The 144,179-nt window shown below is 40.4% G+C and overlaps 4 protein-coding genes and 1 pseudogene across 13 annotated transcripts; 2 read left to right on the forward strand and 3 right to left on the reverse strand.

Moving 5' to 3' along the window:
* Positions 1-2,206: 2,206 nt before the first annotated feature.
* Positions 2,207-31,778, forward strand: CENPU (centromere protein U). Its single transcript, XM_029226484.1, has 13 exons — positions 2,207-2,238; positions 5,052-5,100; positions 6,905-7,022; positions 11,353-11,458; positions 15,457-15,517; positions 15,967-16,200; positions 19,691-19,757; positions 20,906-21,014; positions 23,317-23,395; positions 23,621-23,668; positions 24,746-24,807; positions 26,873-27,029; positions 31,397-31,778. The coding sequence occupies exons 1-13, from the start codon at positions 2,207-2,209 to the stop codon at positions 31,508-31,510; spliced, it is 1,236 nt and encodes a 411-aa protein (XP_029082317.1). The 3' UTR covers positions 31,511-31,778.
* Positions 31,779-31,977: 199 nt separating this feature from the next.
* On the reverse strand, positions 31,978-71,943 carry PRIMPOL (primase and DNA directed polymerase). 7 transcript variants are annotated; one of them, XM_029226480.1, is made up of 15 exons: positions 71,631-71,943; positions 70,615-70,671; positions 66,111-66,346; positions 64,103-64,200; positions 63,085-63,214; positions 57,089-57,236; positions 52,525-52,812; positions 44,122-44,284; positions 42,257-42,342; positions 40,809-40,883; positions 40,183-40,269; positions 40,001-40,109; positions 35,049-35,131; positions 34,923-34,969; positions 32,110-32,372 (listed from the first exon to the last, which is right to left on the reverse strand). In XM_029226480.1, the coding sequence occupies exons 3-15, from the start codon at positions 66,288-66,290 to the stop codon at positions 32,127-32,129; spliced, it is 1,740 nt and encodes a 579-aa protein (XP_029082313.1). In that variant the 5' UTR covers positions 66,291-66,346; positions 70,615-70,671; positions 71,631-71,943; the 3' UTR covers positions 32,110-32,126. The 7 variants fall into 7 exon arrangements, with proteins under 7 accessions (XP_029082311.1, XP_029082313.1, XP_029082316.1 ...); XM_029226483.1 differs by lacking the exon at positions 70,615-70,671; XM_029226481.1 differs by lacking the exon at positions 70,615-70,671 and having other exon boundaries at positions 66,111-66,349.
* LOC114897697 (basic proline-rich protein-like) lies at positions 71,356-73,696 on the reverse strand. The gene is made up of 2 exons (XM_029226718.1): positions 73,654-73,696; positions 71,356-72,899 (listed from the first exon to the last, which is right to left on the reverse strand). The coding sequence occupies exons 1-2, from the start codon at positions 73,694-73,696 to the stop codon at positions 71,356-71,358; spliced, it is 1,587 nt and encodes a 528-aa protein (XP_029082551.1).
* On the forward strand, positions 72,150-96,649 carry CASP3 (caspase 3). 4 transcript variants are annotated; one of them, XM_029226490.1, is made up of 7 exons: positions 72,150-72,253; positions 87,316-87,383; positions 89,148-89,272; positions 92,708-92,836; positions 93,226-93,401; positions 93,736-93,856; positions 95,529-96,649. In XM_029226490.1, exons 2-7 carry the CDS (start codon positions 87,331-87,333, stop codon positions 95,750-95,752), a joined length of 828 nt encoding a protein of 275 aa, XP_029082323.1. In that variant the 5' UTR covers positions 72,150-72,253; positions 87,316-87,330; the 3' UTR covers positions 95,753-96,649. The 4 variants fall into 4 exon arrangements, with proteins under 4 accessions (XP_029082323.1, XP_029082324.1, XP_029082322.1 ...); XM_029226491.1 differs by having other exon boundaries at positions 72,220-72,253; positions 89,152-89,272; XM_029226489.1 differs by lacking the exon at positions 72,150-72,253 and having other exon boundaries at positions 87,269-87,383.
* A 38,290-nt stretch (positions 96,650-134,939) lies between these two features.
* LOC114897698 lies at positions 134,940-137,199 on the reverse strand (annotated as a pseudogene).
* Positions 137,200-144,179: the final 6,980 nt, after the last annotated feature.

Below are 144,179 nucleotides of genomic sequence, written 5' to 3' on the forward strand. Positions count from 1 at the left end.
TTCAAGGACACGAGCTCATAAATTCCTTTATCATTTAAACCTACTTGGGCTGAGATTTTACTTCCATCCAGGGTGCTGAACCTCTTCTTGTCTTAACAGAAAGACAAGAAGTACAAGCACAAAAGGTTTGACTGTAACCCCTTTCCTGGGAAATGGAGCTATATTTCCACACTCTTACCGGTGACAACTTTCAGTGATTCCAGGAACCCTATTTCTATGCATCAGAGGGGAACTACCTTCAAATCCTCACAGGTGATTTACTCTTCTGTGGCAATTGCCCAAATGATTCCTGGATGGGGTGAACAGGTATTTCACTGAAGAGGAATCAGGAAGGACCTATAAACAAGGAAGAGATGATCAACTTAAGGGAAATGCAAATCAAAAACACAATAGGATACCATTTCAACTTGCTAGTCAGGGAAAAATATTTAAGTCTTGAAAATTCTAAGTATTGACAAGTATGTGGAGCCAATAGGGCTTTTATACACTGCTGATGGGGCTGTAAATTGTACAGTCTGTAAAACGGTGCGTAGAACTTGGCATTCTCATATAAAGCTGAAAATGTCTTTATCCCATGAGGCAGGAACAGTACTACTGAGTCTATCCTTGTCTCTTAGATATGTGCCCTGCAAGACACTTACAGGAATGTTTAGCATGGCATTGCTGGTAACAAACAGCAAAATGACTGAAAACAACTGATGTTTCCATACACGGGAGAATGGATTAATAAAATGTGGTATATTTACTTAATGCCTTCCAAAGACAGTGAAAATGAATAAATGACAGCTACATGCATCAATGTGGATAAAACCTAAAAATCATGAGGAAGAAACAGCACTTCCAAAATACATACCAAATATCATTTATATAAAGTTTGAAAACATACAATAAGGCTTCCCTGGTGGCGCAGTGGTTGAGAGTCCGCCTGCCGATGCAGGGGACACGGGTTCGTGCCCCGGTGCGGGAAGATCCCACATGCCGCGGGGCAGCTGGGCCTGTGAGCCATGGCCGCTGAGCCTGCGCATCCGGAGCCTGTGCTCTGCCACGGGAGAGGCCACAACAGTGAGAGGCCCATATACCGCAAAAAAACAAAACAAAACATACAATAATTAATACATCATTTAGGGATATATCAAGGTAGAAAAACATGGGAATGAGAAACACAAAATCAGAAGAGTGGTTATCCGTGGAAGGAATGACCGTTATTACTTTCCTAACCCAGTGGTGAGCACATAGGTGCTCCTTTTTATCTTTACGTTATATATGTTATATTCTTTAGTACGCATGAAATATAATAATTTTTATTGTGGTAACTGTACGTGACATAAAGTTCAGCATTTTAACCATTTTTAACTGTACAACTTAGTGTAGTTACTTATGTAATTCACACTGCTTTGCAACCATCCACCATTAACCACCTAGAACTTTTTCATCATCCCAAACTGTGCTTTTGGCTGTCACATCCAAGAAATCATTGCCAAGTCCAATGTCGTGAAGCTTTTGCCCTATGTTTTCTTCTAAGAGTTTTAGCTCTTACAATTAGGTCTTTGATCCATTTTAAGTTCATTTTTATTTATGGTGTGATAAAGGTCCAACATCTTTCTTTTGCAGGATAGTACATTTTTAAACACAAAGCAAAGAATCAGAGAATATTAAAAGGGGCCCTCCCCATTTACGAATGAAGAAACTGGGGTAGAAATAATAAGCCAAGCTCACACCACTGCTTCAGGGCAGCAGCAGGGTAAAAGTCAAAGCCTATTTCCAATGCATTACACTAGACAACTGCGCAGGCTCCTAAGCACCCAGCGCGCCCCGCCCTGGGTTTGGATCCGCCCCTCGCGGGAGAGCGCCCTCCGACTTTCCGGCACTCGCTCCTCCCCTTCCTCGCCCCCTGGGGCGTTCTGGCGGCTCAGGAGCGCGGAAAACGTGCGCGGCGGACGTGGGGTGAGGGAAAACCCGGGAAACCTTTGGCGTCTCGTGGACCCGTCAGGAACTGCTTGTAAGGCGTAAACTCCAGCTCCGCTTTCGCGCTGTGCCAGGCCGAGTTTTCTCTCGCGCTCTAGGACGGGGAGGAGCCCTGGCCCTATAGGAAGCAAGCTCGGGAGGGGGCGTGCCCGCGTGCTCTGCCCGGATTGGCCGCTGGAAGCAGCGCGGGGTTTGGCGGGAACTTCGGGAGCTGCGCTGGCGCAGTGAACGGTAGGCTGAGATGGCCCCGCCGCGGCAAGTGCGGCGCTCGGGGTAAGTCCTGTGGCGTCTCGGGGCGCCGGGCTGGGGGTTAGGCCTCTCGGAGCTGTTTGTGTGCCACTGTGCAACTTGTCCTAGTGACTAACCTCTCAGGGCCTTGGTTTCCCCGTCGGTAAAATGGGAATAATAATATTCCCACCTTGGAAGGCTTACGGTGAGGTTTAAAGGAGTCAGTTTAAAACCGTGGCCGGCGGGGAGGAGAGAACGTTGGCTAGTGTCAGCATTACTTTGTGTGGGTGAGTGTAGCCTAAAGTAGACTCCAAATATCTTGAAACTAACAAATAATGAGTGTCTACTACTTGCCAGACATTACGTTCTAGTGACGGTTACACTCTGGCTGGTAGTCAGTATTCTTATTTTCAAGACCCTGCTTGTTTTTGTAACACAAACCACAGACTGTAAAGCTGAACTAAATCTCCCGCCGCGGGGGCCCCAGCTGCCGCTTGTTTTTCTTAAAGAGGGCGTCCAGCCGGGATGAGTCAAGCATTTTTTTTTTTTTAATCAAAAAGGGCTTGCATTTTAAAATAGGTTACAAAACTGCTCTCTAAAATGTTATTCTTCATGGATTCATGGGCACGTGTCTCGCTGGCGGCGTCTGGAGTGCATCCAAGGCCCTGTGTTGTCCTGGTTGGAGGGGCCTCGGCGTGCTTCGCACTCCGGCTGGTACTCAAGGCCTTAGGAGTTCCACCTGGGCCGTGGGAAGGCGGTCTGGAGAAGGTGCATTTGTAGATGCGGGTGAGGGTGTAGGCAGCCAAACAGCGTAGGGGCCAGGCTGGAGCAGGACGAAGCAGGGCAGTTAAGTAAACGAGATTAGGCTCCCGTGGCCAGTGGGGAGGAGGGTTGGGAAAGAGTAAGGGGCCTGAAACTCAGACAAGAGTGAAACTTTATCTGATAGGCCAGTGGGGTTTTTTCTCTTTCTCTCTCCCTCCCTCCCTCCTCCCCCCACACACGTATACACGTACATATTAACATTTTTGCCTTTGAGACTCCTGAAATCTGTTTATACCTCCCCCTAAAACGCACTAATGCGCATACACCAAAATATTTTACATATGTTATCACCGAGGTTTCCATCTTTTGGGAGCCTCATCTTGCTCCTAGCCTAAGGTGAGGAGGGAGCTTGACTTTTTTGAGCACAGACAAGGCAAGAAAGGGTGGAAAGAGTGGGTTAAGAAGTTGTATGATCTGATTTCTCGTCCTGTCACTTGGCTGTGTGACCACTGATGTCACTTAACTTTTCTGAACCCCAGAATCGTAAAGGCCGTAAAACTACTATCTGCTCTACCTTCTTTTTTGGGTCTGAGAGTCAAATAGAGCCGTGGTTTTCAAATGTGGTTCCACCGGGAACTTGTTGGACATGCAGACTCCCAGTGGCCACCCCAGGTTTCCTGAATCAGCAGCTCTGGAGTTGGGGCCAAGCAGTCTTGTTTTTACCAGCCCTCCAGGTGATTCTATACCTGAGGATAGAGAACCACTGCTCTAACAGTTTTCCAACTTTTTTTTTTTTTTTACTGTAATTCACAGTAATGATGTTTTACATCACAATGGGTACACAGACGTGCATGTACGCACACACATAATAAAACCGAAGGTTTAAGAAATCTTATGTTTTATATTATCTTGTATTTATTTTTTTTAAATGCTGGGGGAAAACCTTAAAGGACATGATGGGGCAGTTGATGAAACTTGAATATGGACTGTAGATTAGATAATGATGTCAGTGTTAAATTTCCTGATTCGGAAGTTGTACTGTGACTACACAAGGTAACACCCTCTTAGGAAAGACACACTGCAGTGTCCCCAGTTTACCATACACAGACACACAGGAAGCAGGTGAGACAAAATGTAAACAGTTGGTGAAGCAGGTAAAGGGTATACAGAAGTTTCTTAGAGTATTCTCAGTTTTTCTCTAAGTTTGGAATTATATCAAATAAATACTTGTTCCACAAAGAAATACTCGTTCAGACACTAAACGGACTTTGCTCTCCGCTAACGGGTGTCTGTCTGCAGGGCACTTTTGAAAGTCAGGGCCTGTGCGTGGTGGTGTAGGGCATCCCCCCAGCCCTGGCACCATGCCTGGACCACAGAGGATACTCAAAGCATAGTTCCTGGTGGGATTATTTCCTGCCTTTCATATTTCCACTTTTTCTTCTGGTCACTATTGTCATATCTTGTTTACTTTAAGATCCGTTGAAGGTACGCAACTTTATCCTTTTATCCTAATGCCCACTGGAGGGAGCCTGAAGGGCGGAAAGAGGGCAGCTCTGGGTTTGAACTGATGCAGATGCTAACGCAGGCTTCCCTCCTTCCTGGCGGCGTGTGGCTTTGGGCAAATACACATCTGGAACGTGGGATTCACTTCTACCTTGAGGACTGTTTCAGAGCTAAATGAGAAAATGTGTGTAAGAGAGCCAGGCACGGATGGAACGGGGGTCCAGTGCCTGAGAAAGAGAGAGAGCTCTCTTGCTCGTTGCTGCAGAACACCAGCCATTGCTGTTGACTGCGACTTGAGGGACAAGGATGACGACAGCGTTAGTTTTCTGTGTCCCTGAGGGCAGAGCTATGCTATTTATACGTAGGTGTTATGAGTTGCCCTATAAAAAATTTAACTCAGTGTGTGAGATATGGGTTCTACTTTCTAAAAGGATTTTGCCATTACCTGAATTTCACCATGAGCACATTGTTAGTGCAGCTAACAAGGAATGTAATTTGGAAAGAAAATGCTTGGATGAGGTGTAATTCTGGTGTTTCCCCAAGTTATTTTTAAGTATTTCCTAACTCTTGTGTGTGCTTTTGCTGTTTCCTAGTACGAGATATTCAAAGAACACTGTAAGAAGAACACATTCCACGAAAGATGTAAGTTATCTTTTTTATATTTTAATATAATTTTTCTCGTAATTGACAATACAAAATAACGTTTTATAGGAGACTCAGAGTTTCGTAGACTTGGTAAGCTCAGTGTTTTCTTGTGAAAAAGCATATTCCTTTTCCTCCTACTCTTTCCAGTATAATGGAGAAAATGGCCATTGCTAACGTTTTGAATCTTTTTCTGGGCCTAGGCTGGTTTCATTTTCATTTGGATAATGGACATCTTTGAACAATTGTACAATGTTCTGTGTTTTGCTTTTGTCACTTGTAGCCATTTCTCCATGTTGTTACAGTTTTCCACAGTTTGATTTCATAATATTCCATTTAGTTTCACATTCGCATGGTATTTTTACTTCAGGGTGGAGTCTTAGAGTAAATGTCTGTGGAAGGCAGGTGCATTTGTTTAACCCTCTGGCTAGCTCACTTCAGAGTATTTTCCAGCGGCTTGTCCAACTGGCCTTGGAAATTCACATGAATGACCTCTGATAGTGCCTGCTTGGGGGTGCCCGGGCGTCGGGAGCTCTCCCTGCTCTGTGCCCTTCCCCTGGTTTTCTCTTTTGCACGGTCTCTCCCCTCTGCTCCCCTAACTCCCTCCCCGTTTGGAGGGGCCCCTTTTCCTCTCTGGAAGGGTTTCTTCAGCTTTCCGGTCCTCTTCCCTCCTCGGGAAGGCAGCTGCCTTACACGGGCCCATCTGCTTGGGGAGGATGGAGGGTGTCAGCTCCTCTTTGGCCTTCGTTCTACCCACACACACTCCGTGAAACATTTTTCCCTGAGGGTCTGTGAATGGTAGTGTCTGTTTTATTCCATCTCCTGTATATCTTCCAGGATTTCTGTGAGTGTCTGTTTTGTCTCTCAGTTTTATTCCATCTCCTGCATATCTTCCAGGATTTCTCATATTTCCCTGTCTGTTAATCGCAGCCCTCCACATTTTCCAGAGCTACTGTGGATGTTTCTCCATTTTCTGTATGTTGTCTTTCATTGGGATTTGAGGGGCAGTCTTTCTGGGGCTTATTAGTATATTGCCCTGTAAGCCCTCGTCTCTCTCCTGCAATCAGGAGTTTTTAACCTCTGTGTTTAGGAACTTTCATGGGCATGTGTCTGGGGCGAGGCCCACACGGGCTCAGGAGTTGGCAGGCTGTGGCCTGTGGGCCGGATCTAGCCTGCCTGCTGGTTTTGTAAAGCCCAGCGAGCTAAGGGTGGTTTTTATATTTTTAAATGACTGAAGCAAAGTCAAGAGTGTCTCATGCCATGTGAAAATATGAAAGTCAAATTTCAGTATCCACACACAAAGCTGGATTGCAGCCCAGCCGTGCTGCTTCTTTCTGCGTTGCCACTGTCTGCTTTCACAGTGCGACGGCTGCGCTGTGTAGTGGCACCAGTCCCCACGGCCCGCAAAGTCTAATATACAGGTGACCCTTGAACTGGGAGGGTCCACTTCTACCCGGATTATTTTCAGTAGTAGGTGCTATACTATCTGCAGTTGAAACGGCAGGTGTAGAACCCGGATCGGGAGGGCCGACTGCAGTCACACGGGGGTTTTCGGCTGCGCGGAGGGTGGGCGCCGCTGCGCCCTGCGTTGTTCAGTGGTCAGCTGTGCTTACCCCCGGTCCTTCATAGAAAAGCTTCCCAACCCCTGCCTCAGATGATCAGAAGAGCCTCTGCCCCGCAAGAGCGTAAAGGCTCACTTCTTAGGCAGCGGTGATAGCGGGAGGATCCTTGCCACGTAAATCAGCTTTGTAATGTTCATTTTGGGCGGGCCAGTTCAATGACTTTGAACTTTATTCACTTTTAGGAAGCTGGCCAAAAGCACAAGCCTACCGATGTATTTGATTTTCCTGATAATTCTGGGATCTCAAGCATCGGCAGGCTGGGAGAAAATGAGAAAGATGAAGAACCCTATGAAACCTTTGGTTAGTATTTTAAATCTTTATCCTAAAATCTTTAAAGTGGTTCAAGCAACAGCGTTTAGGCTAGTTACTAATAAAAATATACAAATCCCTTCAAATACAAAAGCGAGGTTGTCTGCACATGAATACAATGTTCTGGGGAGTATTTGGTAATTTGAATTAATTTTTCTCACTTCTAGGTACGTTGGAACTAAGAACTCTGTTAAGTGTTGTCAAAGTGGAGCTCTCCTAGTAGCATTTGTCAACAAGCCAGCCACATTAGGACACCTGTTGTAGACCTTTATAACAAGAGGAATATAAAATATATTTCTCACTTCATACCTCCAACAGTCATTCGGTAAGGGGCTTTAATTTAGGAAGGAGCAGAGGGATAATTTTTCTTTTTCTTAAACACACTGAGGCAGAGGATGCTTCAGGAGAGCTTCACCTGTGTTCCTTGGAGTGTTAGGAAGACAGGACTGGTACCTGCTGACCAGGGGTGTGTGAGTTGTCCAGACGGGACAGCTTATGTCAGTGTGTCACTGGCCACTCTAGAGGCCAGAAATGATACAGAATGTGCCATGTGCGCCCACATCTAGAACAGCAGTAATCAGACATTTTTTGCCAGAATAAGTTTTAAGGGAATTTTCAAAACGTACAACTTGTCACGTATTTTTAATTTGGCATCTAATATTTCTAGTCTACTTTTTGTTAATAAAAGAAAATATTGTACATTTTGTAGGGTGAAAAGTAATCATTACCAGAATACCCCTTTCATTATGACTTGATAAAAATGTTTTAACTACTCATCTAAAAGAAATCATAATTTAAAAAATTGAGATGTAATTCACTTGCCATAAAATTCACCCTTTTAAAGTGTACAATTCAATTCACTTTTAGTATAGTCACAAAATTGTACAACCATCACCATTTTCTATTCCAGAACGTTTTAATCACCCCAGAAAGAAACTCCATGCCCAGGAGTAATCACTCCCTATTCTTCTTCTCAGACCTTGGCAACCGTAAATCTACTTCCTGTCTGTATGGATCTGCCTATCCTGGACATTTCATTTAAATAGAATCATACACTATGTATGTGGTCATATGTGACTTGCTTCTTTCATTTAGTGTAGTATTTGCAAGGTTCATCTATGTGGTAGTATCAGTACTTCATTCCTAAAAATTTTTATAGTTCAATAATCCATTGTGTGGATAGACCTCATTTTTTTTTATCTGTTCATCAGTTGATGTACATTTGCACTGTTTTCACTTTGTGGCCATTATGAGTTATCCTGCTGTGAACATTCATGTACCAGTTTTTTGTATGGACATGTGTTTCTATTTCTCTTGAGAATGTAGTCGTCCCTCAGTATCCATGTGAGATTGGTTCCAGGACCCCCCGTGGATACCATAGTCCGAGGATGCTAAAGTTCCTTATATAAAATGGCATAGTGGGGACTTGCCTGGTGATCCAGTGGTTAAGACTCCACACTGCCGATGCAGGAGGTGCGGGTTTAATCCCTGGTCAGGGAACTAAGATCCCACATGGTGCGTGGCGTGGCCAGGAAAAAAAAACAAAAAACAAACGGAAGATGGCATAGTGTTTGCATATAACCTATGCACATCCTCCTGTTCACTATCAATCATCTCTGGGTTACTTATAATACCTAATACGATAGAAATGCTATGTAAGTAGTTGCCTGTGTGCAGCAAATTCAAGTTTTCCTTTTTGGAACTCTCTGGAATTTTTTTTCCCCAACTATTTTCAATCCCTGGTTGGTTGAATCTGTGGATGCAGAACCCATGGATATGGAGGGCCAACTGTACCCCTCAGTCATGTGATTCTGCTTCAGTGTTTTGAGGAAATGTTTACACGGCAGCTGTACCACTTTGCATTCCCACCAGCTATGTATGAGGGTTCCAGTTTCTCCACATCCTCATCAACTCTTGTTATTATCTGACTTTTTGATTCTAGCCATCCTAATGGGTATGAAATGGTATCTCATTGTGTTTGTGTGGTAAAATATACATAACAAAATTAACCATTTTAATCATTTTGGTGTCTGGTTCTGTGGCGTTAAGTGTGTACGTCGTTGTGCAGCCATCACCCCATCCGCCCTCAGGACTTTGTCCTTTCCTTCCCCTGAAGGAAACTCTCTGCCCAATAGCCGACGGCACCTCGCTCCCCTCTCCCTCTTCTAGCTTTCTGTTTCTATGAATTTGACCACTCATGTGAGAGGAATCATACAATATTTGTACTTTTGTATCCTTTTTCTCATGTAGCATTATGTCTTTAAAGTTCATCCATGTTGTAGCATGTGTCAGAAGTTCCTTTTTTTTTTTTTGCGGTACGCGGGCCTCTCAGTGCTGTGGCCTCTCCCGTTGCGGAGCACAGGCTCTGGATGCGCAGGCTCAGCGGCCATGGCTCACGGGCCCAGCCGCTCCGCGGCATGTGGGGTTTTCCCAGACCGGGGCACGAACCTGTGTGCCCTGCATCGGCAGGCGGACTCTCAACCACTGCGCCACCAGGGAAGCCCTCTCTGTTTTTTTCAATAATACCTATTCACATGGATGTGCGGTAGTATCTCAATGTGGTCTTGAGTTGGATTCCCCTAATGACTAATGTTGAGCATCTTTTCAGTGCGCTTATTGGCCATTTGTATGCAGGCACACCTTGGGAGATACTGCGGGTTCGGTTCCAGACCACTGCAATAAAGCAAATATTGCAATAAAGTGAGTCACGAATTCTTTGGTTTCCAGTGTGTATAAAAGTTATGTTTACACTACACGGTAATCTGTTAAGTGTGCAATAGCATTATGTGTAAAAAAACAATACACATTCCTTAATTAAAAAGTACTTTATTGCTAATCATCTGAATGCAGGGTTGCCACAAGCCTTCAATTTGTAAAAAACACAGTGTCTGCAGAGCGCAATAAAGCAAAGTGCAATAAAACGAGGTACGCCTGTATCTTCTTCGGAGAAGTGTCTGTTCACATCCTTTACTTGGGTTGAAATCAGGTTATTTATCTTTTTATTGTTGAGTAGTAAGAGTACAGCTTGTGTGACTGGTTACATATGGAGATTAAAAATTGGTCTGGTTTTCTTTTTTTCCCTTGTTATTCCCAGTAGTAAAGTAAATAAAGCCCTTTGCCTAGTTGAGGCCAATACAAAGTATATTACTAACTTTAAAATTGTGCAGTTGCTATGTTCATTATATAAGCAGCTGAAACGTTTAAATCTGAGAACGTTTAAATGTGTGCAGCACGCTAAAGCCGGAGCGTGAAGAGATGGGTGCTTGGCCGTTACCAGGCGCCCCTGCAGCCATTCACTCCACACTGGTGGCCTCCTCCTTCCCCCACCACAAGCCCAGGCCAGGGTGCCGAGGCCTCTCCTGTGACCCCCCCCTCTTCCTCAGCAGGTAGGAGCATCCTCCCACCAAGGCCATGTGGTCTCCTCTCCTTTATCTCCGTTTCTCCATTATCTTCATTATCTCATTATCTCCTTTATCTTCATTCCAGTTAACTTTTTTTTTTTTTTAGTTTTGGCTGCGTTGGGTCTTCGTTGCTGCACAGACTTTGTCTAGTTGGGGCTACTCTTTGTTGCGGTGCGCGGGCTTCTCACTGCGGTGGCTTCTCGTTGCGGAGCACGGGCTCTAGGTGTGCGGGCTTCAGTAGTTGTGGCTCGCGGGCTCTAGAGTGCAGGCTCAGTGGTTGTGGCACACGGGCTTAGTTGCTCCACGGCATGTGGGATCTTCCAGGACCAGGGCTCGAACCCGTGTCCCCTGCATCAGCAGGCGGATTCTTAACCACTGTGCCACCAGGCAAGTCCCCATTCCAGTTAACTTCTTACGCTTAGCTCAAGGCTCTAGAGTAAAGGAGAGAGGAGGGGAAGTGCGGAAGGACTGGGGTCCCTCCCCAAAGGGCTAGTCGTCCACAGATGTCGAGTGCCCACCCTGTGCCAGGCACTCGGTGGGGTAATGGAGTTGCAGGAGTGGGGCAAGCACTCCAGACCTGAGTTTATTGTTCATGCTGTGTCTCCCAGGTAGATGTGTGATGCTCCATCAGGTGAGGAAAGAATGTCAGACTTCCTGTTTATCTTTTAGCTCATTTAAAAGTTTCCATATAATATATAAGGACAGTAAGGTTATAGCTTAACTGTCCATGTATTTATTGGTGAAGTGGTTTACATTTTTTCTTGTTGAGGTGTGAGATCATAAGTAGCATATGTAATTGGTTTTGATTTTGTTAGCCATTTAAACACAGGTTGCTTTATACTCCAGTGTAAAGGAACAAACTTGAATACTGCTCAGACAGCCAGACTTCTGAATGCCCTTTTTAAAAACATCTTTTGTAGACCCTCCCTTACACAGCACTGCTATATATGCTGATGAGGAAGAATTCTCCAGGCACTGCGGGCCATCTCTCCCCTCAACTCCTCAAGGAAAAGCAGCAGAAAGAAGGTATGGGTGGATCTCAAGCAACTGTTTACTCATGGTTAATGGGATTTCCGAGACGTTCTTTAAGATAGAAGCTTATAAAACCAAAACTGTTTAAAGATCTTTTGAGCCAACGTATGTTTTCCCTCAAGAAGACTGGGACATGAAAAGGCAGTTTTTCAGTAATTGACATTACTTACAATAACTGTAACTGACACCTGCTTATCCTAGAAAACATACCAGTGAAGGTGGTTTAGCTTTGAGGTAGAACAAAGAAGGAGGGGAAAGGTTTCAGGAGCATAGAATTTTAGATGATTTTGAGAGGTCCCTTTAATTTACAAATATGCTTAATTGTCACAAAAGATATGTTTTCTAGTTCAGGGTGGGAATAGGGAAGAGAAGCTGATAATCCCAAAGGACACGCAGTCTGTTGTAAATTTCAGCTGCGTGGTCCCTAAGCTGCGTTGATTTGAGTTTTCAGATTTATGTGGAGGCCTGAGTCAGGAAAATGTGTAAAAATGACACCACAGAGGCAACTCGAGAGCACATACAATGAAGAAGTCTTCAGTAGCTGCAGTACTAACTAAAAATTATTAGCTAGACAAATCCTTGACTTAAGGACCTCTGTTAGGTAGTAGGTCAGTTCTAGTTACTATATTTTGAAAGTAACAAAACTGTATTTTTAAAACAAATATCCCACTTGGGCAGAAATCTAGATGAGGACATCTTTCTGAGGTTCTCTGCACGGGGGAAACCTTATGGTACTTGGTTATTTGGGAGACTCCAGTTTTTCTATGAGCTGTTATTGGAAATTGGTAACAAAAGCCAAATATTTGGAAAACCGCACAGTTCATTTTAAATGGTGGTGAATGTAATTTTTCAAGAAGAATTTTTGAATAGGTGACACATTCACATGGTTTAAAAATATTAAAAGGTTAATAATAGCCTTTACGTCCTCTCCACCGTCACCCAGCTCCTGCATCCACTTCTTCCTTCTCCCCCACTATTAATTTCTTATATGTCTTTTCACAGTTTCTTTGTGCACATCAAAGTAAGAATACAGAGTTTTAACCTTTTTCGAAAAGGCAAGATACCTTGCTACCTGGCTTTTTCCGCTCTCTGTATCTTGGAGATCTTTCCGTATCAGTGCATATGGAGCTTCCTCATTCTTCTGCTCACAGTCGCAGGTTTTCCACAGTTTGGATCTTGCATAGTTTGTTTCCCCAGTCCTGGATCGACAGGCAGTTGGGTTGTTTCCAGTCTTCTGCTGTCACCAGCAGTGCTGTAGTCAGTAACCTGGCACATATGCCGTTTCACACACGTGCCTGTATTTTTCACATATGTGCCTATATTTCTGTGGGATGTGTTCATAAGGGAAATCCTCAGTCAAATGAAATATGTTAGCAGTTTTCATAGTTACTGCCACGTTCCCACCAGCGTGGTATCAGACTTGGAGTTTTGCCAGTGTGATATGCTGTCTCAGTCTAGTTCTAGTTTGTGTTTTTCTCATGACTGAGTTAAATAGCATCTCTTACATGTTTCACAGGTCCTTGAATTTCTGCACGCTCTTTTTATCCTTTTTCCATTTTCCTAGTGTTGGTCATTTTCTTCTTGACTTCTGTGACTTCATCTGAACATGGGTGAAATTAATCCTATTTGTCATGGACAACTCCTGGCTTTCTGTCGTGTAAGTGGATTGAGATTGTGCCATTGAGTAGGATAGGGCTACCTAGGAGATTGAGTACTCCTGTCATCGTGAGGTGGTCATGAACTTGGTGTGGAGATGTTAGAGAGACTGCTGTGTACTTGGGTCTGGTGTTCCCAGGAGGGGCTGAGCTGGAGTTCAGACTGAAGTGGTTTGGTACAGGAGGTGTAGGCACGGGTGAGCGCTCCCAGGGAGAGACGGTGGGCCGAGAGGAGGCAGGGACCTGGGACCACTCTGCAAGAAAGCCTGGCATCTGTCCAGGTGGAGAAGGAGCTTGCAAAGCAGAGAGAGGACCAGTGGCCAGAGGGGGAAGGAGGAAGCCAGGAGAGGGTTTGTGCTCGGGAGAGGCGGGGCGGGTGGTGAGTAAGTGTGTGTCCTCAGGAGGACCAAACGCCAGTCGGGGAAAGGCTGAACACATGGGTCGGTTTAACAGTGTGGATGTCCTTGGTAATCTTGGTTTTGGTGGTGTGATACGTCCAGACAAAAAAACTTTATTTGGGTAGGTTAGACTGGGCTTATACATGGATACAGAAGGAAGTCCGGGCAGAAGGGATACACGGGGAGGGGCGCGGGTGGGGAGAGAGGGAGCGCACGTCAGCGTTCCCCAGGACTCACGCGGCATCAGCAGCCAGGCCCCCGGGCCTGTCCAGGGCCGTCGGGTTCTTTGTTCCCAGATCTCCTCTCCTCTTTCTGTGTCCGCGAGTCTGCTCTCACCCTCTCCTCTCCACCCTCCCCCGTATTCCTCTCGTGGCTTTAACGACCCATAAGCCGCTAACCCCAGGTCTCCCTCTTGCCCAGCCTCTCCCGAGGCCCCAGCTGTCCTGCACCTTGGCCACGTTTCCCTAGATGCCTATAGGCACCTCAGGCTCAACAAAGCCGAAACCAAGCTCCATTGTTCCTCCCTCGTCTGGTGTCAACAAGCTCCTTTGGTGTTCTCTAGCTTGATGGTCCTGCTGTCACCCAGTCACCCCACAAAGCTGTCTGGGAACCGTTCCCGGTACCTTCTGTTCTCTGACCGGCCTCCTTTGTTCTGGCCTGTGACTCCCTGAGAATCTGCTTTTCTTCTCTCCGTACACCCTCCGCCTCCCTGTGGCCACGGCTCAGGTACCTGCTGCTGGTCCCTTCGTCTGTGCGACCACCACCACCACCACCCGCCCCCGCTTCCAGTGCGTGTGTCTAGCATGGAGGCCTTAGCTCCCTCACCCCCAACCTGTAGGCATGGTATGGGGGCCCCCTGTGTCTGTCTGGCTCCTCGGGTAAGTAGACCCTGAGGCAGAGTGAGAATTGAAGAGATTTATTAGCAACATCAGGGAAAGTTACAGGTGGAAGAATCCGGATTGAGCAGAGATGGCCCCAGACTGCAGCGCAGCTCTCACAGCTCTGGCCGACCCCAGGTGGTGGGCAGCTCTGAAGGGAAGGCCGGGCAGCAGTGGCCGCCACGCGAGGGTTGCCCTGGCGCGGCAGCCGAGCACAGGCAAGTCTGAGCAGGACGCCTCTGGCCACCTCAGAGCCTCCCCGGCCCTGGCCTTGGGCTTCTTCCATAGTGTTAGCTTCTCTTTAGCAAGACACTCGCTCTGTAGTCTGCTTCCTGTACGTCGAACGGGCCAGGCTGTTTTACACCCCTGTGCTTTTATGTTTACTTTTCCTTCTTCCTTAAATCCCCTTCCCTTTGTTTCTTGGCCTGGAAAAGTGTTCTCAAAAGTCATCTCCAGTCTCATAACCGTGATGTGTTTCCTGATTCCCCAGCCATTTCTCCACATCTCCTCTGCACTCACTGTCTTTGGCCTTCCTACTGGTCAGTGAACCCATTAAAGGAAGGCTTCTCATTTTTCAAGTAATTTTATTCCTTGTACTTGCATTTTGAGGTTGGTGTTAAATAAATGTTTGTTGAATTGAATGAAAAAAATGAACTCTCACCAGAAGTTTAGGGTTATTTTTTCCTTTTCAAAGGATGAAAGAAGGTATTCCCTTTTCTATCCCCTGAGCACGGGCCTAGTGTCTGTGGATTAGTACAGATGATGGCCTGTACACCTGGGAGTGGTGACGGGGAGAAAAGAGCGGTTCTCAGACAGGACCATGAGGTACTGCAGTTACGGGACACTTACTTGCCTGCCAGCACTAAACTGATGTGGCCTGGGTGTGGGAAGGTGTGGGAGATGACCAGTAAATCTGGGAAGGTGGCAGGCCCACCCGTGACAGGTGGGAAATCTCCTTATAAATTGAGCTTGTTTTTGTGTTGGAGGAGCAGCTTTTAGAAGACATATGTCAATAAAAATGAAATGTGTGCAAGATATTGATGGTTTGTTCTTTGGTACAGTTCGGACACTTCTGACGTTGAAGCAAGTGAAAATGAGTCTGTAAAAATTAGTGCAAAAAAGGTATGTAGGCGTGTTCTCCTATCTTAAATTGTAAGATATTTCATATCCAGTTAAGTTGGATGCAAATAGAGAAAATGTTCTGTAGCAACATTTTTCATAAAGAGTATATAATGTTTTAGAAGATTTTTTAATAAAAATGAAATATTTTTATATCTGAAGTGTTTTTCATTACAGAGATCTCAAATCTCTGTGTACCTTGTCAGTTTTCATAGTGTTCGTGTAATGTGTTTAGATGGTGGTTTACAAAGGCAGAGTGATTTGTTGGGAGCGTCTGCTTGGAGCCCTTTAGTCAAGGTTTCTTGTCCTATCTGCTCATCGTGTTGCCATCTTCCTGTTGCGTTCAGTCTTGAAGTTTAGAGATAAGAAATGTGGACTTTATGGTTATCTAATACAATAGGAATGATAAGCATCTGTACTTTCAAAACAGTAATGCTGTTTTCTTGACATAGCCAAGAAGAAAACTCAAGCCCATTAGTGATGAATCTGAAAGCACTGAAGAAAGTGATGTAAGAAGAAGAGTTAAACCAGCAGAGAACTTAAGTACACAACGTGAAGCTGTTTCAGCTACAGCATCTTCAGAACCTTCAGAGAAACCAGCTGAATCGGTCACGCTTAAAAAGGTGGGACCCCTTGGTGCCAAGCCCTCTGTTGAAAAAGAGACCCTGGAAACAGAAAGTCAACTGGTAGGAGAGTGTCTGCTATCCCCTTGGAAAGAAAAAAAGTTGATAGAAAATGTCTAGGAGGAAAACAAAGCATTTTCTCTTTTTCCTTCTTCTTTTAAAAGATAAGTTTTACACTTTTATTATAAAAATAAGTTTATTTTAGAAAATTTGGAAGGTATGGACAGGCAGATAAAATCACCTATAATTCCATCACCCAAAAATAAAATAACCACCACATTTTTTGGTCTATACTCTTCAATTCTTTATTGAGCTTTTCTCACCCTAAGTGGAACCATATCCTTGTCATTAAGTATTCTACATACCATTTTAATAAATGCATGACATTTCATTCATGAACGTGCCATAGTTTAATCTCTTACTAATGAGCAATTGTAATTTTTAAAATGTAAGTGCTTTGATGATTTTCTTTTCTGGCTAAATCTTCGTGCACATCCTTGATCATTTCCTTAGAAGAAATTGCTATGATAAGATTTCTGGGTCATATGTATTCTACTTTAAGATTCTTTTTTTTAAATTTTTATTTATTTATTTACTGGCTGCATTGGGTCTTCGTTGCTGCGCGCGGGCTTTCTCCAGTTGTGGTGAGCGGGGGCTACTCTTCATTGCAGTACTCGGGCTTCTCACTGTGGTGGCCTCTCCCGTTGCAGAGCACAGGCTCCAGGCACGCGGGCCTCAATAGTTATGGAGCGCAGGCACAGCAGTTGTGGCTCGTGGGCTCCAGAGCGCAGGCCCAGCAGTCGTGGTGCACGGGCTCAGCTGCTCCGCGGCACGTGGGACCCTCCCAGACCAGGGCTCGAATCTGTGTCCCCTGCGCTGGCAGGCGGACCCTCAACCGCTGCGCCACCAGGGAAGCCCCTATTTTAAGATTCTTGACATATCAATATATAATATCTTTTAATCAAGCTTTTAATATGTCATAATATGCCGGCACCTTCATTTTGGCCCATTGAAATGGATTTCAGGCTTCTGAACTCCAGAACTGTGGGAGAAGAAATTTCTGTTGTTTTAAGCCACGAAGCTGTGGTCGTTTACTATAGCAGCCACAGGAAATAAAACATCACCCAGTGACTTTCCCTTTTCAGTAGCATGCTTTTGGGTTCTAGAATTTCCAGAATTTCCTTTTTTTTTTTCCCATAGTTTCTACTTCTTGGCTGAGATTCCCTATCTGCATAATCATTAAGACCATCGTTTCCTCCTTTGGACATATTTATAACAGCTGCTTTAAGGTCTTTGTTTTCTAAGTCAGGTAGAGTCAGTCCTCTGTATCTGCAGGTTCCACATCCATAGATTCAACCAACCGCTGATTGGAAATATTTGACAAAAAACTCCATAAGGTTCCAGAAAAGCAAAAGTTGCATTTGCCAGGCACCAGCAACTCTTTTCATAGTATTTCCATCATATTAGGTATTATAAGTAATCTAGAGATGATGTAAAGTTTATAGGAGGATGTATATAAGTTACATGCAAATACTACACCATTTTAGAAAAGGGACTTTGAACATCAGCGGATCCCCATGGGGGATCCGGGAACCATCTTCCTTGGATATTGAGGGATGACTGTATCTGGGCTGTCTCAGGGTCAGCTTCTTTTGAGTACTTTTCCTGTCTTGACTATAGGTTACATCTTTTGTGTAACATTTTTAATCTGACACTTTTTGTGTATTGCACATTGTTCGTAGGTTGTTGAGGTCTTGAGTTGTGTCTTCTTCTGAATGCTGACTTTCATTCTAATAGGTATCTTAATTATTGGCTGATCATCTTGAACTGCTGTAGTGTGGTTTATCCTTCATTAGGGCCAATCTGTGGAAAGCCTAAGGTGTCTTCCAAGCCTCTCTAACTCAGTGGGACTCAACCCCTGTAATAGTTCTCAGTAGCTGCATAACAAAATACCACACATTTTGTGACTTCAAACAACATAGATTTATACCTCACAGTTTCTACAGGTCAGAAGTCCAGGCTCACCTTAGCTGGATTCCCTGCTCGGGGTCTCAGAGGCTGGAGTCAAGGTGCCAGCCAGGACTGAAATCTCATGAGGCCCAGGGTCCCCATCTAAGATCATGCAAGCTATTGGTAGAATTCTGATCCTTGTCGTTGTAGGCCTGAGGTTCTTGTTTTCTCTCTGGTTAAAGCAGGGTCACTCTCTGCCCTTAGGTCCTGGTCACGTGGCCCTCTCACAACATGGCAGCTGACATCTTCAGAGCTAGCCAGAGAATCTTTCCAGTCTGCTGCAGTGGCCTTTTATGAAACGGAACCTAATCGAGGGAGTGACCATCCCATCATATTCACAGGAGCCACCCACACTCAAGGGGAGGGACTTGTCCAAGTCACCGAGGATCTTGCTTACCACACCTCCCGTCTGTCTCCCTGGTGAACCTGGCCAGAGACTGGTTTTAGGCTTTGTTAGGGTGAGTCTAGGGTAGGCCTTACTCTAGAGCAGTGCTTCTCAACCCTCTTCCATTGTTGTCCTCCCTAAGAAGCCTTTTTAGACATTTTTCCTAACCATCCCCCGCAGTTAAATTTTAATATCATAAATATACTGTGTATCTGTGTATATACTAGGTACTTCGGAGGGTCACAAACCATTGTACTATCTGAGAGTTTCTGGCATGCCCCCTTGGGAACAGTTTCACCGTTTGATATTGCATGATCTAGGGTACCGTTCTTACCTCTAAGTTGTGGTCTCTCCCCACACTCAGCTGGATAGACAGCTGTTAACTTGTTGTTAACTAGTTGTTAATGAGGTCTCTGCATTTTCTCCACCTGATCTCCCCCAGAATTTCTTGTCTGTTACTACCTGTTATGTTCTTAATCCCATGATAGCCACGTCCCAGTATACTCTCTGTAGCCTCACGCGCATGTGGAGTAGGCGGTCAGGGGCTGTCGGGGACCCGCACCCAGACCTGTGCCCTTCTCCCTGAGCAGCTTACTGCAGGTCTCTGCCTCCCGCGGACAAGGGTTACCACTCTGTGCTGGGACTGGGCCTGCTGTGCTGCTGTCTCAGCTGTCCCCAGGCGTGCGGGAAGGCCGGCAGCCAGAGTCCACCTTCTGAGTCTCTCTCAGGCTTGTTTTGCCTGAGAGAGGCATTGTTGTCCAATGCCTGAATGAAGGCGCCACCCCTCTCCCCACTTTATGGCTGTTTATGGCAAGAGGGCTAGTTCAGAAGCTGTTACTTCCTCTTAGCTTGGAGTAGAAATTGAGCTGATTCCACACATTATTATCTTAAATAATAAAAGTTCAGTTTCCTCCAAGTCACCCACTGTTACAAGCCAACTGAAAGTTTTAATTACTTTTTATCTTGCGGTGGTTTAATTTTTTTCAGCATTTCCTTATATTAATTTAGATAATTTATATAATTAACTATTAACTTAGAACAAAATGAGAATTGTAGCTAAAATATTGACAATGTCTGATAATACTGTCTTAATTCTGGTTTTAAGAGAAACTCCTCTTAAATAAAAATCTTTGCTGTGGTTTTTTTTGTTTTTTTAAGAAAACTCAGAAAAAGAAGATGTTTCGTGGCAAAAGGAAGAAACCAAGAAGTGAAGCCACAGACTTGGGTATACAATAGTGTTTTATATGTAGTCAATCATTCAGGAATTTTTTAAAAATATATTTCTTAATTTGATAAAGTAAATTTAAGTATATAAAATTGTTATTTTAAAAAGTTAAAAATATGTGACTTTGGAATAATTGATTTTCCCAACATCATGAAAATTTTCAACATACAACAAAGGACAAAGAATTTTACAATATATATTCATAAACCCACTACCTAGATTTTACTGTCAAAATTTATTATACTTGCTTTAGCACCTATTCATTAATCTATTTTAATTTTTCATAGCATAGTGTATACTCTTTTCATACAACATAGTATGTACTCTTTTATAGAAGGCTTCTTTCACTCAGCATAACTTTGAGATTCATCCATGTTATTTTACATCATTTTTTATTGACAGTTTATTGAAAAATGGGAGGAAAATAAAGCATTTTCTCTCTTCACTTCTTTTAAAAGATAAGTTTTATATTTTTCTTATTATAAAAATGCTTGTTTTAGAAAATTTCAAAGGTAGGGAAAGGAAGATAAAATCGCCTACAATTCCATCACCACAAAATAACTACCATGTGTTTTGGTCTTTACTCTTCAATTCTTTTACTGAGCTTTTCTCACACTAAGTGGGCTCAAGTCCTTGTCATTAAATATTCTACAATACCATTTTAATGAATGTATAATATTTTGTTCACAAATGTACCATAGTTTAGTTAATCTCTTATTATATTCCTACAGCTATCTGAATCAATACAGTCAGTAACCTTTATGTGTCCTAGAAGTGGCCTATCGGGTAGATTAAAACTATGAAAATACAGTTAACAAAGATCTCAATCACCAGTAGTGTTAGATAAGAGCAGATTGTTAAGTAAAGACGCAGCAAGGTAATTAAAAGGCAGCAGTGCTTTAGGCTGCTTCAGCAGAAATGGAAGAACCAAGCAGACGGCAGTTAGAGGGTGAGGTACAGACAGGGGTTTGTGAGACTGACCGGGAGAGGAAGAAGTGAGCATGTCTCCTCCCATGTGCTTCTTCAAAAGTTCTTGCTATTTTTAGCAATTTGGTGGAACTACTTTCGTTGTAGGCTTTTAGAACCCTGGACCTAGAGCTAAACTGTTGATAATTAGTATATTAACTTGACTTATCCTAATGTTGTAGATACTTCCGACTGTGTACCTATTTGGTGTTTAAAAGAAAAGAAAACCAGTGACATCATGGAGTTAGATGTCGTTTTGTCTGCATTTGAGAACATCCTCCTAGAGTATAAGTAAGTCTTTTGATATTGTGATATATGTACCTAATAAATTTCCCTGGAAATAGCACTTCTACTCACTCCACAGCTTCTGGTATGTAGAATTTTCATTATCACTGTTTTGCATATTTTTAAACTTCCATTACGATTTTTTTCTTTAAGCCTGTGAGTTATTAAGTAGTACGTTTTTGTATGTCCAAATATGTGACTTTTTAATTTATATTTTTGTATTAACCTTCCATCTTAAATAGTTACAGTCAAATTTCATGGACTGGTGATACCTATTTTTGAAATATTGAGGCTTCCTTTATGGCCTGGCACATAATCTGTGGGAAAGCTCTAATTAGTGGTTCTATGTAGAATCTCTAATTATTGTATCTATGTAGAATCAGTATTACTCAGTTTTTCCTGGTACTTCTATCAATTTATGCTATTTATATAGAGAGATTATTTTATTAAGACATCATGTTTAAAATTGCTCTTTCATTATTTTTGGCTGTATTGGGTCTTTGTTGCTGTGTGTGGGCTTCCTCTGGTTGCAGCGAGCGGGGGCTACTCTTCGTTGCGGTGCGTGGGCCTCTAGGCACGCAGGCTTCAGTAGTTGTGGCACATGGGCTCAGTAGTTGTGGCTCGTGGGCTATAGAGCGCAGGCTCAGTAGTTGTGGTGCACAGGCTTAGTTGCTCCTTGGCATGTGGGATCTTCCTGGACCAGGGCTCAAACCCATGTCCCCTGCATTGGCAGGCGGATTCTTAACCACTGTGCCACCAGGGAAGCCCTAAAATTGCTCTTTTAGGTTGAACATTTTATCCTTATGTAGTGACCCCTTCCATTCCTAAAAATGCTTTTTGTCTTAAAATCTATTTTATCTGATACTAATATGTCACTAGATTTCTTTTGCTAATATTTGCCAGATTTTATATTCTTTTAACATTTATTCCAACCTTTGTCTCACCTTAAACTTTATTATTTCTTATAAAATCTTTTTTAAATCCAAAGTGTCCATCTTTGAATTCCACCTGTTGACTTAAGTCCATTTACATTTATTTTAATTATCCATATATTTAGAAGAATGTACTGATCCACTGTTTTTACTTAAAAAAAATGTTTTTTACTTTTTGATGTTTTTAAATCCTGTATAACTTTTTAAAAAAAAAAAATAGAATTTACAACTCCCCACCAATAAGGTTAGAATTTTGGCAAGCTCTCATGTCTTAGTCTTCTCACCCTTACCCCACCCCAAAACCCATCATGTTTATAATACTTAGAGACTTTAATTCTGGGAGAAGGGCTATCACAGTTGATGTGAAATGGCTTCTCTTACCTGTTTCAACGTGGGTTCTTGACTTTGAACTTGCCAGGGTACTGCAACTTCTCAACTGGTTTCTGGAGTTCTCATAAAGGCTTTTCGGGCTGTAGGTTTGGTTTCCCTGTGGGGTCTCCTATTCCACCGTCTTCTGATATCACTAGAAATACTCCATTTTTTTTTATGAAAACTTCTTCAAAAATCTGTATTCAGATGTGTAGGCCTTCTCTAATGTTATGCTTAGCTTCTGAAGAATTAGGCCATGGGTTTAGTCCCCTTATGCTGGGTGACTTTTCCTCATGGATTTGCCCCAAGAAAAAAATAACTATAAGATAAACTGTCACACAAGAGATTTATTTTCGGTTAAAAGCACAGTTCATAGTGGCGCACTGTGCCGAGGCAGAGTAGGGCTGGCTGCCGCCCTGGCAGTGTGTGCACTGCTCCTGCACAGTCACTGTGGGTCTGTGTCCAGCCAGAGTGAGCCAGACGGGAGACTGGGCTCTTTTGTCCCTGATGACAGGGACCTGAGCCAGTTTTGGGTCAGCTTTATAGTTTTTGCAGAACTGAATGGCTGGCTTCTGGCTACTTACTCATTGGTTAGTCCAGATGTGTTATACAATTATTTCTCCAGTTATAGCAGGGAGGGAGGAAGGAAGGGGCTAAAGTCTGCTGGTCACTGGATCAGGCAGCAGAAAAAGACAGGGATTGGCTGTAAACATTGCTTTCTACATGGCTTAGTGTCACCTGCGGATGTAGCCAGTGTCAGGGAGTGCTGACTACATACATGAGGGTTTGGGGGAAATATTTCCTGTTCTTTTTCTTTTGTTTGTTGAGATGTTTCCAGTATTTTTTTAAATCTGAGAAAGGGCTGCAAGCTGACCATGCCATCTTAGATATTCAAAAGGGCACATACCAAACTGTGTGTGTGTCTATGGGTGTGCTAAACAAATGCAACACACCTTTCAAAATCCTTTATGTAATACCTAAGTTTAACTTTCTTTATTCTGCTATAGACAAAAAACAGACTCTAGAATTTGTAAGGAAGCCATCAACAAATTTCATTCTAATTTGAAAGAAGAACTCATCAAAATGGTAAGTTCACTGACATAAATTTGTTGGTCTAGATATTTTTTACTAATACTGAGCAGCATACTGTTATCTTAGAAAAGCTCGCATTTGCTGGCAATGTGGTAAAGAACTCATTAGAACTATACGCATTTCACACGCTGTTCTTAAACTAGATGTGGCTATACTGTAAACTGATAAACAGTTAACTGTGGAAAATGCAGGCGAATATTTATTTTTTGTTTTGTGTAGCTTAAAGAAGTCCAGATGTTGAAAACTCTGAAAAGGAAGAACACTAAGGTAACTCACTCATGTGATTAGAAACCCAGTCCTGTAGAACGTGCACATATGTAGAGTTAAGTAAAGACCTGACTCTGGGTTTTACGACCTTGAGAGTTTGTATAAGATCTTTTATCTTTTTAGTCAGGCTTTTCTTTGGTTGATCTGGTGATTGATCAGATGAGTATCCTGCAAGCTGAGGAACTGGGGATCCTCATTAGCCTAAAAATGGCTCTCAAGCCCAAAATGGCCACTTAAGTGTACATAATGTATATTTATCACTGTTGTGTATGTCAAAAACCTTTTAGACTAAAGAACTGTCTTATGTCTCAGGTAAAAGGGCGGCCTGGGAAGAATCCTGGGTTAAGGGTCAGGAGACCTCCTTTCTTGTCCTGGTTCTGCCCCTTCAATGCACTGTGTGCCACTAGGTTTGCAAGGAAACACGAGGCCCTCCTTGCCCATCTGTTTGTAGTTGGACCACTTGACATCCGATGTTCTAGCTCCAAACTTGCATGAACCTACGTGTAGAAGCACAGCTCCCCCTCTACACTTATAACAGAAATGGATTTGAAATGTATACATTTTCCTTCTGGTGATTATAAGCCTTTGTTGTTTTTCAGTTTTAGTCTCCTGTTGGTCAATTCTGCATTTCTTATAAGCAAGCAGGAGTAGTCTGAATGTCCAGCAGTGGAATATGAGGTAGTCACTAAAAGTGATAGTTGAGATAATACAGCGTATTATATTGAAATGTCCTTTTTAAAATACAAACTGTGTCATGACACTCCCCTGCTTCAATATTTTTCTAGTGTCCTAGATAAAATGGAGACTCCTTCCTTTATAGCTCACAGGGTGGTAAAGATCTGACCCCAGTTCCTCTTTAAAGTTGTCCTCAAGTGGATACCCCTGTTCTTTCCCTTCATAGCATGTATCACAAGTTGTAATTACATCCTGTTTGTATGTAATATCTAGCTTCCCTATTAGACCAAAGTTCCATGATGGTAAGAATGGGGTTTGTCTTGTTTCCCACTATATTTCCAATACAGTGTATAAGGCAGTGCTCAATATTTACAAAATTAATTTAACTGTTGTGTTACTTAGATGATCTCAGATATCGAAAAGAAAAGGCAACGTTTGATTGAAGTCCAGGATGAACTGCTTCGGTAAGATAATATCAAAATCCTCTTTGAGAACCTACAAGAAGGATTTAATCACGATATGCCATGCGAGGCTTTGTTGTAAAACTTGCTGCTGTGCTGCGTTTAAACCCCAGGCTTCTCTGAGCTTGGAAGCTCAGTGAAGGCAGGCTTTGCTGCCAAGTGGAGAAGCTGTGAGCGGAGGGGAATTCAGCAGTGGCCCGTCCCCCCATGAGAGCTCTCAGTTCTGGCCCGAGAGGCAGCCGAATTAGAGAGTTAGTGCATGCACGGACTCTATCTAGAACCAGACTGCCTGGCTTTGAATCTAGGCTCTGCCACTTACTGGCTGTGCAACCTTGGGCAGGTTACTTAACCTCTCAATGCCTCAGTTCCCTCATTTGTAGATAAGCACAATGATAACTATACCTCACAGGGTGTTGTGAGGTTTAAATGAATAAATATACAGAAAGTGCCTCACGGAGACTGGGATACAGTAAGTTTTGTATTAAGTGTTAACAGTTTTTGTCAATCTTGTTGAAAGGTATAGCTTGGCATGGCACTCATGTGAGTCTATTCCCAAGTGATGGGCCAGGACAGTTTCCACCAGGTCTGTCTCCATGGTCTGGTTAGGAAGACTGGAGCACAATCCATCAGCTGGTCAACCAACTAGTATTTTTTGGTGGTCTTCCATACAGACAGGGCTGCTGTGTGAGCTGGAGGGTTGGTAGTAAAGCAGTAGAAGAATAAGCATATCAGATATGCTCTCTGCTCTTAAGGAGTTTAAAATAGCTTGAAAAAGTGGTCTTATCAGAAAAGACAACCTATAATTAAGTAATAAGTTTTAAAGATGAGATGGCCACAGAAGTTTAGAAGTGGGAAAAATTGGTTGTCTAGGCCTTTGGTTTCCAAATCTAGTGTATGGACAGGTGCTGCTGGCCCATGCTAAAGCTTTCATTGGCCCAGGCCAAAATAAGAAAGATAATGAGAGGAAGCTTTTTAAGGTGTTAGCTGTGTGTGTTGGGCACTGTCCTTTAAATGCTTTACATACTAACTCATCGCTGTAACCCTGTGAGGTAGGTTATTTGGCCATATAAGACAACTACAGAAGACTCATCTGTCTTTGAGATCTACTGTTCCTTTTCTAGATAGAATTTTAAAAGTTGAGAAGTATAGTATTTTGAAAAGGTGCAGAAAGAGAAAAATGTATGTCATTATTGTAACTTTACATGTGAAAGACCTAAGGCACAAGGCAGTAACTGACCCTCAGCCACCCGCCTAGGAAGTGAGGGAGCCACGGTCTGGTGTCTGCCAACTGGCTCCAAATCGAGCACTCCTGCCCACGACCCAGATGGCACAGTGAGTTTTCCAGAATGCAGCACTTGTTCAGTGTACGGAACTGTTATGAGGACTTTTCTTTTGTAAAATGATATCAGAGCATATTTTTTTTTATATCTTCATTTGTGAGAATAAAAGATGGTAGCCTCTCCCCATCCTTTTATAAATATCCAAGTTATACCTTATATAAAATCCAAGTTATACCTTTTTATTTTATAGGTTAAGAAACGAATAATCTACTGAGAGAGAGAAAGCAGGTTGCCCAAGGTCACACATTTCATCCAGGCACTGAGAGAGTTTTTCCACTGGTTTTATTAGACCTTGGAAATGGACAAAATTTCAGCAAGAGGAAGGGGCAGAGGGAAGGCTTTTTGTCCATACTTTTACTGTTAAACTGCAATGCCTGTCTACTTCCGCCTGGGGCGCTAAAATCTTTACCCAAGTATATGTTTTAATTCAGTAGTTCCCAAGACTTTAAAAATGACTCGATGAATTTTAGGACATAACAGGCATACTCGTCTGTGGGCTTCAATGCTGAGCACTCGTTGTGCATCATGTCTCAGAGTCTTTGTGTGTTGAGTCCAGAGTTATTCACGTTTGTAATTTCAGAGCCAAAGATACCTTGGACCACCTAGGCCACCTTCCCTGCTTAAAAAGCTTCACTCAGCACCCTGACATACTCCATCTCATCTACCTTATTAGGCTGTTGTTACACTTTATGTCATTTATTTTCGGGAAAAATTTTTTTTTGTTTTAGGTTAGAACCAGAGCTGAAACAACTACAAATAAAGTATGATGAACTTAAGGAGAGAAAAGCTTCCCTTAGGAATGCAGCGTATTTCTTGTCTAATTTAAAACAGCTTCATCAAGATTATTCAGATATTCAAGAGGAAGAACCAAATGTAAAGGAAACGGTAACTTCAGTTTTCACTTTTCACTATGCTTCAGAAGATACAGGGCATTTGCATGCTATAGTACAAGAGCTATGGAGAGGCAGCGTTGGTGTTGGTGTCTACCCAAAAAGCATCACTATAAATTGGTGAAAATTTGTTATCACCACTTCTTTAGCTAATTAATTAAGGCCAGAGGAGTAAAGAAAAATCCAGAAACATTGATTTTACTAAGATGTTATACTTAAGCTTCAGAGAACTGAATTTCTTTAAGTGTATCCTCTGTGTACAAATCTCAAGTGAACAGCTATGCTTTATTACTGTAATTGTCGTCAACGTAAGACCACTCATACATGTTATAAAGACCAACCTCTTGTTCTTTGTTCACCCCATACTTTAGTAGCTTTTGTATCTGAAAAACTAGGCATTATCCCATTATAAATGGTAGGTGTAATTTTACAAGTTGAGAAATATTAAAAAGGCATGTAGTAGGGAAAATGTAAATTTTTTTTATTGAAGTATAGTTGATTTACAATGATTCAGGTGTACAGCAAAGTGATTCAGTTATATACATATATGTATATAAGAATCTTTTTCATATTCTTTTCTATTATGTTATTACAAAATATTGAATATAGTTCCCTGTGCTATATAGTAGGTCCTTGTTGTTTATTTTATATATAGTAGTATATATATGTTAATCCCAAACTCCTAATTTATCCCTTCCCACTGCATCTTTCCTCTTTCGTAACCGTAAGTTTGTTTTTGAAGTCTGTGAGTCTGTTTTGTTAATAAGTTCATTTGTATAACTTTTCTAGATTCCACATGTGTTATATTTATATGACATTTGTCTTTCTCTGTCTGACTTCACTTAGTATGATAATCTCTGGGTCCATCCACGTTGCTGCAAATGGCATTATTTCATTCTTTTTTATGGCTGAGTAATATTCCTTTGTATATATACCACATCTTTATCCATTCCTCTGTGGATGGACACTTAGGTTGCTTCCATGTCTTGGCTACTGTAAACAGTGCTGCAGTGAACACTGGGGTATCTTTTCAAATTATGGTGTTTTTTAAAAATTAATTTTTGGCTGCACTGGGTCTTCACTGCTGCACGCGGGCTTTCTCTAGTTGCGGTGGGCGGGTTTCTCATTGCTGTGGCTTCTCTTGTTGCGGAGCACGGGCTCTAGGCGTGCGGGCTTCAGTAGTTGTGGCTCATGGGCTGTAGAGCGCAGGCTCAGTAGTTGTGGCGCACGGGCTTAGTTGCTCTGCAGCATGTGGGATCCCAGGGCTTGAACCTGTATCCCCTGCATTGGCAGGCGATTCTTAACCACTGTGCCACCAGGGAAGCCCTATGGTTTTCTTCAGATACATGCCCAGGAGTGAAATTGCTGGATAACTTGGTAGTTCTATTTTTAGTTTTTGAAGGAACCTCCGTACTGTTCTCCATAGTGGCTGTACCAATTTACATTCCCACCAACCATGTAGGAAGGTTCCCTTTTGTCCACACTCTCTCCAGCATTTGTTGTTTGTAGACTATTTGATGATGCATTCTGACTGGTGTGAGGGGACACCTCATTGTAGTTTTAATTTGCATTTCTATAATTAGCAATGTTGAGTATCTTTGCATGTACTTTTTGACCATATCTGTATGTCTTCTTTGGAGAAATGTCTATTTAGATCTTCTGCCCATTTTTTGATTGGGTTGTTTTTTTGATATTGAGCTGCATGAGCTGTTTGTATATTTTGGAAATTAATACCTTGTTGGTTGCTTTGTTTGCAAATATTTTCTCCCATTCTGTGGGCTGTCTTTTCGTTTTGTTCATGATTTCCTTTGTTGTGCAAAATGTTTTCAGTTTAATTACATCCCATTTATTTTTTAAATTTTCATTACTCTAGGAGGTGGATTCAAAAAGATGTCACTGCAATTTATGTCAGAGTGTTCTGCCTACGTTTTCCTCTATAAATACTACACTAATAAAGAGTTTTATAGTATCCGGTATAGAACCGGGTATATCTTTCCATCTGTGTCCTCTTCAGTTTCTTTTATCAGTGTCTTAGTTTTCAGAGTACAGGTCTTTTGTCTCCTTAGGTAAGTTTATTCCTAGGTATTTTATTCTTCTTGATGTGATGATAAATGGGATTTTTTCCTTAATTTCTCTTTATATTTCATAGTGTATAGAAATGCAACAGATTTCTGTATATTAATTTTGTATCCTACAACTTTACCAAATTCATTGATGAGCTCTAGTAGTTTCCTGGTAGCATCTTTAGGATTTTCTATGTATAGTATGTCATTTGCAAACAGTGACAGTTTTACTTCTGTTCCAGTTTGGATTCCTTTTCTTTTTTCTTCTCTGATTGCTGTAACTAGGACTTCTGAACAGAAGTGGCAAGAGTGGGCATCCTTGTCTTGTTCTTGATCTTAGAGGGAATGCTTTCAGCTTTTCACCATTGAGTATGGCGTTAGATTTGGGTTTGTCATATATGGCCTCTTATGTTGAGGCAAGTTCCCTCTGTCCACTTTCTGGAGAGTTTTTATCATAAATAGATGTTGAATTTTATCAAAAGCTCTTTTGCATCTACTGAGATGATATTATTTTTATTCTTAAGTTTGTTAGTGAGGTATATCACATTAATTTGTAGATACTGAAAAATCCTTATATCCCTGAAATGAGCCCCACTTGATCATGGTGTGTGATTCTTTGAATAATGTATTGTTGGATTTGGTTTGCTAGATTTTATTGAGGATTTTTGCGTCTGTGTTCATCAGTGATACTGGCGTGTACTTTTTTGAGATATCTTTGGTTTTGTTATCAGGGTGATGGTGGCCTCACAGAATGAGTTCGGAAGTATTCCTTCCTCTGCAGATAGTTTCAGAAGGATAGGTATTAACTCATCTCTAAATGTTTGGTAAAATTCACCTGTGAAGCCATCTGGTCCTGGACTTTGGTTGTTGGGGGTAAATTTAAATTACTGATTCAATTTCGGTAACTAGTAATTGGTCTGTTCGTATTTCCTGTTTCTTGCTTGGTTCAGTTTAAGTAAACTTTGTAGTTGGTTCTGATTTTTGCTGCAGACTTTGCTACTGTTATGATAACCAACTCAGATTAATAGAAATATTTAAATTATAGGAAAAATTTGTATATTATATAAAATTATGATATACAAATATAATGTATACATACATCTTATTTTTCACTTCCAAATTCAACTTCAGAGTTTTGATACTGATCTAAAAGTTAGGCTCAGGAGAATAAAGATTTGTTTATATTCAGGATATTAGAGATCTGGAAATAGAATGTTTTTAATTTTTTTTGACAGTACCCAACTGGTCTAAAGCTTATTTGGAGTTGGGATTTTGGTTAGTAGAAGAAATTAACAATGACATTGGTTGAATTTGAACATTATAACTTGGATGAGAACTGAGACTTAGTGTTTGGAATACATCTTACTAACATCTTGTTCTATGCAAGCCTTCAGGCGTTCTGGACTTCCATTGTAGCAGCTGTGCGTTATGCTTTCAGAGTGTAGATACTGGGGTATATGTCTTACCTCTTCTAAACTAAGAATCTAGCACCAAATGTTAGTTCTTCCCCTTGCCCACCCTCCCTGAGAGGAGGTGCCCCATGGTAGCTTGAACACATTAGGCTCTCAAATACTTGTTAAACTGAATTGCCTAGTAATATGGTAAGTGATATTCTAGAAAAAACTCCATTATTATTGGGTGGTAGTCTAGTCTGACAGCTTTTCTGCTTAATTTCACGTCCAAGAAAATCACCTTGAAAACATAAGCAACAAACTATCATAAGTATGATACAGCTGTCGGGTGATTTTAGTCACTCACCCTTAGATACAAATTGCACCGTGATATTTGGCTTTGTTAATTATTTCAAAATCATGAGTTGAGCTTTGTTTTCTATTTTACATTGGGTTTGTATTTAATTTTGTCTTTAATCATTAAGGACAGTTTGGATTGGCAACTTTTTTAAGACACTTTACTGATCTTCCCAGTAAGTAATAAAAGTAAATCTTCCATATGGTTTCCTGTGTTTAAAATAGCATGAGATCAAGCCGACCCCACAGAGCTCTAGCTGACTTGCCCAAACCAGGTCATACCCTGTGTTTTAAATAATTCAGATGCCACAGTTCTTTGAGCCAGTTTATCTCCCGGGATGATTAGCTCAAGCTTTGCAGAGCAGTTCCCTTGCAACCTTACTTATCAATTGTCCTAAGGCAATGAATTAAAACCAATTTTATCCAAAAAATGAGAGGAAAAGTGATTCAGAGAAACCTCTATTAATTTGGTCATAACATTGAGCTACGTAAAATGGATAGGGTTCTAAAAGTTTTTGATATTTGTTATTCTGAATATTTTCCCTCAACAGTATGATTCATCCAGCCTTCCAGCTCTGCTATTCAAAGCAAGACCCCTTTTGGGAGCTGAAAACCATCTGCAAAATATCAACTATCAATTAGAGAAGCTCCTTGACCAGAAATGAGACCAGTCTACTAAAGTGTGCACATATAAAGATTAGTCTCATGCTACTGCCTGTTACCTTCTGAAACTGCATTTTTCCACAAAGGAGATGGGGGAAAAAAACCCAAACTTTATTACTATTAATTTGAATTGAATATTTGTTATAGCAACATTCCCAGGTACATTTTTAAAAAGTAAATTTGTCTATTCAGGCTGGTTGTAAGGTCTTGTCACCAGAATTTAATATTACTTTGTCATTAAAATTAAATAGCTAGGTATAGTAGTTTTAGAGGCCATAGTTAATTTTTCTGGTTAATGTCAAGTAATGAGTTTCAAAATGTTTTAAAATGTTGACACCTAATCAGCCCTAGACATACAAAAGTTTTACTGTAAAAATAAACATGCAAAATTAAGCTGATATGAACAAAGACTAATAACTTTGGTTAATCAAATAAGGAGACATACTGAATTTAAGCACACTGGAGCTAATTTTCAATAAAACTGGTTTACTTCAATAAATAAGGTTTGGAAGCAAAGTAATAAAACTTAGCTGATACAACAGGCTTTATAAGTTACTAGTTTGTTATTAAATGTTTTCAAGCAGATTACAGCCTAGTTATGTAAGGGTCCGTAATTAGCTACTCTTGTAATACTTCTGTAATTAGTTCATCAGGAATTTCATCAATTCCATTATAACTGAGAAGACTGTTCTCTGCAGCTTCTGCCAGTTCAGCATCTTCTGTAGCCTCCAGAATGTAAGCATCATCAATGCCATTATCCCAGTCAGCATCAGAAAATGTACCTTTTGACGATGCACTAGATGATGGTTCATGAGGATTCTTGGTTTCATTGTCCCTTGTTTCATCTGTTGTAAACTCCTCTTCCTTTAGTTCCAAAGGGGAGGGAGAGTAGAGTAGGAAGAAAAATACTGTTTATTCAGACAGAACGTATGATTTCACCATATAGTCGATCTCTACTGAATTAAAGTATTCAGTTCAACAGATATTAAATTGAAAACACTGGATGATATTGTCTCCAATACAGTCACAATGGGGATGCGCTCACTGTTGCTGCCTTTGTGGCACACTCTTGAAACTCCAAATTTAGAAATGCCTGCAGTTCCTGTGGTACATTCTTTTCAGTGTACACAGATGGGGCTACAGCAAAGGTAAGACTGATTTTTTTAAAAAGTGGATAGTCTAGCTGAAGGCAAACTGGTTTTTAAAATGTATCTGCTATCTTAACATATTTCTCTATCTTTAAAGTATTTTAAAAATTAACATGGATTGGAAAAAGTTATGAAGAACAGTTTTGAGACAACTGTCAAAGTACGTGTGGATTTGTATATTAAATAATATTGTATCAACATGAAATTTCCTGAATTTAATCATTTCACTATAGGTATATAAGAATGTTCTTTATCTCTTAAGTATGTAGCTGGAGAATAAGAAGGATTTTGATGTCTGCAACTTATTCTGAAGAGATTTGTTATGAACTGAATGTTTATGTACCCCCATCCCCAAATTCATGAGGTTGAAATCCTAACGCTCAATGTGATGGTATTAGGAGGTGAGGTCTTTGGCAGGTAATTAGATCATGAGGGCAGAACCCTCATGAATGGGATTAGTGCCCCCTTATAAAAGACCACAGAGTGCTCTGTGATCCCTTCTACCAGGGAAGGACACAGTGAGAAGACAGCTCTCAATGACCCAGGAAGCCGACTTGAGTCTGCCAGCACCTTGATCTTGGACTGACTGAGAAATTTGTTGTTTTTAAGTCACTCAGTCTAAGGTACTCTGTTATCGCAGCCTGAAATGCCTAGACAAGATTCATCAAAAATGATGATGTGTAATGTGTACAGTAGAGGGAGTGTGGCCAAATGTTTAACAAGTCTAAAGGAAGGGCATACAGTAGGGTTCCTTGTTCTGCTGCAACATTTTTGTAGGTTGGAACTTCTTTTAAAACCAGATGAAGCAAGAAATGACAAGCAGAAATGACAAAATATTAACTGTTAAAACTAAGTGATAGGTTTCTTATTTTAAATAAAAAGATAAATTAAATCCAAGCAGTGGTAATACTGTACACCAAAAATACTTTCAACTTGGCATTTCTGAGGTATTACTGGATAAGCAGGAAAAAAAATCAGAAACCACAAACATGCATCAAAATAACACTCAAAATGAACAAGGATAAAATATTCTTCTTAGACGCACAATTTTAAAAATCTTTTTTTGGTTATCTCTTTAGTTCACCAGAGAATCTGGCTATCAGCTATTTTATATCCAGCTCCTACAGATCAAGAATGAGATTTCTACCATTTCAGCATGAATTTTTTCAGGAGACTTTTTAAAATCAAATTTAATAGGTACCAGTCAATTATCTAGACTGTAAACTCAAGCACTAATTCAGCTTGTAGCAGGTAACTTTCATTCTAACCGTAACACTATAAACAAAAAGACTGATTGATGTGGGGAAAAAAACACTAAAAAAGTCGGGGGAAAAAACACTAAAAAAGTCTAGAAAATAACATGACAAAAGAATACTTAATGAAAAGTTCTTGTAAAATATTAATAAGACCCCATATAAAAGTAGAGGGCAGTTACAGGCAGTCCATAATAGAAACACATAGTAAATCTGATGAAAGTTAAACTGCATTAATAAGTGTAAATTAAAACACCTGAAATACCACTTTATGCCTACCAGGTTGGTAAAGATCAAAAGGCAAAAACGAGCAATGTTGGCAAGTGTAGGGTAATAGGTACTCCCATAAACTGAAATCTAATTTCCTGTCGTTTTTGGAGAGCAATTGGTAATATGTATGGAAAATACCTGTGATAGTTTAAGTAGGAAAAAAAGCCTACAATATAGTACATATACTATGACTAAAAAAACATGAGGGTACACAGATAACAAATTCTGGAAGATACAGACCACAACATTTACATCAGTTATCTGCATGGTCAAATTATAAGTGACAATGCTTTTTTCCTTTTGTGCTTTATGTATTTTCTAATGTTTGTGTACAATGAATGTGAATTACTTGGGTAAATAAAAGTTTTAAAAAGAAATATTGGTTTGGCAGTCTATACCCTTTGACACAGTTCTACTTCTAGAAATTCTTCTTATAGCTTAAAGAAAGAATGTATTTTTTTATACTTTGTAAAGCAAAAAATGAGAAATTTATTAAATGTCTGAAACTGGTTAAATAGCTAGCTAGCTACATTAATGTCTTATGTAGCAGTGGGAAAAAATGAGGTTCATATTATGAGATTTGTGCTGAGATAAGACAATCACTACAACATATTCCTAAGTGAAAACAAGGTACAGAACAGGGTGTTTAAACAGTATCTGGACACACCTGGACACCATTAGCTCATTTACCATTATACCAAGAACTAGTTAGTAATGAGAAGGAAACTAAAAACTGCACTTACCTCTTTGAGAAGAAACAGGAGACGCACTTCAGCAGGTAATGGGAAACCTGAATCAGAAAAACAGTAGAACTATTATATAAATATCTAATTTTTACTTTGTGGTAAATGTAAAAATTAGTAACTCACAGTCAGATTTGAAGTTTTCTGCTTTACATATAGGATCATGACATTTTTGATACCAAACTTCATTTTTCAGGTCAACCAAAATCCTTTACATTAAAAAAAGAAGAAAAAATTATTTACTATCTAGACTTGATAGAAAACAAAATTCAGCTACATGCCATTTATAAGAGATATGCCTAAGACTTAGAGATGGAGAAAAGTTAAAAAGTAGAAGGATGAAAATAGACATTAACTTGGCAAACCATGGTTGCCAAAAGTATCACACAAAATGAACTTCAGGGCAAAAATTACATACTGACAAAAGTTCCTCTGAGGAATATACAATTCCCAACTTCTATCCACCAAATAAGAGAGTCTCGAAATATGTGAGCAAAACTGACCATTTCAAGGGTAAACAAATCTTCAACCATAAATAAAGATTTTTTAAAAACTATTCTTTTGATAATTGATACCAAACAACTCCCCAAAACTTAGGATATCAAAAATTTGAGAATTTAAAACAATTATAAAAATTGACTATGCTAGGTACAACATGAATCATCAAATTTAAAAGTATTCATTCACACAACACATTCTCTGACCACAAAGCAAATTATTTAGAAATAAGCAACAAAAAGCTACCTAAAACTCAGAAATTTAAAGTTGTTTTTTTTTTTTTTTTTGCAGTACGCGGGCCTCTCACTGTTGTGGCCTCTCTCGTTGCGGAGCACAGGCTCCGGACGCGCAGGCTCAGCGGCCATGGCTCACGGGCCTAGCCGCTCCGCAGCATGTGGGATCCTCCGGGACTGGGTCACGAACCCGTGTCCCCTGCATCGGCAGGCAGACTCTCAACCACTGCACCACCAGGGAAGCCCTAAAACATTTTTCTTAACCAAATGACTCAAGGAAAAACCATGATGGAAATTAGAATATGCTTAGAACTGAATGGAACTGAAATTACATATTAAAATATGTGAGGGGAATTCCCTGGCAGTCCAGTGGTTAGGATTCCACGCTGTCACTGCCGAGGGCCCAGGTTCAATCCCTGGTCAGGGAACTACGATCCCACAAGATGTGTGGTGGGCACCCCCCCTCAAAATTAATAAAAAATAAAATATGTGAAACAGAGCCAAAGTGATCTTTAGAAAGAAATTTAGAATCCTAAAAGCTTATTTACCAAAAAAATGGCTAAACACAACTTACAGAAGTAACAGAATAAACCTTAATAAATTAAAAGGCAGGAAGTAATAAAGAGCAAAAATTTAGAAAAATCAACAAGGACAAAATGTGAAGACTAATAAAATTCTTTCAAGATTAAACAAAAAGAGGTAAAGACATAAATGTTATTAGAAACTGAGATATAACTACAAATGCAAAATATACTAAGAATGTACTATAGTGAACTTTTTCCAGTAATGCTGAAAATTTTGGTAGAAGAGACAAAGTACTAGATAAGAATAAACCAAACCAAGCAAACTTAAAGTTACAGAAAACCCGAACAATCCTATAACCACTAAAAATTCTTTTTTTAATTTAACTAGTAAGGAAACAGAATTGTTAACAGTCTATGTGGTATTGGGACATTTACCAAAGAGAAAAATGCTGGCAACCCAGTCTAATGGCCCCATAAACATTCCAATAGACTTCCTAATAAACAGACTAATGCTACAGTTCCCAAACTACACCAAAGTGCCCCAGAGTGACGTAGGATATTTATCTTTCTAGGGAAACGGTGATACCACATCTGTCAAGCACCCCGCAAACTACTTGCTTGTAATTCATAGCTTCAATATATCACCTTTCTTCATTCCTTTCAGTGATGTCCTATCTTTGTAGAGCTGGGTTTTTTGGTGGTGGCTGTGATGAAAAGTACCATAAATGTGGAATGAGACGTGACAGTGCAGGTGGCAGTGTCCAGCCTAATTCCAAGTTTAAGAGTTTATGCAATGCTCAAAAGGACACACATCCCATTAATAATTATATTTAAGGAGGTTCAAAAGGTCCAACTTCCAGGTATAAATCAGTCAGTCATTGGGATATAATGTACACATGGTGACTATAGTTAATACTACTGTATTACATATTTGGAAATTGTTAAGAGTAAATCTTAAGTTCTCATCACAAAAAAAACAAAATTGTAACTGCATCTATCCATGGTGATGGATGTTAACTATTTAACTAGACTTATTGTGGAGATCATTTTGCAATCATGTTGTACACCTGAAGCTAATGTCAATTATACCTCAATTTAAAAAAATGAAATACAAATATTTTCTTTCAATTGATAAACATTATTTTTCAAAGAGCTACTAAATTATTAGGACAAATACTAAGTTGCTTGAAACTGATTAATAAACAAACTGTTAGGTATTTCTTTTGTCCTTGGAGCAATGTGAAAAAATTATTACAATACTAAGGGCAACATAACTGAGGAAGTCTGGGGACCAATGGCAATTTGCTAAGTTGAGAGTCCTTATCTATGTAGAATGTTCTTCGCAGGATGTTTCTGCATATGGTAAACAAACCTAGAGTCTGGATTTATGAGGCATGGCTCCCTGGACATGTCACACATGCTATGTAACTATGAATATAAAACACAGATGTTTCATAACCTCAAAGCTGCCTGCTGTGTACAGTGACTGCTCACTTCTGCCTCAGCTTTCAACCTGAGTTAGAGAAAAGCATCCAGTGCAGGAAGGAGCCGGGTCACGGTGCCAGATGTCCCAAGCCTCAATCTGCTTCACCTGTGCCTTTGCTTCCTTATATCTTTAAAGCTACTAGTAAAGCTTATCACTGGGTAAGATCTCTGATTCGTATGAGTGAGGTTTGACAATCCAATCCTCAAATTTGTTAGTAATCAGGGAAATTCAGATGAAAACCACAATACCATTTTAAACTCACCAGATTAGCAAAACAAATTTTTTAAATCTAACAATAATAAAGTTTTGGTAAGAATATGGATCAGTACAAAATCTGAAAACACTGCTGGTGGGAGTGTAAAGTAGCGTGACCATTTGGAAAAATAATTTATTATCTAATAAAATTAAATATGTGCATATTCTATGACACAGCAGTTCTAGTTTTAGAAATATTTTGAAAAACTTGCATATGTGCACTAAATGATATATACAAGACTATTTGTAGCTTCACTGTTTATAGCAGCAAGCCAAATGTCCATAGTAGGACAATAGATGACCTGGTATATTTATATTTGTATAATGACATCATATACAATGATGAAAACAAGAATAAGCAACAGCTACATGCTGCAGTATAGTATGGATGAACCTCACAAATACAATGTTGACCAAAAAAGCAAGTCAAAGGATGCAATTTACCTAAGATTCAAAAAAATGTAAAATGGAACACTGTTTGGAGATACAAATATATATGGAAAAACCATAAAGAGAAGCAAGGGAAAGATTAACACAAAATCTAGATTAATAGCTATAATCTCTAAACAAACTGGGGCTGGGCCCACAAGGTACTTCTGAGGTTCGGATAAATTTTGTTTCTTATGGTGAGTGACAGATATGGCAAGTTATCATTTTAGTATTAGTTCTTAAAATGTACATATATCAATACATTATATACACACTTTTACATATATGATGTATCTCACAGTTAAGAGAAAGAATATTCTGTGGATACATAATACAACCTGGTAATTCTTCAGAAAGAAACATAGCAACCTGAGTATCTCAAGAAGTTAAAAGATGATCATTGTATGATAATGATTTTCTGGCAAACTTTCATGCATAGAAAAAAGACTAGAAAGATACACCAAAATCTTAACCATAGATATTACTGGTTCTGGGACTATGGGTGGTCTTTTCTTTTGTGTTTTTCTGTTAGAGCTTTCTGCACTGAGCATATAGTTTTTAAAGTTTTTTTTTCTTTACTGAATTAATCTACATATATAGTATAGCACTGAATAATAATATCTAAGATGTTTTCCGGCTTTGTAACAAAAGCTTCATGATCATTTTCTCACATCTGGCCCATGTGCTATAAAAGCTTGATATATCAAAGTCTGAGATTTGACATTATGTATTAAAACATAGCAAAATTTCTCACATCATAAATGATAACTACTGGGTTTCTATTTTATCCCTATTCTAAATATTTCCTTATATGATTTAAAATTCTTATGGTTTTACTTCTTCCTTTACTTCCTCTCCTTTTGCCAGGGGCATTTAAAAGAAAACTCTAAAAACAGGGCCTGGCATATACAGCAAGCACCCAATAAATACTGGTTCCCTTCTATACCATTCTTTGTCTTGAACGTGTTAACATAACCTTAACTCCAATTCTTAAACACTGACAGAGTAGTTTCCTTCTGGTCCAAATTTGCTCACTTTTGATTTAGACTCCATAGGTGTCAAGGGCCAATGGCTACTACCTCTCATTTCTTTCTAGCCCCGCTTAATTCTACTTTAGTTTCCTCAAAATTTTACTGTTTAAGGGATTATTTTACCAAATAAAGTACAAATAAAGATATGTGCTAGAGGCAAGGTAATAAGAAACTCAAATATTAAAAAACACAAACCAGGGCTTCCCTGGTGGCGCAGTGGTTGCGAATCTGCCTGCTAATGCAGGGAACACGGGTTTGAGCCATGGTCTGGGAGGATCCCATATGCTGCAGAGCAACTAGGCCCATGAGCCACAACTACTGAGCCTGCACGTCTGGAGCCTGTGGTTCACAACGAGAGGCCACGATAGTGAGAGGCCTGCACACCGCGATGAAGAGTGGCCCCCGCTTGCCACAACTAGAGAAAGCCGTCACACAGAAACGAAGACCCAACACAGCAAAAATAAATAAACTCCTAAAAAAAAATAAACACAAGCCAAATATAAATTGAATTACAACTAAATCTATTATAACAAAATCACTTTTATATTCTCATCTTTAAAAATTATAAACATTTAAAATATAATACTGGTTAAACACACAGAACTCAAACAATATTACTTACATGATATTATTACTCTTGTGGGCTCTTCCAATGTTTTCACACCAGCGGTATTTACAAATATCATAAACCAATAATTCTTCTGGGAAAAAGTATTTCCAGCGCCGAATTCCTGAACCACAAATAATGTTTCTAAAGATATTATTATTGTATCATATAACAGTTAATTAAGAATAAGACTTTACCTCCTTTAATGCCATTTTTATTCACCAACAAGAGAACAAATTGATCAATTTCAGGGTAAGGTGAACACTGAAAACCTTCAATGGTTTCTACTGCAACAAAAAGAAAAATTAATTATAAATCATAACGGCTAAAACATGAGAAGTTAAATTTTAAGTTGTTTAGTACAACCAGGGGTTTTGCAACCTGCCCCTGCCAGTTCGTTTTGGTTTTTTTTTGGCCTTCTCTGCAATTTGTCTTTTAGTCAGTCATGGATTCTTACAAGGAAGCAGGTAAAATTCAGACCTCTCAATTAAATCAAATTTTAGCTAATTTGCATAAAAAGCATTTAGTATCACTTCAGTTGCTTGCTTCATTCTGATAAAGAGAAAAGCAGTCCCTTGCATCCAGGAGCTGTCCTAGTATTATCATTGAGGCCTTGGTGTTGCTACAAGCTGGCTGGGGACTCACAGCTCAGCCCTGGTGTTCTCCTATTAATCATAAACTATTTCACAGAACTTCAACGTCAGATAAGTTCACTCTGTGGCCATGATGATTCAAGACATAAATGAACACCACTCTGTAATCATGTGTGAACACAGACAAAACATGAACATTTTCCAAACCACAAAAATGACCAAGCGCCCACCTATCTTGTCTAATGTAAGTAGCTGCTCCTTCTTTGCCAATTGTAGCTTTAGTCTCTCTGTAGTCGGCCTTCCTTCTAGATAAGATTTATCAAGATATTTAATCATAAAATTGTCACTGACAGCACCCAATTCAAAACAAACACACTTCCTTGGAGACTTCAAAAGCATCTAACTCAAGCCTGAATCCTATAAGTCCTTTCTAACACCCTTTTACTGAGATGCCCTCAGTTTCCTATGGTGTGCATTCTCCACCGTGGTGACCAGTAATAAACTCAGCTTACCACAGGTGTGTTCTCCAGTGCTCTTTAGCTGTAGAGCACTGACATTCATTATATTTTCTAAGACTCTAATGGAATAATTAAAAATAATTTATTTAAAATCTTACTTAAATTTAAAGACAGAATACTCTTCTTAAAATAAAGCCCGATTTCACTTACAAAAATAGTACACATAATTTAAGAAATTTTAGAAAATATATTACAGCAGAAATGAGAGGAATGCCTAGAAATAACTGTTAAACAACCAGAGGAAAATAAACATAAGAAAATGTTATCCATATTTTTAAAATAAACCTGTGATCATACCTCACATATAATTTTGAGTCTTAACGTCATAAATGGGCATTTTTCATATTATATAGGCTTTATAAATTTAAATCAAATGACTACAGTGTATTTTACAGTATGTAACCAATCCCATTTTGTTGTACATTTAAATTTTCAGTTTCACTACTATAAATAATGATAGCCCAAAATATGTGTATAAAAATATTTACTGGAGAGTTTATATATATCTTAGAAAAAGATCTATATTTTCTTCAGTATAGGAATGAAGAACACATAGATTTTGTGAAAAATTATATGGCCATTAAAAGAATGCAGGGCTTCCCTGGTGGCGCAGTGGTTGAGAGTCCACCTGCCGATGCAGGGGACACGGGTTCGTGCCCTGGTCCGGGAAGATCCCACATGCCACGGAGCAGCTGGGCCCGTGAGCCATGGCTGCTGAGCCTGCGAGTCCGGAGCCTGTGCTCCGCAACGGGAGAGGCCACAACAGTGAGAGGCCCACATACCACAGAAAAAAAAAAAAGAATGCAGAAGCTCTCCATATACAGGAAATATAGGAAAAGCTCTGCTGGGTTAAATAGGCAGTTATTAACAGTGGTTACCCATCTCTGATTGTGGACAGAGTGGTGAAGATAACTTTGTTTTTTCATTTTGTGTTTTTTATATAAACAATCTACATTTTCATATTTTTCCCCAAAATACCATAAAATGAAAATTAGTAAAGAAGCTTTAAAATACATCAATTTTTATACTTTTTCCATTTTGGATAGAAACCCAGTTGTTCTGACGGATCAGTACATATGAATACTTAAGATTTAAGATTTATAAGCAAAATAAATTTTGCATCCTTAAATTTTCATAGGAAATTGTTTTCTTAAAATTACCTGAAGTACTGGTATGGTTAAAATTCTCAACTCGTTGTTTATTTTGAGATATGTCACATGTCAGAATTCGTAAAGTATCTGAGAATCTGAAGAAGAAAATATGTACAACAAAAAGTAACAATATATATTAGAATTAAAGAGACGTGACTACCGAAAGGACACAATTTCAAATAGTTTCATAATAAAATCCTTTGTTCAACAGATAACTGTTCTAGGATATTTATGCCACATTTGCCTACAAAAGCACCGATCCAACCCATACAAAAAAAGAGTAGTTTGATGATCATTTGAAACTGATGCTTTCCTCTACTACAGAGTAAATCAGAAGACACTAGGACCGCTGAAGCTGCAGAATGAACTATTCCCCATACAGAGCCTTTGAAATTTATGTTAACAAAGTCTGGATAATAGGAAGAAAAAGAGAGGGATGAAATCAAAGGGAAAATAGATTAAAATTAACTGAAAGCAAAAATACATTCATAACCATAAAGAATTTAGCCTTTATTTCAGGAAGAAAAATACCTGATATTTAGTTGGATACACAAATGACAATTAAGATAACTCTACTCAGTAGAAGAACTCTCCACTTCTGTAAAATTAACATTGAAACTACAAAAGGAATGAGATTTGGTAATCAGGAGATTACCTGTACTTCAGGCTGTTATTAGAGACCAACTGTGTTGCTTTTCCCATACATGACAGAATGTGACCTTATTCTGGTGCCAGCAACAGTGGGGAGCAAGAATCATGTAATTTTTAGGACCATGCTACCTCTAGAATCTCAGATATGACGAATAATTAACATTTATTGAGCAGAGACCATGTGCCAGGCACTGTTGTAAGCACATACATACAGCTCTTATTTAATCCTCACAACTCCATTAAATAGATGTTAATATTATTTCCATTTTAATGGTAAGGAAACTAAGACTTTGATGTTACTTCTAAGATTTGTTATGAAAACTCAAATAGTCCATAAATATATAGAGAAAAACAACACATCTTCCCACCCTCCTGAGTAACTGCTATCAAATCAACATTTGGACACAACTTGCCCTATGGCAGTGTATTTTAAGTATTTTTACTAAAATTTATCTCTATGGAATCTCTCTTTAAACATAATTATATGTAGGAAAGGCAAAAAGGAGAAGAATCAGAACAAGGTAATTCAGTGAGGCAATTCAGCCTGATCTTTAACCACATGTCCTACACTAACAAAAATTGCCAGCCCAGAGTGAAGGGGAATAAAGGTATATACTTTTGTTGAAAGATGTCTTTCACACTTTTTAAAAATGACCAAAACATGGGAATTTAAATGTTCAGTAACAGAACTGACAATAGGGTAGATCAGTATAATGGAAAATTATACAGACATCAACAATTTTATTTACAATTTACTGTTGGTAATTATTAACTTGACAAATATTCATGACATAATGTTGAGTGGATAAAACAGGTGACATAACAATATAAATAATGATCTCAAGAAATATGTTTTAAATGAAGGAGCTATGTAAATTATATTTCTGTATGTGCATATATAAAAAGAAAATTAAATGTTAACAGTAATTACATTTCCAAATGCAATACAAGTCATTTTTCATTTTTATAGAATTTTTAAAAACTGGAAAATATATCAAATATAATCATAAAAGGATATAAAGAGAAAAATGGTTAAAAAAGAACTTTTACTATTATTATTTACTGGACAAAAAAGAACAGTTAACGTAGAATTTTAAGAAATGACTTTCTTTTACTCAAGATATAAAAAATTTATACAATTCACATTTTAGTAATATACAGTGCCGTTCACTGCTTAATAAATATTCATGAACACACAATGATTTAATTCTGGTCCTGTATACCTGACATTGCTGACCAAAGCAGAGAGGAAATATTGATTTTCTTTGGAAATATTTTCCGATTGTACAGGATAAAATTTGTTATCTTCAGCAACCTCCAAAGGCACATACTTTCCTATTTTTGATGATTTATACAGTCGAAAGTTTCTATTTCTTGTATAAACTCCTATATCAAAAATTTAATAAAACAATATGAATGCATGTTTTCAGTGATTTGCTTTTATAGTCAGCAAATATTAAGTTAATTCTGTATAGTACTATTAGAAAAAACACCTGGTTGTGGTTCAAGATAGTGACGTAGGAAGATCCTGAACTCACCTTCTCCCAGGGACACACTGAATCTACAGCTATACATGGAACAATTTCCTGTGGAAAAAAATCTGAAAACCGGAATGGCCCCTTCACATCAGACAAACGAGAGAGAACTCACACGGAAGCAGACTGGAAAGGCTGAGAGGCACTCTCACCATAAACCCCACCCCAGGCACGGCAGCACACAGTCAGAAGGGAACGCAAACCCGGAACTTCTCCCCAAGGCGTACAGGGTTCATACCCCACATCAGGCACCCCAACTTTTAAGACCAGCACCTGAGAGATGAGCCCTCCAAACACCTGGATTTGAAGACCAACTTGGCTCACACCCACGAGACCCACAGGGCCATGAAAACTGAAAACGGCTCTTAAAGGGCTCACATGCAGACTCACCTGCCCCAGGGTCAAGTGCAGAAGCAGCCCATTTAAAAGCGCCCATTCGTTATGTGAAAGAGACTCATTTACTCATTTTAAAGCACTGATCTGAGGGGCAAGGTCCTGTTGGGATATTCTCTAAGGATGGAGGCTGGTGGGTACCTCCTTCCTGCTCTCCTTCTGCCTTGCTAAAGCTGGAGGGAGCCATCTTTCTTTTTTACTTTATCAGCAGGTACCGTCTTCGTACCACCCCTCTGCCTTGCTCCAGCAGTGGGTGCCATCTTTGTGCTCTCCCTCTGCCATGATCCAGAATGCCAGTAGCTCCCAGAGGGGAGCTTCTACACACATCTGCTGCCCTGGTTTTCACAGCTGGTGACACACTTTCTGTGGCTACCATCCAGATACCCCTTGATCTCCTGGCTCTAGAGGTTAGGGAAGCTTGTGATCCTGGGTCCCATGGAGCTGTAACAATCAGAGAGACAGCTCTTGGTAGACTACCACTCCCAGGGTACTGCACAGACAGCAGACTTAAACACACCCCCAGTCTTTCTAACAAAGAGGCCTATTTGCTTGTCCTGGAGCTTAGGGGCTCTTAGGGAATGGAGGCCAGTGGACAACATCTTGGCACTCTCCCTCCACCTCACTACAACTCACCAGTATCTCTCAGAAAGGAGCTTATACACTCATCTGGAGCCCCAAATTTTGTGACTCCTGCCCAGCCAGACTGCCTGGCTCTGGTGACTAGCAGGGCTTAGGCTTGTGGTCCCACAGGAGTGTATATATTTGCATTTTTTAAAAGCTGCTGCCTGAAGGTCTGGCTTCCAATCAGCTTGAATCTAGGTGCTGACTGAGATCCTCCCCTTTGGGGCACTGACTGCTCTTGGCACACACTCAGTTACTAGGAGTTATTAAAAATATAATAGGGGGCTTCCCTGGTGGTGCAGTGGTTGAGAGTCCGCCTACCGATGCAGGGGACATGGGTTCGTGCCCCAGTCCGGGAAGATCCCACATGCCGTGGAGCGGCTAGGCCCATGAGCCATGGCCGCTGAGCCTGCGCGTCCAGAGCCTGTGCTTCACAACGGGAGAGGCCACAACAGTGAGAGGTCCGCAGACCGCAAAAAAAAAAAAAAAAAAAAGTATATATATATATATATATATATATATATATATATATATATATATATAAAATAGGCTGCTTGGACAAGCACAGAGGTTTGTGACAACATGAGCTAAGACACGACTGAATGATAAAGTTCATCTTCTACACAAGGCCAACCCTTCAAGACTGGGAGAAGTGGCTGTTGCATCTAATGGGTAGAAACCAACATGGAGAGTCAAGCAAAATGAAGAAACAGAGGAATATATTCCAAATGAAAGAACAAGATAAAACCTCAGGGGAAAAAATCTTAATGAAACAGAGAAAAGTAACTCACCTGATAAAGAGTTCAAAATAATGGTCATAAAGATGCTTGCTGAACTCAGGAAAGAATGGAGGAACACGATGAGAACTTCAACAAAGAGAAAATATAAGAAAGTACCAAACATAAATCAAAGAACTGAAGAATACCGTAAGTGAACTGAAAAATACACTAGAGGGGTTCTACGGCAGACTAGATGAAGGAAAAGAGAGGATCAGTGAACTTGAACACAGGGCAGAGGAACTCACCCAATCAGAGCAGCAAAAAAAGAAAAGAATGGAAAAAAAAGTGAAGACTGCTTAAGGGATTTATGGGACAACATCAAGCAGACTAACATTCACATTAAAGGAGTCCTAGAGGAAAAAAAAGAGACAGAGACAGAAAGGAAAAGAAGACTTATTTGAAGAAATAATGGCTGAAAACACCCCTAACCTGGGGAAGGAAACGGACATACAGATACAGGAAGCCCAGAGAGTTCCAAATAAGATCAATCCAAAAAGACCCATACCAAGACACATTATAATTAAAATGCCAAAAGTTAAAGGGAGAGAATCTTAAAGTAGCAAGAGAAAAAACCTGTTACATACAAGGGAACCCCCATAAGACTATTACCCCAGAAGGGAGTGGTATGATATATTCAATCTGGCTGACATAAAAAAAATTTCCAACCAAGAATACTCTACCTGAAGTTATCATTTATAATTGAAGGAGAGAGAAAGTTTCCCAGATAAATAAAGGCTAAAGGAGTTCACCACCACACCACTAAACCAGCCTTGTAAAAATATTAAAGGGACTTCCTTAAACTGAAAATATAAAAGGGGTGTTAATTAGTAACAAGAAAACATATAGGGACTTCCCTGGTAGTCCAGTGGTAAAGAATTCACCTTCCAATGCCGGGGATGCAGGTTCTCTGGTCAGGGAACTAAGACCCACATGCCGCAGGGCAACTAAGCCCACGTGCGCCGCAACTTCTGAGCTCACGCACCCAAACAGAGAGCCTGCGTACTGCAAACTATAGAGCCTACACGCTCTGGAACCCGAGCGCCAGAACTACAGAGCCCACGTGCCCTGGAGCCTGCACACCACAACTAGAGAGAGAAAACCCACACGCCACAACTAGAGAGAAGCCCGCACACCACAATCAAAGATCCCACATGCCTCAACAAAGATCCTGCATGCCATAACTAAGACCTGACATGCCAAAAATAAATAAATAAATAAGTCTTTTTTTTTTTTTTAAATGAAAGGATAAATCTCACTGGTAAAGATAAATATATAGTAAAGGTAGTGGATTAAGACTTATAAAACTAGGGACTTCCCTGGTGGCACAGTGGTTAAGAATCCCCCTGCCAATGCAGGGACATGGGTTCAAGCCCTGGTCTGGGAAGATCCCACATGCCGCAGAGCGACTAAGCCCATGCGCCACAACTACTGAGCCTGCACTCTAGAGCCTATCAGCCACAACTACTGAGCCCACATGCCACAGCTACTGAAGCCCACACGCCTAGAACCCATGCTCCACAACAAGAGAAGCCACCGCAATGAGAAGCCCACGCACCACAACAAAGAGTAGCCCCCACTCACTGCAACTAGAGGAAGCTCGTGTGCAGCAACAAAGACCCAATGCAGCCAAAAAAATTAAATAATTGTTATCAACTTAAAATAGACTGTTATAAGTTATATGCAAGCCTCATGGTAACCACAAAGTAAAAACCTATAGTAGATAATACACAAAATGACAAAAGGAAACTAAGTATACCACTAGAAAAGTCATCAAACCACAAAGGGAGAGAGCAAGAAAAGTAGAAGGGAACAGAGGAACTACAAAACAGCAGAAAACTATTAACAATATGGCAATAAGTACATACCTATCAATAATTAAGTGTAAATGGACTAAATTCTCCAATCAAAAGATACAGAGTGGCTAAATGAATTAAAAAACAAGACCAGGCTTCCCTGGTGGCACAGTGGTTGAGAATTTGCCTGCCAATGCAGGCAACATGGGTTCGAGCCCTGGTCTGGGAAGATCCCACATGCCGCAGAGCAACCAAGCCTGTGAGCCACAACTACTAAGCCTGCGCGTCTGGAGCCTGTGCTCCGCAACGAAAGGCCACGATAGTGAGAGGCCCGTGCACCGCGATGAAGAGTGGCCCCCGCCTGCCGCAACTAGAGAAAGCCCTCGCACAGAAACGAAGACCCAACACAACCAAAAATAAAAATAAATTTAAAAAAAAAAAAAAGATTCCACATCTTCGCCCAACGTTGGCTTTCCTTTAAAAAACAAAAAAGCAAAACAAGACCTATCTATATGCTGCCTACAAGAGATGCACTTCAGTCATAAGGATACACACAGGCTGAAAGTGAAGGGGTAAAAAAAGATATTCCGAACAAAGAGAAGCAAAAAGAAAGCTGGAATAGCTATACTTGTATCAGACAAAACAGACTTAAAACAAAGACTGTAATAAGAGACAAGAGCATTACATAATGATAACTGATAAAGGGGTCAATACAAGAAAAGGACATTTGTAAATACTTATATACACCCAACATAGGAGCATCTAAATATATAAAGCAAATATTAACAAACCTAAAGGGAGAAATAGACAGCAATACAATAATAGTAGAAAAATTTAATACCCCACTTACATCAGTGGATAGAGCATCCAGAAAGAAAATCAGTAAGGAAATATTAGCCTTAAAGGACACATTAGATCAGATGGACTTTACAGAACATTCCATTCAAAAGCAAGAGAATACACATTCTTCTGAAATGCACATGGAACCGTCTCCAGGACAGATCATATGTTAGGCCACAGCAAGTCTTAACAAATTTAAGAAGACTGAAATCACATCAAGCATCTTTTCTGACCACAGTGGTGTGAAACTAAAAATTAATTACAAGAAGAAAACTGGAAAATTCACTTGTATGTGGAGATTAAATAACATGCTAATGAGTAAGCAATGGGTCAACACAAAGGAGAAATAAAAAAATACCTTGAGATAAAAGAAAATGGAAACACAACATACCAAAATGTACGGGATGCAACAAAAGCAGTTCTAAGAGGGAAGTTAACAGTGATATAGGCCTACCTCAAGAAACAAGAAAAATCTCAAATAAACAATCTAAAATTATACATCAAGGAACTAGAAAAATAAAACCAAATGAAGCCCAAAGTTAGTAGACAGAAAGAAATAAAAGATCAGAGCAGAAACAAATAGAGACTAAAAAAAAACAAAACAAAAAGATCAATGAAACCAAGAGCTGGTTCTTTGAAAAGATAAACAAAATTGATAAACCTTCGGTAGATTCACCAAGAAAAAGAGAGGACTCATATAAATAAAATCAGAAATGAAAGAGGAGACGTTACAACTGACACAAAGGATCATAAGAGACTACCATGAATAATTATATGCCAACAAATAGGACAACCTAGAGTAAATGAATAAATTCCTAGAAGCATACAACCTGCCAAGACTGAATCATGAAGAAATCGAAAATCTGAATGGACCAAGTACTAGTAAGGACACCGAATCAGTAAACAAAAACCTCCCAACAAAGCAAAGTCTAGGATAAGATGGCTTCAAATGTGAATTCTATCAAAGATTCAAAGAATACCAATCCTTCTCAAACTCTTAAAAAAAAATAGAAGAGGGAACATGTCCAAACTTACTTTATAAGACCAAAATTCCCCGAGAGCAAAACTAGACAAGGATACCATAAGAAAAGAAAACTACAGGCCAATATCACTGATGAACATAGATCAAAAAATCCTCAACAAAATATTAGCAAACCAACTTGAACACTACATTAAAAGGATCATACACCATGATCAAGTGGGATTTATTCCAGGGATGCAAGGACAGTCCAACATCCACAAATCAATCAATGTGATGTAACAACACATTAACAAATGAAGGATAAAAATCATATGATCATCTCAACAGATGCAGAAAAAGCATTTGACAAAATTCGACATCCGCTTATGATAAAAACTTTCAATAAAGCGGATACAGAGAAAACATACCTCAACATAAAGGCCACATATGACAAGTCCACAATTAGAAATACTCAGCAGTGAAAAACTGAAAGCTTTTCCTCTAAGATGAGGAACAAGACAAGGACGCACACTCTCACCATTTTTATTCAATGTAGTATTGGAAGTCCTAGCCACAGCACTTGGGCAAGAAAAGAAAGAAAAAAGGTATCCAAATTGTAAAGGAAGAAGTAAAATCACCATTGTTTGCAGATATATTGTATACTTGATATTATACAGGTCTGCCTCAACTAACAACTGGTTACATCCCAACAAATAAGTTGAAAACGCATTTAATACACCTAACCTACCGAATATCATAGCTTAGCCTAGCCTACATTAAATGTGCTCAGAACACTTACATTAGCCTACAGTTGGGCAAAATCATCTAACACAAAGCCTATTCTGTAATAAAGCACTGAATACCTCATGTAATTTATTGAATAGTATATTGAAAGTAAAAAGAACAGAATGGTTTTCTGGATACAAAATGATTGTGACTGATCTTATCACCTGACTGCATGGCTGACCGTGAGCTGCAGCTCACTGTCACTGCCCAGCATCACAAGAGGGTATTATACCACATATCACTAGACCAGGAAGACATCAAAACTGAAAATTCGAAGTACGGTTTCCACTGAATACATTACTTTTACACCACTGTAAAGTCAAAAAATTTTCAGTGGGGAAAAAAAGTGGTAGGTCAAACCATCATTAAGTCAGGGATCATCTATATGTAGAAAACCCTAAAGACTCTACCAAAAAAATGTTTGAATAAATGAATTCAGTAAAGCTGCAGGATACAAAATCAATATACAGAAATCTGTGGTGTTTCTATACACTAATAACAAACTATCGAAAGAGAAAATAAGAAAACAATCCCACTTACAATTGCATCAAAAAGAATAAAGTATCTAGGAATAAATTTAACCAAAGAGGTGAAAGACCTGCACACTGAAAGCTACAGGCATACTTCAGAGCTACTGTGGGTTCAGTTCCAGAACACCACAATAAAAGCAAATATCAGAATAAAGTCACACGAATTTTTTCGCTTCCCAGTGCTTATAAAAGTTATGTTTATATTACATTATAGTCTATTAAGGGTATAACAGCAGTCTTTAAAAATATACATACCTTAAGAAATACTCTGTAACTAAAAAAGTGCTAACCACCATCTGAGGCTTCAGCAAGTCATCGTAGTAACATCAAAGATCACTAATCATAGATCATCAAAACAAATAATAATGAAAAAGTATAAAATATTGCAAGAATTACCAAATGTGAAACAGAGACACAAAGTGAGTAAATGCTGTTGGAAAAACTGCGATATCAGTGGTTGACTCAGGGCTGTCACAAACCTTTAATTTGTAAAAAACACAATATCTGTGAAGTGTCATAAAACAAGGAATGCCTGTTTTATTTCCAAATTCTTATACTTGGTTGTCAGGGGTGCTAGAAAGATATGCAATACAGCAGGAACACTTCCTATTCTCAGCCTGATTGGCCTGGTAATCTTGCTTATAGCTTAAACCTCCTTTTCTTCAACTTGTAGACACTGAAGCTCTCTGAGTTGCTCTAACCATCAATGGCAAAAATGCTGCTCTTATGGTTTTTCAAATCACAAGCTAGAACTCAACATAAAAATGAGGTTTAGTTCACCAAATTGGAGCTCAGCTGAATTAGGGGTCCTGATTGGCCTGTGTGTTACCTAAACAGGCTGAGGTCCTGTGCCAGTGCTTCATATATCCTCAGATTCAGAGACCAGAAGCAAGCAGGGCAGAAGAGAGCACAGCTGAAGAAGCCACCAGTTTTATCATAGGAGGAAGTTGATGAAATAACCCTGCAAAGCTCTTCAGTGCAGAAAATGCCAGGCTTACTTTGCCACCTAATAGCTCCATTTTTACATTGTACCTATTTTTACAATTTATTTCATCTAATTAAACCTGTCAGCAGCACTGGAGACTGCTATCCAACTGTCCCCTGTCATGAATCCTGTGAACATTTCAGAGCAGGAGCCAGCCACAACCATTCTCTTCTGGAGCTCAGGCCAGCCTGCTGCTTAGGTCCCCACAGCACCCCTTTAAGATCTCCTAACAGAAACCTACTAGATTTCCTGCACCTGAGCTCGCTGATCACATTCTGCTAGTGACCCCAGTCGTTGTGGAGCAGTGGTGGTAGTAAGAGTCCTAAGCAAAGTGACAGGTGGGCACTGACTGGTCTCTCACAGAAGTATACAAGTCCAACAGAGAGCTATCAATTCTACTTACCTAGATCTACAAAAAGATGCTTTTCTCCTACATTATTCTTCACAATTAAAAATGAAAGATCAGGACTGCTTTGCTTAGCTGACCCCAGCCTCTCCAGTTTCTTTGAATTCGTTGTCCAGCTCTCTCCCATATCCTTATCTGTGGACTTTTTGCTAAAGGAAATTCCTTGTTTAACTGGTGTTTCAGAAAAATGGGAAAATTCATGGCCCATTGTCTCTGGAGTCATATCATCATCTTCACTAGTAATTAAGTGAAAAGCAGGCTCTAACATTTTTCTCACAAAATTACCTAAAGGAAAAATAAAAAGGTTAATCTAATTCTTTTCTGCAAACTATAACAAGATCTAGGCACAAACCTACACAGGACAATTTTACACAGTAAGGCTTCTACTTTCAATTTCTGGTTTTAAAACTGAGTTGTTGGTCTTCCCTGGTGGTGCAGTGGTTGAGAGTCCACCTGCCGATGCAGGGAACACAGGTTCGTGCCCCGGTCCAGGAAGATCCCACGTGCCGCGGAGCGGCTGGGCCCGTGAGCCATGGCCCCTGAGCCTGTGCGTCCGGAGCCTGTGCTCCGCAACGGGAGAGGCCACAACAGTGAGAGGCCCGCGTACCGCAAAAAAAAACAACTGAGTTGTTATTATAAACTGTAACACACCTCTCCTATACTTCCTTCCTCTTGTGTCATCTTTTACTTTTTAAATTCCCTTTGACAGGGGAGTTTGGTGTAACTTGTAAACAAATCATCTTAGAAGGGAAGGTTAATGTGAGACAATTTGTCAATGTTGCTAGTATGGGCCTGGGCCGAATGCTCTGTCACCAAAAAAGCACCATTTTAATGAATACAAATTGAGTAGAATTTACAATCACAATCAATGATTAAAGAATGCAAGGTTCCGACTGGAGGGGTGGGATAGGGAGGGTGGGAGACGCAAGAGGGAAGAGATATGGGAACATATGTATATGTATAACTGATTCACTTTGTTATAAAGCAGAAATTAACACACCATTGTAAAGCAATTATACCCCAATAAAGATGTTAAAAAAAAAACTTTGATTAGGATTTAAAAGGATTTTGAATTGGATACCAGCTGAATATTTTCTTTATTACTGAATAACGTCTTCTATTAAAGCTTCAGTGTGTTTAATGTTAAAAAAAAAAAAAAAGAATGCAAGGTTTACACAAGTAAACAGTGCTGCCACACTCTCCCCATGTCAGGACGTCAGCAAATTTCTCAGGACTTATCTTCTCTCCTTCACTCGCATGACGCGCCCCAAGAACCTGGACATTCACAGCCATCAGTTTAAGGTTCTTGCTCCTCCTGCCTCTCCCGATAACTGGTCATGAGCAGGTTGTGGCCCAATAACTAAAGCCCAAAACTAAAGCAAGTAAATACATCTACTGTATTTCAACATTTATTCTAAGAGCTCTAAATATGAGTGGCACTATCTTTACATAGAAAAGATGGTATGACAATCCAGAGCTTCTTTCAACTCTCATAATTTGTATCATAAAATCAAATAACCATCTGGTTAAGTTGCTTCACGCATAACAATACTGGAGAAATGCACTACCATAAGAAAAACTTAACTTTAGTCTTTAAAATTGGTATAGTCTGGGTTTGTCACTTTATTTACCAGACAGCTTGAACCCTTAAATCATAAGATACACATGCTCTAAGTTCAAAATTCTTTCTCCAAATTAGACTTAATTACTTCCCTCCTCAAAGAAACAAATCCACTATCTTCTAAAACTAAAAATCAAAATGAAAGCAAAAGAATTTGATCCTTGCAATCATACACAGACATGATTATCTCTGGAATGAGGGAAATAAGGTAAACACTGAGTAAAAAGAAATCATGATATATCAAAGAACAATAAAGCAGTCCAAACATAAATTGATAAAGTAAATTTTCCTGGAAATGTAAAATTACACCTACTTGACACCAAGAAGGCGTGGCTGCAGAACCAGTTGCCAAGACTGTGCTTAGGAGGCCGGGCTAGGACAATGGACGGTGTAACCACCTTAATACTAACACCAGCTCCAGCAAACTACTCTGCTTTCTGCTGCCCTTCCCAATAGTATCACCCTCACCTCATCATTAATACAGGGACAATTTTATTGGCTGGGAATAACTCAAAAGAACGTATCAATCATAGAAATTTCAGGTTCTATGGCAGGCTGGTAGGAAAGTATTTCAAGGAGATCAAATTTGTACATCTTGCTAACATTCTATGATCTTACAGTTCCTAATTCCTCTTTCTGAAAGGTTGACAAAAGGAAGTGGAAATGTCACCAAGAGATACATTGAGGGAGGGGAACCAAAGTGGTGAATCTGGACTATTTCATAATCTCTGCATCTCTGGTTCTGACAGTTCGTAATTCTGGAGGACCGAAGCCACAGATGGCATCCCGTTTACCAGGTCTGACCGTGTCTCCCACTCCAGCCACACCAGCTGCTCCCCAAATTAGTCACGAACTCTTACCTCTATACTTTTGCTTACGCTGTTCTGACAGTAAAGCCTTTCTTATCTTTGCCTGATGGAATCTGATTTAAAGCCCAGCTTCAACGTCAGTAGGAGACACTGCTCATTACCGGTCAAATCTCCACTCTCCTCTTCCGCCTAGCAGCAAATCTCCGTGCTTAGCCTCGTGGCTAGGAGCCAGAGCAGACCACAAGGAGTAAACAGGAATCAAAGAAATACCTGCTTAGGACTCTACCCCCGCACCAGACAGCAGAGCCACCTAACATTCAGTCATTCATTCAGCAAATATTAAATGACTTCTTGTATTTATGGTAGCTGCTGCTGCTGCTGCTACTGTTATATTATTATTACTGATAAAGACATTACTGTCTGATAAGCTCTGGAAATACAATAGTGAATAAGAAACAATCCATGCCCTAAAGAAACATTAAGTAGAATAGAGAAGACAAAACAAGAAATTACCCCAGGAAGTGGTGAACCCTTTGGCATGATAGGCACTGGGCACGCTCTGCAGCCCAGAGGGAACACGAACCTAAGTCTTAGGGTTTTGGGATGTGACAGAAAAGGCTTCTCAGATGACAATACCTACACTGAGTCTTAACAGACCAGGTGAACTGGTCAGACAGCAGCGTCAAAAAATGCAGAGGCCTAAGGACTAGAGAAAATGTGGCCCCCATGGGAGCTAAGTGAAGGACAGAGTTAGAAGTGCCAAGTGGTGAGAGATGAGGCCAGTGCACAACGGGCCTCATCATGCAAACTAAGACACCTGGACTCTTCCCTGAAGGCAAGGAATAATCCTGGAAGGGTTTGAGGCACACAGTAGTATGATCAGACCACTCTAGCTAGCTGACTAAAGAAGTAAGCAAGACACAGCATTTCCACTTGGGTAACTGGGTGAATGGTCATACCACTCGGATATACACCTCACAGGAGAAGGAGCAAGTTTGGGAGAAAAGATGAGGAGACTGGTCTAGGACACACTGAGTTTCAAGTGTCTGTGTGGGGATGTTTAATGGGAGAACTGTCTTGGCTGCAGATAAAGACTTGAGTCATCAACACACAGATGGGAACTGAAGCCATGACGGTGGATGATCATTAAGGTTACAGATGGAGTGAACAAAGGGACAAGGACAGATTCAACAATTACTAATATCCAAGGGATGAAAGAGACAGAGAAGAAATGTCCAACTAAGCTAACAGAAAATGGGGAGATAATAAGGAGTCCTAGGTATACAGCACACTAGGGCACTGTGACCTAGTGTTACCCTAATCTAGCAATTAGACGTTGACTTTTATGCCAGTCTTAGTGACTATGTTCATGCCTTTTGCCTTTGGTACTCTGGAAACTGTCAGACACTTGTTCTGAAATGGATTACCTGTTACCTGAACTTCAGTCACTCATCTGCTTGCCCTACCCCTGCTCTGATATACACTCAGGATTTTTGCTTTTATTCAGACCTTGGTTTTCAGTGTTCCCTTTCTGCCTATCTGTTCCCCTTTGGACTGAATTCATTTTATACCTGGGCCTATATCTCTAAATGTCCAGTCCTGGAATTAATCCTCTGGTTACACTTTCAGGCTTACACATCTACACTTCTCTCCAACCCTAAGATTTGGCCTGGAACAATAAATAAGGCTTCGTTAGTGTGGCCTGGAACCCAAGCCCAGTTCTCATGTACTAAAAGCTAAGGCAAGGCTAAAGCGAAGGTCAGAAATCCAGATCTGAGGCATTCACAGATAAGACTTGAATTAGGCCTCTCCTGCATTACCCAGAAAACTTCTGAAAGGACTCCTGTTGGAACAGAAACCAGGACCAGGGCATGCATGGCCATCCCAGTATCTACAGCAAGAGGAACTAATGCCAAGGATATCCTGAGTACATTAATGTGTCTAAAATGTATCTAGAATAGGAAGATAGATCTAGAACTAAAGGCCAATCCCGAAAACATGAAAAATCATGATTCATTTTTTTAGGACAGGTTAATGACCATAAAACCTGACAAATAAAAAACTTTAAGAGGAAAGGAAAGCATACGTTTTTAATATAACTGTGACTTTTTAAAAAAAACAGTACACTTACCAACATGAATATTATCTTTAAATGCCACATCATGGAGTTGAAATATTAAATGGCGGCTAAATTTTTCATTGGTGCTAGAATCCAAGATGAGAACATCTTCAGCTGAACAGCTAACCCTGTAAAACTGCTGAAGTGCTTTACAAACATGCTGAAAACACAAGTAAAACATCAATAATTAGTGTTTTTTGTTTCAAAATTTTTCCATGAGCAAAATTCAAATATCTTGGTACAAGTCTGTTTTTTATTTTGATATCAGATTATTACATAACAATTTTACTGAATTACTTATGTACTGAAATATAGATATTTAAATTATTATACATGTTTATGTTAAAAATGCATAGGCTCTCAGGGTTAAAGGCCTCTCAGAATTCAATTTATCTTATACATTAATCTCTAAAATCAAAATAAAAATATTTCTTTTTAAGCACCTATTTTTATAAATTTTATTTATGTATTTATTTGTTGTTTGGTTGCACCAGGTCATATTTGCGGCAGGTGGGCTCCTTAGCTGCGGCATGCATGTGGCATCTAGTTCCCTGACCAGGGATCGAATCCAGGCCCCCTGCATTGGGAGCAACACAGTCTTTATCCACTGTGCCACCAGGGAAGTCCTAAGCATCTCTTTAAATATTATCTATGAGTTAAAAAGTCACAATTCCATTGTTTCTAGTTTTAGTTTTCAGAAAGTTGCTCATGCACACTGAGCCCAAATCTACGTCCAAGAATGTGGCCTCCAGGGCTAGGTGATGCTACTAATGAAAGCAGTTACACATCACAGGAAGGTAGCGAGCGCAGGGTTAGGAGCACACGATTAGGAGTCAGAAAGGTTTGAGCTCTGGCTTTGCCACTTACCAGCTCTGTCGCTTTAGTCAAGTCCAAACCTAACATTCCTCAACTGCAAATGGAATAATAATAGAACCTAACATTTCAGGTTGTTGTAGGGAGCAAAGAGAAAATGGGAGTAAAGAGTTGGCCCAATGCTGGCACACGTAACTGCTTAAAAGCATCAGCTGTGCAGCCACAGAACAAGTCACTTCTGAAGCCTCAGTCTTCTCTTTTGCAAAACGAAGGTACTTTTAAGAAACACCACACAGGTATGGTACTGGCACAAAAACAGAAATATAGATCAATGGAACAGGACAGAAAGCCCAGAGATAAACCCACACACATATGGTCACCTTATCTTTGATAAAGGAGGCAAGAATATACAGTGGAGAAAAGACAGCCTCTTCAGTAAGTGGTGCTGGGAAAACTGCACAGGTACATGTGAAAGAATGAAACTAGAACACTCCCTAACACCATACACAAAAATAAACTCAAAATGGATTCAAGACCTAAATGTAAGGCCAGCCACTATAAAACCCTTAGAGGAAAACATAGGCAGAACACTCTATGACATAAATCACAGCAAGATCCTTTTTGACCCACCTCCTAGAGAAATGGAAATAAAAACAAAAATAAACAAATGGGACCTAATGAAACTTCAAAGCTTTTGCACAGCAAAGGAAACCATAAACAAGACGAAAAAACAACCCTCAGAATGGGAGAAAATATTTGCAAATGAAGCAACTGACAAAGGATTAATCTCCAAAATTTACAAGCAGCTCATGCAGCTCAATATCAAAAAAACAAACAACCCAATCCAAAAGCAGGCAGAAGACCTAAATAGACATTTCTCCAAAGAAGATATACAGATAGCCAACAAACACATGAAAGGATGCTCAACATCACTAATCATTAGAGAAATGCAAATCAAAACTACAACGAGATATCATCTCACACCAGTCAGAATGGCCATCATCAAAAAATCTACAAACAATAAATGCTGGAGAGGGTGTGGAGAAAAGGGAACCCTCTTACACTGTTGGTGGGAATGTAAATTGATATAGCCACTATGGAGAACAGTATGGAGGTTCCTTAAAAAACTACAAATAGAACTACCATACGACCCAGCAATCCCACTACTGGGCATATACCCTGAGAAAACCATAATTCAAAAAGAGTCATGTACCAAAATGTTCATTGCAGCTCTATTTACAATAGCCAGGACATGGAAGCAACCTAAGTGTCCATCGACAGATGAATGGATAAAGAAGATGTGGCACATATATACAATGAAATATTACTCAGCCATAAAAACAAATGAAATTGAGTTATTTGTAGTGAGGTAGATGGACCTAGAGTCTGTCATACAGAGTGAAGTAAGTCAGAAAGAGAAAAACAAATACAGTATGCTAACACATGTATATGGAATATTAAAAAAAAAAAAAGGTCACGAAGAACCTAGGGGCAAGATGGGAATAAAGATGCAGACCTACTAGAGAATGGACTTGCGGATACAGGGAGGGGGATAGGTAAGCTGGGACGAAGTGAGAGAGTGGCATGGACATATATACACTACCAAATGTAAAACAGATAACTAGTGGGAAGCAGCCGCATAGCACAGGGAGATCAGCTCGGTGCTTTGTGGCCACCTAGAGGGGTGGGATAGGGAGGGTGGGAGGGAGGGAGATGCAAGAGGGAAAACATATGGGGACATACATATATGTATAACTGATTCACTCTGTTATAAAGCAGAAACTAACACACCATTGTAAAGCAATTATACTCCAATAAAGATGCTTAAAAAAAAAAAAAAAACACCACACCGGGTTATCTTGGAATTAGCAAAAATGTCTGTACACTGCCAAACACTTAGATACCAAATAGTTATGCAGTAAATTGTGTTTATTAATGTTATTTTGGTATTATAGCATACCACCTCCCATCATGCTCTCTGATCCTACTCTTCTTCAGTAAATTTTCTCAGAGAAGTCTTCCTCAATTTCCTTATCTACATCAAATTGCCCCATATATATTCTACCTCTATTTGTAGTACTTACACAGCTGCAATTTTTGTGATTATTTTGATAGGTTTCCTCTATATCATAGAGAATATCCCTCAGGATCTGTTCTCTCCTGCTTCTGTAAATAGAACCCTGATTATTAGCTAGATATGAGGTCGTCGAGAATAAAGACCATGTTCCCCAGACTCCCTTGCAGTAAGGTGTGGCCATGTGATTAAGTTCTGGCCAACAGGATGTGAGCAGAAGGAAAATATTCCACTTCTACATTATAATCTTAAAGAAAAGGGGCATGCTCACCCCTTCCCCATTTTCTACTGTCTAAAATGTAGACACAGCAATGCTGAGCCATCTTGGGCAATGTAAATAATGGCATCTTAGGAAGAGTAAAGCAATAGGCCTAGTCCCCTAATACAATGGAGTCACATCCAGGTGTTACATGAGAGAGAAATAACTTTCTATCTTGTTTATGCTCCTTTAATTTTAGGTCTTTATTATGGCAGCTAAATCTATCCTAACTTATTATCCTCCATTACATGATAAATTCTGTGAAGGCAGAAATCATGTCTTTTTGGGCTAGCCATTGTATTGTTAATGCCTAGACACACTGACACTAAGAGGCTGAAAAAATTTTGATAAATGAATAAAGTCTAGTTATGTACTTTGGAGCTATACAGAATAAATGTAATAACTGTAGATAATAAAAGTAATCATAGTCCCATTAAGTTCTTTTTCCCAAGTTAAATTTTAAATAAAATTTTAAGTTACAGGGAATATAGCCAATATTTTATAATAACTATAAATGGAGTATAGTCTGTAAAAATTTTGAATCACTATTGTACACCTGAAACGAATATATTATTGTAAATCAATTATACCTCAACTTTAAAAGTTTTAAATTTATTTAAATATTTAAGTTGTAAAATCCAGAAGTTAAAAATATATGATTATTTGAGCAATGTTACCTGTCAACATAGTTTTATAAAATGCTTTAGCACCAGAAGTCATTCCATCTGGCAGAAGTGGCTTACTGGAATTGTCAGTTAAAAAGTGTCAGTGTCAAAGGGCATTACATATTATCACTAGTTATTAGCCAGTTATTTATTAACCATCTGTCATGATAACAGCTAACCTATGCCTCCTCACACAGAGACGCTAAAGGACAAGTACTTATTGTATTATACACTTGTTACATACACAGTAACCAGTAAATGAAATTAATTTCAATATAGTCATTTGTAAAGGTTATATTAAGTAAAATAATCCTAATAACTTTTCTACCAACATGAGTGTGTTAAATTAAAATGCTGTGTAATTTTCAACTCAGATTTCTACAACTTTTTCCAACTTTTGTTGATGTTAAAGATGAGTTGTTCAAGACTAATTTGGGTAAGATTGTATAAAGAATTAGGAGGAAAAAAATTTAAACACCTACATGATCTTTGCCATACCAGTGTTTATTCTTGTTACAAATGGAATTTGCACTAGTGTTGATTCCATTAGGGATAAGTTTCTAGTTTCTAATACAATGAAGTACTAATACTTCTTTTTTAACAGTATCACCATATTAAAGTACCAGTGAAAATCTCTGAACCTTAATCCCTTGGTGGCCACACAGAGCCCACATAACAAATCCTACCTTAGACTGTAGAAGTGTATCATACACTAGAAAAGAGTCAATATCTATGGATTATTAAAAACGTAATTAAGGTTAAAAATTAAATACAACTTACCAACTATAATGAAATAAAACATTTAAATTTATTTTTAAGGGTCCAATGGCTATCTTAAGAAAAACATAACTTTTCTGTTGTTTTTTGGGAGGGCTGAGGGGAACTTATGTATATTTCTTTTGCTTCAAAGTCAGGAGAAAGCTGACATTATGATTTTTTTAAAAACCAGTATTTGCATACATTTTTCAAATAAATTTAAAATAAAATGTAGAGATCCGACAAAATCAGCAGATATTTTTAATCAAAAACATTCTAATTTGGATGTATTTTTAACATTATAAAATGAGTCATCTACAGCTAACATCTAAAACAAAAAATAGTTAATGTTAATACCTACTTTGAGTCCAAATAATAGTCAATATAATTTTAGTACACCTTAATACAATCTTAAAAGATTTTATAAACGAACCTAATAGAGCTTAGTTGCACAAGCCCATATTCCTTTTATTACTAAATAATAAAAGGAATATGGGTTGACACTGCTAAATCAAAAATATATACTAGAACTACACTTTTTCTCTTTGTGAAAAACAAAGAGAAATGATAATTGTAGCTCTAGACCAGGTTTTGCCAGTAACTAGTTGTTGGACCTGGAGTTGGAATTAAGTCTCTCTAGGCTTTAGCTTCCTCATTTATGATAATGTAAGACAGAAGAGTTTCCAAAATTTCTGCCAGCTCGAAATTTCTGATACTATTTTTATCAAAATTTTCTTGAAGTTTATCTTAGTACTCAATTTTTCAGTAAAAATTACTTCACCTAATCTTCACCAGAGTCAACTATTTGTAATGCAAAAGAATATATAATTAAGAAACAGAAAATCCCCAAACTGCCTCCTTTCTCAGTTTTTTGGGTTTTTTTTAATGTATTTACTTTTGGCTGCATTGGGTCTACGTTGCTGTGTGCAGGCTTTCTCTAGTTGTGGCGAGCAGGGCTACTCTTTGTTGCGGTGCACGGGCTTCTCATTGCAGTGGCTTCTCTTGTTGCGGAGCACGGGCTCTAGGCACACGGGCTTCAGTATTTGCAGCGCATGGGCTCTAGAGCGCAGGCTCAGTAGCTGTGGTGCACAGGCTTAGTTGCTCCACGGCATGTGGGATCTTCCTGGACCAGGGATTGAACCTGTGTCCCCTGCATTAGCAGGCGGATTCTTAACCACTTCGCCACCAGGAAGTCCTCTCAGTTTTTTTTGATACAGCAATATTACAAAATATATGGACATAAACTGAACCTTCCTCCTTTCCAGAAGTTTACTCAGAAAAGTGGCATTAAGAAACAAAGTCAAAAGGAAGAGTAACAAGACAAAGGAGGAGAAACACAGAACCTATATATTACATAGGTTGGATTCATTTAATGACTGAATGTGTGAATGAAAAGACATACAGGTAGATATAAGGAGAAAAACCTGAGTCTGTAATTTACCTCAACGAGTAATGCAACCATCTTTTTCCCATCAGCTCCTGGATTGGCAAGTCTGTTAAATTCCAAATCAAAATAAAGCTTGCACACAGCATTTTCAGGAATGACTTCATAGCAGTGTAAGAGATTTCTTCTGAATTGAATAATTCAAGATTGTTAGGTTTATATCTCATACCTTTTAAATCACAGAAGTTGCTCTTGTATCTCAAGATAGTATATTAACTGTGATGTAATGACAGATAACTATGACATAATGAAGACAAGATAAGGTGAACAACTGCTTACCACAGGTTTACAGAACACAGTATCAAGAGTTTCCATCAAACAAGACCTAACAATCATTTTCTGTAACATTATTTAACTGGAAAATATAGCCAACTTATACTGCTATTTATTCACAGATAATTTTGATATCAGGTAACACTTCTACATTTGTTTTTGGTATCACCATGAAGCAAATTTTGTTTAAGAACTTTCTCAAACTGTGATCCCACAATCACATATTCTTGGGATTCCATGAATTTTTTAATGAGAATTTTTAAGTTCCATATTTTCATTAGGAATATTTTAAAAACTGGTTACATACACTCTGAATCACCTGACTTCAATGAGCTTTCAGTGCTCACATGTGCAGTTTCATTCTCACTGGTATCAAGAGGTATGACTTTAAGATGGGTTATTAAGAAGAAATGCTGACTTGATTAGTAAATGATAAACTGCTTAGTGCCATCATATACAAATAAAAGGTTTACAGTAATTTGAACAAAGAAAAGTGATGGTGGGAATTGTGTCATCACGTGGTACAGGAATTCAAAACAACACAATTTCTCTCTCCTAGCACCTGGTGAGATAATTCAGTGTTGCTATCACAAGGAAACTCCAGAATTCAATTCTAATAGTAAAGTAGTAACTAACTGCGTGACTGAGAACTATGAAAGCCAAGGCAGCCTGATTTAATTTCACAAGCATTTCCAAATGAAGGAAATGTAATTTAATGTGTTGTGCTTTAAAAGCTACTTACCGGGATTTATAGTAAAACCAAAGTTGAGTATACGTTGTTACGAGGTAAATACGTTGTCCATCGCCCACTTTGTATTCCAAAGCAAATACATGAACGTCCTTTACAAAACCAAAAATAATATTCAAAAAATTAGTAAAATGCAAATTTAAAATCAACTGTAGCTATTAAATGTTCATAAAGATTTTATCATTCAAATTTTCAAAAACTAGAACATTTGTATTATTGAAAACAAGAAAATTAATCACTAAATCTATGCCAATCAAAATCTAGTTATTTGTATTTATTTATATTTAGTCACTCAGGTAATAAATGTTCAAGGCAGAAACAATTAGAACATCCAGACTAAAACAAAAAAAAAGAAAAATCATTTTTCAGTCACTCGTTTTACTTCCTATTATAGTTTTATCTGCCAGTTTATGAAAAAGAACTTATTTTTTTAAAACTACCTGAACATTATTGTAAATAATTTGGACTAAAGTTAAATTTCCTAGAGTATATAAAAATACATGAGAACCATTTTTAAAAATATATTTGTATGTAAATCTTAAAAGCTTAAGGAAAGTTTTAAAATGCAGAACAAGTAACTATAAATTATTGTTTCTCATAGAAAAGGAATACACAAGTTCTTTTGTTTCCACTTAGCTAAAGGTAGCTGTTGAGCCTATAAAGGAACTAAACTTCCATTTTCATGAGAGAAATCATAAAAAGACTAAGTTATCCGATCCTATTAAAAATCTTCTCGAGATAAATTTTATAAACTGATGATTGGTAAATCCAGCAATCATACAGCTATATTTTTTTTAAAGTCAAGATTAAGCGAATCTGTATTTTAATTTCTGATACCTGAATTAGGGTTACACAAAATGCACACAAAAGGCTTTTCTTCTATTTCCTAAACTATTCTGATGAGATATGAGTGAGCTTCTGTTTACCAGGGAAAGAAGGTCCTCCTCCTTAAAAACTTATATCATTTTGAGTTTTTATATATAATCAATTTTCAGAATCACAATATATTTATGCTGGATTTATGTTGGATAGATGCATCTTTTCATTATATTTCTTTATATTCCCCACAGTGCCCAACAAAAAAAGATGTGCAATACACATGCTTGTTTATTTTTGAGAACCATTCCCTTTGTGAGGCTAGCATGTAGCAAGCACTTCTTCCTCCCACTTCCCTAATGTGTTGGAAATTATGATAAATCCACTCTACTACTCCAAAGCACAAAAGGGACAGTAGAAAGATAAAAATATGTGTGCTTTGGTACTATGATTTAAGTTTTAGGGCTTATTAACTCAAATGACATTTGAGACATTTTCATTTGCGATTGTTTAAATTCAAATTTCCAATCCCTAATTTCATCCTTAAAATCTCACACTCCGGGCTTCCCTGGTGGCGCAGTGGTTAGGAATCTGCCTGCCAATGCAGGGGACACTGGTTCAAGCCCTGGTCCGGGAAGATCCCACATGCCGCGAAGCAACTAAGCCCGTGCACCACAACTACTGAGCCTGTGCTCTAGAGCCCGAAAGCCACAACTACTGAAGCCCGCACGCCTAGAGCCTGTGCTCCACAATGAAGAGGAGCCCCTGCTCACCACAACTAGGGAAAGCCCACGCGCAGCAACAAAGACCCAACGCAGACCAAAAAAAAAAAAAAATCTCACACTCTACTCATTTCCTGATATTTCTGTGGGTATTATTTTAGTTTAACTCTTACACTCATTCTATTATTTTTCAGTCCATGAATAGTCACTTCTCCTCTAAGCATAGCTTCATTTCTATGTCATTACAAATTTTTTAAACTATTTGGCACTAGATATGTCATTTTTTTCATTATTAATATAAAGTAAATGGTTAATGATTCATGGATATCTTTCCTAAATAGTACAAAAAGATCGCAATTAAATTCTTCTGGTAAAATACGTGGACTGAAATGAAGACAAAAAACAGATTTTTTTTGGAAATCTTAAGGTATAGTAGCCCTAAAAAAAAAGATGAGAAAAATTACCTCTTTACAACTTTTAACAAAATTAAAAGCTTGAGTTTGCCGATGAAATAGTTTCCAAATGGATGGTGGTTCTTCTGGCTTAGACAATCTTGGTCTGTATACCAAGGACAATGGTTCCCTCTCATAATGGGATGCTCGTTCTTCAATTTGCTTCAGCCTTGCTTCCCATTTTCTCTTCATTGGTTCAGAAGTATGGGGAGACAAAATCCTATCCCAGGTAGGATCTCTGTGAATGACTACTAAAACAAACAAACATGGATGCCAGTTTCTTTGTTTAAAATATATTTTGTTTGGTAAAACTTCAAAGCTCATTTCTGCTTATTTCTTTGCTTTATAGTTTATGTTTTGCATGAAGTTTTGTGGTGAAACAAGGACAGGGCTGGTTATGAGAAATCTTTAGATCCTGGCTCTTCCATCTAATCGTGCTACAGTTTTGAACAGGTTAATGAAGCTCCCTAAATTGTAATCAGCTGCAAAGTGGGACTCAACATTTTTATGTAGTCATCCTGAGGATACATGTCATAAGACATGAAAATGTTCTGCAAATTCCAATGCCTCATGTAAATATAAGAGTTTTTTGCATCACTATGGTTTTTATTATAATCATTTTGTTGCATCAAGTGCCACGTAGCTCACCCAGATGGTGGGCATCATTCCAGTGCTATTATTTCCTAGTGTAGAATTCATTTCTAGGCACCACTGTCTAGTTCTTAGCTCCCTTTTCCTCTTTTTCCTGCCCATTGCTCTTCTTTTCTACTCAAACAACTATTAGTTGGAAGGATAACCAGTGTATGAGTGGGAATTACAATATTGGCTAGTTTTGGTTTGGCATGTATGGTAATCATAAGCATGACTTAAAAAAAAAGAATAAACGTTAATCTGTTAACTTAATGACTACTTTTGTCATTAGTCAATTGAAATGTTTACATTTTAACCCTTGTTTCCTAATGATACATGTTTTTGTTTGCAAACAATGCTTCCATGTTAGCCATGCCAAAGTAAGGGGACCAGGCAATACCTTTCCAATTTGGGATTACGGTTTACTTACAAAGGAAAAAGGTAGGTTTTTAGAAGAGGGGGGAAAAGCTTCCAGTATAGAGAAAAAATGGGGACAAATTCTCTGGCATTCCTGCCATCAAGAGATGCCATCTAAGCCCACTCCCATAAGACTCTTGGCCATGTGACTTGCCAATGTCACATCGACAAATGTGAAGCAAGCAGAGGTTTAATAAGTGCTTTTGCATTAGATTTGGCTATCATGGAGTCCTGCTCTGAGATCATCATGCTATAACTCTAGCCTCACAGAGGATAAAAGGTCATCTGGAGAAGAACCAAGGTACCCCAGCTGATAGCAAGCACCAATTACCAGATACGTGAGTTAAGCCACTTTGGATCATCCAGCCATCATCTGAATTCAATGCCTGAGTAAGCCTGAGTGAGTTCAGGTGAGAGATCCAGCAAACTGCCCAGGCAGCCCACAGAACTCTAAGAAAAAATTAATTTGTTGTTTTTAAAGCCAGCAAGTTTTGGCCTGGGTTTTACACAGAAATAGAAATAACTAATAGTTTCCTTCTTCACTAAAATCATCTATGTTGTAATTTATGTATGTAGAAAACAGATATATTAGGTTTTAAGTGACATAATATCATACACTAAAGCATTTGAAGGTAAAATCCCTATTTACCTTTGTCAATGCCTATCTAGTACTTGCATTGATAAATATGCTCTTGAATTTTAGCAGAAAACTTTGCAACATAAACTCACTGGCAAATGAAATATTCCCTGGAAAGAAAAACAGAATCACCCAAAAAGATTAAGAGAGGGTAGGAATATCCTAATGCATTGTTAGAAAAAAAGGCATATTATCCACAGATTTCAAATCTGACTTCAACCATAACAGACTTAAGATTATACTCTCAGAATTACACTTAATCCACATGGATATTATAAATTATAAGCCAAGAAACAGAAATAAAATTCTAAAGCTATCAACATAAATTTCATAACAGATTTGCCTAGGAAAGGAATACAATTTCTTTGGATTGAAGAGATGGGGCAATTTTTAATACAACTGTGTTGGTTTTTCAATATATGTGACAGGGCTCCTTATTGCTAAATAGATTCTGAGTATTAGTTTATTTAATCTGCTTCACACACAGATAAAAATCCCCTCCATTTAGACAACCTAACTGAGAAACTTTCTTCTAAGAAACTGACTTTTAATAAAGCCCACCAATTACTTAACGAAGAAAATAAACACATAATGCGATCAGAGGTGAATTATGACTCTAGTATCTAGCAAATAACTGACTAGAAGTAACCATGTGGATGTTCACACTTTGTTACAATGACATCGGGAAAATTTTTTCTGGTTTTGTAAAAATATTGGTATGACCATGGGAGTATATCATATATGAAAGTCAGAGTCACAATGGAAAACCAGTTTAACACTTACTGGACTGAGGAAACCACGCATGTCAACAGAAAAAAAGAGAGAAGCTCAAAATATGTTATGCCCCCTTGTTAATTTACACAGTTTTAAAATTTTAACAGCTGGGCTGAAAGACAACTGGGGCTTAGACTCTTCGAGCAGCGGGGTTGAATATTAAAAGCAAAGGAAATGGAGAACAGGAAGGCATCTGGCATTCTCGTTTTGGACTATCATATTCCTCATGCCTACCCCCCGGGAGAACATATCACCATTTCAGAAATGCTGGTGGGGAAACAGTGCTTTTTTTATATACATATAATTATACATGAAAACCCCTTTTCACACAGGGACCATAACTACTTTTGTAACAGTTTCCAAGACCTAAAGAAAAATATTTGTTGTATTTTAAAATAGCAGGCTTAAGAGCTCTATTATTTATTTCTTAGCATCGCACGGGAATGATTTTTTAACCATTTTTGATACCAGTTTCAAAACTAAAGGTGGTCAGGCTAGAAAAAAGGTTGGCTTAGTCTTTTCAGAGTAACTATAGTGGGAGAAAGGACAGTGAGAGTGAGGGTGAAGAGATGACTCAGCCGACCTAAGCAGTCCTGGTTTCCAGAGGTTTATGCCTACACTTGTTCATCGGTGACACTTGACGGCCTGGTCCCCAGGAGCAGCTGGACCATGCGGCCCATGGTTCACGAGTACTGGTTTCTAGGGACAGATGAAGCCTGCCTCGCATGGCTCTCTCTAGCCCAGTTCTCCTAGTTTCTTTTCTTGTCTAATCACAAGTCAATTCCTATTCCCCAACTCGAACTTCTCCCTCTGCCCTGAGAATAGATGCAACAGTATCTTGTGTTTTCTGCATATATGTTCCAGTTCTAATATTTAGTAATGTTCTGGTATTTGGCAATGTTTTCTTAATATAATTCCCTTTATGGCCTCTTGTAATACATTTATACTATTTCTCCCACTGCTAAAGTATTCATAATAAAGTATGTGATTAAACTTCATTTACAGTAATAATAGTTTACTTCCCAGATGAATAACACCTTACAAAATTATTAAATATACTAATTGACTTTTTCTTTTCTTCTTTTCCTACTTCAGTCACCTTGCCTGTCTATGCTTGAACAGAGTAACTCATATTTAAATTTCCCAAAAGTCTCCTATAAGGAAGAAAATATCCAGTGGAACACTGTTTTTTCCAGTTCCACCTTTCTACCATCCCCACAGGATCTCCCATCCAAAGAGCCTAATTCTGCCAGACTAATCACCCTTAAGACCATTTTCAACAGCCAAGACATGGAAGCAACCTAAATGTCCATCGACAGAGGAACGGATGAAGACATGTGGTACACATATACAATGGAATATTACTCAGCCGTAAAAAAGAACAAAATGCCATTTGCAGCAACATGGATGGACCTAGAGATTATCATACTACGTGAAGTCAGACAGAGAAAGACATATCATATGATATAATTCATATGTGGAATCTAATTTTTTTTAAAAATGATACAAATGAACTTATTTACAAAACAAAAATAGACTTCCAGATATTGAAAACAAACTGATGGTTACCAAAGAGGAAGCGGGGGGCGGGGGGGCTTGTAAATCAGGAGCTTGGGATGAACACACACACACTACTATCTACGAGACGGATAACCAACAAGGGCCTACTGTACAGCACAGGGACCTCTACTCAATACTCTGTGATAACCTATATGAGAATCTGAAAGAGAATGAATATATGCGTAACTGAATCACTCTGCTCTACACCTGAAACGGACTCATTAGCATTGTAAATCAACTAAAGGCCAATAAATTTTTTAAAAGACCATTTTCATAGCTTTTCCTAGCGACACTCATTAATGATTCAGAGCATCACTTAATGAACGCTAAAGTTTACCTCAAGAAGTCCAAACTCTCCAGAATCTGGCCCTCAACCACTTACCCATTCGACTTCTTGTTCAGCCTTCTCACCAAATGAATGATGATGACCACTGCCTGCACCTGGCCCACTCCAGGAGCCCTCCTGCATGTTTCCCTCCCCTGGAATGCCCCACTCACCCTTCCTGAAGTCTTCCTCTCCCAGGCCCAGATCAGGTTCTGCCACCTGAGACACCTCTGTAGAAAGAAACTTCCGACATTGCTTCTAGCCAGCTATTTTACTATAATTAAAGTTTCTCCAAACTAATAAGTGTCATTTACACAAAAAAAACAGAAAACCGCTGCTGCTGCCGCTGCTTTAACTAGAGCATAATTTTGGTAAGAAAGTTTAGCACAGGAAGGGGTTTGTGCATCACTACGGGGTAACAGGACTGGTTAAAAAAAACTAGTACACTAGTGCCTGCCTTACAAATAACCGCATGCCAACCACCGTGCAGGTTGGGAGTGGGTCCTATTCTTCAGTTTTACTGCAGCAGAAAAAGGACTGCCAAACACTGGTCCTCTCTCAACTTGGCAGGGATAAAGGCCTAGGTTTTATTCCTAGGATCTGAGTTTAACTAGTGTAGCCCTTAACAAGAGCAAACTACTTAGCCTTTTTAATTAAGCCCAGGTGGAAACTGGAATTCCTACCTGCAGGGGCTGCTGAAAGAAAAAGAAAATGCATTGCCACTATGTGAGAACACAGATAAGCACTCAAGGAACGGTCGCCATACTCAGAACGATGTATATCTGTGAACAAAACGGCGCCCTCATTTATATCCAAGTAAACAAAAGTGCTGGAAGTGGGCGAGTTCTTCACCTGGGGCCCCTGACTTGTCAGAATGTCCTGAACCTCTTGAAATTTGATGGAGAATTTCGTGCTCAATTGGGTTGGTACATTCTTCTGCGAAAATGCCTCAGAGTCTGAAAAGAGTTCGTGACCCAAGACAGGCGGAGGCCCAGCTGGGCGGTTAAAGCTTTTGGTTTCGGGACAGGGAATTCGGGGTGACCTAAGGGAAGGCCTCCGGTCGCCCGAGGGGAAGCGGGGACTACCGGCAGGCCGCGACCCGCTCTCCGTCCTCCCGCAGGGCCTGCCCGTGACTCCCTTCTCCCTGCCCCCGGGGTCCGGCGAGGGCTTCGGGTTTCCCTCCATTTACCTCCAGAGACGCTCGCCGTGGGCGGGAAGCCGTGGGTCCTCTGCGGCTGGCAGGACACGCAACCCGCCCACTGTGGCGGGACCGAGTCTTCAAACCTGGCGCGGAGGCGGGGCCGGGGCGGGAAGTGGGGAGAGCGCGGGCCAGTGAGACGACAGCGTTCTGGGGTAGGACGGGGACTGAAAGGGAGCGGAGGCCGGGAAGGGCCTAGAATGGCCCGGAAGCGTGCCTGGAAGCCAGGAGCTCCCGGGACCCGTGTGGGCGGTGCTCTCGGGCTGAGCGGCGTTCTCAGGCGCGGCGGGACCTGTGAAGGGGCGGTGTTCTCGGGCGGAGCGGTGTTCTCGGGCGGGACGGGGCCTGTAGAGGGGGCGGTGTTCTCGGGCGGAGCGGTGTGCTCGGGAGGGGCGGGGCCTGTGAGGGGGCGGTGTTCTCGGGCAGAGGGAGCCGGGGCCTGACTGACGTGTCGGCGCGGCGCTGAGCTTGCAGAGCTGATGGGAGGGGCCGGGGTGGGGCCAGAGGGGGCGGGGCCTGCTCGGGCGCCTACCTCTGAGCGCGGCTGCGGCGGAAGCAGAGCAGGAACCGATCCCAGCAGAGCGAGTCGGTGGCAACGGCGTGGGGGCTGAGAGGTGAGATATGCCCTCGACGCTTCTCGCTTTGGCGCCATAGGTCCTGGGCTGGTTCCCTCCACTCTCCCAAGCTCAGCGCCTGCCCCGGGGGCCTGCACCGGCCTGCAGCTGCCCCGGGGAGAAGGAGGGGACTGACCTGGTCCGGGCGGCGGATCCTTTGTTTTGGCGCGACAACGGGGGCGGGGACGAGCCCTGAAGCCCGCAGATCGAGAGACCCGGCCCAGGGACGGGAGGCCGGGCCGCGGAGCAGAGATCCGGCTGGAGACGCCGAGCCTGGGGGACGGGAGGCCGGACCGAGGATCGAGAGGCTGGGCCGGGGGTGGTGGGAGACCCGCGTGGGATATGGAGGGCGGGCAGCGGGAGGCTGGGGAGCGGAGACCCAGCCGGAGACGCCGAGCCCGGGGGACAGGTGGCCGGGCCGAGAATGGGGGGTGTCGGGAGACCCGGGTCGGGTCGCTGAAGCCTGGTAGCAGGAGGCTTGACACGGGTCGCTGAGCCGGGGGAGGAGAGGGGCGGGAGGCCCAGGCGGAGGCGCTGAGGCCGGGGGGGTAGGAGGTCGGACCCGGGAGCGGGAGGCAGCGGGGATCGAAGGCTGAAATTTTAATCGGGAAGGTGGTGAGGAGGCTGGGCGCGGAGAAAAGATGACCTGAGGGCAGGAGGCGGGCTGGTGCTGTCCTAAGGGCTCTGGCCCTCAGGGCTTATCCTCCCATTGCTGGTGAGGATTTGGTCTCTGCTGCCTTCTTTGTCTAGATATTATCAGGTTGACGGGTGACTCCGCTTTCCAAAGAGGTAGTTTCAAGTATTAAACTCCTATTCACTTTCAGACCTGAAGGCCTCCATGCATCCTTCTAGCTCCTGCGGGTGACTATGTATCCATGGCCCAAATCCCTTAGGCTTTAAAATCCCCTCAGCCCATGTTGAATAAGAGTGCCTTTAGTCACTCTTGTTTTCAGTGAGTGTGCTCTCAAGCCTTACTTCCCAAGGCAGCTGTCTCTTTCCCAGTTCTCAATAAGTGGCTCCCAAGCCAAGAAACTGGGAACCAACCTTATCAGCTTCCTCTCCCGGCTCCTCCAGTTAGCCGCCAAGCCTCCTGGCCCTCCTAAATATCCACTGGATCTGGCCCCTTTCTCTCCATCTCAGATTTAAGCCACCCTAAGCTCTCACCTGGCTACAGGAGGCCCCTCTGGCCCCTTTCCAGTCCATTCTTTATAGCACAGGCTGAGGGATCTTTACAGAATAAAAATCCAGAAAGCTGTTCCTTTGGTCATAGGATAACCCAGTCCCTTAACACGGTTAACAAAGCCAAGCATAGGTTGGCTCCTTGGTCCCCTTCCCCTGCCTAATCTTTCATTATGGCACCGTTTCACTTTCTGCAGAGCCATGCTGAGCTTAACACTAACTGTTCTCTGCCTGGAACACTCTTGCGTTCGTCTCTCTTCCCATCACCGCACACTTGCTTGAGGAACTCCTATTTATGTTTCTGTTCTCATTAAACATTTCAAGGTTAAGTCTAGCTATTATGTGTTCCTTTGGCATCCGTCTCATCCTAAGAGGAAAGTGTCATATCCTTTGCAGTTGCTTATTTTTACACTCTCCCCTATTAGCTCCTAAGCAAATTCCACAAGGAACTGTGTTTTTCTCGTTATCTTGTTCCGTATTGTCTTTCCCCATATTTGGGGCCTGGCACAAATGAATGCCAATACTACAGTATTATGCTTTTTAATAATTACGCCCTATGTAGAAAAAAAAATCCTATTTTAAGGTGGCTTAGCAAATTATAATTAAATGATGCGGACTAGAAAGGAATGGTAGAGTTGAAATGCAGAGTTGCTGCAACAATGTGTTTATGCAGGATCGTATTAGGTGCTAAGCAAGCTGCATAGACCAGCCTGTGGCAAAATGCGCTCAGCCACTTTGAATGTATTGTAGTTACGTGATGTCTAAGAATGAAATACAAAGCTTAAATCATCCCTATCCCAACCTGATGGTTTTACTTTGCTCTTTTGCAATGAAGGCTTTTGAAAGTTAGAATGTGTTTTAATGAATGAAGGAATGAACAGTTTATTGGAGTGTAGCAATAAAACCTGTTCCCAGTAAGAAAGAAGTGAAACATTGTATCCAATTACATCAGATTTGATTTGCTATCCTGAAAAAGAAGTCTTACCTCCTGCGATTTTTTTTTATTATTATTTCTTTTATTTTTATTTTTTATTTATTTATTTTTTTTGCGGTACGCGGGCCTCTCACTGTTGTGGCCTCTCCCGTTGCGGAGCACAGGCTCCGGACGCGCAGGCTAAGCGGCCATGGCTCACGGGCCCAGCCGCTCCGCGGCATGTGGGATCTTCCCGGACCGGGGCACGAACCCGTGTCCCCTGCATCGGCAGGCGGACTCCCAACCACTGTGCCACCGAGGAAGCCCCCTCCTGCGATTTTAAGAGACTGACATCTGATAGAGGCAATTACAATGCTTCTTTTCTGTTTGCTTTCAAATCCAATTTAACACAATCTCCTATTGGTTCATCCCCTTTCTGATGCTGGAAAGCAGTCTTTAGTTTCATGAATGGCATTAGGTCAGTTCTGGTGCCCAGTATCAGATAGTTCTTTAGGCTCTGCCTCAAAGATGGGAAGCACTGGTGTTGGATCTAAAAAAAGATGTGGAATTCTTAGACTGTTAGATACTGGTGTACACATTTAACAAATACAAATGTAATGGAGGGGGATAGGTACTCTGCTGTCATAGGACCCGAGGCCAAATCCCAAGGGCAACACTTCCTATTTCATCCATAAATTAGGCAGGAGTAATATACATACCTCGCAGGGTTATTATAGGGATAAAATGAGATAATGTCTGTGACAGTGCCTTGTAAATCTCTTAAGTAATGTTGTTAATTCTCTGCCTATTTTGATCTTCAAGTTGCTTACAGAGTTTCTGCATTAGGGTAGAGTAAAATAAAGTTATCTATTTTGTACTGAACACTGGCCATCTGTCTTGTTGAGCCACTTTTGAATACAGTGAGCTCTGGTGCGAGTCACACATAGGGGTAGGATCTTGGTCTCCACTACTTCAAACACTCAGGGTTTACGAATCTGCACACAGTCGGTGTTCAGTCAATTGTTATGGTACAAATGACAAATAAATAAATACCACTGACCCTGGCTTTTCGCAGTTTCAGACCTTCTCTGGCAGGTGGTTGTAAAACTGAATCACTTCTAGAGGAGTGATTCTCAGTGGGAGGGAGGAGGCCTTACAGGTTATCTATAATTTTTATAAAAGGCCTCCAAGATCCTTCATTCTACATTTATTTCATAACACAATATTTAAGTCTGCAAGGACTTTCGTATTTCTCCTTCTGCCCCTCCAGAGATACCATCTTAGGACAAGACTTCAGGTAGGTGAGGGAAACAGGCCCCTTGCACTTAGTAAGCATTGTGTCCTTTCTGGCTTGTGGCTTTTGAGTAGTGGGGAAGCCCTCCTGTCTGTGTCTTCCTGGTGGTGTGGTCCTTGCCAGAGAAAAAGAAAGAATGGTTTTGTTTGTGTGGCACAACTGAACTTACTTAAGTTTCTTCTGTATTTAATTTTACTTGCCATGTGTGAGATTCCTCCTTTATTACAAAATAAATATTAAAAGTCTGACTTTTACCAGGCCCAATGACAATATCCAGTTTGGTGACTCTTCCCAAAGCAATTGCAGGGACCAGATGGGAAATGATTTCAATAAAACCTCTAGTACGTCACAGCAGAAATCTCCTCTTATCCAAACTGTTGTGAAAAAAGTATTTTCTTCTTTCTGTTTCACTTACCAAATCTGGAAACATGACTGCTTTTGAGACTTCGTCCTCTCTAATTGGTAATAAATATAATCCTGATGTTTATCAAGTTCTTTGGCCAAAGTATGGGCCACCCTCCTTGTCTGTAGGTTCTTAACCAGATATGGAGGGCCGATTCTCCTACGCCGTTGTACATAAAGGACTTGAGCGTCTGCAGATTTTGGTATCCCTGGAAGGAGGAGGAAGGGGGGTGTCCTAGAACCAATCTTCCATGGATACTGAGGGAGGACTGAATAATCTCCCCACAAGTCATAGTGAAAAGTCTTCACCTCTCCTTTAGAGGCAAATAGAGACATAGGAAAAAAGTGTCTGAATGACATCCTAAATGCTTAATATGAAAGTTATTCATATTTTGTGAGTAATTTTACTTTTAGAAGTAAATTACCCAGTGGCACCCAAAACACCATAAACATCATTCCTGGTTTCTTCGTGAGTTGGAATGAGTGCACTTTATACTATTTCACTGTCCTTGCAGTCAGTTTCTATCATGTTTATGTATGCTTCCTCTCTCATCTTAGTGTTTCTAGGTTGTGGATTTTTGTTTCCTTTCTTGAAATTATTGATAGCATTACCCCTCCTATGTAGAACTAAGCCATGTAGAGGTGTGGGAAGCTGACAGATCTGAGTTTGAATCCAGGCTCTGCCATTTAAAAGTTACTTAACTGCTTTCAGCCTCAGTCAACTGAACTATAAAATGGAATCTCATTATGCCTCGAAACATCGTTGGAAGAACTAGAAACACGTAAATAATGAATACATGCATAGATAAATGGACCTTTTAGCTCAGAGTCTAGCCCCTATTAGCCAACAGTAAGAGGACCTGTTATTACACAACGCTCAAATCACATATTGTGTTATGATTTTGGGGCTTTTCTTTGGCTACCTGTTTTGGTAAATTTTTACTTATAATTTTTTTGAAGATACTCGTATTTGTGGAGATGATTCAGAAGTGAGTGATGTTGGTTCTTATGTCTCATTTTGAGATTTAAAACCCTTTTGGTAGGGCAAAGACCAGGTTTTAGACCTTACCTCAGTTTCCTTATAGGACAGGCACCAAGGACAACCCACTGATGGGTGACAGGTTAACTAAGTAGGAATAACTTAAACTGGTTATCCTAATTTAATATCTCATTTTGAAATTTCTACCATAGGCACAACTTTCAAGCCATTTTTTTAAAAAAATGAATTTATGTATTATTTGTGGCTGCGTTGGGTCTTTGTTGCTGCGCGCAGGCTTTCCCTAGTTGCGGCGAGTGGGGCTACTCTTTGTTGTGGTGCGCGGGCTTCTCATTGCGGTGGCTTCTCTTGTTGCAGAGCACAGGCTGTAGGTGCGCGGGCTTCAGTAGTTGTGGCTCGTGGGCTTAGTTGCTCCTCGGCATGTGGGATCTTCCCAGACCAGGGCTCGAACCTCTCTCTGTCCCCTGCACTGGCAGGCAGATTCTTAACCACCGCACCACCAGGGAAGTCCTCAAGCCTTTTTTTTTTTTTAACATCTTTATTGGAGTATAATTGCTTTACAATGGTGTGTTAAGTTTCTGCTTTATAACAAAGTGAATCAGCTATACGTACACATATGTTCCCATATCTCTTCCCTCTTGCGTCTCCCTCCGTCCCTCAAGCCATTTTTAATAACAGGTTGTTGTTGGTTATTTTTCCTAAAATGTTGATACTTTGTAACTTCATATAGAAATTTCAATTTTAAAAATTAATTTTTATTCCTCTCTTTGAACTCTGTAGATAATTTATTCTGCTTAACTTCATTGTGGCATTATGCAACGGTCCCTTTAGTTGGCTAACCACAATAAAAAATTGGGAAATCATTGCAACTTTTCACTTTAGGAAAACACAGCCTGAAATGCTTATGTATTTTAGAGTGACAGTAAATTTCTACTGACAACATTTTTTAACTTTTGAAAAATCTGACTATTGTAGCTTCAGTGGCAAGTATTAAAGGGATCTAGGAAATCAGAGACCTGATTCTAAGACCCAGGTTCCAGGTTGCCATCTAATGTCAATTGATCTACTTAGAACTTCTCTGGGACCCAATATATGTCTAGAAATTTATTATCATCAGCATCCTGAATTGATGGAAAGAATTACATACTCGGTACAGTAAGAAACAATTAGCGTTAAGTCCATTGCGGTGCTACAATATATTTGTTATTTTTATTATTATTTTTTTTTACTTTTTAAATAGCTTTATTAAGACATAGTTCACATACTATACAGTTTATCAATTTAAACTATAGAATTCAGTGGTTTTTAGTGTATTCACAGAGTAATGTATCCATCACCACAATCAATTTTAGAACATTTTTATCACCCCAAGAAACCTCCTAACCATCAGCAGTCATCCGCAATTTCTATCCAAACCCCTAAACTTAGGCAACCACTAATTTACTTTCTGTTTCTATGGATTTATTCAAAATTTCTTTCTTTTTTCTGGCTGAGTAGTAATTCATCATATATACACACACACACACACACACACACACTATATTTTTTAAGCCCTATTGTATATTTTCCTATTTGTGGTTTGTCAAATGAAAGTGTTCTAAGAACTTAAACTCTCGTCATCATATAGGGCATTTTTTTCCCTTGGGGGACAATTTTTTTTATCCTTCTGAGATGAGATCACCATGTCCAGAATAACTTATATTCAGCCAGGCATTAGCTAATGGAGGTGAGGTAATGCTGAGTGTCACTCTTAAGTAAGTTCTGCAGGAACCAAAGCTCTGCTCTCAAGCGTGTGGATTTGGTGCTTTCACGTGGGAAAAGCAGATGGTGACAAGCAGAAAGCAAATGTGAGCAAGTCTGATGCAGTGAGGATTTTATCATTATATAAATTTTCCGTAGTAAATGAAGGTCAACTGACAGGACTGGGTGAAACAGAGACTCCGCTCTTGAAGGGCACACACAAAGTAGTGTGCACATCAGGACCCAGGGGAAGGAGCAGTGACCCCATAGGAGACTGAGCCAGACCTACCTGCTAGTGGTGGAGGGTCTCCTGCAGAGGCGGGGCGTGGCTGTGTCTTACCGTGAGGACAGGGACACTGGCAGCAGACAACCTTTTCTTTCAACTAAAGTCAAATGTGTTTGGCTTTCAAACCATTGTCTCAGTTTGGAATTTAAATCTCTCTTTTGAAACCCAAAACTGAGCAATGACTTTTTTGTTCTAGTCATTATCTGCCTTCTCGCTGATTTCCAGTGTTTCTAGTTTATAAATTACACACAGTAGGCTCAGAAAAACTCATAATTACTTCTTTTTCTGTTTGTTTTAATATTTTTGTTGAGTTTGGTGTCTCTTTCATGGTGTCAGTTTTGCTTGAACAGTCAATGATTTCTTGGTTATTCCCTTTTTCTGTCTGCCTGTGTTGCTTGTGATGGGACACTGGGATGGCTGGACTTATCTTCGGAGTTTAGGTGCCAAATCAGTTGGGTTTGGCAAACAAGTTGGATGCCAAACTCCAGTTTGTGTTATTTGCTAATGTGGGTACTCTGTTTACCAGGTTTCAATTACACTTTTATTCCTTAAAACCTGCGGGGAAATACTCTGACTACTCACTATTCAGCCAACCATAAGAAAAGAAAGGGACAATCCCTCAACTGCTCCAAATGCAGCTCACCAAGAGATGACCCTAAAATTCTCCTTCCTTCCACTTCTACCCACTTCTATTCCACTTCTAATGTTCTCTCAGCTCAATTTCCCAAAATCATTCCCGTCACCTCAGGAATCTTTCCCTGATATTTCCTACTTTCTGTCTCACCAATTCCTCAAGATTTCTGCTCCAGGATCCTTGTTGATTGCATATCAGCGGAGTAAAGAAAGTGAAATAGGATGAGGGAAGACATTTGGGAGAGGTGACCTTTCAATAGAGACCCGAGTGAAATAAATCATATTATCTTATATAATATTATATAACATAATATATCGGTGAGACTAGTATTCCAGGTAGTGGGAATAGCAAGTGTGAAGACCCTGAGAGAAAATTATTTTTAAACCGTTCAAAGAATCCAGTGGGACCAGAATATAGCATGCTACTTGCTTACTGGTGGAATTGAGAGAGGAAAAACCATCACTATGTCATGGTGTTATGAGAGTAACAAATACACATAAAAGCAATCCAGGACTTCCCTGGTGGCACAGTAGTTAAGAATCCGTCTGCCAGTGCAAGGGACACGGGTTCGAGCCCTGGTCCGGGAAGATCCCACATGTCACGGAGCAACTAGGCCCGTGCACCACAACTACTGAAGTCCAAGGGCCTAGAGCCCGTGCTCCCCAAGAAGAGAAGCCACCGCAATGAGAAGCCCATGCACTGCAATGAAGAGTAGCCCCTGCTCACTGCAACTAGAGAAAGCCCGTGCACAGCAACGAAGACCCAGTGCAGCCAAAAATAAATTAATTAATTAATTTAAAAAAAAATCCAAAACAGGATAAAATGAAAATACAAGAAGGGTTCTAATTACATGCTAAGTAAATATATAGGTGGAAGAGATTAATTCTGGCATGGTGGATCAGGTGCGATTCTGTGAAAGACTTTAAAGGAAGGGGTTTATTTCTTGTTTATGAAAAAGTGTGAGTTTGTTTGTTGACCCTGCCACATGACTTCATAAAGTCGTCATCATTGGTTAAAAAAAATTTTTAAAAAAGGGAACAAAATACGTCATAGTATTTGTTCCTGAGAAATCCTTATCAGATAGAAACTGTTTTAAATACTAGTCTTAAAAAATTCAAATTTTTTTTTCTTTCAGCCATCAAGTACCTTACTGAAACAAAATTGTCTATTTGATGTCTAATATTGGAAATTATTAATTACAATTACTTGTATTAAGGCTAATCAAGCTGAATCGTTTTTAACTTTTAAGAATGATTTGCTTAGGGCCTCCCTGGTGGCGCAGTGGTTGAGAGTCCGCCTGCCGATGCAGGGGACACGGGTTCGTGCCCCGGTCCGGGAAGATCCCACATGCCGCGGAGCGGCTGGGCCTGTGAGCCATGGCTGCTTAGCCTGCGCGTCCGGAGCCTGTGCTCCACAACACGAGAGGCCACACCAGTGAGAGGCCCATGTACCGCAAAAAAAAAAAAAAAAAAAAGAATGATTTGGTTAAAGAAAGTTGATTAAATGTATGAAAAGGAAATGACTACTTGAAAGTCACCTTATATTTAGGTTACATCTTTTTTTTTTTTTTTTTTTTGGCTGTGTTGGGTCTTTGTTGCTGCGCGCGGGCTTTCTCTAGTTGTGGCGAGCAGGGGCTACTCTTCATTGCGGTGCACGGGCTTCTCATTGCGGTGGCCTCTCTTCTTGCAGAGCACGGGCTCTAGGCACGCAGGCTTCAGTAGTTGTGGCACACGGGCTCCGTAGTTGTGGCTCGCGGGCTCTAGAGCGCCGGCTCAGTAGTTGTGGCGCACGGGCTTCGTTGCTCGGCGGCATGTGGGATCTTCCCGGACCAGGGCGCGAACCCGTGTCCCCTGCCTTGGCAGGCGGATTCTTAACCACTGTGCCACCAGGGAAGCCCTAGGTTACATCTTAACCTTGGTATGAACCAAGAAGCCAAATGCAATTGACTCTTGAGCAAGGAGGGGTTAGGGGACCCTCCCTATAGTCGAAAATGCGAGTGTATAATTTTTAGTTGGCACTCCATAGCCATGGTTCTGTATCCATGGATTCAGCTAACCTCAGATGGTGTAGTGATATAGTATTTGCTACTTTTAAAAATCCACATGTTTAAAAAAAAAAATCCATGTGTAAGTGGACCTGTACAGTTCAAACCTGAGTTGTTCAAGAGTGAACTGTATTTTAAAATTCTGGAAAGCTTGCCACTATTTAAATCTAAACTTTCTATTACCGGTCATAAGGATAGAATCGCTTTGTCCCACAGCTTTATTGTTGGCAAGAAATAAAAGATTGTTAGAAGTTAATATTTCAGTCCAAGAATCACTGCGCTTTTGCAGAAGTGTTTGGTAAGACGTCTTATGCCCTTGATCATTGGTGGGAACATAGCAGCCTTTCGGGGTTCCTGAACAGCTACTGTGCACCCTGCATTTGGCAGACTCATTCAAAGCGCCAATTTGAGGCAAAACCCTGGGACCAGAAGGACACTGGCAGGAGCTCTGGGTTCACCTTCAGAAATTTTATTGTCTTTTTTCCCATCCCACTGTGTTTTCACTCCAGATTTTCCACAGGCTGGCCAGAAAGTCTTGAAACATAAATAACACTGTTTTCTCATGGATTATAATATAATGCCAATAAACCATTTATTATGTATCTGCCTGCATTTCCAGAATTGTTAGCCAACCTGTATTGTTCTCTCAATTAGTCAAATTAACAACTTTGTTTTTCAACCATGGATGGATAATTATTTTGACTTGTGTTGGGGCAAGTTGGCCTCCGTATTTATGGTTGAAGGAAGTTTGAGATTTCTATGTGCCTATTATGTGTTTATTATACATACAAAAGAAGAAGAGAAAGAGAGATAGACTGGGACGTGGTACACAGCGGTCAAGGAAGGGTTGCTGCTTTCATAGTAGTAAAGTACCACTATTTTTAGCGCTCTTGAAACAGGGCTGAGAGTTGAAACTGGCTAACACGATACTGGTTGGCATAGTCTACCATTGTTGGAGGATATTATTTTATAAAATAATGTTTACTACAGTTTCCTAACTTAAAAAAAGTAGACATTATAGAAAAAATAGAAAATATGAAAAATATTAAGGAGTAACTAAGTTGCCAGTGGTCCCATCACGCAGAGATAGCCACTGTTAATAAACAGGTTAAAAGGTAAAGATACTGTAGAACCAGTGTATTGGATACACCATGACTTCACTATTTCTCTGCACAGATTTTCAATATTTTGATGAGTAATACATATCCTTCCCCTTCCCTCCTCTCCCTCATCCTTAGAGTTATTTCCTTAGGCTGCATTCTTAGAAGTGTAAGTTTCCTAGAGCAGATGTCAAGCCTTTTATTGAGGAGTGTAGGAGGGACATGTTTCGGGAGGTGATACCAATTTATGTCCCTTCTATTCATGTCTGGGAATGCCTGTCTCACACAGCTTTGCTAGACGTATGCATGATGAGTTTTTGTATTACTTGGTAAAATGCACGCATAAGTACTCATGAAGGTATAGTTAAGACATTTGGGGATTTTTGTCTCAAAGTTGTCTCTTCTAAACAGAGAGAAAATGGGTGCCATCACGTGAGAAGTGCCTCATCCTCCTTGCGTCCAGTTCACCAGCCTTCATACGTTGTGTCCAAATAATTTGTCTTCCTTGCGTTATTATAGTGGATGAGCCCTCACTTGTTCTTATCTGAGGCTAATACTTCCCCATATGTGAGCTAGATTCACAGACCCCCCTCATCCCTCCAAGAACTTCACTCTTTTTCTCCTCTTGCCTTATTAATTTCTCACTTTCTATGGATCATTCTCATCAGCATAAAATCATGCTTTAAATGGCTCATCTTTAAAACCAAGCCAAACAAGAAATGTCCTCTACCCCTGGTCCCCTTTCAGCTACCATCCCCTCTCCTTGCCCCTTCACGGTAAAACTATGCTGACTCACTTTTGTTGTCTTTACTCATTTTTCTTTTCCCATTTTCTCCTCAACCCATTGCAGCAACATTGATCCTTTTAAAGTATACTTTTCAAAAAGTATGAAACTTGACTGTTGTGTAAATATAAAATATGTCAAACATTTTATTCAATTAATTGATAATAGAACCAGTCCGTTGTTAAGACCAGTTCAAAGGAGACTTTGAACAATAAACATAGATGTAAATGGTTGGGTACAATGAAATGAATTTGCTAATAGAAGCAAAACTAGTTAATACCCTATAAGGCAATAAAGTGTAATTTGGGAGGGTCATCTTTTCTACAAGTTGGAAACCCGTTACATCATTACAAGACAAAACTTGTTTTCATTGCTACCAATAAGAATCATCTGCCTGGCTTCCTTTTTTTGTGGCTTAACTTCCTACAAAGTTGTAAAGTAGTCTAGTCAGGAGAAGGTCAGTGAAAAGAGGACACCCTATACCAATGAACCTATCTACAAATCAGAAATAGAGTCACAGGTATAGAAAACAAACATGGTTATGGGTTAGGGGAGGGAGAAATAGGAGATTGGGATTGACATATATATACTACTATATAGAGACAACTAGTGAGGACCTACTGTATAGCACAGGGAACTCTACTCAATACTCTGTAATGGCCTATATGGGAAAAGAATCTAAAAAAGAATGGATATATGTATACGTATAACTGATTCACTTTGCTGTACACTTGAAACTAACATAATATTGTAAATCAACTATACTCCAAAAAAAATTTTTTTTTAATAATAAAGTCTTAAAATGGAAAAAAAAGACACCCTGTAAAATCAGATAATCCCCAAGCTTTCTCTAGCCAATGCCTAGTACCACCCTGAAATAACATCCAGTAATTTCTTTCACCCATTTCCAAGTCTGGGATAATTTTTCCTGACAATCCCCACTATGCCCATTACTTTCTTGCCAAAGCTAATGGTCTCTGTCGTCATCTGAAATGACCTCTTAGCAAGATCTGAAATGATCAAACACTCTTTGGAAGGCTTCTGCATATTTTGCTACACCCCAGCTACCTGATTTCCCCCTGTTTCACTCACTTCTTTTTAGTCTCCTGCTGGCTCCACTTCCTCCAGTAACCCTCTAATCATCAGAGTGCCCCAGTATATCTCCAGCCCTGCTCTCTCCCCAAGTTGCAGACTCTTAATTACCTATATCCACTATTTAACTATAGTCCAAACTTTATCATCTCTTTCCGGGACTATTCCAGAGGGCTTCTCACTGGCCTCTGTGCTTCCGCAGTGGATTCTCCACTCAGCAGCCAGAGTGATTTTTTTTTTTGCGGTATGCGGGCCTCTCACTGTTGCGGCTTCTCCCGTCGCGGAGCACAGGCTCCGGACGCGCAGGCTCAGGGGCCATGGCTCACGGGCCCAGCCGCTCCGCGGCATGTGGGATCTTCCCGGACCGGGGCACGAACCCGTGTCCCCTGCATCGGCAGGCGGACTCTCAACCACTGCGCCACCAGGGAAGCCCCAGAGTGATCTTTTTAAAGCATGCTGTCCCTCCTCTGCTTCAAGCACTCCAATGGTTTCTCCTTCTTGCAACAAGGATAGAATCAAAGCTCCTCTTGGTTCCTGAGGCCCTATATGATCTTGCCTTTCCCACTTCAATTCCCTTCACTCCTTCCCTTCCTTTTCCATGCACTAATCGAACTGGTTTTCTTTTCTGCACCTTGAATACACGAAACTCTTTCAGGGCCTTTGTACTTGCCGGACGTTTCCCCAGCAAGGCAGCCTTTCTAGGTGGCCTCTATGTCATTTAGCTCTTTCTGTCAATGTCACCTCAGAGATGGCTTTCCCAGCCTCCTCAGCTAAAGTAGCTCACACTACCAGTCTCTCTATTACTCTACCCTATTTTGTTTTCTTCATAGCCCCTATCAGTATCTGAAATCTTATTATCTGTAATTATTCTTCCTCTCTAGAATGAAAGTTTCTTGAAGGTAGGAATTTTATTTTGTCTTCCACTCTGTCCTAGAGCCTAGAATGGCACCTGGCACAAAGCACGTGCTCACGAAGTATTTGCTTATTGACTGCAAGATGGTTCATGCCAGTTGTACACAGCATCCTGCCTTAGTTTTCTAGAAAAACTGCAGGAAGTAAGATGATAGAAAAGCAAAGAGCTTTTGTAGAAATGCACAGCAAAGACTGACTTTGAGAGAAGGTGAAACGCTATCCCCTTCGGTGGTTCCAAAATGGTGACACTTCCTCTCCATATTTTTTTCTCCATCTTCCCCCACGATAGGTGCACACAGTACTTAGGGACAGAGGAGGAAGGAACTGAGCTTTGGAGAAGAGAAGAGATGTCTCCTTAATTTTCAAGAGACCTTAAAAGGGGGGACTTCGGTAATGGGGAGGTGTGGGAAGATAAAAAAGTTCTGGAAATGGATGGTGGTGATGTTTATACAACACTGTGACTGTCCTTAATGTCACTGAACTGTACACTTAAAAATGGTTAAAATGATAGATTTTTATGTATATTTTATCACAGTTTTAAAAATTTAAATTTAAAAAGGGGGAGGGAGCCTAGGACTTTCTGTAAAGGCTTTTGTGGTTGAGTGAGTCCTGTTGACAGGGTGTGTATTCTTTTAAGATTTCTGATTTTAGCGTGGGAGTTAGGTTAAAAGTTCTATTTTGATTGGAATTTTTGAGATAGGCAGGACTTCTAGAGGCTGGAGAAAAATTTTTTGTCCTTGTTTTTCTGTATTCTTTATTTAGGGAGGCAGATTGCCATAGAAGTACCTTTGCTTTGGGGAAGCTAGAGAAGACATGGTAGAACTCCAGACAGGTAGTAAGGAACTGGCTTCTTCAGAGGCAGTAGGGAAGAGTGGGAAGAAGGGGGCCTCCATCACTAAGCTTTGCGTCTGTGGACAAAGCCACCTAATCACTAGGAGTTGGGTTTCCTGACTTTTCAGATTGTTGGGAAAATAAAAGATAAGATGCCTAGCACAGTACCTGCTGTATAATAAATGCGCTGTAAGTGAGAGCTGCCTTGATTAGAAGGACTCACTCACTGTGGGAGGTAAACAGAATTGTCTGACAGAAGAATGAAAGCAGGAACTTTAGTTTTTACTTCCAGGTTTCCTAAAGCCGGTCCACCACCTTAAATGAGAAAGTGGGATTTTCATGTCTAGTTTAAGAGTAAAGATTATGTGGAGGTTTGGAACTTCCTGGTGCTGAATCTCTTGGGAATCTAAGCATCGTAGAATAGTGTTATGTGAGGTATACCGTTTTTGGTTTTTGTTTTAACTGCATTGAGTTGGAAGGCAGAGTTCTTACCAATGACCAGATCTGTTGTAATAGAAACAAGTTGCCGTGTGTATCTTGATCTGGTGGGGTATCCAAATGTAAAAATGTATCAGGCTGCACACTTCCTATCTGTGCACTATGTGTACTTCATAGCTCAATTAAAAACAAAAGAGAGAAATGGGCGACCTTATACATACCTTTACAAAGGATTGTTCTCAGGTTTGACTCACAGAAGCCTTGAACAGTAGAGGTGAAGCTGGGAGAGTGATGGTACTGCTAATATGAAAATATTCGTATAGTGTGTTTATTTAGAGACATAATCATTGGAATAATTAATGCAGTGATCTTATAATGACTGATTTTGATTAACATCTATTTTCTTTATATTCTAGTTAATAAAAGTATCCATGGAGCACAATGAAAATTCAGTGGATTCAAAATCCATTAAAACTTCAGAGACGTGAGTATTTAAATAGAATCTCATACAAGCAGAGAAAGATGGGTGTATGTAGTACAGCAAACTTTGAGGAAGCAGAAAGAATATGGGCTTTCAAGCCAGAGAGGCCCAGATGACTTCCTACCTCCTGTGACAGCTGCATGGCTATACACATGTTAAATTATCCTCTCTGAATCTCCTCCTTAAAATAAAACTTTCACGGAACTGCGGGGAGGTGGGAGGGTGCCTGACGTGTTGTCAGAAACCCTGCCTAAGTAGCAGAAGGATGACCCAGGAGAGGCAGAGGCACCCTCCGAATCTCTGTGCAGGATGAGAGGTTCGTGTTTGGGGGAGTTTTTTGGCCTCCTGTTTATTTGTGAGTTTTAAGGCTAAAATAAAATGCCAGTTCTCAGTCTGGGGAAGAATTGCCTGGTTATAGATTATCTTTTACCCTTTGTCTCCGTCTTCCTTTTTGGAATATTCTGCTCATTAATGCTTCCAATAACCAGCAGATGGAGAAAGGGAAAAGATAGAACTCAAACACTCTTAATTCATGTCTGTTATTATCCATTTGGGATCTCTTGTGGTACATTTAATTCTAAAAGTTTATTTCTGGGGTCCAGTATTATTATTCTGGACCACCCAGGGAATTATAAACTAATTTTAGTACTAAACAATACTGTTACAGCAGAGCTATTAACAGGTTACCAATAAAGATTTTTGCAATATTTGTTTAGCAAAGGAATTTGCCTAGAAATTAACCTTTTGAAAGGCAGTCTCATTTTAGAGGTTTCTTGCCTTTTTTTAAACCCTTTTAAACTGATTTACACATTTTCCTACCTTTTCCTATCATACAGAACATAATTTACTATTTTAAAAGGTAGTAATTTACTATCCTTTTCCAACAGTATTTTTAGAATTGCATATAATGTGAAATACTCCCAGGTTGAGTGTGTGGGTACATGGATGTTAGGTATCAGTTTTTTGCTGTTGTTTCCTGATTCCTGGTCCAGGTCAAGGATCAGGTTTGCAGACTGTTTTGGTCAAGTTTTATTGAAGCATAGCCACACCCATTCGTTTACATATTGTCCTGGGCGACTTCCACCAGCTGGATGGAGTGGGCTGCAACAGAGTCTGTACAGGCAGCCAGCCAGCCTAAAATACTTAATATTTGGCGCTTTGAGAAAAAGTTTATTGACCCTGGTCTAGATAACAGAGGTTTTTAGATAAGTGACCTTTAGACAAGTATTTTCAATTATTTACAACAGTGATTCTATGTAGCAATAAATTATTAGTTTGTTCAGTGCACAGGGTTTAAGGAACAATTTAGGAATTGTGATAAATATTGTGTTTTGAGTCATAGTTGCCTTTTGTTGGTTTCCCTATCATTTCAGGGTAATTTTTATGATTTCACTCTTACCTTGAAGGATAAAATATTTTAGAAAGTTTAAAAAAATTTAAGTATAAAATGAATTTGATGAAATTTTAATAAAATTTAGAGGAAAGCAAAATACAGAGATTAAAAGTCTGAACTCTGAAGTTCAACAGATGCTTTCAGCCTTGGGTCTGACACTGTATCTGCATAACCATCAGCCTCATAGTGGTCACTTCCTCATCTGTGAAATGGGTTTTTGTGAAATTTTAGTGAGGGAAAGCCTGTTGCACACAACCTGGCATATTATATTCAACAAACGTTAACTGTTCCTATGTGTTAGAGAAGTTGTGTCAATGTGAACAGCAGCATTGGTCATTTCTCTCTTTGTAAACTGTTGTTTGATTTCCAAACAGAAAGATCTTACATGGAAGCAAATCAATGGACTCTGGAATATCCTTGGACTATAGTTACAAAATGGATTATCCTGAAAGGGGTTTATGTATAATAATTAATAATAAGAACTTTCATGAAAGTACTGGTATGTATCATAAGATAGTTTTTAATCCTTTACAAGTATTTGTACCATTTATATTTGGTGTAGTATAAAAAACAGAATTGATGTTATTATTTAGTAAACTAATGACACAGAATAGCCATGAAGTAGAGATAGAGCGGGACCCTATGGGTCCTACAATTCAACATGAACTCTTAATCTTCTACCCATCATCAGTATCTCTCCCTCTTCTATCTGTATGTTTATCTCTTCTGCCCTGACTTCGGTGTAACCCTTGCTTCTTTATCTTCCTGCTCCCTCTTTCATGTTAATGGAAGGATCTCAACAAATAGTAAGTAGAAGTATTTTTCCATTCCAGGAACTGTGCAAGGCACCTCACAGAAATTGTCTTGTTTAATTCTTAGAGCACACCTGAAAACTAACCACCATTAGATGCCGAAAGGTTAAAAATCCTTGCACAGAGTCCCACAGATGATTTAGTAGCAGAACTGGGACTCAGCGTTGGTGCTCTGAATCCACTTTCTGTGCCACTTCACCTGTGCCTTCATTCATTCTGTTGACTTTCTCTTCTTCCCCTGAAAAGAAGACAGACTCCCCAACCTTAAAGAGACCTTTCTTTTACCCTGCTGCCTCTTAAGCTTTGATCTGATTTTTGTCTCCTTCCCTAAATCTTAAAAACACGTACTTTAAACTTGCCATCTTCACTTCCTTCCATCCCTTTGATTCTGTTTTCTCTGTTTCTACCTCAACCGCTCTGTAGAAGTTGCTGTTAGGTTCACCATAGCCTGATCACCAGATCCCGTTCTCAGTCTCTATACTATGTATGGCTTGAATCTAATAATACTTTCAGAGGCTTTTTTTAAGAGAATGTAAAAAATAAAATCCCTCACGATCCTAAAAAGCTATTTAACATCTTACTGTATTACTTGATATTTTTTCCTTGACAGTTTCTTTCAAAGCTTAATTTTATCCATAATAGTAAGCAATATTGTATTTGCTTGTTCCATTTAATGTAATATAAGCATTTTTTGTGTTGCTGTATCATTTTCATATCTGTTATTTTAATGATTATATAATATCCCATTCCCTAAATATAATGTTCACTTGACTTGCATAATTTACCATATGAATGAACACTCTGGCTGTTTCTTCATTTTTCATTTTTAAATTGGTGCTCTGATAATTCTTTGAATTTGCATATTAATTGTATTAGAATTAATTTTAGTTAAAGAAACTAGAATCTGCTGATTCAGTTTAGGAGGCTATCTACCAGAGTGCTGGTGAAAAGGGAAAGAAGCCAGGTTACACTGGAAAGATAAGCTGGATTTGATGTTAGATTCATTATAAGGAGTGAGGAAAAAGTAGTTGAAAATGAGTGTCTAAACCTGAATGGCACCATTTGTATTGCTTTCGGCTCTAAGTTGAGATACAACCTTCAACCGTTAGGTATTCTGCCTCACGTTGCTAGTTATAATGCCCTCATCCCATAGAATTTTACATTGTTGAACTTATTGGAGTTTTTTTTCCGTCCAGTTTTATTGAGATATAATTTACACACAGCACTTATAAGTTTAAGGTGTACAGCATAATGATTCGATTTCCATAGATCATGAAATGATTATCACAATAAGTTTAGTGAACGTCCATCAACTCCAATAGATACAACATTAAAGAACTAGAAAAAAGGTTTTTTCCTTGTGATGAGAACTCTTAGGATTTCCTCTCTTAACAACTTTCATATATAACATACAACAGTGTTAATTATGTTTATCACATTGTATGTTGTATCTCTAGTACATCCCGAGTACTTACTTATCTTTAAAGGGGGAGAGGGAAAATTGTTCTACTCTCCCCCCAAAAATACTTAGGCCTGTAGTCTGGCTTTAGCCTTAGAGTGAGCCCCTTTTCTGCTTTGAAATTTGAAGATCAGGTTCTCACAGCCACCTCTGACAGCCTGGTATTTTTTGTTCAACTACTAAGTGGCTCACAAACCAGGACCAGAGTTCAGTCACCTTGTCACACAGCTGCGTGGTGTCCTCAGCCTTTCCAATGTCAAAACCTTGATGAGCTTACTTTAATTTTATAAAAATAATATATGGCCATAATATACATTTCAGAAATTACAGATTAGCAAAAGAAAAATTGAAATCACGCCTAATCACACTGCTCAGATAATCAACAATAATTTGGAGCTAGAAACATCTAGTCTTTTTTCTATGCATCTGTGTTAAGTTTACTCAATGTGTGCCCTCCCCCTGCAGCACTTTAGGATTTTTAAATCTGAATTCACTGTTCAGTCAATCCGTACATGTATGTGGACGGCGCTGTAAAGGCATGAGGAAAGCCCAGGACTCCTGGGTACAGTCCGCTCACCAGCTTCAGTACTTTGTTCAAGTTCCTGGACTCCTCTGTGCTCCCACATCTGTGCAAATGAAGCCAGTCATGATAACGGTCTCATGGTGGTTAGAGGGCTTAATGGAGACCACGCAGAGCAGAATGGCTGATGAACCGTGCTAAAGTGGCTAGTGGTTTGTGGGGTTTTTCCTGAAAAGGTGTCATGAAAGTACTAATGTATCTTAGAATTGTTGGGAACTTGAAATCAAAGAAATAGTTCCTCTGAGTTTGTGAGGTGTGTATTGATACATATGTGTGTGTGGTGGTACATGTGTGTTTGTGTATGTACAATATGTATGTGTGTTTGTGTGTGTATATATATATATATACTTATAATTTTTTCTTTAAAGTAGGATCCTATGCTTTTTGTTTTAAGTGACCATTTTCCCGTGGCAAAATTTTGCCTACAAAATTTCAGTGGCAATATAGTATCCCATTATATAAATGACTTTTAATTTATTTAACCAAACCTCTCTTGTTAGGCATTTAAGTTTGTTTTTCACTATCTAAGCAGCTGTGAAAGACGTCTTTGTGACTGTAACACTATAACAGTTTATGTTATGAAGTGTCTTATATGCTAAGAAATGAAAGAGACTTTGTGTCACCACGATCAGAATATTGAATTTTCTTAGCATTTGCAAGGAAGAGTTTACTGTAGCTTGTGTGAATCACTGAATAGTTCATTTCAAAGCAATTTATGGGTCTTTTTTAAATTTATTTTTATATATTTTTTATTTTTGGCTGCACTGGGTCTTCGTTGCTGCACACGAGCTTACTCTAGTTGTGGTGCACGGGCTTCTCATGTTGAGGAGCATGGGCTCTAGGCACGCGGGCTCCAGTAGTTGCAGCATGTGGGCTCAGTAGTTGCGGCTCGCGGGCTCTAGAGCACAGGCTCAGTAGTTGTGGTGCACAGACTTAGTTGCTCCGTGACATGTGGGATCTTCCCAGACCAGGGCTCAAACCCGTATCCCCTGCACTGGCAGGCGGATTCTTAACCACTGCACCACCAGGTTAAGTCAAATTTTTTTTTTTTAATGCAACTAAAAGTAACTTTTTCTGTTCAAGGGATGGCATGTCGGTCTGGTACAGACGTAGATGCAGCAAACCTCTGGGAAACCTTCACGAACTTGAAATACGAAGTTAGGAATAAAAATGATCTTACATGTGAAGAAATTTTGGAATTAATGTACAGTGGTAAGAAATAATGAAAAGAATGATCTTCGTTGTCCAATTTATGTTACAATCTAGCTGTAATTATACACATATAAAAGTAAAGCATGAGAACTGGAACTAAACTGTACACAATCCTACTCTCTCTCTCTCTCTCTCTCTCTCTCTCTATATATATATATATATATATTTTTTTTTTTACTCTATATATTTTATGTAAGTAAAACAAGTTATTCATACCAACTCACTAGAGTGGTTTGAGGTGTGTTGCTCTGCCCTAAGTTGGGTTTACATGATCTCTTAGTTCTGTTCTCAGGTTTCTTCATCTTATTCCCATACAGTGCATATGAAATGGTTGAATAAAATTGCATTGGTTTTCTGATGATTTTTCTTGTTTGTGAACGTTTTCCCAGTTTCTAAAGAAGATCATAGCAAAAGGAGCAGTTTTATTTGCGTGCTTCTAAGCCATGGCGAGGAAGGAAAAATTTTTGGAACAAATGGACCTGTCGATCTGAAAAAATTAACAGGTTTCTTCAGAGGGGATTGTTGTAAAAGCCTAACTGGCAAACCTAAACTTTTCGTTATTCAGGTAATATATAACTGAGCAACCTGGTTATTGAGGATTCATTAGGGATTAATTTACTCAATTGCAGATTATCAAAAAAATTTATTTTTTTCCCTGAAGCTACTGAACTATTGTTAGTTTTTTGTTTATTTAAACTACCACTTAGGAGATAGAGAATAAATTTTAATTTTAGACTTCTAGCAAAAGGATTCTGCATAATTAACATCAATTTTTACAGATCCTTTGCATTTCTTAGAAATAACAGTTGTACCTGTACACACATATTTTTTAAAACAAATGTTTAGTTTCTTTTCTTTTTTTTAACTCTTTAAATAAATGTTTATTTTCTAACCTCTAGGCTTGCCGAGGCACAGAACTGGACTGTGGTATTGAGACAGACAGTGGTGTTGAGGATGACATGGCCTGTCAGAAAATACCGGTTGAGGCGGACTTCTTGTATGCATATTCTACAGCACCTGGTAAGAAACTTACTAATACTGAATGTTATATGTAGATTTTAAACAATGAAGAGTGTGTTCCACAGGCTGTCATGATTTTGATATCCATAAAAAGCCAACTTGGGGCTCCCCTGGTGGTGCAGTGGTTGGGAGTCTGCCTGCCAATGCAGGGGACACGGGTTCGAGCCCTGGTCCGGGAAGATCCCACATGCCGCAGAGCAGCTAGGCCCGTGCGCAACAACTGCTGAGCCTGCGCTCTAGAGCCCGTGAGCCATAACTACTGAGCCCACGTGCCACAACTATTGAAGCCTGCACGCCTAGAGCCCGTGCTCCACGGCCGGAGAGGCCACCGCAGTGAGAAGCCTGCGCACCTCGGCGAAGAGTAGCCCCCGCTCGCTGCAACTAGAGAAAGCCTGCACGTAGCAACGAAGACCCAACTCAGCCAAAATAAGTAAATAAATAAATTTTTTTTTAAAAAGCCAACTTGTCTGTATTTTAGGGTACCTTAACCACAGACAAGTCTCAAAAAGTTGTCTTTAGCAAAGTTGGGCTAGAAAATATGCATCTATAGGAAAGCATACTTACATAGTGTCATTCATGAACTTGATACCACATGGAAACTGTATTAAAACAGGACAAGTCAGAGCTTTGCCCACTTCCTGGAATAGGGGAGAACTGTGTTTTCCAGGAATTCTTTGGAAGATAGGAAATTGAAAGGATAAGCCTGAATAGCATATGCGCAGGTAGAAATGGAATGAGGGAAAATAGAGTTAAAAATGATTTATGAATAGGTTATCAACCTCCACTTTTTTGTGGTTGTATTATACGTGTCATCATATAAATAAATATTTATTGATCATACAACTGTTTACTTATACAACTAAGGGTGTCACAAAGTTTGGAAATATAGGGCAAATGTATTTTTAAACAGTATTACCTTTTTAAATATAGTCAATGTGACTTCTTTTAACCCCCAGGCATCTTTCCAGATAAAGTACTTTCAAATTAAAAGCAATGGATCCAGGGAATTCCCCAGCAGTCCCGTGGTTAGGACTCAGTTCTTTCATTGCCATGGGCCTGGGTTCGATCCCTGGTCGGGGAACTAAGGTCCCACAAGCTGTGCGGCACAGCTGAAAAAAAGGAATGGATCCAATAGTTAATCTGGGAAAAGAACAATAAATACACTATTTCCCCTTTTTGGACTTTTGAATATACTATAATGTGTTTATTATACTCTATTCAGATGCCCTGTAGACAAATTTAGGCCACTCAAATGTGTGTGCATATGTAAGAAGGTTATTTCTTGGATAAGCCAATAATCTGATTGCAACACGATGCTACTTATAATGATCCTTTTCATTTCTTTGCTTTTGCATCTTCTGCACGTTACCCTTTTCTTCCCTATTGGAAGGGAAGCCCAGGAAGTAAAATTCTCAGTAACTCAGTGGTGAAGTTAGTCCACAACTCTTTTCCTTGTCGAAGCAGAGGTATACATAAAGCACCCATTTGGTTTTTGTTTTGTTTTCCCCCGGAATCAAAGGTGTCATTTATTTATTTATTTATTTGTTTATTTTTATGGCTAATAATACCTATGGATGCTTATGCTTGTTTTTACCTTCATGATTATGTCGTAATTTATTAAATCAGCTAACATTGGATATCCATGATATTTTGGTTACATTTTGCCTTGTAGGTTACTATTCCTGGCGAAATTCAAAGGACGGATCCTGGTTCATCCAGTCACTTTGTGCAATGCTGAAACAGTACGCTCACAAGCTTGAGCTTATGCATATTCTCACTCGGGTTAACCGAAAGGTAGCAATAGAATTCGAGTCCTTTTCCAATGATTCTACTTTTCATGCAAAGAAACAGATTCCTTGTATTGTGTCTATGCTCACAAAAGAACTGTATTTTTAATCACTGAAAAATGGATGATTTTTTTTTTTAATCTGTATGCCAAGTGAGGAAACGGTGTGACTGATAAACTATATTTTCCTCTCTCATTTAAATCTAATCTAATCCCCCAGGTGATACATGGAAACATGTCACTTTCATAGCAATAAAACTACTATGAAGCTACCTCAAACACAATCAGATAGTTGAAATTGAATTTAATTAAGAATAAATAAAAATGGATAATGGTACAGTCATTATGAGAGGAAATGATTGTAAATTAACAGCTCTCATAATTAGCAAGTTTTAGTGATTATGCTATGCTACAAATTTTCAAGGAATTATGGAAGAATTTAAACACTGCTGTAATGTGTTTCAGTGATATTGACAATGCTCTTGTTTCAGAGAACATGTTCTGGTTTTTGTCAAACTATAGACATGATGATGTGGAATAATGTATCCTCGAACTTGGTGGTCCATGTGCATGGTCAAATGCTTGAAGACCTTGATCTTAGAATTAGTATTTGGAGACAAGACAATAGTATTTTTACATCACCCGTCTGAGCACATGGTGTTGTGATGTCTGTCCCGAGCATGTCCTTGTTGTTTAAAAAAAAAGAAAAAATCATGTTTAGTATTGAAAAAGGAACTAAATGTTTTACTTGAGAATATGCAAGAAAACTAAGTTGACTCTCTCAGGTTAAATGCAACATTAATAGAGGGAGACAGAGTTAGTTAGGACTATAAGGTGCTGAAATGCAACTCTTCCCACCAGCTGCTGGGCCTCGCATTCCCACAGAGTATCTGAAGGGCTCTTATGCAAAACCTCAAACTTTGATCACACTGATAGCAGCATGAATTGAAGAAATTATATAGGAACATACTAAAATACAACTTACAGAATACACAGTGAGGTGTGAGGAAGAAACAGTAAATCAATCAGCCGGGCACTTGTAATTAGAAGATGGCTTGAGCCTGAACAGGGACACAGCGCAGCCTATGTCATGAAGGCAGAGCCATAGACTACGGCTTCAGGAAAAGGAATGCTGGCTAGTTTCTTCATGTACATGGAGGTGTACATGGAGGATGCTCCCAAGGCAAGAAGCTCCAAGAAAGTGAACCAAATCCAACTTCTGAAATGGAAATTTTCAAAAGATGGTGAGAGTCATAATAAAAGTTGTAGCACTTTTTTTTTTCAATTTTTTCAATGACAGCTTTTAATTGGATGTTAAATTCTTATCTGCCTTTCTGCAGATAGCACATTATATAAAATACAGCTAGCACCATTACCACTGTACTGGATACACTGAATAACAATTCACTTCTCACTTTACACCGAGGGGGAGAAGGGCTGCAGTTGTCAGCCTGTCAGAAATTAAGTATGTAAATTAATGCTTAAGTGTATGAATATGAATATGATTTACAAGACGCTCGGAGTGTTGTTGGGGGAGAATCCTGAGGTCTCTCATTCCCCTTCAACGATAACAAGTGCTCAGTGACCTTGACAGACGGCACGCAGACATGGGTGTGGCCACGTGTGCACTTGGCCACCAAGCTTTGGGAGCTGAAGTACTCCCGAAGAGCAAATCCTGGACTCCTTCTGGAATGTCCCTTTCTGCCATCCATGAATGTCAGCCCATAAAAGCAATTTCATTAGCATTTCCTCATTTTCCAACATAAGCGGTGAGTGTGGCCCAATAATATGGGCCCTCAACCATCCTTTGCCAAGGATGGGAAAAATCATAGCACTCTTTGTAGTAAAATTTTTGAGCATGTTAAGTTGTATTTTGTTGACTTTTATAATCAAAGGAGAATGATACTGTTGTGATCATATACGGTTCTCTGAAATGAAAGGACCATGGCATGCAGGACGTTAGCAGTCATTCAGTCTTCCCTCCTTTGGTGCCCAGGGAAACTGAAGGCCAGAGAGGAGAAGCAGCACGGCCCTGAGCCGTGGACAGCAGACTAGGAGCCTCCTAGCTCAGGAGATGTTGAGCTGTCCCTGCATCGCTGTATCCCGCTGCTTTTCAGTCTGACATTTCCTGTGAGCCTTCTTTTGCTGAAAGAAAGGAACTCACGTTTATAAATGAAAGCTATTTGTTTTGGCTATGTCTGTAATTTTTTCGAAGTCAGTGAAGTATCTTAAAGTGTGTTCCTGTGTGACAATTTTTTTTTTTTTTTTTTTTTTTTTGCGGTATGCGGGCCTCTCAGTGTTGTGGCCTCTCCCGTTGTGGGGCACAGGCTCCGGACACGCAGGCTCAGCGGCCATGGCTCACAGGCCCAGCCGCTCCGCGGCATGTGGGATCCTCCCGGACCGGGGCACGAACCTGCGTCCCCTGCATCGGCAGGCGGACTCTCAACCACTGTGCCACCAGGGAAACCCCTATGTGACAATTTTATAAAAAATTTGTTATTATGAATTTTTATTTCCAAATATAAATTTTAACTTAAAATTACCATCACATTCAAGTGTTTTTTGTTGTTTCTGATGTGCTACTCACTGAAATTAAAATATTTTTAACCAAGTGCTTGATTTGGAAGGGCCAGAGAAGATGCAACAGGACCCTTTAATCAAATACTTTGAGATGGTGGCAAATTACCGAATAGGATAAGCAGCCTTCCTTTTCTCCCAGGTCCCTCTCAGAAGACCATTTCTAAAGTTACCATGATGCCAGGAAGGATACGAAGTTTGCAGAGATCACAGCCCCTAGATATGACCATATTTTTGTTTGTTTCCTTGCTTGGAGGAATGGGGAGTAGCAGAGTATAAAGGGTATTGCTGAAATGAATCATTTCAACCCATAAATTTTTAGTAGGGCGAATAGAGGGTGGGGGGAAGAACTGGGGGCGGGGGAGGGTTGGAAAAACACCTGTGATGTCCCCAGATGGTCAGCTCTGGGAGAGGAGCTGTGACAGGGGAAGAAGTCCCCTTTGTGTTTTATGTACTTAGAAAAGAAATATGAGAAAGTGCAAACATGAGTGGTTTACATTTCTTCCAGTATTTCTATAGTGAATGTACATTACTTTTAAGTCAGAAAACTAATAAAATTCTCTAATTGGGACTAGGGGATTCCTGTTTCCAAGGAGTAGAGGGTGACATGAATAACTCCCTTAAGACTCTTTTAAAGCTATAGTTCTGTAGTACGTTGATAGTAGAGCCCATTCTAATCTCTGCTAAATAAAGAAGTCTTCAATATTAAAAAGAAAAATACCAAGGCCAAGAACCCAATAGAAAAATGGACTAAGGGCCATGAACAGACAGTTCATAGAAAAACACCAAATGTCCCTTACACCTCAGATGAAAATCTTAATCATCACAAGAGAAATTCAGATTAAACTAAGGTATCATCTGTCATCTAGCAGACAGACAAAAGACCTCACTTGACAACATTCTGTTGGCTGAGCGGTGGGGAAATGTATCCCCCGTTGGTGGGACCGCACAACCACGTGTGGAGGAGAATCCGGCAATACCTATCCAATTATTTACTCTTGAAGTAGCAATCTCAGGTCTTGGAGCTCAAACTGCCCATACACCCGTACGTGTACAAAAGTATATATGCAATGATTCACCTCAGCATTGTTTTAATACAGCAACCCAGCTGTAAAAACTATAGGTTAGATACACTGATACATCCACACAGTGGAACACGACTTGCTGTAAAACAGAACGAGGAGGACCCTCTTGAACTGATGAAGGTCTCCAGCATGTATGATCAGGTGGGAAAGGACGAAACACAGAACGCCATAGACAGTATGCTGTAATTTGTGTAAAAAAGGTCTAGAGGGCGGGGAGAGCATAAGAATATGCATAAAGCAACAGCAGGAGGATAAAGGGCACTAATATAAATGTAAATGGTGGATGGGAACAGGGATGGAAGTGAAATTTCTTTTGTGTTGACTTCTATATCGTTTTGACTTTTTGGAACCGTGTCAATGTATTATTACCTGGCTTCAAAAATGGAATCAAATCAAGGGGGGATGGGGATGGCACAAAACTTTCAGGAATGAGAACGTGGTTCCATACGGGGGTAGGGCTGGGAGGGATGCCATGGCTGTCCATAGCCATGCTGCAGGATTTTGTTTAGCTTGTTTATTTTCTTCTTTGCTTCAACCTCTGTAGGTATTAGCTGAGAAATCGTAACACGCTTGATATTAGAACTTGAGCCTAAAGTAATACTCAGCATCAGCTTTTTATAGCTCAAGGAGCAAACTGGACCATTCACATTCGTTTCTTAATTCACTCTCGAGTTGTTCCATCCTTATCCTTGGCAATATGATTGTAATAAATTATCACAGGATGAGGCAGACCAAGAAATATCCATCAAAGAATTTTTGTGCACAGAATCTCTACCGTCTGCTACGTTGATAACTGAAAGAACTGAGGAACTGACATGCTTAGGGATGTTCAGAAAAAGCAAGCATCTCCCTTTCAAGAAAATGTTTTTCCAGATTTAAAGTTGGTGCAAAAGCTATTAAGTAGCATGTTTGAGCTAAGAGGCCAATGTCTGATCTACACCTTATGCTTTGGTTTTAGGTGACTTAAATGTCAGCTCAGGGACCTAACAGCCTCATATACAGTTTCCCAAGAGGGAAGCATGTTTGGCCAATGTATTGAAAGCTAATTCACTGATTTTACTGAAATATTTCCAAAGACTCATTTCTTCCTGGCAGGTTTAAGGAGCATTGACGAGGCCACTGTGGGTGGAGGGGAGTCAGCAGAAGGAGAGCAGGTGAGGCTAACGGGGAGATGCTGCAGAGTGGGGCCTTGAGGATGCTATACCTACAGATCCCACCTAGGGCCAGAGTACTAGTGCAGCGGGAAGAGGCTCCAACATCTAGGGACCCAGGAAAGGAGACCGAAAAGGACGGCCAGGGCTGAAGGTGGGGAAACAGGAGAGTATAGGGTGAGAAAGTCAAGGGAAGAAACTGCTTCCCAAGGAAGTGGCCTGCTGGGGCAAACTACTGAAAATCCAGAGAAAATGAACATTTGAAATATGCATTGGATTTGTGACAGGAGGTTATAGGTGATCTTGACAAAGGGGATTCTGTGCAAATATTGAGGCAGAAGCCAGCTTAGAGAGGACTGCTATATGAGTGCCAAGTGAGGAAACGGAAATTAAAAGTACAGAAAACTTGAGAAATTGGCTTCGAAGGAAGGGCGGGGTTGGGGGGAAGAAGTAGCTAGAGGGGCAAATGAGTTGAAATGTTGTGTTGTGTGAGAGATTTGAGCATGTTTAAATGCTGATGGCGAGAATCCAGTCAGGAAAAAGACTGAAAATACTGGATGGAAAAGTAACTGACAGTGTAGGGTTCCTAAGCAATGAGAGGGTTAAATCTGAGCTGATTGTGGGGATGCAGAGAGGAGGTGGGGTTTTTTTGTTTGTTTTTAACGGGAGGAAATATGAGAAGCTGGATGTGAATAAAGCTAGGCTTGTAAGTTTTGTAGCAGGAGGTTATAACACTCTATATTTTTTAAGAAGTAGAAGACAATGACTGTGCTCAAAGTTAACTGTTCAAAGGGTTAGAAGAATAAGGAAGCTTTGAAACCATTGTCAAGAGCTGGAGAGTGAGTTGACAGGAGAAGTTTAGTGAGATCGCTGGGCAGCGTTTAGGACCCAGTTGAAACCAGTGATGGTGAATCACAGTGGTACCAGCCTGCCCTGTTGTGGGGTTTTATCTAGGATAATTCAGCTGCTTGGTATGTGTTGGCTTCATCCAACTTTGGTTATTTTCCCACATTTATAAAAAAAAAGAGGAGCCACGGACTTCAGGAGACTGCAAAATGAGTTACTACTCAACTGATGGACCATGGAAGCTAAGCTGGAGAGACAGGGCACTGAACACAGAAGGGGGGTAATTTTAGGGAATAAGAAGAGTGGTCCATGGCTGGATGGTCCTGATGAATTTGAAGAACCCTCATCGTACAAGTAGCGGAACAATAAGACTAAAAGGATTGCAGATTGTAGTCAGAGAATGGATGGGAAGTGGGGCAAATTCAATCACGAAAAAGATGTGACTGATTAAGTTGAAGAGTGAAGTAGTATGAAAGACCATTTTGGAACTGAGGTCATGGAACTAAGGGGTGAGAATACTGGATGTGTCCTCCTCCCTATGGGCACTGATTTGCTGAAATGAGCTTCCATGTGCAGGAGTATAGTATAAGATAATGTGATAAAATGTAATTTTGTTTATAAACCTTTGCTTTTAGGGAACTTTTAAAAATCCACCTTCTGTTTCTGCCAATTAACACTTTAAAACTACCACCTGTTATCACCATTCATAAAAGAAAGGGAATTTTAACTCCCACCTCCTTCATTTCCTCCTCACTCCCAAAATAAGGAGGGACATAATCTCACATTTTCCAAGGTCCCTGCTCATTTTTAAAGCTTAGAAAAAATAACCGATAATTCTGCTCAAAACTTTAAAATATATATTTTTTTGTTTCCAATTTGTAATTGGAACATAAAATAGACAAAAGCACCAGGTAGAAATCGTAGTTGCCTGTTTCCAGCCAATGCTGCTGGGTCTCTGTTTTGAACATTTGCTTCCAGAGCTACTGTTGCTGATGCAAATTCAGACGTAAGAGACTGAGCAATAAAATGTGCAAGTGGTGTCTGTTGAGAGTTTCAATTATTTGTAAATCTGTGAGAATGGGTTGAACTCCTGTGGGGGTAAGTGATGGGGGCAGTCTGGGTACCAAAATCTTGTTCTGCACCCATGCCTCACCCTGCTCTCCCCATCTCCTGCTCGCCCTCCTCGTGGCTCTCCGTCCCCAGCTATGAGCTTGGGACCTTGAACTGCGAACAAATCAGATTTGTCTGGCTTGTGTGTATCAGCTCTGGTCTGATTTATCATCACACCCTTGACCCACCCCAGGCTGATACAAAATTAAATGATCTAAATATTAAAAGTCTGTCCATTAAGGACAGATTCCATTTGCCTATTTTCGTTTCAGTTAATCCCTGTTGAAGGTACCCTTGGTACCTTCTAAACAAATTTTTTTCAAAAAACCTTTAATGTGAGAAATTTAATATGAACTTTTTGGGTATATCTCTCTGATATTCAAAGCAATCAAATATCCTTTATATTTCATTTGAATTTCTCATGTAAGTACAAAATGGGACAAAATTACAACCTGATTTACCCCCTGGGTTCTCTCATCTCCTCACATGCCCTCAAGCATAGAGCAGAATTAATAGGTTGAAATAGTTGAACCAAAACAGTGGTTTGGTTTACCCAAGGAAAACATAAAAAAGATAGGCTAGACTCAGAGCTACTATAATACATTCACATCCTTAAAGTTAACCACTAAAAGTGTTAGGGATTCTCTTTACAGTTTTCTTCTTGAAAGTCATCAAGTCACTGATGGAAGCTTATTGGGAAAGTTTATCTATGAGCCTTAAGGGCATCTACTCTGTGTTCAAGCCCTGACGTAAAAGTCCCTTCAAACCACTGCACTGATATCAACTTGCTTAGTTGGACAGGAGCATAATTTTAAATCACATCAATTCTGGGAAATTCCTAGTTGACACCTGCACTGTCTTTGAAGGTCTTATGTTTGTTGGGCAACCCATTTTTTTCAGCATGTGAAGCTTACAGGTAAACTATGACTAAGAAATGTTTTTCACTAAATACAGTCACAGTTCATTTCAGCTCAGAATTCCCCCCCCCCCCCGCTTCACCTCCCACGTGCCCACTTCCTCCACTGGGTTGGTTTCGTGTAGTTTGGGTAGTACCAGCGCTGGAATCCGCTCGCTAGCTGCCTCTTCCCCAGTCTGAACTCCAGTTTCTCTTTCTCTAAAATGGGGGCAATAATATCTTCCTTCCAGTAGTAGTGACATGAGAATTTTTAAAAAGATAACGATGGAAAAGTTGTCTTGACAGATTAAAGCTCTAGAGAACCATGGCAGGTTATTCTACGTATCCATCAGTTTGCTGTTGTTGGAAATGCCAGTAGAACTAGGGAAACTACTTTCTTGACTTATCTGTACTTAGAGCTCTCAACTTTGTGCCCCTTCTATTCTAAGTGAGGCTTACATACCATCCTTCTTGAGCCAAGAAGAAGGGGTAGGGGTCTGGGCTTCAAAGGGCAGGAAGACAAATCACAGGAAGAGGAGAAGAAAAAAATGTCTGGTAAACAAATGTTTGCCTTGCCTTGCAGATAAGTCTTTCTGATATAAAAGTTCTCTCTAGTAATAGCTCTTTTCCTGCAACAAGCCCTTTATCTAAATTCCTTTAGGCGGTTAAGGGAGAGGCAAAAAGCTTTTCCAGAGACTGCTGGGTCTTCATTGCCTTCAGGCCAAAACATCCACGTCAAAGTGGCTACTTTGGGGTGGCATATTCTGCTTCCCCTCACAACTTTCTCATTTAATGACAAAACGAAAACGAGTTAGTAATGAGTTTGAAGTCCCTTATTCAAGGATTTGGGGAGCACAGCGTCTCACAAGCAGTGGAGCCCACTTCCGGAGGGATTTTGGGCAAGGAGTTTACAGAGAGAAGAGGCCACGTGGAAACAGCACGACTGGGTAGGAGGGTGGGGATTTCCTTACAAAACTAGCCGGTCCTGTTTTCTAGGGTAAGGTAAACTAGCTAAAGCTGAGTTGGAGGATTGTGAGTTGTGTATGTCAGGTTTCCTTGGCAGGAGTTTCTGGTAAAAGCAGGCTGATTTAGGCTTAGATCTGTGACATGGGTGGGGTCACTGGATACACGAACTGTCTTTATCACTCTGTTAATACGTCAAGTTACTTGAACCTCAGTTCTGCTTGGTAGTGGAGAACTCATCGGTTTAGAGCAAACCCAATCCACTCAGAGTTAAACCATCCAACTTGGGGCTCACTCCCTGCCTGGGAGTTTGTGAAGCATCATGACACGCAGGGAGGAGGAGGTTGGAGGTATCTGGTCTTCCAGTGTCACAGGTGCCCCGTGGGTCCTGCTGAGATGAATGTCTTTCTGTGTGGCTGTCCTCCTCCCCTCCCCCCCCTCTGGCATCCATCAGGACACCAGCGTTCCCGTGGGCTTTCTGCTCTCACGGTGTACTCTGTGGCCACTCTGCGTCCTCTCATCCCCAGTCACGAGGCCCTTGTCGGGGAGGAAAAATAATTTTCCCTCTACCCTTCTGAGTTCTTGGCTGAGGTCCCTGTAATAAAAGACAGATTCACAAGACAATAAACGAACAGAAGTTTGTGAACCTGTGTGTACATGGGAGACACCCAGCAAAACTGAGTAACTCCCCAACATGACCTAAACCACTGGCTTGAATAACCTCTTCACTAAAGACAAAAGAAAGAAAAGAGAGGGGAGCTCAGTTATGGGGACGGTTGCCAGGAAGAGCAAGGTAAACAAGGGTAAGGTTTGTCACACAGATTTCAGTCTGTACCTCCTCCGTTGATAGGTCCCTTGTGATTAAGGGTTTTCCTTCCCTTCCTGGTACGGAGAGGGAGATAACCCTACAAGTGGAAATTTCCTTTGTAAATGTACATTTCTCTTGCAAAAGAGTAACTTCTCCTTTGTTTCCAGAGCTTCTCCTGTGTCTGTAGTTTCTCAAACGAATCCTATGCCGAAGAGGTATTTCCAGGCCGGCATATTCTCCTGCTGCCCTTCACCCATCAAAGTCAGCTGCATCTCAGAGCACAGAGGAAGGTTATTGAGCTGTTTCCTGAGCCCTGGTGGGACAAGCAGGGTGTCTGGGAGGCTGCCCCCAGCCCACCTACTTAAGCCCTTTCTACCGCTTATGCCTTTATTCTACAGCTACCATGATGGGGCGGGCGTGGCGGGGGCTTCTCCTTCAGGGATCCAAGCAGGAAATGGGGTGCCAGTCTGTTCTAAGTTGCAGAACCCCAAATCTAAGGGGCTGCACAGCAGGGCTCCTTCTGTGAGGCCCTCAGCATGGACTCACCCCGGCTCTCTCCTAACCAGGTCTCCTCCCTTCCCCAGCTTGGAGGATTTTCACCTGGTGGCGGGGAGGACGGAGAGGGAAGAGGCAGATCAGCCTTCTCTGTCTGTCACACCTGGCCTTCAGCTGGTAAACATCAAAACACAAGAACTTAATGCAACAAGTCTCCTTGGGGCCATGAAGGCCTTGCGTCTCACAGCCAAATCGACAGTGGGGAACAGGAAGTTGTGACAGGGTGAAAGGAAGTGAGGATGCAGATTTTGCCACATGTGCTATGATAGTAGCTACCCTTATGCAATTTCTCTATGCCAAGCTCTTCACAAACAGTATCTCCCTTAATTCTCACAAGAATCTTAGGAAGTAGCATTATCATCTCAATTTGCTAACTGAAGTTGAAATTTTGTAATTGAAAGCTCAGAGGTTAAACAACTGGCCTAAGGTCACACAGCCTGTGGTTGGTAGTGCCTGAACATGAATCCAGGCATTTCTGCTTCCCAAGTCGTTGCTCTTTCTACAATCCCCCGATTACTCACTTCTTTAAAGGACACTGAATGAAAACACAAGCCAAAGCATGCACCTGGAATCTAGAAGGGAGCGTGTGTCTGTAAAACAGATTGGGAAAACACCTTACACCTGATCCTCAGAGCTTTGTCCTTGTGAGATACTGCATCAGCATGTGTATGGAGAGTTGGTCAAAGTGACAGACGATCAGAAAGGATCTTTTCTTGGTGGGGGTGGGGGGGAGTAGCTGGAGGAGAGAGCAGAAGAATGCAAGATCTCAGATCGTTATGAACAATGTGAACAAATGGCAGAGACTCACTTTTCCAGAACCTGCCCTCAAGATGACCCACAACTATACTTTAGTGCACCACTTAAAGAAGCCACCTTAAAGGAGGGTAAACAAGCCTCAGGATAGAGCTGGCACACTACAGAGTTGGAGTCAAATTTGGTTGAAAATGGGCAGCCCCCTATCCTGTGATGTATACACTGGTTTTCTTAACTAAAACATTTTGAAGTCTCTTGGCAATGCATTTAACACACCATAATTTTCTTTTTTGCTTTCCTTTTCGATTTTCTATCCAACTCCATTCTTCTTTCACCCATCTGTCACCTTAGGATCCAGAAAGCAAAGCAGCAGCAGCTCCTATAGCTGGCGGAATGAAGTCGGGAGCACCTGTCCATGGTGTTGTGTGTGGGTAGCAGCAAACATACATGAGCAAGAAGACCCACAAGGAGAGTCTGGGCTCCAGGCATCGCTCCAAGCAAGGAGTGACTGCGTGAGCATGCCACAGAGTTGGGCAACTGGGAAGCCGAATGATGATGTGGCTTTTAGGAACTCAAAAACAAAGTGGAGGTGAGAAACAGGAAGGAGCCATTGTGAAACTGAAAGTTCCCTGGCTTTGGGATCAGCAAGGTCCAGTCACGAATCCTGATGTCTCTGCTCGTTTACTACATGACCTTGGGCATTTTGGTTCACCTCCGTGAACCTCAGTTTTCTTATTCATAAAATAATTATAACCATAACATCATCCTTGCAGTGTGGTTGGGAAGATTAGAGAGGATGCATATATAGCACACGGCTTAGGACTTCACAAGCAATCAGTTCTGTCCTACATCAAGGCTCATGTATTTCCTAAGGGATCGTCCATGGCTTCCCTCAGATTCCTAGAGCTCATAATAGGTTGGATTCACTGCACGTATGTACGTGCAAGGTGGCTGTGCTAGTGCTGTGAATTCAAGGTGCAAGCAGCTTCTGCAGAAAGCTGCAAGAATGTGAATATGGATTGGTCCCTGCTGCTTTCATTTTCTACTGATGCAAAACCATTTACCACACACTCAGCATCTTAAAACAACACGTTTATTCTCGCACAGGTTTTGTGGTCTGGAGTCCAGGCACAGTGGAGCTAGGTCCTCAGGTCAGGGGCCAACCAAGCTGAAATCAAGGTGCCCGTGGGCTGTGTTCTCATCTGGAGGTTTGACTCAGGAAGAAACCATTTCCAGGCTCATTAAAGTTATTGGTAGAACTCAGTTCCTTATGGCTGTTTTCTGGCTGACTGTCAGCCGGACATCACCCTCAGCAACTACGAGCCACCCTCGGGTCCTCGCCTCGAGGGCCCCTTTACAGGCGGTTCATGACATGCTGTTTGCTTTTAGGCCAGCAGGAGGATCTCTCACTTCAAATATCTCCTCCCTCCAGAGAAGGCCCAGGCCCCCTTTTGAGGTGTTCACTTGCTCAGGTCAGGCTCAGCCAGGATCATCTCCCTTTTGATTATTCACAGGCAACCAGTTGGAGACAGTTACATCTGCAAAATCCCTTCACTCTGCCACGTAACCTAACCTATGACAGGAGTGAAATCCCACCATATTCCCAGGTCTCGCCTGCACTCAAGGGGTGAGAATCATACAGGGCATGGACACCAGCGGGCAGGAATTGGGGGGGCATCTGAGAATTCTACCCACTGTGCCTGCCTGGTCATGCCCAGCTCCAAGTGAGGGCTGAGGGCTGAGCACGGAGGTGAGTAACACTTGGTAGACACTTTCTGAATCAGCTTTGATTCAGCTGGAAGTTCACCAGGTGATTTTTCTTCTTGCTAGATTAACGTATTCTAAAGAATTACAGCAAAAAAATTCCGGATATCACACCCTGAAAGAAAATTGTCCTTTTAGGAAATGTTTTGCCCTGGAGGAAGCATCTCTTACCATCTCAGACACCTTCCATCCTGTTCTGCAGACTTCTTGAGGCTGTAATGTACATTCACAAGAATTCAGGTCACGTGGCCTGAGATCTACTTTTTAAAATACTCTCAATCTAAATATGGGGAAACTAAGGCCCACACAGGACTAAATGCACCTGGCCCCCTTCTCTGGGCCTCTTGCAGTGATGTCATGACCAAAATGTCCCTGCTGTTTAAGGAGAGACGTATCAATTGAGTAGGATTCCTAGTAGGTGACTAACGAGTAGGTGACCACCAGAAAATGGAACAAATACTAGCCAGTGTGGGGTGGGTTGAGGGATTTTCCAAATAAAATTTAATGTCCTGATGGCTACCACTATAAAGAGAAAGAGATGGTAAAAGTTATTTTCAAATTAATTGAAACTGAATTATTGGAATTAATTGAATATTTCTTTTGCATAAAGTCTTTTTTCCCTCATTTTCAATGAAAAGAATTTTGTATTAATATTAATAGGCTCCAGGTCTATTGGGATTAAAACAGCTACAAAGTTATCTTGTTCATTACCTCCTATCCAGATCACTGAAACCTGATTGGTTTACCAGTCTCTAGTACCCCTCCAGAAGATTTTTACATCTCTTTCAGGCTGAGCTTCTTAACAACACCTGGCAGTATTAGTTTTCCCTTAAAGAAGGATCCCCGGGTGGGATGGGGAGGGTGGGAGGGAGACGCACGAGGGAGGAGATAATGGGGACATATGTATACGTATAGCTGATTCACTTTGTTATAAAGCAGAAACTAACACACCACTGTAAAGCAATTATACTCCAATAAAGATGTTTAAAAAAAAAAAAAGAAAGCATTCCCCTGTGCTGAAAAAAATGTGGGGTTAGATTTGAGAAAGACCTGTCGGGGTCAAAAGTCAAATGGGAAGAGTGGTTCTGGGTCTGTGCAAGAGAAGATCCCGGAGTCTGTCCTAACCCAGCACTCCAGTGCAGGGAATTTAAAGAGCTAAGATGGGGGGCCATGGGGAGTGGGCACGGACTAGCTTTACTAAGAAGTGCCATCGGCTGAGCGTTGCACCGAAACCATACTGGCTTGAAGGGATCCTCATCAATGTTGGAGGCAGGGACCCCGGCCAGAGCCCAAGGATGTGATGTGAAGTAATCAGATTCTCATACCCCGCTGTTGGTAATGCAAACTTGGACAGCCACTTGTGAAATCAGCTTGGCACTTTCTTAAAAGTTAAATATCCACTTATTATATGAGCCGCTCGTTCCACTTCTAGGTATTTATTCAAGAGAAATAGAGATGCACGTCCACCAAAAGACTTGTACGTGAATGTTCATAGCACCTTTATTCATAAGGGCCCAAAATGGAAACAACACAAATGTCCATCAAGAGGTGAATGGATACACAGACTGAGGTATAGTTGTACCATGGAATAGTCATCACCAGTAAAAAGTAACAAACTACCAATATACACAACATGGTTGAATCTTAGAGGCATCTTGCTGAGTGAAAGAAGCCAGACAAGAGTACATACTATAAGATTCCACTTAAATAAGGGATGAGAACAGGCAAAAAACCAAGCTCTCAGTGAGAAAAATCATATTAGTACTTGCCTGGGGAAGAGATTTGGACTCTAGAAACTGCAAAGGGGCAGAAGGAAGATTTTAGGAGGTAATGAGAATATTCGATATCTTGATGGTGGTGATGCCTACATGGGTGTATATATTTGTCAAAACACATCAAAGTGCAGTCTTAAGTGCATTCAATTGTATATAAAATATTCATTGTTAAATATTAAATATTAAACCAACAAAAGTTGATTTTTTTTTTTCTTTTGGCTGCGCCATGCGGCTTGTGGGATCTTAGTTCCCCGACCAGGGATCAAACCTGCTCCTTCAGCAGTGAAAGCAAGGAGTCCTAACCACTGGACCACCAGGGAATTCCCAAAAGTTGATTTTTTAAAAATGACCCAGGTGCAGGGTTTCTACTGGAGAAAACTCTGATGAAGTGTACTCTGTGCATCCCTAGAGGCCTCTGAAATTTATGCTGTGTCTCAATTCCAATGGAATTCCTATTTAACTGATATAAAGATACTGGAGAGACCAAGGTGGAGTCAATTCACTCTTCTTATTCCTTCTGCTAGAAAGCCTGGATGTTATAAAGCAAATATAGAAAACTCTGAAAGGGGAGAGGAGGAGGGAGATGGGGAAATGATCTTAGAACCCAGGGAGTGATGTGGCAGTGAGTTCCCTGAGTTTTCTTATTGTCTCATGCATCCTGGATTGAATAACAGAGAAGCTGGCAACACAGAAAGGGCAGTGGGTGCAAACCAAAAAAAAAAAAAAAAGCTTCCAAAGAAAGGGGCGCCTAGGAAGACAGAAAACTTTTAGACAATAACCAGCCCGCTCAAGCCAACACGACAGGAAACGACCTCGCTCCACACCCAGCTGAACACCAAGGGCACCCAGGCAGCAGAACCTCTTCTTCCTCAAGTGAGTACTGTTTCCTCTTAAAAAAAAAAGTGTTAACATTTTCAATGGCACTGGCTATGCTTTGAGGTAATGATGGTTATAAAACCATAAGGGTGTCTCACTTGCGCAGGAGGTGAGATGTCCAAATGGCCCTTCTATGACCACCTCTGTGACGATTAAATTGCTAGGTCGCTAACACAAGTCATTGCTATTCCTTGTCCCCAGATTGGACCCTGGATTTAAAAAAATGACCAGTCTTCTCTGACAACACTAAATTCAGTGGGGGAAAATACTTAGGAATCTGTTAGGGTGACTTTGTACCCAAATTATCTTTGGCACTCCCTCGATGGCCACTTGGTACTGCCAAAAAATTACTTCCATCTCCCACTAATTTAACTCACAGCTTGGCACACAGGAACAAAGAAGGGGTTCTGTGAATAATTAGATGTGAGTAACATGCTCTACAGTTTTGCCAGTGGAGCTCACCAGGACTGTCAGAACTGCCCTATTTTTCAAGCTTACAGTAAGAGAAAAACCTTAAAGACAAAGAAGGTAGCTCATCCTTCTCCTGGAAGGATATTTGTAATTATTCAGACGATCTATTCAAATAAAATGTTATACTTATAGATATATGCTCCAGTAAATAAAATGTTATCCTTATAGATATATGCTCTAGTGTCTTTTCAGGATGGGTAGAAGCAGCTCACATTCAAATACTTATTCAGCAAGTTTTAAAAGACTGTATTCCAACATTTGAAACACCTTGTCCATTAAGAGCGAGTGGGCTTTTTATGGGATGGTGTAAACATTTTGTAAAGCCCTATACATCAACAATGCCTCCACTACCCAACAGGAATAGTAAAATATCAAAATTGCATTTTGAAAAATAAACTTGCCATGATCTGTGTTAAAACTGGCCCTGGGGCTTCCCTGGTGGCGCAGTGGTTGAGAGTCCGCCTGCCGATGCAGGGAACACGGGTTCGTGCCCCGGTCCGGGAAGATCCCACATGCCGCGGAGCGGCTGGGCCCGTGACCCATGGCCGCTGAGCCTGCGCGTCCGGAGCCTGGGCTCTGCAACGGGAGAGGCCACAGCAGTGAGAGGCCCGCGTACCGCCAAAAAAAACCCAAAAAACAAAAAAACAAAAAAACTGGCCCTGGACTTCCCTGGTGGCGCAGTGGTTAAGAATCTGCCTGCCAAGGCAGAGGACACGGGTTCGAGCCCTGGTCCGGGAAGATCCCACATGCCACGGAGCAACTAAGCCTGTGCGCCGCAACTACTGAGCCTGCACTCTAGAGCCCGTGAGCCACAACTACTGAGCCCGCGTGTCACAACTAATGAAGCCCGTGCACCTAGAGCCCGGGCTCCGAAACAAGAGAAGCCACCGCAATGAGAAGCCCGCACACCACAACGAAGAGTAGCCCGTGCACCGCAATGAAGAGTAGCCCCCACTCGTCGCAACTAGAGAAAGGCCCCGTGCAACAATGAAGACCCAACGCAACCAAAAGTAAATAAATTTTTAAAAACCCCAAAAACTGGCCCTGCCCGTAGCTCTTATAAACATGAAATCTATAGCTTAAAAAAGACAGGCACTCTCACCATATGAAATGTTAATTTGTAGGATTTTGGGTATTTCAGGCACTTCTGGAAGAATAGACGTGAGCTGAATGGTGCTGTGTTGGATTATAACAATACCTCTGAGGTGTGATATTTCATTCACAAGTAAGAGAGCTCTACCAATTGTTCTGGATGATCGTGAAATAACACTGGTTTCACATTTGGGTTAATCAGTTTTCACATTGCCTAAAGGTCACTGGACAGGGTTTTATCAAGCCCCACGAACAAATATGGCTGTCAAATCCTAAGTTCTTATATCTTAAACCCCTACCTCCCATAATAAGCAGATGTCAGTCCCACTCATTTCATAACTCTTGGCATTAATGTCTCTTTTTCTCCCTAGACACAGGGGTTAGCAACCCACTCTCCATCAAGTTCAAAATCAGTAGTGGCATCATGGTGTTTTCCCAAGGGTGACCTGAGGCTATAAGGGCAAAGGACAGGCCCGTTACTCTAACCTAGATCTGCCAAAGACTAAAATTCAACCTGTGTTCCAAGCTTCCTGAGCTCTAAGTAAGTTCATTCTGATACAATTTAAAGACTCAAGAAAATCCCCAAGGAGACATTTTCTTCAACCTACCTGTTGTCAACAGGAAGACAGGTCTGGTGACCATCACATGTATCAGCACGATAGTGATTACACACCAGGATATTTGTTATTTGCTGCATTGCTCCATCTAAACTTTCTGGTCAATGAATCATGGCAGAGAGGTAAAGGGAATTCACTCTTAAAGACCAAGTCTCACCCTCTCTGGATACCATGTCTTGACCTCATTACTGTCACTGTGGTCTTATCTTCAGGAACTAAACATACAATAACAATTTGTTCCTTTAATTGTCACACTGATATACAAAATACTTAAATGCTTCTAAATGCAGCGTCTGCGCTCATGCATCACAAGGCACTATGGGAAAATCCCCATACAAGAGGACCTTTTCACCTAAGATGCTGCGTGTGACAGTTGAACAGCAAAAGGCTGAAAGAACAAAGCCCTCCAAATGTTATGGGTAACACAACTAGTCTAACTTCACAGAGTTTGTACTTTCCCTTTCCAACTCAGTGGAAAAAAACAGAGATAATTAGCAACTGAAGATTGGCGTGCTAGGCCATTGATGGATCTGTACTGTTAGAAACTAGCATTTAATCCTACCTTAGGCTACTTTAAAAATCCACCCAAACACTTGTAGAGTAGGTATAGTGCCACTGTATTCTAGATGACAGTTATAATTGGAAAGGAAATAATAGTTTACATGAAACATGAAGACTTAGAACATGTTGCAGGAACTGAACCTTTAAAAGCACATATTCTGGGGACTTCCCTGGTGGCCCAGTGGCTAAGACTCTGCACTCCCAATGCAGCGGGTTTGATCCCTGATCAGGGAACTAGATCCCACAAGCTGCAGTTCACACGCTGCAGCTAAAGATCCCGCATGCCGCAACGAAAAGATCCCGCATGCTGCAACTAAGACCCGGCACAGCCAAATAAATATTTTTAAAAATAAAAGTACATATTCTGAATTTTCTCACCTGGATACTAACAAATAGTGAACACTATATATTTAAGAATAGAGTTGGAAAAGAAATCTGAAGAACCAAAGGTAAGAAATCTTACAAGGAATCAAATTTAAAATAAAACATTGCTAAAGAGGTAATGAAGAATTGTAGAATAAGAAAATGACAAGAAGCCCAATATTCCATTTGTTAAAAATTCTTTTCTGTTGGTTTACTTTTCTCTGTTTTTAAAATGACTTAAAGTACACAAAATGGGTTAACCATAATGCTTGGTTCGTGGCACATCTTGGTTCATATGTCATCCTTGACTGTCCCTGGGCCTCTATGTAAATATATTTGAGTGCATTTGAATAAACCAGTGATCACCTGTGAACCCACCACACAACCCAAGAACAAGAACTCTGGCCTAACATCTACTAACATCTGCTCTACCCCTGTTCTTCTCCTTGCTTCATACGCCCCAGCCCAGGGGTAACCACTGCCCTGAATCTATGCTTATGATTCCTGGGCTTTCAGGAAAATGTTTTATCGCATATATATGATTGCTCAAGCAACATATTGCTTGGTTGTTTTTCTTTTTTAAATGTATAACTTATATCCATTCTCCTGTTAATTTACCCATTCTCTTATGAATGAACATTTGGTGTATTTCCAGATTTTTGCTATTATGAATGGCACTATGTGAGGGTTTTTTTTTTTTTTGTCTTCCAGTACACATGGGCAAGTTTCCCTACAGCTTATCCTTAGAGGAATTTTTCTGTCATAAAGTATGAGAATGCTCAACTTCATGAGATAATCCAAATTGTTTTCCAAAGTGGTGGTTCTAATTTAAACTCTGACCAAATAATAAATAGCTTTCTCTTCATATTTGATCCACAATCTCTCCATATTTGGTATTGTCAAACTTCTTAATATTTGCCAATAGAATAGACGCAAAACGTCTCATTGTTCATTTTCCTAATTACTGAGATTGAGCAATTTTTTATGTGTTTATTGGCTGGATGTTTCCTCTCTGTGAAACTCCTATTAATGTCTTTTGCCAGTTTTCTATTGTTGTTTTTCATTAATTTGTAAGAGCTCCTTAAACTGTGCTGATATGTTAATGCTTTGTAGGTTTTATGCGCTGCAAATATCTTTTTCCATTTTATAGTTTCTCTTTTCACCGTTTGATGAAAGAATTTCTTAATTTTGCTATAGTCCAAAATTTTAATCTCCTTTAATAGTTAAATACGTTTTTGCATCTCACTTGCTTCTGCTTTCTACTAAACATTTTAACATTTTGCTTCTGACATTTAAGAATGATCCTCTGTGGATGGACCTAGAGACTGTCACACAGAGTGAAGTAAGTCAGAAAGAGAAAAACGAATACCGTATGCTAACACATATATATGGAATCTAAAAAAAAAAAAAAAGGTTCTGAAGAAGCTAGGAGCAGCAGGACAGGAATAAAGACACAGACGTAGAGAATGGACTTGAGGACACGGGGAGGGGGAAGGGCAAGCTGGGATGAAGTGAAAGAGTGGCATGGACATATATACACTATCAAATGTAAAATAGATAGCTAGTGGGAAGCAGCCGCATAGCACAGGGAGTCAGCTCGGTGCTTTGTGTCCACCTAAAGCGGTAGGATTGGGAGGGAGACACAAGAGGGAGGAGATATGGGAATATATGTATACATATGGCTGATTCACTTTGTTATACAGCAGCAACTAACACAACATTGTAAGCAGTTATACTCCAATGAAGATGTTAAAAAAAAAAAAGAATGATCCTCTGGAATTAATTTTTGTATATAGAGGGAGTTAGGACTATAATTTTATTTTTTCCCTATACCAATAACAGTTTTTTTCTAGTTGTGCTTATTGAAAAATCCCTCCTTTCCTTGCTGATCTGCCATGCCATCTATATAATATATCAAAGATTAAATATGTGAGGACTGTTTGGGAGTTCTGTATTCTCCTTCATGGGCCAGTTTCATTGGTCAGTTTGTTTATCTTTGTAGAAATACCACACTGTCTTAATTGCTGTAGCTTCATAAAAGTTCGGATGTTGGGCAGGGTAAATTTCTTCTCTTTCCTCTTTAATAATGTCTTGGATGTTCTTGGCTCTTGTCTTAATGATAGACTTAGATTATTGCTATGATCTGTGAAATGTAACCTACAACCTTACAATTCTGCAATTCAAATGGGTTGTTTTACTTAATAATCAGTTGCTCTGTTTAATTATATTTAAATTGGCATAAATATTAGTGAGGTTTCTTGTTAATTCAGAAGAAGCTTCACCTTCATTGACCAACATGACTTATGCATTAGGGTGTGATAAATCGCCCAGCTCCTTTTTTTTAAATCATAGCATGCACAGAAAATAACATTTCTATAGCAGATAGGGGTTAACGGACAACAATGCTTGTGGCCTAAGATAAATGCCCAGGGCCCCAGGCCAAACTGAGGCCTCCCTGATGGCTGAGAGCATCAGTAATCTCCACACACATATAACACACGGTCCCCCAGAACACAGATCAAGATGCTCTGCGTTATTCAAATGAGTACTTGACACTATCTCATTTTAATTAAATAAATAAGCATTTACATATATTTAAAATAGGTTGGATCTGTGTCCCTTTACAAAAGCAAATTGCTTAAATTAAACCACAGGCAAAGGCAGAGTTAACATAAGTTGAGCACATCTGCCTTCTGTGAGATACTATTCCAAAATCTAATTTGAATCTAACAGAGTGCCAATAAAAAGTTTAAACACTGAACAAATTAATTTATATATTATTTTACTTTAATTTAGTTGCTTATTTCTATGACTTTACTTTTCTAAAAAGTGCTCATCTAATAAAAAATCAACGATCATAGCAAGGACGAAGAAGATGGTAAAGAGCCATTCCCAACCCCACAGCCTACAAACCACCATCGTTAATAGAGGAAAATACGTGCCGTTCACCCTCTGGGCTCATAGACGGATAAACAGGAAGACTGAAAGATAGATGATGGAAGGGTGGATAGACTAAAGTAATTCTGAATAAATGGTAACACTATAATGCTAATTTTGATTAAAAGTTTTACACTTAATTGAATTTTAAAGCTCTATTGTTTGGTACATACACATTTAGTGTCTCTATGTCTTCTTGGTGGATTTTTAAAAATCATTATATAATAACCCTCTTTAAATTTTTTTTTAAATAAATTTATTTTATTTATTTATTTTTGGCTGCGTTGGGTCCTCATTGCTGTGCGCGGGCTTTTCTCTCGTTGCGGCAAGTGGGGGCTAGTCTTTGTTGCGGTGCGCAGGCTTCTCATTGTGGTGGCTTCTCTTGTTGCGGAGCACGGGCTCTAGGCACGCGGGCTTCAGTAGTTGTGGCTCGTGGGCTCAGTAGTTGTGGCGTGCGGGCTCTAGAGCACAGGCTCAGTGGTTGTGGTGCACGGGCTTAGTTGCTCCGTGGCATGTGGGATCTTCCCAGACCAGGGCTCGAACCCGTGTCCCCAGCATTGGCAGGCGGGTTCTTAACCACTGCACCACCAGGGAAGTCCATTTAATTTTTTTCTGTTATCAATATACCACTACTCTTGCTTTCACTATTTTTCATGTTAGCTTGACGAATCTTTTTATCCTTTTACTTTCAAATTACCTATGTCATTGTGTTTGAAGTGAGTTTCTTGTAGACAGCACGTAGTTGGGTTACACTTTCTTTTCTTTTTAAAAATCTATTCTGGGACTTCCCTGGTGGCGCAGTGGTTGGGAATCTGCCTGCCAATGCGGGGGACACGGATTCGTGCCCTGGTCTGGGAGGATCCCACATGCCGTGGAGGAACTGGGCCTGTGAGCCACAACTACTGAGCCTGTGCGTCCGGAGCCTGTGCTCCGCAACGGGAGAGGCCGCGACAGTGAGAGGCCTGCGCACCGTGATGAGGAACGGCCCCCGCTCACCGCAACTGGAGAAAGCCCTCGCGCATCGACGAAGACCCAGCGCAGCCAAAACTAAATTAATTAATTAATTAATTTAAAAAAAATCTATTCTACTAATCTCTGCCCTTTAATTAGTATGTGTAGACCGTTTCCCTTTAAAGCAATTATTGAAATGTTGGAGCTGAAGTCTGCTACTTTATTATTTGTTTTCTGTTTGTTTCCTATTTCTCTTTTCTTGTTTTTTTGTGGGGTGCCTGGCCTCTTTTTTTTAGGATTCCATCTTGTTTAATTTGCACTTTTTTTGAGGATATTGCTTTGTATACCTTTCTTTGTGGTTGCTCTAGGTATTACAAGATACATACATGACATCACAATCTATTGATTTTGATGTTTAACTGCAAGTGAAGTATTGAAAACTTACTTCCATTTAGGTCCTTTTAACCCCCTACTTTTAGAACATAATTCTTTTAAGTGTTTCTTTTACATATATTGAGCACCAAATAGATGCTGTTTTAATTTTTGCTTCAACCATCAAATATGATTTCAGAAACTCATGAGAAGGATAGCTGACTATATTTACCCATATTTTTACCCATTCCCTTGCTGTTTTTTTTTTCTTTCTTTCTGAAATCCCAGGCCTTCTTCTGTTATCATTTTCTACCTGGAGAACTGCATTTCACCATTCTTTAAGGGTACGTCTGCTGGTGACACATTGTCTTAGTTTTCTTTCATCTGAGGATGTCTATTTCTTTTTCCTTCCTGAGGACGGTTTCTCTGGACACAGAATTCACATCACCTCCTCCTTTCTTTTATTACTTGAAAAACGTTGTGCCACTTCCTGCCAACCTCCATGGTTCACGGTTTCAGGTGAGTAATCTGCTGTTATTTGAATTGCCGTTCCCCATAGGAAATGTGTCATTTTTCTCTGATTGCATTTAGATCTTTTTCTTTGTCTTTAGTTTTCAGGTGTTTGATTACAATGTGTCTTGGCATGGATTTCTTTGACTTGGATTTCATTCAGTTCTGTGAATCAACAGGTTTACATCTTTCAGTCATTATTTCTTCAAATGTTTTTTTCAGTTCCCCATTCTTTCTCTCTCCTTCTGGGACTCCAATGACACAAGTAGTATAACTTTTGCTATTGTTCCACAGGTCCCTGAGGCTCTGTTCATTTTTTTTTTCCCCAAAATATTCTCTCTCTGTTTTTCAGGTTGAGTAATTTCTAGTCACTGTTCTTAAGTTTTTAATTTTCTGTCATTTCCACTCTCCTGTGGAGCCTATCCAGCAAGATTTAAAAAAATTTTTTTGAGTTGTCATATTTTGTTTGAATTTAACAGAAAAAAATAACTGAAGCAAAAGTGAAGTCAATGCTGACCTTTAGAACAATTTTTTTTCACTCCATGACTAGAAAAAGCTATTCCCTCAGTTCCCTTCTTCTCAATACAGAAAATAGTAGCAGGGCCTCTTAGAAATTATGGCAGGTCTTCGATTTTGGAGACACTCTTGTTCTTTACTGTATCAAACATGTTAAAAGGATCACATATTTCACATTACATATAATTTTCCTATAAAAATATTTGAAGGGATTTTAATAATACAGCAATGAAATTTTTATTAATTTTCTTTTTTTTTTTTTTTTCATTTTGAGACAACAGTGAACATTCTTGGAAGTCCTTATGGTTTTGTGGTCCTAGACTCTGCACCTGTGCTGTCCAATGGCTCTGGACTCATTTTGTTGATGAGAGTAGGTTTGATACCTGGCAGAGCCTTGTCAAAAATTTTTTTCTCTATCATTAACCAACATCTCCTTCTGAAGTTTATAGCCTGGCATTATACCCTTTTCCATGTTGGTTACTCCAAGGCAATTATGCTGTTTCTTTTGGGGTTATTTATATCATTAGGTATTGAGGGAGGTAGATTCTGTGATCCAACTTCATTCAACCTTCTTTAAAAGTGAAAACTATCATTTTTAGTCCTTTCTCAGAGACACCGACATGAAGACATTGTTAGCTTTTGATATTTTAGAATGTGTCTGTCATTCCTTGGTCATCACTTGTTTAGGTAACATTTCCCCCTAAATTACTAATTAAATCCCAATTAAATTAATCCTAAATTTTGGCCTGATTCTTTCTTTTTAAATGGTTCAAAATTGCTTCCATCTTTTTAACCAAATTTGCCCAAATCTAAAGCATTATTCCTTTTGTTTACCTACTGAGGATGAATATATTTCAATTTACTTTTTTTTTTTTTTTTACTTAAAAAAATTTATTTATTTATTTATGTCTGCATTGGGTCCTCATTGCTGCGCGTGGGCTTTCTCTAGTTGCGGCGAGTGGGGCTACTCTTCGTTGAGGTGCGCGGGCTCCTCATTGCGGTGGCTTCTCCTGTTGCAGAGCTTGGGCTCTAGGCACGTGGGCTCTAGACGCAGGCTCAGTAGTTGTGGCGCACAGGCTTATTTGTTCCTGGGCGTGTGGGATCCTCCCAGACCAGGGCTCGAACCCATGTCCCCTGAATTGGCTGGTGGTTTCTTAACAGCTGCGCCACCAGGGAAGTCCCTCAATTTGCTTTTTACTGAAATTTGTTAACACAGTTGGATCAATGCATATTGCCTCTTTTCCATCTTTCATTTTGATGACAAAGACACCCAGAGCTCTGGACACTATTTTCTTTTCCCAATACTGCTTGCTAAGTTTTTTCTGTTTGCTTCATTACCACACTTCCAACTATTTTCTATTTAATTTGTAATTTGGCCTGTTTTAAAAGTTTTCCCTTTCCATTGTTTTGTTCTGGCAATCCTATATCTAGCAAGTTAGCTTTTCTTCTCTGATATCTCTCGTGTTTGATGCTGTTAATAATATTATTGTAAAAAGACAATTTGTTGCTTCTACACTGATACTGGAAAAATAATAAAGTGGTAAAGTTAATAGGTGTTTTTTAAAATGTGACTAGTAGGCAAGTGTTTTTTTTTTTTTTTGGTGGTGGTTTCTTGTTTTGTTTTGTCTTCAAAGACTACATTTAAAAGTTTATGGAAGATGAGGAAAATTATCTGTTGAAAGTTGCATCTTGTGACCTCAGGCTGACTTCAGGCTTTGACAAGGACATCAGCCTTCTTGGGTGTTTGCATCTTAAAAGAGGAGCCTGGAGCGGCAGATATGGAAGGTTTGTTTCAGATATTAGGAGAGGGAAGAGAATATCCCTATACTCCTCCATTTTCACTTTGTTGAATTGCTACTGTTTAGATGGAAAATATGAAAAATATCATTATACTGTCTATTATCGTGCACATCACACTGTGTAATGATTTGTTGATTGTTCATTCCGGGGCAAGAACTGTGAGTTCTTTTAGTCAAAGGCTCTGTATTATTCACCTTTTATCCCAAGAGCCTAGAACAGTGCCAGGCTCGTGGCTCATTTCGATAAATGTTTGCTGAATAATACTTGGAATATTTAAAACATCTTTCCATGGTCTTGTGTTGAAGGTTAAAATGTGATTTTCCAGTGCTTGTACATAAAAGGTGTTTATTCATAATCATATGGATGCTATTCTAATTTCTGAAGAGGAGGACAAAACCTAGGTTATTGTGGCATTGTTTCTAATGATGGGTAATTGTCTATTCTCATGTCTGTAAATGTCTGTTTCCTGGAGGCCCTAATGCCTGTGTCCTGTCCTTGGGTGTGCCTTTTTATCTCCACCACTAGGGGGCAGCACAGGTAATGAAATCAATTCCCTCCGGTTACACCTTGCAGGATCCCTCCACACCAGTCTGTACAAAATAGCCCCCTGCTTGTAGAAAACGTTATTAAATAGCAATGTGCAACCATTTCAGGTTTTAGGATTCTTTTTTCCAAATCTATAGAAAACTCCAATACATTACCTTAGACTATAATCCGATGACAGAATCTCATGTTTTAAGTGAGGGATTAGTCAAAGGTTGCTTCCAGCTCTAAGACGACTGGTTTCCCAGGTTGATCTTCTCTCTGCCACCCACCCCATTTTTGGTTTTGAAATGTGGATGGAAATAGGAGGTGATCAGGTTCACCTTCAGGTCAGGAGTGGCTGAAGGCCTCAGGGCAGAATCAGGTTGTGAGGAAGAAGAGCCCCATGACCCTAACTAGGCCTCCTATTGCATGGTGACCCTATTTTCTTTTGCTTTTTCTTTTTTTTAATTTGCTTTTCTCTTTTAATCCTCTGCCTGCTCCAACTCAAAAAATTGCCGGAAATTAAACAGAAGTAAGCTGTCAAAGAGTCAAGGCAAGCCAGCCCCAGGTAGCAGGCTCCCTCCCACAGGGGCCAAAGTCTGGGCAAAGGGGTCTCCACTCAGAGCCATTAATAAAAGCTGGTGCAGAATAAGGTGGTTCTAGAGGCTGGTAATAACCCAGCCCAGAGGGGCTTTCTGCAGTGGCGCACACCTAACCGGGCCAGGCTGTGCAAGAAGAGGTGTTGACTGGCCTTGTCAAAGAGCCCCTTCTCATGGGCACCCAGGACCTGGATGCTATGTGCCCCATAGGAGGCCCTGGATTCACAAGGTACCCAGGCGACAGCAAGCAGCCCCTCGCCTGGTCACGGCCGTGGATGGTCTGGGACCCTATTTTCTGAAGCTTAAATCTGGACAATGGTCTGACAAGAGGAATGTGTTTCCAAATCTCATGTCAAAAATTTGAAATAGGACTGTCCAGGAAAATCTGGAGTCCACAGTCTTCAGCATGATGGTCAGCTGTAAAAAGTGCTGTTTGCACTTTGTCATGTTCATTGGCATCTTTTTTTTTTTTTTTTTTTTGCGGTACGCGGGCCTCTCACTGTTGTGGCCTCTCCCGTTGCAGAGTCCAGGCTGCGGACACGCAGGCTCAGCGGCCATGGCTCACGGGCCAAGCCGCTCCGCGGCATGTGGGATCCTCCCAGACCGGGGCACGAACCCGCATCCCCTGCATCGGCAGGCGGACTCTCAACCACTGCGCCACCAGGGAAGCCCCTCATTGGCATCTTTGATGTCAAAATTAGTCGCAGCTTTTTGCCTTTGGTCTGCTCCCCCTTCTTGTTCATTTTCCATAAGCAACTCCTTCCATCCTGTCTCCCAACAGGCCACAGTCAATTCAGGGAAATTTTAACCAGGAAAGTGAGGCGTCACATGAGGAATTTAGACACTGAGGTAGAGGAAAGAGCAAAGGGACCGCCCCCTCCAAGAAAAATAAAACCAAACAAAAGACCTCTTTAGTAAGAGTTTAGGTTGTAATATAAATGTCGAGGACACTTTCCCCTTAGGAAACGTGCTTACATGATCGTTGGTAAAGGTCACCAGTGAGATTGTGTCGATGATGTGATTGTTCTTGGAAGGCGCTGGTCCTTCTGTTTTCTGGATTTGTCCCTTTATTCCTCTGAGTACCCCCAAAGCAGAGCCTGAGGGCTGTGGGTGGTTTATTTGGGTGGTGATACCAGGAAGCAAGAGAGTGAGACAGGGAAGGAGGAAAAGCTGAGACCAGGGTGGGCTGCTGAGGTTGCTGCTGTGAGCGGTGGGCTTGTTTCCACCGGGATCTCAAAAGAAGCTCAGGGAAAGCTGTTCAGAATTGTCCGCCTGAAAAAAATGGAAAGCTTTGCCCACCTGCTTCTGACCTGGACTAGTTGAGGTTTCCTCCTAGGCTGTGAACTTCCTGGTATTTCCGGGCTGCATTTGTGTGTGTTGGAGATGACCTTGGGGCAGAAAGTCTGGCTTGAGCTTGAGCTTGAGGTAAGATGCTGACAGCACAAGGAAAGTCTGTGCTTCCACGGAGCGGTTCACTGTGGCTGAGACTGAAATGAAAGGGCTGAGAGCCCATGATGTACCACTGTTGACTGAGCAGTTGATTTGGGCAAGAAGGCCCCTGCCTAGACCTTGTGCTTTAGAACGTGCCTCTCCGGCCTTCCCCACACTGCACCGCTTCCCACCCAGAGCTTGTGCCCTCTCTTCTGGAACAGACTGCATACTGAGGACCCTCCTCAAATGGCTGTGAGCCTGCATGGTTTCTTCTATCTTCAAAGGCAGGCTGCTTAGCCAAACGGTACCCAAAGTGCTGCTGTCTGAATGGGGTGAGGATGTGTGGATGGAGCTTGAATGGGGCTTAGGAAGTCCACACAGGGGATGCAAGGCCCCTCATGTGAGAACAGGGCTCGGGTGAAGGGGAAGGCGATTGGCCCAGGGTTGGGGTCAGCTTTCCCTCTGCTACCACATTCCTGTACAGACCACCAAGGAGTCTGAGAATTCTAACTTCAACCTTGGCCTTTATAGGTCATTACTGTGGTATATTTGTCAAGGTAGGAGAACAGAGCACGTTTTATTTAACACTTTGCTGGCTTCATTTATACCTCATATTATTTAGACATATGGCAAATGTAGGAGTCAAGTTCTATCACATTCCAATTTTTGTGGCCTTGAACTGAGAAAAAGGAACCTTGGAAAATAGGCTTTATATGCTTGGATGATTTTATATAGAATTCCCAAGTTCATTAGCTTCTGTGATGACTCACGGTTGTTACTAAAATAAACTTTATATTATCTTCAAAAATCTAGGGATATTATTTAGGTCAGCCATTTCAAGGCACTAGACTCAATGTCTCTGTGAACCAAAGGATATGAAGGACTAAATGCAGGAGAATTTTACCTGAGGGTTGAATCTCAGAATATTACATGTGAGATTTTGCTTGTTGACTCAGTGCTGGCTGCAGGCAGGGCAGGAGGGCATCGGGAGCGGTGCAGATCTGGGTCAGTAAGCAATGCGGCAAAGCAGAGGGAACTGGGCCTTGTCCAGGCAAAGATGAACCTTACAAGAAGAGAAGGAATTTTAGAAGACAAAAAAAAGGTGGACTGTGAGGTTGAAGTGGGGACTGCAGAAACTGAATGGCAAAGTAAAGCACCAATTTATCAATGTAAAAATACATATCAGAAGCCGGACCCATGTGTTACACGATATTCAAAAATCAACTCAAAGTGGATAAAAGACTTAAATGTAAGACCTGAAACTGTAAAACTCCTAGAAGAAGACATAGGGGACAATCTTCAGAACATTGGTCTTGGCAGTGATTTCTTGGATATCACACCAAAAGCATAGGCAACAAAAGCAAAAATAAATAAATGGGACTACGTCAGGTTAAAAGGTTCTGCCAAGCACAGAAAATAAAAACTGAGTGAGAAGGCACCCTACAACATAGAGAAGATATCTGCAATCCATATATCAGAGAGTGGTTAATTTCCAAAATATATAAGGAACACATACAATGCAATAGCAAAAAACAAATAATCTGGTCAAAAATGGGCAAAGACCAGAATAGACATTTCTCCAAAAAGGACATACACATGGCCAACAGGTATAGGAAAAGATGTTTAACACACTAATTATCAGGGAAATGCAAGTCAAAACCACAGTGAGACATCACCTCACGCCTGTTAAGATGGCTACTATTAAAAAAGGAAAAGATAGCAAGTGTTGGTGAGGGTGTGGAGAAACTGGAACCCTTGTACAAAGTTCGAGGGAATGCAAAATGGTGCAGCCACTATGGAAAACAGTATGGAAGTTCCTCAAAAAATTAAAAACAGAGCTCCCATGTGATTCAGCAATCCCACCTCTGAGTATTTATCCAAAAGAATTTAAATCAGGATCTTGACAACATATTGACCCTACCATGTTCCTTACAGCACTATCCACAATGGTCAAGATTTGGAAACAACCTAAATACCTGTTATACCTATCGACAGATGAATGGATAAAGAAAAATATGCTACATCCATATAATGGATATACCTCTAGCCTTTAAAAACAGGGAAAGCCTGTAATATGTGACAACATGGATGAACCTTGAAGACATTATGCTAAGGGAAATAAGCCAGTTACAGAAAGACAAATACTACATGATCCACTTATTTGAGGTATTTTAAACAGTTAGACTCACACAAGCAGAGAGCAGAATGGTAGTTGCCAGGGGCTGCAGGGACGGGGAAATGAGCAACAGCTAATCAACAGGCACTGTTTCAGTTATGCAAAATGATGTAAGTTCTAGAAATCTACTGTATATCATTGTGCTATAGACGACAATACTGTACTGTGAACTTAAAAATCTGTTAAGAGGGTACAACTCATGTTAAGTGTTCTTACCACAATAGAATTTTAAAACATCATATCAATGTCACTTCCTTTCACATCACCAATATCTGGTATTCTTTTGAGAAGCTGAATATAAAGTAGGAATCTTTCTCTGAGTCGATGATGGTGATGATGACGATGATGGTGATGATTAAATAGTAGATGACAATGACTGAGTGCTCACTATGTGACAAGCTCTCCTCAAAGACCTCTGCCTATACTGTCTCCAACCATAAGTGTTAGGTATTATTATCATCCCCATTTTATAGATGAAGGAACTGAGGCACAGAGAGGCTACGTAACTTGACCATGATCCAGCAGCAAATAAATGATGGAGCCCAGATGCAAATCCAGGTAGTATCCTTCTATTACATGAAGTTCAGTATTTTCCTATATTCATCTTGTTATGAATATATGTATTTCCAAAAGGGTTCTGAAGCTACTTTAAAACTTTGTTTTTTAACTTTAGGATTTCAGAGGTTAGCTGCTGAATAAGGGGTGAATTCGACATGCATTTGGTGAGGATTCTGAGGCATTTGAGGATGATGCAATAATGGATAGTCAGGAGTTAATAATAATTTATACCTAAGTCATTGAACAGATTATAACACGAGGCATAAAGTGGCAGGTGTTCAAAAAGAAGAGGTATGAAGCGCTATGAGAATGCAAAAGTGAGGAATATTACCTCTCGGTGTTGTGGAAGGATTAGGGAAGAGTCTGGGAAGAAGTTCCTTTGCTTCTGGGCTGGGCCTTGAAAGATGGGGAAGATTTTGACAGCTGGAAATTGAATTTTGTGGGCCTGGCCATGTCAATAGATTGTACTCATGTATTTTTATGTCTACGAAGATTTATTCTTAGTACATTTTTAAAAGTGTTTATTGAGCACCTACTGTGTACTCTGTGCTTAGCAAGGCACCATGACACTTATGACACACTTATGACATACTTATGACATGCACTTATGACAGCCTCTGCCCTCAAGGAACTTACACACTAAAATAGGAAACAGGGGACTTCCCTGGTGGTCCTGTGGCTAAGACTCCGCGCTCCCAATGTAGGGGGTCCGGGTTCGATACCTGGTCAGGGAACTAGATCCCACATACTGCAACTGAGAACCTGCATGCCGCAACTAAAAGATCCCACGTGCCGCAACGAAGATGCCACAATGAAGATTCTGCACAAGGCAACAAAGATCCCGCATGCCACAACTAAGACCCAGTGCACCCAAATAAATAAATAAATATTTAAAAATAAATAAATAAAATAGGAAACAAATGTATATAAATATAATATAGTATGATAGACATATGCAACAAGTAATCATCATTTTTTATTTTATAAAATTTTAAAGTTAAAGTATTTCCTCCCTTTCCCCCCCGAAATTCATTGCATAATCTTAAAGGAAGTTTCAGTTTGTAACCTTTATATAAACTGTAGTAGCCTCTGCTGGTGAAATACTGTTTTCTAACTATTAGAATAGTCCAGATAATAGGGAAAGAATTGCATTATTTTAGAGGTGTACAAGGTACTGTCCACAAACCTCAGAAAAGGAAAGGAAGTTCTATGGCAGAGGAAGAAGATGGCATCCAGACTGTTCTCTTAAAGCTATAAAAGCTCTACAAGTATCTTGCAGGCATAAAGCTCCAAGTATATGCTCACAAATCCTCATGCCTCAGAATTGACACCCTTGCAATCCTGTTTTTCATAACACAAGTTTCCAATTCAGTCTCTTCCAAGACAACTTTTTATAGCTGTATATTTCCAATGTTGTAGTGCAGGCAAAGAAACGGTGGGAAGGGGACTAATCTTTGTTGAATGCCACCTGCTCTAAGGACCAGGCACTGCCCATGGCATTTGTGTTAGTTTTCTTTTATGCCACATCAATCATAATGTGTAGATGTTTATCGCCATTTTGCAGGTGAGGAAATTCAAATTCTGGGGGAGTTCATAATCTACCCAAAGTCATGCAGTTTCTATGTGTAAGGGCTGGAATTATAATCCAGTCTGTGTGGTTCCCAAGTCCCTCTCCACCATATGGTTTCCATTTTACTTTGCAATCAGTGTAACTGGGATATTTCTGCCCTAAAATAATAAGTAGGAATACTGGTCTCTCTACCTCAACTTAATATCCATGGGTCTGCTTTTAGCATTTGGAGGTGTCATTATGTTACAATAACTTGCTTTTATTTGAATAGTGGGCATTATACTACTCAGTCTAGAGATTTGTGATATTCTGGTCTAAATTGAATGAAAGCTATTAGGGGCCTTTAAGATTAGCGTAGTATGATATAATAAAACAGAAACAAGTTGAATTGCGATGAAATTGCTGCTCCTGAATTTAAAACTAGACAAGATAAAACAGATGTTCAAAAAGATCACTATAATCTTCACCTGAATACTAATACATTTTTTTGATCAAACAATATATATATTTACATATGGAGAAATAAAACCCACCTTAAACTGCTACTGTCATTTTCTCTGCTATTTCTTGAAGCAGAAAAAAAAAAATGATGCTGAACTGTTGACTATTAGGCAGCAACACGATGTTTCAGAGAAACTAATTGGCTTGAAAAAGTAAATAAGATTTTCAAAGATGAATGAATCATACACCTGCATACAGCATGGTACAGCAATTAGTGTGTGCGAACTCCAGGTGCATCAAGATTGTGACATGAAGATGAGGCATATATAAAAGTAAGAGTATTTTTAGCTGAATCTGATCTGGAAGTCAGGAGACTTAATTTCCATGAACAATTTCTTTCTTTGCTGGTTTGTTCATTCTCCACGTTCTTCCAAAAAATATCTAATATCAAACTGCTTAATTTGTTTTTGACAGTGTGACTTTGGCAAAAATCACTTAAATATCTGAGGTTTTCTAGCACCATATTTATTTCTTTTTTCCTCCTAAAAATACTGTAAGTAGCAGGTAAAGTTCCTGGTGAACGCCCTTGCAGGTAATGTCATTATTTTTTATCTTTTGTTGCTTGTTTGCTTCTCATTACAACAACAGGCTAACCTCATACTATTCCCCACTTCTAATAGCTGCTCAGTTATTGCCTTCCCTCCAGAGGGTTTGACTCTGATTAAAATAGAACTGGGACACGAATTGAGTTTTTCTGGGCAAACTATCAGAGAGACACAGGCAGGAGAGACATGGTATCAGGACATTGGGGTCAGGAGAAGACAGGAGGTCAGAGATTTTGCTTTGAACACTTTCTAAAAGATGTGCATGGATAATTTATGGAAATTTGGTGGCAACTTCCAACCAGAAATCTGGATGTTTCACTAGGCTGGCCCCAAGTCCTCCAAGAGAAATCATAGTCACAGATGCTCTACAATAAATTGATTTTAGTAGTTTCCCATTACAAGTTTTCCCTGTTATCACTTAAACACCCTGATAAATGCTTTTCATACCAAGGCCCTCCCCCCATCCCCAAAGTGTCCCCATTGCCACTACTTCAGCCCATGTGGCAGGATCACTGCTACCTGCTGATCACACGGAGTGTGGCGTCCTCTGATCGTGAAGTCACCTTTCTCCTGGTTCCAGGCTTTCTCGAGTGGACACAGGTCTGTGCTCTAAATAATGAGCAGGAGGTGTCTGAGCAGAAAACCCTTTGATCAGGTTGGAGACTTAACTAGTAAGTAGGTCACGCCGGGCTGATTACCCTGTCCTCAGGGGAAATATTTCTGATTGGCCCAGGAGACTGCAAGGTAATAAAGTCCTGGAAGGCAATGATCAAACTGTCTAGAGACCCTAAGAGGCAAGCAATGACCACCGTTAACTTTCCTGCTGCATCCTGTCCCAGGTGAGGCTGTGTGTTTGTGAAGTAGCAAGAAGTCTATGTACCATGGGAGTAGCTTTCAATTCTCCAGAGTCAGCAGAGGGATGGGGTAGTCTGGTCTCAGCAGAAGTAACCGGAGGATAAGCAGTGAAGGGACCAGACAGACCCTGAGGGGAGATCTAGCTTTGAGTGTCTATTCGGAGTCAATGTCTTGAGGAAGGGAAAGGATATATCCAGGAGGATATTCAGCTGATTCAGCCCAAGGACTAGGCCTTGCTCTGGACTGGGCCCCTCAGAGGGCAAGACTTCTGTCGGATCTCCTGAGTTGGTAGGAAGGTATGAAATTTTGCCTTGAACTTTCACACCCAGAGCAACTTCTTCTAGAAAGCAAAGGGTAAACCAAGTTGAATGTAAGTTTGAATTTCTTAGGAGAGCAGGTTGAAATGAGTAATGGCAATCCATTGTCCTATAGTCTAAAATGAGCCTACAATATCACTGAGGGTTCACACCTTAATACAACTGAATTTCGGGAAGAGGCCAAACCCTTCTCTCTGTGTTAGAATAAGCAGGGGTCTTCCACCAGAGTGTGATTAACACCTTGTATCCCTCAGCAAAGTGAAGCTGCCCCCTTCCCAATCTTCTAAACAAAGGGCTTCTTCATATTCTTATTTCATTCTATCTTATCTCCAGCTCATCTCCACGCCTTGTCTGCTTGGTCCCCAAAGGCCTTGTGTCCTAAACTCCACCCCTGCACTATTTAGGCAATTCTGACAAAAGACTTCCAGGATGGATTGGTGAACCCTCTCTGTTTGCATCTGGAACATAATTACCTTCGTTTTCCATTCCAAGTGTGCAATTATCCATGTTCTCTACTTCAAAATGCATTTACCTCCGACAGAATCCTAGCAAAAAAAGACCTGGTCCAGTGGTAACTATGAGGCAGGAGACATGATGTTTTTAAATTAAAAACTAAAAATTTTCTGACACCAAAAGCACAGGTAACAAAACAAAAATAGGTAAATTGGATTTCATCAAAATCAAAAATTTTGTGCATCAAAGGACACTATCAACAGTGAAAAGGGAACCCATGGAATGGGAGAAATTATTTGTGAATCATATATCTGATAAGAGATTAATATCCAGAATACTTAAAGAACTCCTACAACTCAATGACTGTAACAACAAAAACAATTTAAAAATGGGTAAAGGGGCTTCCCTGGTGGTGCAGTAGTTGGGAATCTGACTGCCAATGCAGGGGACACAGGTTCGAGCCCTGGTCCGGAAAGATCCCACATGCCACGGAGCAACTAAGCCCGTGAGCCACAGCTACTGAGCCTGCGTGCCACAACTACTGAAGCCCATGTGCTTACAGCCTGTGCTCCGCAGCGGGAGAGGCCACCACAATGAGAAGCCCATGCACCGAAATGAAGAGCAGCCCCTGCTCTCCGCAACTAGAGAAGTCCCGTGCGTAGCAACGAAGACCCAACGCAGCCAAACATAAATAAATAAATAAAATAAAATAGGTAAAGAACTTGAATAGCTATTTCTCCAAAGAAGGTATGCAACTGGCCAAGAAGCACATGAAAAGATGCTTAGCATCAGTAGCTCTTAGGGAAACGCAAGTCAAAATCATAATGAGACAACACTTTATACCCATTGGGATAGCTATTATTAAAAAAAACAAAACCCAGAAAATAACAAGTGTTGGCAAGGATGTGGTGAAATTAGAACACATGCATTGCTGCTACAGATGTAAAATGGTGCAGCTATTGTGGAAAATGATACAGCAGTTCCTGAAAAAAAAAGAAAAGACAAAGAAAAAAGAAACGTAGAATTACCGTATGAGCCAACAATTCCACTTCTGGATATTTACCCAAAGGAACTGAAAGCAGGGACTTAAACAGATATTTGTAAATCCATGTTCATAGCGGCGTTATTCCCAATAACCTAAAGGTGGAAGCACCCAAGCGTCCAGTGACAGATGAATGGACAAATAAAATGTGATATATGCATGCAGTGGAATATTATTTAGCCTTAGAAAGTAAGGAAATTCTGACATGTCTATAATATGGGTGAACCTCGACATTATGCTAAATGAAGAAGTCTGACACAAAAGGACAAATATTGTACAATTACACTTACATGAGGTACTTAGAATAGTCAAATTCACAGAGGCAGACAGTATAGTGGTGGTTGCAAGGGGCTGGGGTGGGAGTGGAGAGGGTAACAGAGGGTTGTTTAATGGGTGCAGAGTTTCAGTTTGGGAAGATGAAAACACTCTGGAGATGGATGGTGGTAATGAGTGTACAACAATGTGAATGTACTTAATGCCACTGAATTCTACACTTAAGAATGGTTAAAATGGTATATTTTGTTATATATATACATATATATCTCCACAATAAGAAACTAAAAGCTTTTTTTAAAATTAAAGCTTTTAAAAATTAATTAAAGTAAAATCAAAATTAATTAAAACTATTTAAAAATTAAAGCTAGGGCTTCCCTGGTGGCGCAGTGGTTGAGAGCCCGCCTGCCAATGCAGGGGACACGGGTCCGTGCCCCGGTCCGGGAAGATCCCACATGCCGCGGAGCGGCTACCGTGAGCCATGGCCGCTGAGCCTGCGCGTCCAGAGCCTGTGCTCCACAACGGCAGAAGCCACAACAGTGAGAGGCCTGCGTACCGCAAAAAAAAAAAAAAAAAAAAAAAACCTTGGATGAGCATCATTTCTTCTAATTCTCTTCCTCTAGCCCACCAGCCACATCCTACATCCTGCAAACCACACCTGACAGCTATTAATTATTGTCCTGCCCCTCCCCCAGTTTCCTGGAGTACCTGTGTTTTTATGTACCACCTCCTGCTGCTCTAGGCTCCATCTCTGTGCAGTTGGGTACCTAGTATTGGTGGTAACTGTTTACCCGGATAAGCAAGAATTACAATTAAATTGCTGTTTTCTCCTTGCAGATCATGCAGGAATAGGAGAAACTTTGGGCGGCCCATCTCTGTCCACTCCTCCTTATTAGCAATGTAACACATGTTTTGTGGCTTAGGATTTCAAAGAAGGGGGATTTTCTTAATTTATCAGCTAAACCAGTATTACAACAGCTTATGAAGAGTTTGCAATTGTTTGGGTGTAAAGCAGGGACAACATGAAACACTTAATGAAAAACTTTCACAAAACTTGGACTCTTTCCAGCAACTTAGCTATGTGAGAATAACTTCTACACCATGACAACTTTAAAAATAAAACATTTTTAACTTAAAGCTGTTCTTCCAGTTGCTGTTTAAAACTTTATTCCAAGAACTGAGATGCTATTCAGCAAAATGCAACTACAGGCTTCTCAACAATAAGGTTCAATAATCATTATATGTTTCCTGGTGATGGATTTATTTTTTTATCTTTGAAGTTTATAATGATAGCTGTAAAAGTGAATGTCAATAGTATTACTATCATTTAACTTCTAATAGAATGGTTGTTATTTTTATGTGTTAGTCAGAGCTACAATAATTCTAATAATATTTTACCAGAATTTATTTTGTGCTTTATGATGATGATATCAGTAAACCATATTCCCAGCAACATTTTGCTATGTTTCAGATTAACAGAATTATCTGTGTTTTAAAACTCTGGTGTTAAAATATACCTTCAATAATGCCATTATAATGATCATGTGTTTAAAACTTGTGTAAATAACTATGATATAAGCATTTTTCTCTAAAAAAGAGACTTTTTATTTCTATCAGAGTAGAGCTGAGTTTCTTTGATTAAAACTGTGATTCTTAAATTGTGTGCTGAACCACCCTAGTGTGACAAGCAAACTTACAGAGGCACTGTGGGTTATTTTAAGTTTTTGAGGGGCACAGACAATGGTTGGATACCACGCCAACTACTACTAAGTTGTTTAGACCACATTACTTAATAAAGAGAATTGTTCAGGTATTTCTTTTGGCCCGGGGGCACCAGGAACCGGGAAAGCTTGGGAATCTCTGGATTAGAAAGATTAGTGGACATGAAATATAAGATAATTGAGAATTACTTATATAGTACAATCCTGTCATTTTATAGAGGAGAAAACTGAGGTCCAGCATGGTTAAAATCTTAAAACTAGTGAGTCTTAAATACCCAGCCTCCTAGCTCCCTTGTCATACTGTTCAGTAAAAAAGATCTGATGAACTTGATAGTCTGCTGAGGTTTCTATTCTTCCTGTACCTGTCTCTCTGCTTTCTGGTCAGTAGATTCAAGCTTTGTAGCCCAGCCTGACCATATAACAGCTGAATATCTTAAGCCAAGTTCCTTACCCTCTGTGAACCTTAGTGTCCTCATTTGCAAAATAATTGGGCTGATGATAACGGCTAATAACAGGTAAAAATGGAGTCACTTCTAGAATAGTAATAGAAATAATGCACTTGAAAAACATTTTGTAAATAGCCAAGCACTTTATAAATTACTGGTTTTCATTCAGTAGTATTTAAACATCTACTATGTGCCAAGCCCTGGGGAGACAAAGAGAAAAACAAAATTGTCTCTGCGTTTAAGAGGCTTATCTCTCCTGGAAGGGAGAAATATAAATGATTATAATCAAAATTGATAAATGGTATAGTAGAGGTAATGACCAAGTATAATGTGGTAGAGAAGGACTGAGGGGCAGGGGAAGTCCTGGCAGAAAAGGCAAGGGTTCCGGACTGACTTGGAGGGTGGGTAGGTAATGAGTGGGGTGGGGAGAGCAGTCCAGGGAGGGGGAGTGCTCTGGACCAAGGAGACAGGTGCAGGAACAGAGCGCCTTCAAGAAGCAGCATAGTGGCACTTCCCTGGTGATCCAGTAGTTAAGAATCCGCCTTCCAATGCAGGGGACACGGGTTCGATCCTTGATCTGGAACTAAGATCCCACATGGCGCGGGGAAACTAAGCCTGTGCGCTCTAGAGCCTGCATGCCACAACCAGAGAGCCTGCGTGCCGCAGCGAAGATCCCCTGTGCTGCAACTAAGGCTCGACACAGCCAAATAAACAAATAAATATTAAAAAAAAGAAAGAAAGAAAGAAAGAAAGAAACAGCATAGCATCCCATACGGCTGGAGGGGGGAGGATGGGAAACAGGAAGTGGAAGATTACAGATGGGAGAGTAAGTGTGTGTGCTGGACGCTGCTCCCAAAGGCTCTGGGATTCCTCTTGAAGGAGTGGACATTACCCTGAAAAACTGTTTAAGGGTTTAAAGCGAGAAGGGAAGCAGCCCAATGGGTAAATATGATGAGCTCTCCTCATCCTTCCCTAAGAAGGAAACTTGAGTTTGTTAGCTTCAAGAACTGTGGCGCTGTGTCTGTATAATTCCTTTAGTCTGGCAACTTATTCTGAAGAGAAACACAGCACTTAATAAAGATTTTAATGATTATGTGTATGGCAAGGTGGTAGTGAGATTCTTTTTTTTTTTTTCTTTTGCCAAAATAAGATTTTATTTTGAAAGTTATTTGAAAGACACTGGTAAGGAAGAAGAACTAACACTCAACGGATGTAGATTCCAAATTTATATTCTTTCCGACTGCCACCAATGGTCTTTGTCATGCCAAAAAGTTGCTTTTTTTGGTAATTCCTATTTTAAGCTCTCTGGAGGAGAGATCTTATTCTATAAGCCAAGCCATTTTTTTTTCCTTCCTCCCTCGTTTCTTCCCTTTCTTCTTTCCTTTTTTTCTTTCTTCCTTTCTTTCTTTTTCTCTCTCTTTCTTTTCTTCTCTTTTTTCTTCATTTCTTTCCAGGAAACAGTTAGCTGGGGATGGGTATTTTTTTAAAAACATCAAGGTAGATCTAATATGTTCCACAAAGAGGAGGGGCTTAGCCAAATGTGAAGTCGAAAGGTTCTCTACTATTTGCTTATCATCGTTTTTTTTTTTTTTTTTAATTTATTTTTGGCTGTGTTGGGTCTTCGTTGCTGTGCACAGGCTTTCTTCATTGTGGTGCGCAGGCTCCTTGTTGTGGTGGCTTCTCTTGTTGCAGAGCACAGGCTCCAGGCACACGGGCTTCAGCAGTTGCAGCACACAGGCCCAGTAGCTGTGTCTCATGGGCTCTAGAGCGCAGGCTCCGTAGTTGTGGCACGCGGGCCCAGCTGCTCCACGGCATATGGGATCCTCCCAGACCAGGGCTCGAACCCATGTCCCCTGCAATGGCAGGCAGATTCTTAACCACTGCGCCACCAGGGAAGTCCTGCTTATCATCTTGCTGGAACCAGGAAGCTACATGAGGAAATGGCATCCAGGAATGCGGTCTATACGAAGCCATTCTGTCTTTGCATCTGAAGTGCTCATCATTGGTCCTGTTCCAGCTCCCACAGCCCGCAGCTCCTCCTCTGGACCTTGACCTTGGAAGGAGGTTCCGTAAATCTCAGCAGTTTTAATCTTGACAGAAAAGCCAGAAATGACTGTAAAGTGATTCTCATTTTCTTCTTAATCTTTTAATTCTGTCACACATAGTATCACTGAGTGAACGTCATCTCCTCTGTCAAATTCACTGATAAGTTGATGAGTACGTTTTGGTGACAACTGCCTGACGCTCCCCTATGTGTCCATTATCAATCACTCTGTGTGTGTGTGTGTGTGTGTGTGTGTGTGTGTCTTGATCTGGGATATATCAGCGCTAAGCAGTTTTAAAACTCCTAACTGAAACAGTCAGAATAACATAGGAAAGAAACAAAAATTAAAAACAATCCCCCCAAATAAACCCAAAAAGAAAAAAAATGAGAATTACACAGGAACTAGTCTCAAGTGGGTAACTTGACCTATATATCCTCATGTTGTCATTGCTACCTGAATGGTTATCAGGTAGTTTCACATTCATGTTCTTACTTGCTTCTCCAGAATTGAAATAGGTTAATGTACATCTTGAACCCAACATGGAGATTTTAAAAGTGCATACCACATAAGACAATGTCCACTGATGATACTTCTATACTGAAAGTTCTTGGTTGAACCTATGTCAAATTCTTCTCTGAACACACTTGGAACTCTCTATGGCTTAGATGAGCCCGAAATCAGCTGTTCAGTGGTACAGCTTATACTGGCTCATGAGAATTGTTTGTGGACAGCCCTTTTAACTCTGCATTCAGTGAAGTCATGTCAGTTGGCCATGACAGAAGTATTTATAGCAGGTGTATTCGTTTCCTAGGGCTGCCTTAAAAATTAACACAAAGTACCATAATTGAGAGTTAACTATTATTATGTGTTTATTAGTTATTTAGTATGCACTATAAATTATTTTCTTAACCAATATAATAATGCAACTGATATTATAAAGGATAATATAGTGATTTAAATGTACTGTATTCCCTTATAGTTCTGGAGGCCAGAAGTCTGGAATCAAGGTGTCACCCGGGCTCTGTGCCCTCTGAGATGCTGGGTGGAATTCTTCTCTGCTTCTTCACTGCTTCCAGTGGTGGCTGTCAACCTTTGGTGTTCTTTGGCTTGTAGATGCATCTCTCCAATCTGCACCTCTGTGGTCGCTGGCATTCTCCCTGTGTGTCTTTGTCTCTGTGCCTCTTCTTATAAGGACACCAGTAATATTGGATTAAGTGCCCTCCCAGTATGACCTCATCTTAACTAATTACATCTACAATGACCCTATTTCCAAACAAGGTCACATTCTGAAGTACTGTACTGAGGGTTAGGACTTCAACATATATTTTGGGGGTGTCACATTTCAAAGCATAAGTAACACTGCGGAAATCAGCAAATGCCACAAGTCAGGGCTTTTTTGAAGGGGGGAGTTGGTCTCCAGCATATCAGTGTGTTGGTCTGTCACATGACAACAGGAGAGGGCCACTCACCTCAAATATCACTTTTCCATGGGAGTTTTTCATCAGAAACTTCCTCATATGCCAAATGGCACCTGGCAGAGTGAGAATTAAAGGTGGATGTAGTTAGGATTTTCCAGCCATTTCTTAGCCCTTTAAAAATATCTATGTATTTCCATTATTTAAAAAGATTGAAAAATATAGCTGGGTAGAAAGAGTAGAAAGCCAAAAATGAATTATTCATAGCTTCATCATCCAAACAGAGCTATCACTGATTCTTGATAAATTTTCTTCAAAACATTTTTGGAACTTTTTTTTTTGCTATTTACATTTCTCCTTTTGTGCCAAACCTGTCTGAATGCCTTGCCCTCTTTTCTTCATGCTTTTTTATTTTATAAATTAAAAAAAAATGTGAGTAATAATACATTAAGACAACACGCCAGTTAGAAAAACCACAAGACTAAGCAAAATCTGTTTTGATCACTACCCCAATCCCAATCCTCTCTCTGGAGGTAAATACTGTCATTGGTCTTAAATGATTCTTCTAGACCTTTTAAAATGCCATAAACCATATCATACCATGTATTTTATCCCACAGCTTACTTCTCTCCTCCCTCCCACTAAATTGTATACCCTTGAGAGCTTTTTATGTCAGATTTAACATGTTATCTTTAATTACTGCAACACATTTCATTCTATAGATGCACCATAGTTTAATTATTCTCCTATTGCCAATTTTTAGGTTGTTTTCAATCTTCCACAATTACAACTAAGAAGCAATGAAAATCCTTGTACATGCCCCTTTATGCATAAGTACAAGTGTTTCTCTAGGATAAATAACAAGAAGCTGAATATCTGCGTTGAAGACTATAATTTTAATACGACAATTTTCCTTGAAGACAGCCCCAATACACCCTTCCAATGAGAGTGCAGAGAGTATCCATATATTAAATAATTAAAGAAATAAAAATCACAAGCCAGAGGCTCTAACTGGACTCCTTATTTGTTTTAAATTTCAAAAATTTCCAAATTTCTCTTCTCTGAATTTACTAGGTTTCATCCAAATTCTCTGATTTATAACCTTATCCCTTAGCCAGCATGTACAATGACACGGAATATGTCATATGATGAACAACATAATTTTTCCAAAGAACTTCTAATAGTTTAGAGCAGCTGGGACATAGGGAATGAGGTAGGCATAAGTGGAAGAGGTAGCTGGAGATGCAGGCAGGTTAGAGACACACTTGGGCAAGGATTTGTTTAGCATTTGAGGTTGTATAAAGCAGAGAAGTCAGTTAAATGGGCTAGTGCAGTAATACAGGCAAGGTTCTGAGCTGAGGCAATAATGGTGGGAAAATGAAAAGGAAGGGAGAGTATCTAGACCTATTTAAGCAGTGGAAATTTATAGAACTTAATGAATGTGAATTGTGAAAGAGAGAAGCTTAGAACATTTCCTGGATTATTGGCTTCAATGACTGGTTTTCATGACTGAGGTCAGCCACAGAGGAGAACACAGCAGTGATGGTCATAGTGTTAGCCAGCTCATTTGGACAAACTGGTCAAGGCTGTAGAAATGTGGAGATAGGTATTCTGAAGGTAGGTGGATATACAAGCAAGAAAATCAGGGCTGGAGCTATTGAATAAGGTTCATCCATGGTTAGCACAATCCAAGGGAGTGGTTGAGACTGTCCAAGGGGAGAGCAAAGAGTAGCAAGAGAAGAAATCCAAGGAGGAAATACTAGGAAGCACAAACATTTACAGGACAGGCTAAAGAAGGAAAAATCTGACTGATCCATCTTAATAGTTTGGCAATTTATCAAGTTAAACATACACTTTTTTTTTTTTTTTTTTTTTGCGGTATGCGAGCCTCTCACTGTTGTGGCCCCTCCTGTTGTGGAGCACAGGCTCCGGACGCGCAGGCTCAACGGCCATGGCTCACGGGCCCAGCCGCTCTGCGGCATGTGGGATCCTCCCAGACCAGGGCACGAACCCGTGTCCCCTGCATCGGCAGGCGGACTCCCAACCACTGCGCCACCAGGGAAGTCCTAAACATACACTTTATGACATGGCTTTGCTTTATTAAGCAAAAATAAGCAAATATGAATATATGTTCTGACTTACTTTCTATTATGGAAAAGGTAGCATACACAATTGGACATTGCCTTTTCTTTTTAAATCTCAAATGGTATACTGAAGAGCTTTCCAATATAGGTATACAGAGAGCTCCCTCATTGAATTGCTGAAAAGTACTCCATTGTATGATGGTACCACAGTTTATTTATTCCCTATGGATGAACACTTGGATTGTTTCTTATTTTCTGCATTGTGAATAATGCGGCAGTGAATAAATTTACACTTTTCTGAAAATAAAATAAAATACGACATGACAAACCCACTCTTGTGTAACTACCCAAGAGAAATAAAAGCTAATCTTCACCCAAAAACCTCTATGCAAATGGTTATAGCAGCTTGATGTGTATTTGCCCCAAGCTGTAAACAACCCCAAATTTCCTTCAACTGATGAGTATACGAACAAATTACAGAACATCTATGTATTGGGGATGCTACTCGGCAATAAAAAATCTATTGACACAACAACATCATTGAATCTCAAATGCATTTTGCCAACACCCAAAAGGCTATGTAATGTATAATTCCGCTCGTATCACTGTTGTGAGCTGAAGGTTCATATCCCCCATCCCCAAATTGATTATGTTGAAACCTGAACCCCAAATTCGATGGCATTTGGAGGTGAGGCCTTTGAGAGGAAATTAGGTTTAGATGAGGTCATGAAGGTGGAACCTCCATGATGGGATTAGTGTCCTTATAAAAAGAGGAAGAGAGACCAGAACTCTCATAGTGAGAAGGCAGATGGCTGTAAGTGAGGAAGCAGGCTCGTACCAGGAACCAGATCTGCTGGCACCTTGATCTTGGACTTCCCAGGCTCCAGCATGGTGAGAAATAAATGTCTGTTAGGACTTCCCTGGTGGCACAGTGGTTGAGAATCCGCCTGCTAATGCAGGGGACACGGGTTCCATCCCAGGCCTGGGAAGATCCCACACGCCACGGAGCAACTAAGCCCGTGTGCCACAACTACTGAGCCTGAGCCCTAGAGCCCGTGAGCCACAACTGCTGAGCCCACGTGCTGCAACTACTGAAGCCCACGCACCTAGAGCCCGTGCTCTGCAACAAGAGAAGCCACTGCAATGAGAAGCCCGCACACCGCAACAAAGAGTTGCCCCCGCTCACCGCAACTAGAGAAAGCCCGCATGTAGCAACGAAGACCCAACGCAGCCAAAAATAAATAAATAAATAAAATTAATTTAAAATAATAATAATAATAAATGTCTGTTATTTAAGCTACCAGGTCTGTGATATTTTGTTATAGCAAACAGAGCAGGCAAACACAATCACAGACTCAAAGAAAGGCAAAACTACAGGGACAGAAAGCCTTTAAGTGGTTGCCAGGGCTTCAGGTTGGAGCAGTTGTCTAGAAAGAGGCACGAAGGAATATTTTGGGGGTGATGGATCTGTCTTCATTGTGGCGGTGGATACATCACTAGATGTGTTTGTCAAAACTTATAGAACTGATGCTAAGAAGGGTGAATCTGACTATGTGTAAATTATATCTCAATAAACCTGACCCCTAAAAATGTTATGTATGACAGCAAGATACAAAGTCAATGCCTGGAAAAAAAATGAGTAGAACAATGAACTGGCTTAGATGTAAATGGGCAAAGAAAAAGACAACAAAATAATAAATAATTAGGAATATTGAAAGTAATCAAAAATAGGAAAAGCTAGTTTCTGGTGAGAAGCCATTCAGGAGAAAACGATCAGGAGCTTTCTGTGGGCTACAGGTTTAATACATACACATACTCTGACTAAAGAGTACACAATACACAGTGCTCTGTGTTTGTTGCTATAACAGCTAAAAGCTTAAGACAGCCTTAAGCAGAACTCATTAGAAATATGGTGCCCTCTACACTATCAGGGAAATGTTGCTCAGTCCTTGGCATGCATAAAGAAAGATATTGAGAAGTACTGTAATAAAATTTAAAATAATTAAAATATAGAAATAATATAAAGTATTATGGAAAACTTAGAATAAAGAGAAAGACACCATTGTCTAAACACAATGTAAATCTAAAATAGATTACTTTACTACATAAATAATATGTTTCTTGTAGAAAATTACCATACCTAGATGAACCAAAGGAGAAAATGAACAAGAGCCCCATTTTCAAAATTTTAAAATTCTGACAAAATCAAGTAAATTTTAATTAAAATAATAACCAGATACTACTGTAAGTCTATCAGGCTAACAAAGAAGACGTTATGACAACACTCAGTTATGGCAAGAATGTGGATCAGAGGAGATTCACAGTCCATTTTGGTGGAGTGAAAATACTTTGTAGAGCATTCTGGCAGCATCCGGTGAAGCTAAAAGCAGGTATACTCCCAAGACCTGGCAATTTCACAGGTAAATGCCTAGAGAAATTTTTGCACATTTTCTTAAGAAGCTGTATAACAGTATTGTTTATAAGAGCAAAATATTTGGGACAGAGTAAATATCCCTTATCAGATTAGATAAATTGTGTCATTGTCACACAATGCAATAGCCTATAGAAGTTAAAATAAATGAATTAGAATTATATGTATTCTGTTTTTTGATAAACCTAAAAAAAAGAAAAACAGGATGCAGCATAGTGAGAAAAGCAAATTACATAATGATTCGTACAGTATGTATGATACCATTATCTGAAAAACATACAATATACACACACTTGTATGTTGATATATACACATATACATAAAAACTCTTCAGAATGTGTGTGTGTGTGTGTGTGTGTGTATTTCTCCGCAGAAGAGAAAGGACTACATAAGGGACATCTCTATTTGTAGCGTTCCTCCCTCCTGACCCCCCGTAATTTTTTTCTTTCAGAATTTAGGAAAGAAAGAGGGAGGGCAGGAGTAAAAAAGGAAGGAAGGAAGGAAGGAAGAAAGGAAGGGAGGGAGGGAGGGAGGACCTAAAGTAAGACAAAGCTTTGTGGTAGATTCCAGGGGGATTAAAAATTGCTCTATATACTTCTCTTCATATTTGAAGTATTTTATACCAAAAAACGAATACTTAGTCCTTGTAAACAATTCAGAAAATACATAGTGTTAAAAAAAAAAAAAGTAATCCCTCATTTTAAAAAATGAATGTTAGGGCTTCCCTGTTGGTGCAGTGGTTAAGAGTCCGCCTGCCGATGCAGGGGACACGGGTTCGTGCCCCGGTCCGGGAAGATCCCACATGCCACGGAGTGGCTGGGCCCGTGAGCCATGGCCGCTGAGCCTGCGCGTCCGGAGCCTGCGCCTGCGCGTCCGCAGCCTGTGCTCCGCAACGGGAGAGGCCGCAACCGTGAGAGGCCCGCGTACCAAAAAAATAAATAAATAAAAAATGAATGTTTACATTTTGCTGCATATTTTTCCATGTGCCATACTTTCACTAGCCTGCATGTTATATACATAATTTTTTTGGTATCCTTTTCGAAGAGGCCAAAATTTCTCAAAAATGTTCTTCTGATTCATGAGGTGAATGATACTGAAGTCCGTTTTTTCTCTCTTTGGGACGGCTTCTTACCTTAATTCTACACTATTTTCTCACAGTTCCACAGTCCTGTTTGCAGATTTGGTGGCTTGTCCTTCGCCCCACTCAGTCCACTTGGGGGCTGTCTCAACCCATCTGAGATCTACTGTCGAACGGAAGACGACACGCACAGTTGCCAAGCCAAGTCTCCCTGTCCGTCGGGCATTCGCTGAGGGCACCCTCGCTCTCTGAAATGAGAACTCTCAGAACGGCACCGTCTGACCTTCTGACACTCTTAGTCTACGTAATGCAGGAGAAACTACAGTTCCCGTGGGGCTCTGCTCCTGGGCGCCCGCCTCCACCCCTGCGCCTGCGCATTCTGAGCATGGACTACAACTCCCAGACTGCATCGTGCTGCCGCCCTCGCCCCTCTACTTCCTGCTGGGGCGTTTCGTGACAGCGTCTCTTCGAGTCCAAGAAAAGTTAAAGGTGGGCGGAGTTTGTGGGCTGCTTGGGAGGCTGTTAGGAGTTGCTTACTTTCTTTCTGTCTCAAGAAAGCAGCAGGTCTGCAGCAGATTTCTGATGTGCAGCTGCCTAGATATCGGGTGTGCACGGGCTTGGCTTTTCTGAACCGGGAGAGGGGTCTTTCAGGCACCTGCACAGGTGGTCACGCCTTGCGCTGGTCCTTGCAGTCAGCTTGTCCTTGGAGTTGTCCAACATCCTTCCCAGGGCGCGGGACAGGCTGACAGTCCTGGGTTTTATTGGAGTGGTGGGTTTTTTTCCTTCTTTTCTTTATATCTTCGCAGGCATTTCATGGGAAATTAGTAGACTGTGCATTTCATGGGAAATTAGTAGACTGTAGAGGAGGCTGCAAGTCAGATATTTTACCCTGGAAATCCACGCGCGTTTCTTGAAAGATTGCGCCTAGTTATAGTTTCGTACTTTGTTTCGGTTGGGCCTGGGATCCCTGTTTTCATGATCTTTCAACTAGTAATTGTTAATGTGCTCTGAAGACAGAATCCTGGAGGAATGCCTGTATTTAAGGGGAAATAACCTTCCTAACGCACCTCTTGACTGACACCCTTGATATATGTAGTTAATATATGTGATATGACATGATTAAT

Source organism: Monodon monoceros, unplaced genomic scaffold (assembly GCF_005190385.1).
Source record: "Monodon monoceros isolate NGI ecotype Baffin Bay Population unplaced genomic scaffold, NGI_Narwhal_1 Super_Scaffold_17, whole genome shotgun sequence".
In the NCBI taxonomy this organism is placed as follows: Eukaryota; Metazoa; Chordata; class Mammalia; order Artiodactyla; family Monodontidae; genus Monodon; species Monodon monoceros.

Coding starts and splice junctions, on each gene's coding strand:
- CASP3 (XM_029226490.1), top strand. CDS start 87,331: ATGGAGCACAATGAAAATTCAGTGGATTCAAAATCCATTAAAACTTCA. Junction 93,402..93,735: donor CTAAACTTTTCGTTATTCAG/GTAATATATAAC, acceptor TCTAACCTCTAG/GCTTGCCGAGGCACAGAACT. Junction 93,857..95,528: donor TGCATATTCTACAGCACCTG/GTAAGAAACTTA, acceptor TTTGCCTTGTAG/GTTACTATTCCTGGCGAAAT.
- CENPU (XM_029226484.1), top strand. CDS start 2,207: ATGGCCCCGCCGCGGCAAGTGCGGCGCTCGGG. Junction 11,459..15,456: donor GGAAAAGCAGCAGAAAGAAG/GTATGGGTGGAT, acceptor TCTTTGGTACAG/TTCGGACACTTCTGACGTTG. Junction 23,396..23,620: donor AAGAAGAACTCATCAAAATG/GTAAGTTCACTG, acceptor TGTTTTGTGTAG/CTTAAAGAAGTCCAGATGTT.
- PRIMPOL (XM_029226477.1), bottom strand. CDS start 66,422: ATGAGCTTTGAAGTTTTACCAAACAAAATATATTTTAAACAAAGAAAC. Junction 63,215..64,102: donor TGGTTTTACTATAAATCCCG/GTAAGTAGCTTT, acceptor TATTCAATTCAG/AAGAAATCTCTTACACTGCT. Junction 42,343..44,121: donor GCTTTGGTCAGCAATGTCAG/GTATACAGGACC, acceptor TTTCTTCTTCAG/ATTCTCAGATACTTTACGAA.
- LOC114897697 (XM_029226718.1), bottom strand. CDS start 73,696: ATGGGAAGAGAGACGAACGCAAGAGTGTTCCAGGCAGAGAACA. Junction 72,900..73,653: donor AGTGTTCCAGGCAGAGAACA/GTTAGTGTTAAG, acceptor TCCTGCCCTCAG/GTCATCTTTTCTCCGCGCCC.